The following is a 121,896-nucleotide window of genomic DNA, read 5'->3' as shown; positions in this document are numbered from 1 at the left end:
CTGAGTTTGGTAGGAGGTTCTTTGTCTGGAGAGCCTTGGCAGTAAACAGAGCTGTGATCTCAGAGGCGATGAGACACCGGGAGCGCCAGGGGCTGCGGGCTCCGGCTCCGAGCAGCGGCCCTGGGGCAGTTCCGCGCGTCCCGGCAGGTGCTGCCACGGCAGAGGATGGAACTGGAGTGAAGCTGCTGCTGTGCTGAGCCCCGAGCCCAGGCTCTCCTCCTGCTGAGAGTTTCCTAGAGAGCAGAGGGAGCGGAGGATGCGGACGGGGCGATGAGCGGTCCCAGGGAGGATGGCCGCTGTCGCAGGGCCATCAGCATCCTCACCGAGCTGTGCCAGAAGAAAAGCCTGCCCAGCTTGGACCTGGACACCTGCAGGGAGTTCCTCCTGCTGCCTTCTGACCAGAGCCTGATCATCTCCGAGCCAGGTACGGCCCCTGCTTCTGTCTGCTGGAGGGTGCTCGTGGAAGGCAGGAGGGACATCCATCCCCTACAGGGGAGGAAAATGTTTGGGAGCCCCGTGTTGGACCCAGGGGTTGATCCTGGCACACCTCTGGGAGGGTTCCTTCCCTTTCCACATGTTCCATGGTGAAGTTTTGGGTCAAGTCCTGCCTCACTTGTTGATGTGGAATGGGATGGCTGCACGGGGGGACAGCCGGGATAAAGTTCCTGAGATAAAGTTCCTGTGAAAGTTCCTATTTCAAAAACATAGACTCCTGTCCTGTATGAAACCAAACCAAACCAACAAAAAGCTGTAAAGAGCCTACTGAAGCCACTGGGGTAGCAGGAACTGATTGGTGTTTGAGAAATGGAGGGAATCCCATGGATTGCATGGATTTCTGTTTGTCAGTAAGGAATCTTGGTGTACTTTTATGTGTGTGTTCTACCTTCCCTAAGAACTGCCTGAGTTGTTCCTGGTCAGGTTGTAGAGCCAGGGAGGGTGTGCCAGGGATGAGTCAGGAGCAGGAATTCTGCTCTAGGAGCAAAGGGGCAGCTCTGTGTTGCAAAGTGGGGAATTTTCACTACACCTGCTCTCACAGCTGCTCACCCCAGAGATCTCCTGCTGTCATTTCAGAGGACATTGGCAGGGGCAGCTGGAGCTCAGGCTCATGTGCTGAGGAGCAAAACTCCAAATCTCTGAGCTGTTAGAAGTATTGGTAACCTGCTCAAAGTTTTTTGTTTGTGTAGTTCAACATTTCCATAGAGAGCTTCTTCTGAGGTTCCTGTAGGCAATGATCTGTAAATCCAATGGATTTGACAGCGTTTTTTACACTATGAGTTTTCACAAACTCCCCTCCTCTGCTGAGCACACTGTGCAGCACAGCTGCCCATCAATCCCTGTCCAAGGCTTTCTATGTCACCTTCCCTCCCTTTCTCCTGCCCCTCTCTGCCAGGATCTCGTGCTGGGGTGCAGCTGGCACCCCTAGGGCACAGGGCACCAGGATTCTGCCAGCCCTTGGTTTGGAGTGGTGCTTCCAGCACAGCTTTGCTGATAGCTCCAGGCAAGCACCCTCCTTCCACATCCCACTTTGCCTGTAACTTAATTATGTTAAATGACTTTGTTTTATACCTGCCTGTTCTGGAGGCCTCTTACCATGGCTGGTTGTGTCCTTACACATCACATCCCATGCAGCTATTGCAAACAGAGCAAGCAGCTTGCAAACTTACTGCATCAATTTGGAATTCTTTACCTTGCACTAAAATTAACATTTCCCTGACTCTGCAGCAGAAATACTCCACACTGCTCTTGTTCTGTCCACCCTGATATGACAGATCTGCATTTGTTTATGCAGCCTATCCAGGACCTCGTGTTCATGTCAGGATCACATCATCATCATCTGCCTTTAGCAGGGGGAATGTCTGTGTGCTCTGAGCTGTGCTCAGCCCCAGTGCCCCGGGCGAGCTGTGCCGGACTGGCTGCACGAGCAGCCAGGGCTGTTGTCTCTGCTCTGCACGACTGGGCCCATTTTTATGTCTAGACAGCACAGAGGACACAGTTTGGGCCTGACATGTACCAATATTTCTCAGTTCCTGGCTGTAAAGCTGCTCCAGCAAGGGGGAAAAATCTGTTTGCATCAAGTGTTTACTAACACAGTCACAGCCACCAAGCCTTCCCCATCAGTGTCTGGATGTTTATCTAATTATCTGCATTGATGCTTTGTCCATTTTATCCTGAAGTCTCACGTGGAGCAGATTTGCTCTGGGCTGGCTGCAGTCCTGTGTTCAGACCCAGCAAACCTCTCCTCACCAAGGCAGGCAGGGGAAGGTGGGGCTGTGTGGAGGTGAGCAGATGGCACCAGGCAGGTGCTGTGTCGGGAGCAGGGCAGAGGAGCCCTGGCTCCTGCTGGAGTTTACCCGTGCAGGCAGCACCGCCCCAGCAGCCAAACGCCAAATTTGCTGGAGTCAAACTGGCCTTATTTGTCATCTTCATGTGGAGTCTCCGGCTTCTCAGGCAGTTTGTTGCCTCCCGGATAAATCTATTAACTGCTGGCTGGATCAGCTTGGCTTGTGGAGTGTCCTGCTGGAGTTCAGGTTGAAGGAAGCACTGCCAAAGCTGGAGCCAGGCTGCTCCTGCACAGCTCAGCACAGGGGCACTTTGGTCGTTTCTGCTGTTTCATGCGTGGATGGGGAGCAGCATCCTCAGGGAATGTGTGGAGCCAGGTATCATCAGCCTTCTTGAACTGCATCCAAGAGTGGAAAAAAACCCTGTGAATATAAAAATAATATTACTGTGTAGTTTATGTAAGAGTAAGTTTTTGTGCAGTGGTTTAAGTTTTTTTTTAAACCATTCTGGACTGAGTGGCTGAAAGGGCTGCTGTGGATGGAGTGGATGCACCTCTACTCCCTGGTTATGTAACAGCTGAATCTCCTCCTCACAGCCAACAAGAGCAGTCGAGCTGCAGCATTTCTCTGTGCACACCCAACAGAGGAGGATTGCAGGCTGCTGCCTCGCCCGCAGCCAAACCTGTCAGAAAAATGAGGAGTTTGGCTGGGGAAGGTTTTGGTGCTGCTGTCAGGGGGCTGTGAGGGGGAGCTCTCCCTGCAGTTGGGCCTGTGGCAGTGCCAGGAATAGAGCTGAGCTCCTGGCTGGCCCGAGATGGAGCGAGCTGCAGCTTCCCTTTGTTGTGCCTGTCTCAGTCCTCCCCCGGAGCTGCCTCCATCTGATCGCTCTCTTCCCTGCCAGGCCTCAGCTGCTGGGCAGGGATGCTGGCAGTGTCACCCGGGCTGTGGGGACAGCATTTACCACAGGTGATGGCCCTTAAGAGGATGGGCTCATCCCTTCTGTGCCCTGGAGGGGCAATGAGAGCTCTTGGGTGTAGCTGAGAGGGCTTGTGGTGCAGCTGTGCTTGCCTGTGGAGCAGGGGAGTCAGGACCCCACAGGACTGTGGGGACAGTGATGTGTCCCCTCTTCCTGTCCCCTCTGCCTGTGGGAGTGGAGCTGCAGCAGGCTCTGTGGGACACAGGGTGCTGTACAGGCCCAGGAACTGGGCTTCAGTGGTCCTGCTGAGTCCCTCCCAGCTCAGGAGGTGCTGTGGTTCCCCACAGCCTACTCTGAGCCCCCCTGAGCTGGGTCCTGCTCCCCCTGGTTCACAGAGCCTGGCTGGGACAGAGGCTGCCAGCCCACCCCAGGAGATCCCGTGGGGGAAAGGGGAAGCTTGACTCCTTCTGAAATGATCCTGCAGGGCTGATGAGAGTTACTAAAGAGAGTAGATTTTGGTGGGATATTGGGAAAGAATTCTTCCCTTTGAGGGTGGCAAGGCCCTGGCACTGCCTAGAGAAGCTGTGGCTGCTCTTGGATCCCTGGAAGTGTCCAAGACCAGGCTGGACAGGGCTTGGAATAGTGGAAGGTGTCCCTGCCATGGCAGGAGTGGCACTGGATGATCTTCAAGCTCCTTGCCACCCAAACCTGGGATTTCATGATTCTGTGACTGGAACCAGCATCTGGTGATGTTGATTTAAAGGATGGTGCCTGGGTACAGGAAGGAATTTTTCCTGGGATCAAAGCACATCCAGGAGAAAACCTCTGGGTTTGATTTCTATCTTCAGCCCTAGTGTGCTGAGGCTTTCTTTAAACAACTTAAGTTGTTTTTTTTTTTTTGCCTTAGTCAACCATTTGTACAAAGCTTTGCTGCCCAGTGGAGCCAGGGCAGGAGGCAGAGGCTGATGTGCAGAGAGGCTGCAGGTTGTGCCCAGCAGACCCTGCTCATCTCAGCCTGCTGAGACCCCTCCTCAAACCCTCCCTCCTGCGCTGATCCACCCCAGCAAAATGCTCCTGTTCTTTCCTGCTGCAGGAGGAGAATGCTGGAGTGAGAGGAGGGAACAGGACAGCTGGGGAAGGCACAGTCAGACCTCCTGATAATCCCAGCACACGGTGTCAGCTCGCCTGTGTTCCAGCTCCCAATAATTCAGACCACATTTACTGCTTTGCCCCTTGTGTGAACTGCTCTTTTTGAAGGTCCTGGTGCAGGCAGTACAGCTTGTACAGCGCTGAACACCCTCCTGGCACTTGGCAAAGACCATTAAAATGTTAAACCAAGCACAGAAGTGTTCTTGCTGCAGGCAGCAAAAAGGGGGAAATTTCTGGGCAATAGAGGGTTTTTCATCACAGGAAAAGGATCATTTTTTATTGAGAAATTGGTTCTGGAGTATTTTCTGGGAAAAAAAAAAAACAACCTATCTCCTGATAGATTAGCTTGACTAATGGGAGAACTGATGACACCCTCATTCATGGTTATGGGATGCCTTCAGCCACTACCTGTGAAATATGGGCATGTCTTGAATTTACTCACTAGGCACAATAACACACTTTTCTGAATCGCCTTTCAAGTGTATTTTAAGTCAATATAACAGTAAACATGCTCCAAGCCACCCAGGCAAAGCTAATATTAATCACTGAAGCTTGAGTTTCCAGAGGCCCAGCATGTGAGGAGCAGCTCCTTGGGGCAAATATCTTTTTTATCACAGAGTAATGCACTTGCAAAATGGATCTTGTCTTTCTTCCCAGCAAAGAGCCAGCCAGAGCTACGTGCAGCAGATTTGCTCTTTAGCCCAACTAAACCAGGCTGGGATCCTGGAGGTATCAGATTCAAACCTTGCTGCCAGAGGAAGGTTTGTAAAACTGTGTTGAAATAAGGTTGAAACCGGCCGAGTAAATCGAGGAAAAAACTGATTAAATCGCCTGTCTCCAGACATGTGTCTCTGCTCGTGCATTGTGTGCGGATCCGTGGCTTTCCAGCTGCCTCTGGCTATGCTCTGTGATGGTCCTGGCAAATAAAAAGCCCCTCTGGAGCTGAGTGGAGTGTGCGTGTTCTGCGAGCCCCTCTCTGCATAGGCGCAGCTTTGCAGCCGCCTAATTGCCGCTGCTTGCTTCATTCCCGAGGCAGAGCAGGGAGGCTGCTGGTGTTTGTGGATGCGTGCGGACCCGGAGCCTGCTCCGATGCAGCTGCAGCAGCCTCATGCATAGTCAGGGCTCAGCATCCCCAACTCCATAGAAACAGCAGCGGGATCGCTGCCGCCGCTAATTGATGCTCGAGCAGGGACCGCGCTGAGGAGCTGCCGCCGCTCTGGTGAGTCCACGTTTCTCAAGTTACTTTAATCATTCTTTGCTTTTTCTTTTCCTAATATGAAGCATGTTTTCATCATTTCAATGAAAATAATTTCAGCAAAACGCCTTTGCCGTTGAAACATTTTCCCCCTGCTCTCCGAATTCTCCCGGCGTTGCACTGGGAGGCAGCGTGTGCTTTGAGCTGGTTCAAACCAGGGCACAGCCCGATCTTCCCCGCGGTTTTTTGGGATGACTCCGGGAAGGTGCTTGGTGTTTCTGGGTTTGCTGGTGTTTGTTGCTTGGCATCCTGGCTGTGCCTGGAGTTGCTGCACTCGCCGTGTGCTCCTGGCAGCCGGATCCTCTCCCATGTGTGTGTTCATTGTGCAGGGATAAACCAGACCCAGAATGGGGCTTGTGTCTGATCCAATTGTTTTATTTGACTATAGTCTCAGCTACCCTTGTTTTTCATAACTGTTTCTTCACACTGCTCACATTTCCAGCTACAGTCAAATATTCTTTCTCAGGACCCCAGGTTTCCATCTCATCTTGGTTAGGCAGCTTTTTCTACCTTTCATATTTGCTGTTTCTCTTTCAAAGATGACAATCTATATTTCCCCTTCCCATCTGCGTGTTGGAAAATCAGGGATCTTGTCTGTGAGTGTTTCCATCCAGCGGACTCCTTGACAGAGCAATCGCCCTGGCAGCTGTTGGGGAGAGATGCAATTAAGTCCCTCTGCCATGTATTGTCTTTAATTATATTTGTACCTTGCAAAATGGCATCCTGGAGGGTCAGGGAGGAGTTTTTTGGAGTGATTGGCTATTAAAAGTACATTTTCCCTGCCTGGAGGAAAAAAGAAAGTTCTCCTGCGGGGAGCCCTGTGTGCGGCTGAGCCGCAGCTGCTGACTGAGGGTGTCTCTCTGTTTAGTTCAGTTTGTTGTGCTGTAGCAGGTTCATGTTTGACAACATCACAGCAAACTGTGCAGTGAAGCCTGAAGGCAGCATGCCAGGAGCTGCCTTCACACCAGCCCTTTCCAAACCATCCTTGAGGCACACGGCCCTGGACCATTTGGAATAATGATAGCCCAGGAATTCTAGCCCCTGGTGCTGTAATAATCTGATTTTCTGTGCATTTGTTGCTGCTGCAAAGAAATGAATACAGTTGTGTGGCACAGTGTGAGGTGCCACCTCCTCAGTTTCTCTCTCCAGATGCAGCACTTCATCTCCTGGATGCTGGTGAGTGTTTACTTGGAGTTGTTTGATCCCAGCTCTGAATCTGAGCTCTGGTCAAAATGCTCATGCTGAAAGAATTGTGAGCTGCAGGGGATGGAGTGGTTGGAGCTGTTGGAAAAGGGCATCTCAGAATCCATTTAATCAATGAGTAGGATCAGGCAGCCCAGCCTGCTCACTGCAGCACATTGGAGGGGTTCAAGATCCCTGTCTTTGCTCCAAGCTAATGGAAGCAGCAGCAGCAGCTGCTGATGGCAGGAGCAGAGCCATGGGGAGGAAGTTCCCTCCTCACTTAGGGCAGCTTGAACAAAGAAATGCTCTGTTCCAAACCTCTGCATTTCAGTGCAGGGTCCCTGTGCTCTGTGGGGGCTCCAGGCAGGTGAGTCCTCCCTGGCTGCTCCATCTGAGCCCAGCTCTGGGTGTGCCAGTGCTGCTCTGCCCGTCCTGTGCTGGTCTGGAGGCACACAGCAAGAGGGACTGCTGTGGGTTTGTGGGGCTGTTTTGGGTCTAGGTGGCTCCAGCTGGCAGTTCCAGGGCACCAGACTGAGCATCACCCAGCCTTTGCAGCACCTGGAGCCAGGGCAGTTCTGGAAGAATCCTGCACCTCCAGTTTTGGGTGTCCCATAGGGCAGGTCCAGGCAATAAATGTATCCAGAATGGCTCAGGAGCTCAAGGAGCCCCTGGTGCTGGAGGGGCTCCATGTCCTGGACAGAGGGCACTCAGGAAAGCTCTGGAAAGCTTTTCTGGGAAGACCCCATGCTCAGGGTCTTCCCTGGCCAAGGATTCTGGGGTCCCCAGACTGTGTCCTCTTGTGGAGCCTGGATCTCAGGGTGGGAGACTTCTAACACTGGGATGGGGAGAGACCCCAGTTCTGCTCCCTGCCAAGCTTTACCCTGAGATCTTTTCAAGGCAGCCTGGTTTTAGTGGGGTTTTGAGCCAAAATGGGGTCTGAGAGGGAGACACAGGCAAGCTTTTCCCCAAAATTGGGTCCCACTGCAGGAAGCGAGGGGCAGCGAGGTGGCAGCTCCAGGGTGGAGAGTCTGGGCACAGAGGCACTGCTGAGCCTGGTGTCTCACAGCAGACACAGCTTTGATCAAGTTTTTAAAAGGAAATTTCAATTTCCAGGGTTTTTTGGTTGCTCAAGGGACAGGGAGAGAGAGTGAAAAGCTTTCACTTGTTCCGTTTTGCATCCTGAAACGCAGTTGGATTTCTGCATCCCAGAAGTGTCTGGATTCCCGTGGTTTCCTCTCTGCCTGGCTCTGCTCAGCTCCAGCTCAGGATCAGAGGCTTCCCCTGTGCTGAGCAGCCTCATCCAGGCTCCCCTGGCACACAGGGCTCAGCCTGAGCAGGGTCACAGCCCAGGGGATGAGGATGCTCAGCAGGGATTTAACCCCAGCCCTGGCCACTGTGTGTGTTCAGCACCGCTGGGTTGTTTACAGATGTTGCTACAGCATATTGTGATAAAATGTCATGGGATTAGCACACAGCCTTGTGCCATAATTGCATTCACTGTGGCTTATAATAGTTCATTAGCTTGTCATCAGTTAGGCAGAAAGCAATGACAACTCTTCCTATCACATTTATAATGCTCTAGAGAGCAGCTGATTAAGTCACAAAGTGACATAAATCACCAGGGAATGTTTCCTTCGGCTTGGAAAAGTTTTTTTTTCCTCTTTTTTTGTCACTTTTGATAACAGAAATGCTGTGTTTCTGACAGCAGAAAGTTCCCCTTTGGGTTGCACACGCCAGCAGAAGTTTCAGTGACAAATCTGCAGCCTGGAGGGAAAGCCCAGATCGGTCAATAATGGCTGAAAACCAACATTTTTTGTCTTCAGGAGCCTGTGATGGGTCTCCTCCAGCCCAGCCACTTCACTGGGGGTCAGTTCTTGTCCCTGATGTCTCTCAGCACTGTGTGAAGCCCACAGTCACCAGTGGGGTTTGTGAGTGGTGGTGGGAGAGGGGAGTTTTGTCTCCAGGTCCATCTGGGGAGATGAAGCTGAGGATGGGCTGAGGGCTGTCCATGAGCAGAGCCAGGGTCCAGGAGGAAACCTGGGGTGTTGGATACTCAGGTTTGGAGTTGCAGCCCTGCAGAGATGCAGCTTCTGTGGGGTTTCAAAGCCTCTGCCATGCTGGAGGCTCCTCCTGCCCAGAGAGCCACGCAGTGCTTGTCAGCTATTCAGATTTTTGCCTTCTTTTTGGTCAATTAACTCCTTCTCCTTTCTGTTTCAATGGGAAAAGCACGAACTCCAGGCCACCAGACTCTCATCTTACCTCACATCCCTTTCTTTGGTTCATTCTGCACTTCTGTTTGGTTGGACTCGATGATCTTAGAGGCATTTTCCAAGCTTAGTGATTCTGTGATTTGTAAGTGTTGATTTATCTTTCTTTTTTTTTTTTTGTTACATATTCACATAGGGACATGAAGTGCCTCACAGTTGACTCTGCATGTGAAAATTAGCTTTGATGTGTCCCTCTGAATTATTCTGTTCAGATTTCCCTCTGGTTTTTAAACTCCCCTGGGGTTTGGAGCAGCTCCCACTCCAGCATTTGCTGTCTGTTCCCAAACCATGAACTGAAGAGCACCAGGTGACAAAGGGTGTGGCAGTGTTTTTTCTCTGTTTAATGCCCTCCTTTAATCAGCTCATGAGGTGTGACAGTCCCCACCCAGGCACAGGGTGCAGAGGGGATGGGGACAGCACTGCCATCACCCACATCTCTGTGCTGCCTCCTCCGGGCCAAGACACACATGAAAAACACCTTCACTCTCCTGTGAAAATGTAAAAAGTTTAATAAAGTACAATAGGAGATGAGGAGCATGGAGCAAAGGTTATTAGGGTTGGCACTCAGCCAAGAGCACCCTGTTATTTTTGGGGACACCCCTTAAATACCTTCTCCCTCACATCAGCCTGTTGCATATTCATAGATCTTATGCAGAGTAACTTTTCCCCAAACTGATTTACATGCTCCAAGAATTGTTTAGCATATCTCTTCTTGGGTTCTCCCTTTTCAGAGCATGTGTATTTTTTGGTTGTGGTTTTAGTCCATTCTTATCACCTCCAGTTTTTTTGGGCCTTGGTCTTCAGACAGTGAGTGCTGATAGTTGGTAGATCTGTACAGGTGTCCTCATCCTGTGTTCATTGGATTTATCCCATCCAAGCAGGCATTTTAACACAAGCACACTGATATCAGCTATTTCACTAAGCTTAATTAACAACAGAAATAAAAACTATATCTTTATAACAAAGTTACTTTAACATCACACATATAAAATCCATTTTAATATTTGCAAAAAGCCAATATTATAATATGTATCTATAGCACACAGCAGGAGCTTCAGCTGCAGCCCTGAATATGTAGACAAGGATAAAAACAATTCTCTTTGCTGCTTGCAGGCAGGGCACAGTGCAGGTGACAGCTCAGGGGTGTCCCAGGAGCTCATCCTCTCCCTGCCTGAGGTGCCCCAGGCTCCAGCATGACATGGGAAAGCCTCGAGGCTGTGGCTGAGGATGTTGGAATAGAACTTTATTCCATATGCAGCATTTTTAAGCATTTTCTCCTTCATTATAACTTGGAGTTTATAAAATTGGGGAATTTGCAAGTATTTGCACTAACGAGCTGAGAGCTGCTATCCAGGACAGAAAATTCTCAGAGAAATCTCTGCTCTCTGTGACCACTGACAGCACCCAAGGGAAGGGCTGGAGCTGTGCCAGGGAGTTTAGGCTGGATTTTGGGAAAGATTCTTCCCCCAGAGGGTGCTGGCACTGCCCAGGCTCCCCAGGGAATGGGCACAGCCCCGAGGCTGCCAGAGCTCCAGGAGAGTTTGGGCAGCACTGCCAGGGATGCCCAGGGTGGGATTTTGGGGTGTCCCTGCAGGGCAGGGGTTGGACTGGATGATCCTTGTGGGTCCCTTCCAACTCAGGATATTCTAAATTATGCAGCAGTTAAAGGAAAACACTTTGGATGAAGTTGTCTCCTGTTCCAGCTCATTTCCCAGCTGCAGAACCACATCCCCACAAGAAACACAGCCAGTGGTGAGGAAAGCCCTGGCCTTGCTCAGTGAAGCAGGTTCTGCCTGCCTGGGAGGGATGAGGCTGCTGTTTGCTCCTGGCCATGGATCAGCCACTGGAAACACTGGATCCCTGAGAGGTCTCCATATGAAGGGTTGTCTCCATCCTCAACGTGCAATAATGAGATGGTTTGAGTTTTATAGTCTTATATAATTACTCTCAAAATAGCTTCTGATTCATCCTCCCCTTTGAAGCTTATAGTTTGCATTCTGATAAGCTCTTGCATGGCAGGAACCCTGTGGTAGCAGCAAATTAATTTTTAAGAAGTTTTTTGCTGTCTAACTGAAACTTTGGCACAGCCACTTGGAGCATTCCTGTCCTGACCTTCCCAGGATCCATTTCGTGGCTGAGTGTGTGCAGGAGATGAGGAGGCTCTGTCAGGGTTCCTGGGGAGCCTGTGCTGGCAGGAGGAAGCTGGTGGGAGCTGATAGTGCAGGACTCAGTGTCCAAGGACTGGGGAAGCACAGCAACAGGAAAAATCTCATTTTAGCTTCCAGGGAGACTCTGGCTGGATGGGGCGTGGAGCAACCTGGAAGGTGGAAGGTGTTCCTGCCCACGGCAGGAGGTGGAAGGAGATGAGTTTAAAGTCCCTTCCAACCCAAACCATTCCATGATTCCACAATTCTCTGAATGTCTCCTCTCAGATCATCCCCCTCCTGAGCATTCCCAGCCCTCTGCTTTGAGAGGGGCTTTTGCCACTGAGCTCTGTGTGATGAGCTGAATGTGAAAGTGCTCAGCAAACTGTGAGAACTTGTTTTCAATCCCATTCCCTGTGCTGTCTTCTGTGGAATTACTTGTGGTTGGTATGGAATAACAAAACAAGGCTTGGCCATGTCCAGAGCAGCTGGGACTGGCTGCCTTCACCTGGAGAAACCTGGCCTGTGGTGCTGGGAGTGTGCTGGGAGGGGGGGGTCTGTCAGGGGCTCCCTGGATGCTTCATACCATTGTGCAGCCCTGGCCAAATGAGAGGAACAATCAGTGATTTATTACTTTCACTACCAAGAAAATAAAACAACCTGGTTTGTGAGCAGGGACAGGACCTGAGGGGAGGGCTGGAGCTGTGCCAGGGCAGGTTTAGGTTGGAAATCAGGGAAAGGTTCTTCCCCAGAGGGTGCTGGGCACTGCCCAGGCTCCCCAGGGAATGGGCACAGCTGCAGGGCTGCAGGAGAGTTTGGACAGCGCTGCCAGGGATGCCCAGGGTGGGATTTGGGGCTGTCTGTACAGGCCCAGGATCTGGACTGGATATCCTTGTGTTTCCCTTCCAGCTCAGGATATTCTATAATTCTGTGATTCTGTGCTTTGTTCTGGATGGGTCATGGTGCCAAGCAGTGCTGTGATTTCCCTTCCCTGTCCCCCAGACCCTGGGGTGCAGCGCTGCCCTGGCTGGCCCCGTGCCCGGAGGGAGCCGGGCTCTGCCTGCCCTGGGTGGGCTGCAGCAGCTCTGGCTGCTCTCAGGGCGTCCACAGCTGACACCTGCTCCTGCTGCTGCCATCACTCCTGCACACAAAGCTGTGAGGGCCTAAAAAGCCGTGTTTGTCACCCTGGGGCTGGGGTGTGCTGCTGCAGGGGGGCTCTGCAGCCCTTCCCACCTCTCACAGCATGAGAGAACATCTGAGGGGCAGCAGGAGCTCTGCCCCATGCAGAATTGTGTCCTGACCTGGCCCTTTAACATCTGCTGAGAAGCTGATGGAATATTTCCCCCTCTCCAGGACCCAGCTCTGCTGTTGGAGCAGCAGCTCCTGCTGCCAGGCTGCCTGTGAAGAGCCAATTGACGGCAGCCAGACTTTGAAGTGACAGCTCCTAATGACTCGTCTAGCTCAGGAATATTTCAGGGCATATTCCTGTAGCTCCTGCCTGCCTGCCTGGAGAACACCACCAGCAAATCAAGAACTTGATGAAGTTTCAAATGGCAGCCAAATGGCAGCAAGGGGGCCTGAAATGATGACAACAAAGCCATCAGTAGGGGACAGGCACACTGGACACAACCCCAGCAAAGAGGGACAGTCAGAGAGTGGGCTTGCAGTGCTTCCCTGTCACTGCCCTGCCCTGTGCTGCCCCTGTGAGCTCTGGGGACACAGAGCCTGCTGCTGCAGGAGCTGGGGCTGTGGGGGTGACAGGGACAGTCTGATCTGTGCCATTTGCTCTGCTGCCATTCCCGAGGCCATGGCAGGCTCTGAGGGGGATGAGGAGCTGGCTGAGGACTGCTGCACTGCAGCTCACCTCTCTCCCAGTGCAGCATCCCAGGATTTATCAGCCAGCCAGCTTCCTTTCCAGAATCCCTGTTGCAAAGGGCTCTGCTTGCTGCTGCCCTCCCTGCTGCCCCTCTGTGCTGTGTCCCCAAAGGGGACATTCCCTCTTGTCTCTGTAGTGCTGCTGTGGGGTTCTAATATTTGATTTCTGCTCCATCCAGTCCACGTTCCTTCCTCCAAAGCTGAGCAGCTTTGCTAAATAAACATCTCTGTGCCTGGGGGTTTAATGGAACCCTTCCTCCTCCTCTGCAGCTGCTGCCCTGTGCTCCCCCCTGCCCTCACCTCTGAGACCCTCCACAGCCCCCCATGCCCAATTTCCAGCCCTCAGCTAATCAGGCTTACATTTCTGATGCTCCTCAACCGAGAGAAAATGAGATCAGCAGTTGGTGGGAGCCTCACGTGGTCTGTTGTAGCCCCAGAGCTGCTGCTCTCCTCCAGCAGCACCTCTTGTACCAATCCATCACTTGAGTGCGTGCTCCCTGCAAAGCCCTGCAGAAACAGAACAATATATCCTCACAAACACTCCTGCAAGAGAAAAACCTTGCAGAAAATGGACAGAGAAGCCTGCAAGTATCTGCTGGGCTGGTGTGAGTGATGCTTGCTGTGTGGCACTGGGGAGGCAGTCACCCAGCCAGCCTGAGTGAGGTGATCACCATCACCCTGCTCTGGGCTCTGCCACCTCCTGGAGCTGCCCTTCCAGGGGCATTGGCTGTGGGAGGATGTTCCATGCCCCAGGCTGCAGCTCAGAACTGCCAGGAGCTGCTTTTACAGCTGAAGGGATCCCAAGACCTCCCTGACCCCCAAATTTTCCATGAACCAACAGAGGGTTTAGGAGGAAGAACCTCTGACAAGGAAGATGTCCCTGGGCTCTTGGCAGGGTCAGGCTGGTGGTTGTGTCTGGCAGAAGGTGGCAGAAGGTCAGTCAGTGTCACCATTGCCTTGGCAAGGGGCTCCAGGGCCTGAGGAAATGTCTGTGCCCTCACAGGTGACAAGAGAGGAAGGGGACAGCCAGGTCCTGGGGGCTGGTGGCATCACCCTGCTCCCACACTGACCTCACTGAGAATTTCCAGCCTCTCCAACTTCCACTCGTGCCATTCCAACTTTGTTTAAATGCAACAGGTATCTGGAATGAGTAATGGCTGCTGGAGTGCTCAGAGAGCCATCAAACATGTTGTGTTTTCTCTGTGGGGAGTGGGTGGAAGGAAAGCTAAATTACATCTTGGGATATTAAATATAACTCTGCACATTAAACTCAGAGTTATCCATGAATCTCTTTAATGACAGCACAAGCTACTTCACAGCAGTAAAAGTCAATGTTGCCACAATTAGACCACTATTGTCTTGCAGTTAATAGACTGCTCTAATCATGACTTTGTCATATTATTAATCGCTTTTGGGTTGGACTTTTGCTAATTATCCCCTTTGGTAACTCAGTTTAGGCATTAGGAAGTCAGCAGGGACATCAAGCTGAAAGGCAGTTGGACCATATCTCTTCATTAGCTCCCTTCCAGGATGAAACAAAAAGGGAGTTGTGCTGAGGAGCTGCTCTATGATACCATGGTGGGAAGGGCAGGACTCACCAAGGAGTGTTTGCCCCTTCCTCAGTTTTCTTTTAGCTTCACAGTTTTAAACTATAAACCATTGATTCTTTGTCCTGCCCTGGGCCATTTGTCTCTGATTTAAAGGCAATAGGAAGTAGTGACCTTGGAAATGTTGCAGGTTTGAGCTTTTTGGTGTGGTTCAGTAGCAAGGGGTTTGGGTGTTACAAAACCAGTAAAAACACAAACCAAGAAGCCAAGTCCAAGGAGAAATGGGATCAGTTTTGGGTGACTTTGAGGGAATCCAGTTTTGTTTGTACTCTTGGTGTCCTCATTGCTGTCAGCTTCAGGACTTTTCTATGGTGTTTTGATAACTAGTGGGGGATGAAATAGGTATATAATAAATATACAGGCTCGATGGCTTATCCTGAACATATCAGCTCAAGCAGATAGACCACAGAATCACAGAATCATGGAACATTGAGGGGTTGGAATGAACCTTAAAGATCATCTGGTCCCAAATCCCTGCCACGGGTAGGGACACCTCCCACTAGACCAGCTTTCTCAAAATCTTGGCCTGGCTTTGAGCACTTCCAGGGGTGGATCCTGTCAGTGTCCATGTCCATCCCTTCCCTGCTCCTCGTTGCTCAGGAGGGAGCTCTGTCACTGCTGCCCTGCAGCCAAAAGCATTTTCCAGCCGAAGGTTCCTCGGGGAAGCAGCGCTTGCTCCCAGAGGGAGCCAGGCTGGAAAACAACCATGTCAATTTGTGTTTGCAACCTCCTTCTTTTAAGCTTTATCTTTTCAATTACAAGCTGTAATAAGACCAATTTTCCAGTTTCTCCCATGTCTCCCATGGGAACTGGGTGAGGATGAGGGAGCAGCACTGAGTTCCACAGGACTGGGCTGAGGAACGGCTGGAGCTGCTCTGCACTTGTACCACAGCACTTACCTGATAACAAACTGGCAAATAACTGTGAATTTTTAAGAGGCAAACAGAACAAAACCATATTTCTTGTCATGTTTTTCCCCGGGTGGGACATTGCTCAGAATGATGATGTGAGTCTCCCTTGTGAGCAGTTGGGATCTGAGCTGTTCCTGCATTAGACAGAGCCCTTCCTCCCTGCTGGATGCAGGCACAGCTCTCTTTTCCCTCTTTTCCCTCTTTTCCCTCTTTTCCCTCTTTTCCCTCTTTTCCCTCTTTTCCCTCCTTTCCCTCTTTTCCTCACCCCTTGGATCCAAACCTTGAAAAAGGGGGGATAATATCAACCAAGGAGCTCATTCTTCCCCTGGGCTCAGGTGTCCTTTTGGGGGAACTGGCCTTACCTCCACTCATGCCAGGAAAACCAAAGCAGCCTCTGGCCCCAGGGCATTTTCTGTTAGGTGAGGAATTAACTTGTTTTTACAGTTTCTTGTAAGTTAAAGGACATTTAAAGCGTAGCATTTTCAATACCAGGTATTTTTTAGAAAGTAACAGGTATTTTCAAATTCATAAGAGAAAGCTCATTAAATCAATGAAGGTCAACTCTGTCCAATTGATATTTAAGTTTAATAAGTCACAAAAACGTCTTGAAGAATTCAGTGTCATCTTCAAACAACCCAATATTCTAAGCAGGCAGATGCTTAAAAACTGTCTGTAAAATTCTGATCCCTTCCACTCGTGCTCCGTGTCAGCTGTCAGAGGAAGGAGTAGGAGGTCATGCATAAAAGTATCTGTGAATCCTGTCAGATACATTATGAATGCCAGCCCTGCAAGGAGTGACAGGAACCAGGATCTTTCTCAAGCTGGCAACAGGTTTTCTGAAAGGATAATTGATTATTTCTGATGGTTCCCATTAATGAGCCTGGTGTGCTGGCAGAGACATGCAGCCTATAAAACTCCTTGGAATGGGTGGAAATATCTTTAAAAAATCTTCCCTGTCACGCAGCAATTCCCAGCAGTGAGAGATTCTGCATTGCAATGATTTCCTTTGCACCAACACAGAGGTATTTGCAAAAAGTCCAGGTTCTTGAGTTTTCTTATGAATGTTTGACACTGAGTTTCCTGGGCACAATTCCAAGATTTAACTCAAAGGATAGTGAAGTGGAACCTCTGTGCTCTCAGCTTTGGTGAGAATACATTTAGGTAAATCTCTGAGGAAGCTCTGCTGCTGGTACAACCTTATTTATTATTGACTAAGATGGGACCTGTTTATTCCCCCCAGCAGCGTTCTGTGTTTCCACCTCAGAGCTACAACAGAAAATAAATGACCTGCACAGGAGGCTGGAAAGGGAAAGAGAAGTTGCAAAAACCTCTGGGTGATGTTTATCCTTCCCATCCCATCCCTTCCAGCCCTTCCCTTCCAGTCAAAAACCCACGGGCAGCCAGGGAGTTTTGCCTGGAGCTCCTGCTGGATTTGCCAGGCTCAGTAATTTTGTGGAAAAACAAAATCCTCCAGGATATCAGAAACAACAGATGGCTCCCAGGCACTGTGCAGGGCTGGCTTCTTCGGGTGTGGATGTCACATTTTGTGCCTGGTGCTGCCTGGAGATTTCACTTATCCCAAATTTGCAGTGGCTGCTGCACTCCATGAGACACCTGAGCAAAATTTGATGGTACAAATGTGCTCCTGAGCACTTTGCTGTCATGGTTCACCAGTGGTGGGTGGGGGTTTGTTGTTTTGTTGTGATTGTGGGGTTTTTTTCCCATAATTTTTGCATTCAGCTATTTATTCAAGATTAAAACCTGGTCTTCCCTTATATTTCACAGTTTTTTCTCAGCCTTAACATCAAGGCAAGGTTAATGGGGGTCTGGGCAACCTGGTCTGGTGGAAGGTGTCACTGGCCATGGCAGGGGGTGGAATGAGATGATGCACAAGGTTCCTTCCCAAACCCAAACCATCCTGTGATTCTATGATCAAATGTCTTATTACAGCTTTACAAACCAAACTGCATGATCAAAGGGAACAGGAGGTGTTTTATGGCTCCTGTTTAAGGTAAAGCACATCAGGATTCACACTTAGAGCAGCTGTAATGCAGCCCAGAGAGGAGTTCAGAAATGCTCAGGGCATCCACCCCATTCCTTGGGGCTCAGGTGGGGAATTCAAACTCACACAAAGCATTTATGGTCCAGGAATAGACATAAATAGGATGGGTAAGAGGTACTGCTTGTTCCATATAAACTTTTGCAGGTTTTGGTGATTCTTTTGTCTTTCTGTCCTGACTAGCTCTTGTGTAAGTTAAGGGAATGTGGCTTTACTGGGCACTGCAAATAACACAGCCATCAAGGAATTGTCCATGAGCTCAGAGCAATTCATGATGGAATTCTCCACAGTCCTGATGCTGCAGACTGGCCTCCAGAACAAATCCTGCCTCCACCATCAGGGACTGGTATTCCTTGGAATCCTGAGCTCTCAAAGTTTTGGTCTGGATGAGGAACTGGGAATTAATACACTGTAGGAAAGGAAGCAAAAATAGCCAATGTTTTCTCTTTGTACAGATCTGTGAATCATTTCACAGCCTAGATGATGTGTGTATATATATATATATATATATTTATATACACACACACATATATATATATATATATATATCTTCATTTTCCATTTTTCCTGATTCGTCAGCCACACGTATGGAAGCTCTTTCCAGAAAAAGACTGAAATTCAGCACACATGAGGTAAAAGTGCCTCAGAGCAGCAGAGCACACACAGCTCCTGTGCTGCTCAGAATGAGGGAGGCTGTGTAGCACTTTTTGTACAAACTCCTGCTATGTTTGGTTTCTCTGCATCAGCAGCTTGTGATTATTTTTTCCTCGGCGTTGGTATTTATTTTGTATTCCCTATGGGCACATCTGGACAAGATGTGGGTGCTGATAGTACAATAACAATCCACTTCCAGGATTCTGGTAGATGGATTTTTTCGTTCCTGTGGCTGAGCAGCTGTGACACGAAGCAAAAAGGCACACAGCACCAAGCTTGTTTCTATCATGGAATTGTACAGATCTTGATTTCAGACTCAGCAGTTTGCTGATGCTGCAGAACAAACCAAGGATGGTATTTTATAGCCAGTTTAAACATCAGGGTGTAAAACTTCACAGTTCTGCCCATATGGAGACACCCATTTTCTCCCCAGGTGTGTCCTGAGCCTGTCAGGGGGTACTCACTTGGGCTTGGCTCTGAGCTAAGAGCTCTCCATTAGTTGTGATTTAAGTCAGCTTGGACCATTTCTTCCTTTTACTTACGATCTTCTCACCATCTGTCTCTTCTTCTCTTCTTTCCCATCCCTCCTGTCGCTGTCCTTGTCTCCCTCAGAGCTCTCCGTCAGCCTCCTTGCAGTGATAGTCATTGTGTGTGGCCTGGCCCTGGTGGCAGTGTTTGTGTTTCTCTTTTGGAAGCTGTGCTGGGTTCCCTGGAGGAACAAGGCCCTTTCCTCCCACCTGGCTGTGCTGCGGAGCGAGGCAGGCCACAAGGACAGCATGGCAGACAAGCTCAAGGACACGGGGGCCATCAGCTTCCTGGAGGCAGCTGTGAAGATCAGCCACACCTCTCCAGACATCCCTGCAGAGGTCCAGATGTCCATGAAGGATCACATCATGAGGCGCACGCGGATCCAGAGGCAAACCACAGAGCCAGCCTCTTCCACCAGGTGAGGGGTGGGGTGGGATCCATGGGATGGGGTGGGATCCATGGGATCCATGGGATGGGATGGGATCCATGGGATGGGATGGGATCCATGGGATGGGATGGGATGGGATCGGATCCATGGGATCCATGAGATCCATGGGATGAGATGAGATGAGATGAGATGAGATGAGATGAGATGAGATGAGATGAGATGAGATGAGATGAGATAGGATCCATGGGATCCATGGGATGGGATGGGATCCGTGGGATGGGATGGGATCCATGGGATGGGATGGGATCCGTGGGATGGGACAGGATGGGATCCATGGGATGGGATGGGATGGGATGGGATGGGATGGGATGGGATGGGATCCATGGGATGGGATCCATGGGATGGGATGGGATCCATGGGATGGGATGAGATGGGATGGGATGGGATCTGCAGATGGGCTGGGATGGGATGGGATGGGATGGGATGGGATGGGATGGGATGGGATGGGATGAGATGGGATGGGATCTGTAGATGGGATGGGATCTGTAGATGGGATAGGATGGGATGGGATGGGATAGGATCCATGAGATGGGATCCATGGGATGGGATCCATGTGATGGGATAGGATGGGATCCATGAAATGGGATCCATGAGATGGGACAGGATGGGATCCATGAAATGGGATCCATGAGATGGGACCATGAGATGGGATGGGATCTGCAGATGGGAGCTGCAGCTCCTCCTGAGGGGCAGCTCTGATGTCTGTGACAGTGACAGGATCCAGGGAATGGCTGGAGATGGGTCAGGGGTGTTTAGGGTGGATATCAGGGAAAGGTTTTACCCCCAGAGGGTGCTGGGCACTGCCCAGGCTCTCCAGAGAATGGGCACAGCCCTGAGGCTGCCAGAGCTCCAGGGGTGTTTGGACAGCACTGCCAGGGATGCTCAGGGGGGATTGTTGGGGTGTCTGTGCAGGGATAAGAGCTGGACTGGATGATCCTTGTGGGTCCCCTGCAGCTCAGGATATTCCATGATTCTGCTGGGTGGGGCTCAGCAGGGACACTGCTCTGTGAGCAGCTGGGAGGATTGTTGGATGGAGCCAGAGGTTCAGATACCATCAGGGGGACTAAAGAGAGCACCTACACAGCAGATTACTGTCCAAAGCTTGGCCATTAACCAATGAATGTGTTAAGACTGTGGCTCTTTTAAAAAATCAGGGATTCGAGCCCTGTTACTGCAACTTGACCTCATTGTGTCAAGTCACCCGCATGCTTTGGCCACTTTAATTTTGTTCCAACATGAGAGGCAGGCTGAAGTATCAATGATGTACCCTGTCAGACAGAATTAGACCTTTTGGCTCTCTCTCTCTGTTGTGGCTCCTGGCAGAAACAATTAGATCAGCACAATTGATGGATCGCTCGCTGCACAAGCCCTGAACCAGCTGTGCTCGGTGCTTGTGCTCAGATGGGGACAGAGACATCAACATCATCCTCAGGAAGTCAGGGAAAGGCTGTGTGAACCTCCCTCTCAGCCTGGACACTGAGGAGAGATTGGAATTAGATGTTAGAAAGGGGTTCTTTACTCAGAGTGAGGTGAGGCCCTTCCAGAGAAGCTGCCCCCATCCCTGGAAGTGTCCAGAGCCAAGTTGGGGCAACCTGGGATAGTGGAAGGTGCCCCTGCCCATGGCAGGGGGTGGAATGAGGTGAGCTTTAAGGCTCTTTTCCAATACAAACCATTCTGTGAAATGCAGCATCTCTCCTTGACACAGAAGGAGGTAAAACAGGGACAGGAAAGAGGGATCACAGGGTCCTGGCTGTGCCCCAGCACTTCTGTTTGCCTCGCTGGCCGTGCCTGGGATGTGCACAGGAGTGTGTCAGGGAAATCAGGCACTGCTCAGAAAATTGGCTGCACTTTTGCAGGATTAGTGAGGCACTGATGGCAGCCCCCTGTTTGAAGGAGTTGAGCTAGATCAGCACGGTGCCACCTGCATTTGTGAGCCACACTCTTTTATTTATCCACACTGCTTTTTGGGCAGCTGATTCCCTCTCTGCAGGCACACTCTCCTTCTGCTTTTATTACACCTTTCCAACAGAGGAGGAAAAAACCCTCAGCCAGCCTGAATTAGGACAAACAAAGTGGGACTTAGCTGTACGTGGGCAGGTTTCAAACACACTCTCTCCTTGGCAGGTTCCTCTGATTCACAGCCCAGCCTAACCCTGTCCAAAATACCTCTGAAGAGCCTGCCAAGGTCTCCAAGCACCACGTATCACTGAAGGCTAATGCTCTGGGTGTAGAGTTTTTGGTTTGGTTAAATAACTCTATAAACTGCTCTTGTAAACACCAGATAATCTGAAATAATGCCCTCAGTCCACAGAAAGCTTTTATGCTTTGTTCAGATAAGGCTTTGCTTACATACAGCTTGTGCTGGAGGAGAGCTCAAGGCAAGAGACTCTTCCTGACAAGGCTGTGCCTCCCTCCCTGTCAACAATTATCTATCAGTGTCTGATGAGTCTGTTGGAAAAGTCTGGAAGCAGCAATATCCAGCAAATCCAGGCTGGACAAGGCTTGAAGCAAACTGATAGTTGCATTCCCTGTGGCAGGGGATGCAATGAGATGAGCTTTAAAGCACTCTGAACCCAAATCATTCTGTGGTTCTATGAAGAAAGCCTCACTTTCTGAACTGGTTATGGTTCTCTCACTAAAAGAAAAAAAGCAAAAAAAAGGGGTTTCCTTGTCTGGGAGATCTTAGTGCCTGTATCTTGGAAGTGTAAGGACTGAGGTGGGGAAAGTCTCCACATGGTGCTGGGTAAGAAGTTGTTGGGGCCCATCTGTTCAGCTGTGGGCTGTGACTCGTGCCACAGGTGAGAAAACACAGCTGGTGGCAAATGCTATGGAATTTAGGAAATTTGCTGGATTGGTTCCTTGAAGGTTTTTGGAAACACCCGGTTTCAGTGCAGAGCTCAGGAACACCTATGGAGCTCTTTCTGCGCTGATCTTTGAGTCCAGGGGCGAAAAAGGACATGAAAGCCGCGTCCTTAGAAACCCACAGAGCTGTTGGTGTCTCCCTCCTGCAGGCACATCTCCTTCAAGAGGCACCTGCCCCGGCAGATGCACGTGTCCAGCATGGACTACGGGCTGGAGGCGCCGGCCGTGGCCGAGCAGCCCACCAGCATCGGCCGCATCAAGCCCGAGCTCTACAAACAAAAGACCGTGGACACCGAGGACCCCAAGAAAGAGGCAGAGAAAACCTGTGGGAAAATCAACTTCACTCTCAAGTACGACTACGAGAACGAGACGCTGACTGTCCGAATTCTCAGGGCTTTTGACTTGCCAGCCAAAGACTTCTGCGGCAGCTCGGATCCCTACGTGAAGATCTACCTCCTGCCCGACCGCAAGCGCAAGTTCCAGACGCGCGTGCACAGGAAGACTCTGAACCCCACCTTCGACGAGTCCTTCCATTTCCCCGTGCCCCACGAGGAGCTGGCGAGCAGGAAGCTCCACCTGAGCGTCTTTGACTTTGACAGGTTCTCCAGGCACGACATGATTGGAGAAGTTATCTTGGAGAACCTGTTCGAGGACTCGGACCTCTCGCGGGAGACTTCCATCTGGAGGGACATTCAGTACGCCACGACGGTGAGTATCTGCTGGGCAGGGTGGGGGTCTCCACAGGGATAAATCAATCCTCCATGGCTCCCAGCTGATGGGTTCCTCACCTCCTGTTAGCCCCAGGGACCTGCAGCCGTGGCCCAGCTCTCTGCTGTGTGCACAAGGGATGCCTTGGAGTGGCTTCCTTGGACAGAGGTTAAGCAGAGTTAAGAGGATAAAGTGGGTGTTTATTAAAGGCCTTTAACAGATACACCTGGGGCAGTCAAAAGCCTGGAAGAGACTACACCCAAGATGCACAATAGTCATGAGTTTCTCAGACAGATAAAAGCTTGGTCTGTTTGCACATCAGGGGTTAATTGTCCAGTTATAGCTTCAGGTAATGAAGTAATATTCCCCTGGTTTGCTTCTGCCCCCCATTCACTTTTGTTTATACTTTTTATACTTGGTCACCCACGGCAGAGGGTCACCTTGGTTCTCAGGCCTGGAAGGATTGTTTTGCCTGAAAAAAATGTGAAGAGAGCTGACTAACACTCTATATGGAGTTCAGAGTTCTACACTAGTGTAGTACAGCATCTGAGAATATAAAAGCTAAAAACTTAAGGCACCACGTGATCACAGTCAGGAAGAGCTCTGCAGGGTCAGTACCAGCCCTTTGGTGCTGAGAGGTGCTGGACGTGCTGCTGGCAATTCTTCCAGAGCTGGATTTGGATCTTTTAATAGTTCTGTTGAATTCCCTCTGGAAGAGAAAGCAAGCCTCAGAGAGGAAAAGTCCCAGCCCTTTCCGTGTCACACGGAGCTGGCAGGAGATGCCAAGTGCTCACATTGATCACTGAGTGCAGAGCAGTGACATTAACCTCTCCATAATAGCTGTCTGCTCCTCCACTGCCCTCCCAGGAGGATCTGCCTGGTCCTCAGGGCGAATGAACGATTGAACTGCTCTGCAGCTGGACACTAAATCAGCCATTGTCATTGTCATGTCACATTGTTATTCCTGAGACTGAAAGATGAGACATCCCCACCCCTGTGGCTGGAAGCGTGGGCCCTGTCACATCTTTCCTGGTGACTGGCAGGATGCCACAACTTGCAAAAATCTGTCCTGCAGCTTCCCTCATAGCTCATCTCGTACCTTTTGCTCCCCTGCTTTCTGTGCCGAGGAGGGAAGTGTCAAACACAAATATTTACTGTGGTCAGCAGTACCACAAGACATTTGCTTTGTAACTCCGGTGCTTTTTTCCTCAGCACCGTGATCCCCACCAGCTGAACCTCTTGGTGTCTTCCACCAGTGCTCCTTTTCCTGCTGCAGGGCTTCCAGAACCTTCTGACAGCTCTGTGAAGCCCAGCAGGTGTGCACAGCCCCTTGTCCTGTGCTGCTGTGCCCAACGGGGTCCCAGGGCACTCAGGGGACACACAGCACATCACCCACCCTGGAAGGGGGCTCAGGGGCTGGAGCTGTCCTGGGAGGGCATGGAGAGCTTTGGCCCTGGCAGCCTGAGGACACAGGGGTGGAGGTGGTGCCTGCCAGGCACCCTGGGGCAGTTCTGGGAGCTGCTGCTGTGCTGCCTTTTGAGCATCTTGCCTGGGAGAGCTGCAGGAAGGAGGCACAGGATCAGCCATGAGGAAAGCAACAGTTTGAGTCAGCAGGGTGCTCACAGCTCTTGGCTTCCAACCTGCAAACAGCCACGGCTGTTGTGATTGATGGGTGGTAATGAAAGCAGAAATGCTGGCAGAGAGGCAAGCAGGCACCAGGCACATCCTTCACCCAGAGAGGGGCTGCTGGAAGGGCAGCAGAGTGCACCTGATGTGCCCATGCCTCCTGGAGGAACCTGCCTGTTGGTTCTGCAAGCAATAGTGGATGCTTTCCTGGCTAAATAATCTCATTTAATGGGGGAAAACCCCACAAAAGCAGGTGGAGATACACCAGCAGAAGGGTTGTTGAGGGAAGAGCCTCCAGAGAAGGTGTGAGGGGTGCCCAGCCAGCACCATGCCCAAGGTGTGTTGAGCAGGAGCCCGGCAGAGCTGCCCCAGACACGTCCAGCACCACGTTTGGCGCCATCCCCTCATCCTCTCTGTGCCATTCTTAAGGAATGTGCTGCTCCTGGAACATCTCAGCCAGCTGTAGCACACCCAAGGACATTTCTGTTTAATCAAAATTGAGAAGGGTAAATACAGTTTGCACAAAACCCCAAGAAAGCTCTGGGTGCCTAATAATGCATGAGATCAATGGTGTGGGTAAGAAGGTAGGAACACACTTAAGAACTGATCTGCTCAAGTAGCCAGCACTCAGCTACTTAATTAATGACTGTACAGCTTGTGAATCAGGGAAACATCTTTGGTTTCAAGTCTATTGATTCAGAGCTTCCATTATTTCCTAAAAGGTACTGATATGAATTTTGGAAATGTCCCAGTGTCTAAAATCTGCAAGAAAATAATGTATCCACAGGACATGCTTGGCTCTCTTGTATTTATGGTTGCAAAGAAAAATCTCTTGACCTGATACAATGAGGTCAAAGAATAAATTATGTTCATTTTATACCCTGAATGGGTCCTCTCAGTGCAAGGAGAGGAATAGAAGATGAGATAGTGTCCAGAGGGTGCTCTCACCATCTCACACAGGACTGCTCTCCTCTGACATCTTGTCCAAGGTCTCCTGCCCTCGTCCCTCCCACACCAACTAAGAACAAAGAATGCATGAAAGAACAGACCCAATCAAAATTTTATATAATATTCATTAGTATTCTGCACATCTAAGTGGAATAAAGATTTAATCTTTGCCTTACCTGAGAATGAGCAGGAAATAATTTGGCAAAAACCTCATCCATCAACAAGATCTATTCCCCTAACACTTAGCAAAGCTTTAAGTGCATTTACTTGTCTTTCTAGTTCCATCACTCTACTCCTAACAGCCACAATTTCTCTTCAGCAGATCATTATATCACATTGAAAGGAATCAAACACACTTTCCCAAAATAAACTGGTTGTTTGCTCTACAGATGTGGGATCTGTATGTAGAAAAATAAGATTTTTTTTTTTAAATCCATTTTTAGAAGGTGTTTGGAAATCTTTCTGCTGACTTCAGATGATGATGCTTTCTAGTTTAAATCATACATTTGGTTTGTTTATTTTTCCCTGACTTCCCATGGGCAAGGCAATGATGGAAAGGGCTTTTAGGAGGTGTAGTCGATGAAGCTGCAGGTACAAGAAGTGCTAAGAGCCATGGATAAAAGTTATTTGATGGGGCACTAAAAGAGTAAATTGTGTTGGCTTCTGTGCAATCCTAAAGAACCAGACATTTCTGAGTGCCATCTGCTGGTTAATTCCCCATTTATACTCACAAACACACAGCCCCACGCTGTGCCTGCTCCTCGAGGGCATCTCAAAGGGCTTGGTGGTCCAAATGTGCACATGTCACAAACAAAAAGCTCAACAGACCCTTCTTGGCTGTCTTCTGGCTTAAAGTTTTACCTCCTAGATGGTAACTGCCCAAAAACTCACACTCACCTTCAGAGAAAACCACTGTGTAATGTTAAAGACATTTTCATTTTATGCAGAAATGTTGGGCACTGTCAGTCACAAACCTTCCTTACTGAATTCATCCCCGCCCACGGCAGGGGGTTGAAACTAGAATATATTCAAGGTCTCTTCCCACCCAAACTGGTCTGTGATGTTATGAACTGATGGCAGTGGCTGTCACAGAAAGTTTCTGAGGAGATTTGTGCAGCACACAGCTGGAGAACACGGCACCACTGCATGTCAGGAGCTCAACTTTCTGTCCCCTCACTGCGTTTGTCACATTCCTGGAGGATCCAGGCACCAGGAACATGTACAGTACATTCAAACAAGAAGACTTGATACTAATTTGATTTCCTCACTGCATTGATTTGGTGTGAGATATCCCATCTCCTCTGTGAGAGCAGTGGAGCAGGAGTGCTGTGCATTAGCTGTGCAGAGCTGGGAGGTTGCAACAGGAATCACAGACTCCACTGAGGCAGAGGAAGATTGTCCTTAACTAAGATGTGGAGGTGTAACCTATTTTTCCCATTATCTGTATTCATTTTTAGCCAAGTCGTGTTGGGGTGCACTTGAATCAAGTAAAATACCCTTTGCTACAAATGGCAGAGCAGAGGAAATGCTGGGGTGGAGGAGGAGGAGGCACCTGGCTGGTTCTGCACATTTCCAATAAAATCTGTTCTCTGCTTTATTGAAGGAAAGCGTGGACCTGGGCGAGATCATGTTTTCCCTTTGTTATTTGCCAACTGCAGGTCGCCTCACCTTAACAGTCATTAAATGCAGGAATCTCAAAGCTATGGACATCACTGGTTACTCAGGTGGGTGTTTGGTGGCTGAGGAGGATCCCCCTGCAGCCACATCTCCTCCTCTTCCCTCACTGTACCCTCAGTAGATGGTGGGTGAATACCTGGGAAAGCTTTGTCTGTGTTTCAAATGCAAACAAAATTTTTCAAATAGAAATTTGTCACTTTTTTCCCATCCCACTGGAGGGTTTGTAGGGCCAGAGCTCTGATCCATCTTGTCTTGGACACTTAGATCCCTTGGAACCCTTTATAGCCAGAACCAACTCTTTCACCCCAAGATCAGGAAAGGATCATGGCCCACCTGGATAAATCCCACTGGAACGTGCATTCCCCTGTGCAATGGCCAGTAGTCAAATCTGAGGATCACAGCCACCTAAAGACTGTTTGCACTTGCAGTTTCAAAGAGCTGACTTGCAAATTTAGCATGCACAAATTCTGGTTTTCATCATAAAATCCAATTTCTTTTCCAGACACCAACTTCAGATTACTTGAATTTCATTCTACAAAAAGCAGTAACAAAAGAGACCTTTGCAAAAAATGTTTCTGCTCAGCTGGAGCTTAATGCCATATGAAATGTCTGAGAATTGAGACTTCAGGTGAAGCCAGCTCAGCCTTTCTGCAAAAATAATAATGCAGTGCTGGTTCTCTGGCTCCTGAAGTTCAGGTCAACACCCACACCAGTATGAGAAATGGAGGATTTTACTGGTCTGCAAATAAACTTTTTTTCTAAAAGTCCATTTAAAGAGCACCTCTGGCTCATGGGAACTCACAGCCCGTCCTCTGATAAAGCTGTTTCTATATTGCAAAAGTAACAAAACACATTTTCATCAACAAAAGGTCTTCTATCTCTTCCTTCCTAGATCCATATGTCAAAGTGTCTTTGCTCTGTGACGGGCGAAGACTGAAAAAGAAGAAAACCACCATAAAGAAAAACACACTTAATCCCACCTACAATGAAGCAATAATCTTTGACATTCCCCCCGAGAACATGGATCAAGTCAGCCTCCTTATCTCTGTCATGGATTATGATCGGTAGGTGGGAGGCTCTGGAGAGCTGGAGGGGAGAGCATCCCATTGGGTGCAGATTTTCCAGCTCAAATGCAATTTTCCACAGTGTTTCCACAGTGTTTTCCTCGTGGCAGAGCTCAGTGGTATCCACCTGTCTCTGGTGATATATTGCTACAGCGACATTGATATTTATGGTTATGGAAAAATAACGAGTTTGGCAAGGCTGGTCCTTGCTTTATGGCATTTCCATGAGCAAGTGCCACATTCCCCTTGGTTATTTATTGTCCTGCAACCCATTTTAGAAAGCAAATAATGTCAGCCTGAGCAGCTCTGGGTGTATGAATGATATATTAAGGAAGCTGGGGTTATTCTTGCTGTAGAGCACTGCTCACACCTCTGTGTCTGGACTGACCTGCAGAAATAATTTAAAAGCTGCTGTAATTACCTGTGGGGATGGCAGGGCTGGGGCAGACACCAGAGCCACAGGCTCACCCAACAGCAGGGTGCAGGCTTTGCTTGGCCAGGTGTGGGCAGCCAGAGGGAGGGATGGATGGATGGATGGATGGATGGATGGATGGATGGATGGATGGATGGATGGATGGATAGATGGGGGATGGATGGATGGATGGATGGATGGATGGATGGATGGATGGATGGATGATGGATGGCAGATGGGGGATGGATAATGGATGGATGGATGGATGGATGGATGGATGGATGGATGGATGGATGGATGGATGGATGGATGGATGATGGATGGATGATGGATGGAGGGATGGATGGATGGGGGATGGATGGGGGATGGATGAATGATGGATGGATGGATGGGGGATGGATGGATGATGGATGGATGGATGGATGGATGGATGGATGATGGATGGATGGATGGATGGATGGATGGATGGATGGATGGATGGATGGATGATGGATGGATGGATGGATGGATGGATGGATGGATGGATGGATGGATCCATGGATGGATGGATGGATGGATGGATCCATGGATGGATGGATGGTGATGGTGCTCCTTCTCTGCTGTTCCTCAGGGTGGGCCACAACGAGATCATCGGCGTTTGCCGCGTGGGGGTCAACGCCGAGGGGCTGGGCAGAGACCACTGGAACGAGATGCTGGCTTACCCCCGCAAGCCCATCGCCCACTGGCACCCGCTGGTGGAGGTGAAGAAATCCTTCAAAGAGGTGTGTGGGAGTGTCCTTCCCTTCCAGTGCCTGTGCTGGGCGGGACTGGGCTGGCTCCAGGCTTTCAGAGAGCTCCTGCTCTCGCCTGGGATTTTCTGAGCAGAGCTGAGGGAATTTTCTCACCAGAAATGAACTCTAGAAAACAAGCACTTCTGTATTGCCTCGAAATAGCTCCTTGAGCTTGCAAGCGAGACTGAGAAGAACTGTATTTACAGATGTGACTGTTACATTTTGGGTTTTTCTTTTCTTTTTCTTTTTTTTTAACTTTTCCTTTTTAAATTAGAAATTGAGAGCAGTAAGGAAAGAGAATGCTTCTCTGATTGCAGAACAAATTGTCCAGGGATATTGCCTATTTCAAGTTTCAATTTTTCATCCTAAAAGATTTTTCTGTTGACTCATCTCCGAGCCTTTGAGGGAGAATAAATAGAACAAATGTAATTGCTCTAAGCATCTCCAGAGAAAGAGATTGACTTGATGCAGCCCCAGATGATAAAATAGGGCTGAAATGCCTGGGTACCATTTCGACCGTCTCTGGCATTTTCTTCCCCTTTGCACTCCAATTTCTCACGCTTCTGTGGAGCTCTTTGGCTTTGCCTGATTTAGGTCATAATTTCTGGAGGACAGAGATGTGGAAAAGGGCACACACGCCTTTGACACTTCAAGTATGAGAACAAAGCACCAGCATTTGAGGCCAGTGATACCATAATAAAAGCAATAAAGCCTCCCACTGTATCTGGGGCTGAGGGGGTATTTTCCCTCAAAGCCACAGAATAAGTACTTAACAAAAATCATCTCATTTTCCCTTGAAGTTGAGTGCTGAGCTGTGCTGAAAGACAGACATTGGGCTTGCTGAGACTCCACAGCAGTGAGAATTAGTGTATAAACCCTGTCTTTCTTTGAAATTTGCTCTTTACTCCAACAAGAAGGGGTGGGGAGGCCCTGGCACAAGGTGCCCAGAGCAGCTGTGGCTGCCCCATCCCTGGGAGTGCCCAGGGCCAGGATGGACAGGGCTTGGGGCAAAATGGGACAGTGGAAAATGCCCCTGCCTATGGCAGGGGTTTGGAACTGGATGATCTTTAAGTTCCTTCCCAACCCAAACCATGGCATGATTAAGAAGTCAGTTTGTGCTCAGTGCCCTCTGTCCCAGCCCAGGTTGGTTATGCACAAAGGAAAACCTGGCAGTTGATATTTTAGCTTAAGACACAGTGGAGGTGGATACATCACACAATGGACACCTGAAAATTCACCCTCCCTCGTTTGAGGTGATCTGTGAGCTCACCTTGAATCAGCACAGGGATCAGCTGGGCAGGGCTGGGGTGAGTCAGAGCAGAATTAAACCCTTGTGCACTTTGTGTGCAGTGCCATCTCTGCCTTTGGGCACTGAGCAGCACCAGGATTTCATTCCCCTTCCCCTCTGGGCCTGGCCAGGAGCCACATCTGGGCAGGCTCTGGTGTCACCTCCCACTGCCACGGGGAGCTGGGCACCAGCAGCCACAAGGTTTCAGAAGAAATGGGATTGATCTCTCATTTGATCTCTTGGCATCTGTAGCACCTCACAGTGTGACACCAGCTGCCATGGCTGACCCAGGGGCAGGAGCTCCTTCTCCAGGTTGCAATTTTTATGGCTTTACTGCACGATTTTTCGGATGCAGATGGGGTTTTGAAAGAAAAACTCCTGTAAAGTTTTTGAAAATCAACTAAGAAAAAAGTTTAAAAAGGCATTATTGTTATGATGAAACACAGAGAAACCAAGGAAGACATGGAAGATGACTCACCTTCTAAAATATACTTTGAAAACCATGGCTGAGCCCCCAAGACTCTGGAAAAAAACTGAGTGAATCATTTCACCCCTCAATGCACAGGTCAGGAGCTCTGCTTAAAAGGAAAGAAAAAGCCCTCTGATCATCTGTTCTGGTATTTCTGCCACAAACTGGTGCAGAGAGCCAGCAAGCAAATGGTCCCTGTGTTTATTTGCCCTTTTAGGTTTTAGCACTGCTGTCTGCAAATCCCCAGTGCAGCCTAAAAGAAAAACCAAACAGAAAAAGCACAGGCTCCTGGGGAGAAATTAATGGGAAATGGTATTTGTTGGTTATAAGACATTGTATCACCTTTTCCATGTCGTGTTTGAGTATCTTTGAAAAGGAACTTTGGGGTTTTTGCTCCTGTAATCCCAGCTCTGAGTCTCTGTGCAGCTTCTCCAGGCTCTGTGGGCTGCTGGCTGTCTGTCCATCTGCCCTGAGCATGCTGGGGGAGAACTGCTGGCCCTTCATGCCTTCCTCACCTTTGTGGGGGTGACCTCAGGCTGTGCTGGCATCCTCAGCCATCATTCCCATCTTCCTCTTTGTCTTTTTCATCTTCCTCTTCTTCTTCTTCTTCTTCTCTTTGTCTCTTCCTCTCTGAGCGCGTTTGTACCGGGCAGTAAGTGGAGCATTTGCTTCCCAGTTGATCCTCGTGATGGTCTCTGTGTGCTTTGAACATCAGGAACAGCCTCTGGCTCCATCCAAATCCTCCCTAATTGAGTGCTTGACCTCAAACCAAGGCGAGGGAGCCGGGATTGAATTGTCCCTTTGATGTCTAAATGGAGGGATGGGTGACTGGAGCTGCTCCAGGCACTGCCATCTCCCCTTGTTGTGGCTGGGGTCCCACCCTCCTCCCCACCCCTCAGGGGGTAGAAAAGTGTGGGGATATGAAATTTCTTTGCTAACCAACACCTTGTCTGGTGTGCCTTGGAAAAGCTTTGGCCGGGAGAAGGAGGTCCCGCCATATTTTGATTACAGCTCAGAGTCACGATTTCTGCTGAATTTACCAGGAAAATGTCACCAGAGCTGTGCTGCTTCAAGGGGACAGCCTCTTACCCTACCACAGCAGGGATGGATGGATGGATGGATGGATGGATGGATGGATGGATGGATGGATGGATGGATGGATGGTTGTGCCTGTGGTGTTGGACCAACAGCCTCCTCCTGTGTTGAGCCATGATTCTTTGTCCACCACGAGGACCTGGGCAGCTCCAGCCTGTCCCAGCAGCCCCAGTGCTGGGCTAACATGGCTCAACCCCTCATTTCTGTGCCACTGGGGCCCTTCCTCAGGAGCTGGTGCCACTCCCTCTTTGCTTTCACGGCTGGAAAAGCCTCCAGTGAAAAGGGAAACACTTCGGATGCACATCATGTCTTTGGTTGCTCCATATTTATCAACAGTGAATAACAAACCATAATGACTGCACTTCTCTAATGACCATCATCATTAAAGAGGGAACATGGAGAACATGTGCAAATGAATCATTAATTGCAGGCTTTTAAGCGCTATCCTCCTCACACAGATGTTCAGAAGGCGAGTTTCTGAGCAGAAAGGGAGAATCCCTCTTTGTGGGGTTGTTCTGACAATCCATTCTTCCCCTCAGCACAAGCTGTTCCCAGTGCTCAGCCCCGAGGCCCCGCTGGCAGCTGCTCCCTCCCTGGCTCCTCCAGCCACCTCACCCGTGTTCCTCCCGCATTCCTCCACCCTCCAGCCAGCTCCAGGGGTGTGTGCACAAAGGGAAATCGAAATTACAGCTCATTCTTCCAGGATTTGAAGGGAACTTCTGAAAATGGGGATTTTCCCTGTGATCTGTGAAAGACAAAACCCTGGAATCGCGGGGTCGCGTCATCGGCGCGATGCAAAACGGGTCTTTGATGCTGCCAAGTGCCTCAGACATTCAACATTTATTTGTTTAAAACATTGCTCCAGATAAAAACTGTTAACTCTCCTGAGAGCCAAGTCATGCCCAGAATGAAGAATAATCATTTTTTTAAAAATAAGCCCTTCCAGACTTCTGGGCTTGTTTGATTTTGATTGAACTGGTCCCGGTTTCTGACTGTTGGCTCCACAGTGCATGGCTCACCTTTTCTAATTAAATGAAGAAAAAGTATCTCCAGGTTCCTCTCTGGTTGTTTGGACCTATCCTTGGAAGAGTTTTCATCACATTTTTGGAGTAGCAATGCTGTCATTGTCATGCAGACAGCACGAGGCAGAGAGCATGGGGAAGGCTCTGCCAAAAGCACATTTCTGTTGTAATTTCTGCAATCTGTTCCCTGGCAATTCTCATGGGGAGGTTGTACCCGTATTATCAATTCCTCAGGGATTTCAGACAATTTTTTTGACATGAGAAACATAGAGGAAAGTGTTTCCTTACCTTAAGGCAGCTGTTTGGCAGGACAAGCTTCACATCTTCTTCATTCATTAATTTCTGCTCAGCCCTGATGAAATCGAGGCAGTTCAATGCAAACCTGTGCAGTGAGTTATTTTACACTGGTCTCTTTGGGGAAGGAAATTGGCCAAATTGGCCAAATTTTTGACCACTCCAAACCCCTGGAGCACCTGCAAGGAGCTGCTGGCCCTGCTCAGTCTCCCTGTGAGCACCAGGCTGCTGTTCTCTTGTTTTCATTCAAGATGGTTTTGCCAAGGCAAGGGTGAGGTCTGGTTCCCCAAGTGAGTTTTCACCCAGAGAAATGAAACTCATACATGCTTAAACATTAATATCAGCCAGCAAAGAGTTTCTGCTGATGTGGGAGGGGAGGGAATTGATCCAGGCAGTGGAAATCCTGCCTCCCGTTGTCTCTGGGAGATGTCTATCATTTGTCACTGGAATTTAATATAACAAGATGGTGAGACGGGCAAGTGCTCAAAAGCTTCAGGAATAATGGGTTTGAATTATGATAACAGCCCCCAAGGAAGATAACAAATAATTTATGATCCCCTAAATATGGCAAAAAAAAAAAAAGTTTGCTCCATCCACCGAGTCTCTGATCTGATTTTCCCTTTGAGAAATGTCTCTGGTGCTGTGGACAGAGCTGCTGTGGAGTAAAAATTACCAGACTGGAAAGACTCAAGTACTTCTGAGCTTAGACAGTATTTTTAAACCAAAAAGACAACAGCAATAAAGCAGGGAAAAGCTGAGAGCACTTTGTCTTCACAGCACACACAGACACTGTTTATTTTCCTTTTTGTTTGGTGAGGAATCCTCACAATTGAGAATTGATTTACAAAGCAATAAAGTAAATTGTTCTGCAATTCCTCCTGAGTGGTTAAACACGGGCATTGCATAAATTGGAACTTGTAGAGCAGAAGAGAGCACAGCGGGGATGGGATGGGATGGGATGGGATGGGATGGGATGGGGTGGGATCCATGGGATGGGATGGGATGGGATGGGATGGGGTGGGATGGGATCCATCCATGGGATGGGATCCATGGGATGGGATGGGGTGGGATGGGATCCATCCATGGGATGGGATCCATGGGATGGGATGGGGTGGGATGGGATGGGATAGGATGGGATGGGGTGGGATCCATGGGATGGGATGGGATGGGATGGGATGGGATGGGGTGGGATGGGATGGGATGGGATGGGGTGGGATCCATCCATGGGATGGGATGGGATGGGATGGGATGGGATGGGATGGGATGGGATGGGATGGGATGGGTATACTGAGGAAGAGGAAATGGACAACACAGAATTGGGAATAATCCCAGACCACCTCTCCTGTTTGATTAACTTGATTTCTCCTCTGTCCCCAGTGGCACGGCCGGGCAGCGAGCTTCGACAGCCAGGGCTCCTGTCCCTCCCCCAAACCACCCCCCACACCATGATCTGGAGCAGGGACAGCAAAATGGGACTAAACCAAGTAATTTTTGCACTTGGCCTTCAGTCTCAGTGGTTGCTGAGGGGCGGTGGCAGCAGCGGGACTTTCCGGGCTAGTTGTTCCTGCGTAAGTAAAGGTAGAAACCCGTTTTGTGGTCAAATATGTTTTTGTCTAATATGTCTCCCAAGGTGATGTTATTTTTGTGGCTTTTGCTGTACGGATCTGTTTCCAGAGGGAGAAGTTGGACTGAGATGTGTGCTGGGAGTTTGGTCTGTAAAATAATGTGTAAAATAGTTTTTAGTGTGTGTGAAGGCTGGCAAGGGGCCAGGAGGTGTCTGCAGAGAGCAGAGGTGGCCAGGACAGGGGACAGGGGACAGTGGCCACTGGAAAGCTGTGGCAAAGATGGGAGAGACTCTTCCAAGCCACCAGCAGCTCCATCCTCGTGGTCAGCCCCAGCCCTGCAGAGTGTCCCCAGGTTTCCTGTTCACGTAGAGGTGTCCATGAGCTCTTAGAAGTTTGTGCAGTGTGTACCCCATAATTCCTTTTGTCATATATTTAAAAAATGCTGTTGATTCCTCAGGAGGGGAACCCTGGGTTTTTTTCCCCTGTATCTGAAATCTCCCCAGAGCTATTTGCATGAACAGTTTTTTCAGCCCCCTTTGTAGCTGCTGCTCATCCCCCAGGACATCCCCACGTTATCTGGAGTGGAGAGAATGGCGTGGCCACAGGTGGGATTCAGAAAAAAAAGGGGAAGGTGTTACAGAAATGGGTGACAGCCCTGCATGATCACTGGGTCTCCATTTCTTATCCAAGTAATAAAGGGTGACCCAAGCGGCAAAGGGAAATACAGAAACATGACTGATGTTAAAAAAAGCTTCCAAACTTTTTTCTATAGACTGTCAGCACTTTCTTAAAGAATAAAGTTTCTCAGCCCAAGCCCTGAAGGAAGGTCGAGTTCTGGAAAAAAAAAAACCCGAAGCTTTGCTGGTTCCTTGGCTGCAGAAGCCAAGAATGAATTTAGAAAATCCCAAGCACTGGCTTTACAGCTAAATCAGCTGATCTTTATCAGCCAGCTGTGGATTTTGGACACTTTCTCATCCTGGATTTTTCTCTGAGTTAAGAAGCGTGTTAGTGCTGTTTATTCCACCCTAATTAAATTAGGCAAAAGCAAATGTTTTGGTTTGAAGGTAGAATTTGCGAGCAAGGCAGCCTCAGGTTAGCAGGACTGTGTTCATCAGCCACAATCCTCAGGTCAACTTCAGTTCCCATTTTCCCAAATGTCACCACGTCACCCCTGGCTGCACATCAGGGCTGGCACAGAGGGCTGTTTGCATTGCTCCTGGGTGAGATGAATCCTTTGTTCAGTGAAGGGTAAATGCATCATTCCTCATCACACCTTGTGTCTTAATTCTCTTTATGTGCCACATGCTATAGGAGCAGAAACTCAATAAAATGATTTGATTTGTAAGTGCTGCCCTGTCTGGTGGAATATTTCCTCCTGTGGGAGCAGGAATTGGGGGTTGTGTGGTTTTGGATGGGTGCAGTGATCACAGTGGGTGCCACAAAATGTGGCAGTGGCAGAGCCTGGCACGGTGTGGGGCTGGGCAGGGGCACAGGGTGGCATCTGCAGCTCCTGCCTGGGCTGGGACAGCCACACCATCCCAGGGACAGCCCCTGAGCACCAGCTGCAGCAGCAAAAAGTGCATTCCAAGCACACTGCCACAAAAAAAAGTGGTAAAACTGCATTGGTTTCCCAGCACAGAGTGTTCTGCTGGGGAGCAAGGGGAGGACAACCTTCCTGAGACCATCATCCTGTCTGTGTTTAATTAAGGGGATGAGTTTCTGGCCATTAAAACTGATTGACTGGGTGGGTCAAACACTGGCCACGAGCCCCTGGACCTTTGCCTGAGCTGGAGGAGCCTCGGGGGAGCAGGGCACTGAGCTGGCAGTGCCTCTGGCAGGTTGGCAAACCAAAGGACAAGACGTCCCCAGAAGAAGCCACAGCAGTCCCAGCTGGTGGCACTTGACAATCATTAATTGCAGCAACCCACTCAAATCCTTTTCTTCTCTAATCCAGGCTTTTTGGGTTTTGGCTTTCTCTGTATAATCTCCATCTTTTATCCATTCTCCTTGTTATCGAGGATTTAGTCAAAACATACGTGGGGTTTGACACAAAGCTGCTATTTTTAATCCTTGCTTCACACAGATAATCAATTTCCACTCAATGCTGGCTGTCACTTGCATTGCTGGAAAACTGGATCTCACGTTAGTGAATAACACCCACGCCTGCTTGGCTCAACCCCCCCTTCATTTAGATTTGAAATGCTGAGATTTTGCCACATCCCTCAGCCAGGGGATAATCAGCCCATTGTGTGTGTGTGTCTTGGGAGGGATTGGTCACACTCATGGGGACGAGCTCCACACAGCAGGGCAAACACTTCCCTTCCATGCAGGGGGGAATTAGAGCCCTGGGAAGGAGCTGAGCCCAGCACAAGTGCCATGCCAAAGATTTGTTGAGTTGTTTTCTTGCTCCTCACTTGCTGCTCTTGACCCTGTAATAGCAACTCATGGAGACATTTCAATTATTTCCAAGCAAAATAAGGAGGGTCACCCCAGGGCCACATCCCACAGGAGGCTTGGCCATGCTGGGGCTCCTTTGAAAGTCCCTGCAAAGGGGAGGATGCTGCTGCAAGCAGCCACAAATGAATACTCTGTTTTATTGAGTAGTGCAAGCAAAATAAACACATGGAGCATTCCCAGACCTTCCTTTCATTTTTTTTCCTCCTTTCTCTTCAGTTTTAGTCTCACAGTCTCCATTTTCAGCAAGGATTGGCTGCAGGGAGGGGAGGGGACACTGCAGGGAGGGTGGCCAGGGTTGGTTTCATGTGGGGATCAGGGACAAGGAAAATCCCACGGGTCCAGCGCACTGCAAGGGCTGGGAACTGTCCCAGCCTTGCTCCTTCCCACCAACTGGACAACAAAAGAAGTTGTATCTGAAAAAAAAAAAGGTGGGAAACATCCAGTGGGTCTGAGTTCCAGACATGAAATTCCAGACTGGTTTGTGTTTAAGGGACATTAAAATCCATCTCATTCCATCCCTGCCATGGCAGGGACACCTTCCACTATCCCAGGGTGAGCCAAGCCCTGTCCAGCCTGGCCTTGGACACTTCCAGGGGCAGCCACAGCTGTGCCAGGGCCTCCCCACCCTCCCAGCCAAGAATTCCTTCCCAATATCCAGCCACGGTGATATTCTCCACTGCTGGCTTCCCACTGATCACATCGTTGTGCAATGAGGTTCTTTCATACATCAGCAACACATTTGTTTGGCAAAGTGGAGAATCTTGTCACAACAATTTATATTTAGTCTCCAAATGTGGCCTTTAATTGCTAATTACAGAATGCTACTCACAGGTTGGCAAATCACACACACCAAAAAGAAAAAGCCAGTGAGAAAGAAAACAACTGGAGGTTTAAAAAGGCTTAAGAAATAAACAAACGTGGTCTTTAATTATCTTAGGGGGGAAAAATAGCAGCTGAGAAACAAATGTAACTTCAATATTGATGTTGAAGGTGGGAGTGTCACAGCTGCCACAGCAAGGCAGTCCCCAGGGCTGGGAATCACTAATTCTGCAGGAAGCTTTTGGGAACAAGAGTGGCAAAGCCCACCTGGATGGCAGGAGCTGCAGACAGGGACTGACAGCTGGGGCTTCTGGGGCTCTGGGTCACAAACCCAGCTTTGGGATGCTGGGAGCAGCAGGGAGGGCAGTGCAGGGACACTTGGGACATTCCTGGATCCCAAAGCCAGCTTTGGGATGCTGGGAGCAGCAGGGAGGGCAGTGCAGGGACACCTGGGACATTCCTGGATCCCACCACTCCCAAGGGTGACCCAGGGGGGACAGGCAGGGCTTTGTGGGGACCTCCCTGGGCTCAGCTCTCTGGCAGGAGCAGCTTTGTGTGCTTTGATTTCTATTTTGTTTTATTTTATTTCTTCACAAACCTTTTATTTACACATAATTCTTGATTAGCCTGTGAGGAGCATTCAGTCAATGGGCTCAGTCCCAAACACATCCCAGTCCTCCTTCAGTCTTTAGTTCAAGCAATGTCAGTCCAGATAATTTTATCTTGGCTTGCAAGATAATAAATTAGACAGAAAATTATATATAGCTCATTGGAGAAAATTACAGCCCTGATCCTCGAGATCCTGATCTCAATCCTCTGTTTGTTCTTCACTTTTACTACTTCTGTTATTTGCCCTCCTAATTGTGTCTCTAATTAGGCAACCCCAGACTTCTCAATCTCATTTTGCCAGAGGTTTTCTCCCCCAGGGGCCTCATTGTTCTCCCTGCCATTAAGATTATCCATCAGTACAGTTGTGCACTTATTGAAATGCCAGGTCAGGATCTCATCTCTGCTTCGAGTTCCTCACTCAAGGATGCTCTCCCTGGGCCTGCAAACCCTGGCTGCCATTTCCAGGGAGTCTCAGCTCCTGCCTGAACAAGCCCAGGGGTGCAGGGGGTGGGATGCTGCTCCCTGCACTGGATATCCCAGGAGAGCTGGGCTGTCTCTGCACAGAGCAGGAGATGCCAGCTGGATTAGTACAAGGGGGAATGGTTTGAAACCAAAAGAGGGGGTTTAGTTTAGATATTAGGAAGGAATTCTTGGCTGGGAGGGTGGTGAGGCCCTGGCACAGCTGTGGCTGCCCCTGGATCCCTGGAAGTGTCCAAGGCCAGGCTGGATGGGGCTTGGAGCAGCCTGGGACAGTGGGAGGTGTCAGGGTTGAAACTGGATAATCACCATCCTGTGATTTTGTGATTCGTTTGGCAATGAGAAGTGATGCAGTTTGCTCCTTTGCTGGCCTGAGTATCACTCCAAAATCCACTTTGACAGGAAGCCAGAGCTGCAGGTGAGCCTGGGAGAAGTGGAATTTGTCTCCTCTTTGCAGACGCACAGACTTGGATATTCTGGATTTCTGTTCAACAGCCAGAGGCATCCCAGGAGCCCTGCCTGGCTCTCAGACTTTCATCAGCAGTGCTACTTAAATGTACAAGAAATGTCTTTTTTTTTTTCCTGGACTTTTCCCAAAGATAATTTGTAATTATATTTTACAGCTTTTTAAATATATATATATATATATATACTTAAGACAGTGCGTTAGTCATGCAAATATAATTACATATTTCACGTTCCCATGTCATTTTTAATTAAAAACATGGTATTTAAAGCACGTACATTTAAAAAAATCCAGTATAGGGTTATATTAAAAATGCAGTTGGCTACAGCTAATGAAGTACCTGGATGGGCCAGGACAAACAGAGCCTGCTCCGTTGCCGTGGGAACAGCCGAGAGCACCGCGGCACCCGAAATACCGGGGAAAATGTGACTGGGGACAGAACCAGCCCCAGCCCCAGCCCCAGCAGCCTTTTCCTGGCTGAAAATGGGACTGGGGACAGAACTCTCAGGCTCTGAGTTGTTGAAATGGCTCCCGAGGTATTGAAAAGTCTTTTTTTCCCAGCCCCGCGCTCGAAGAAGTAGTTGGGATTTCTCGGCTCAGGTTCTCAAGGTTGTTCATTTTCTCTTATCTGTCACAATCTTCTCTGACCTGCTGAGATCTGTCCAGCAGGTCAGGTTGAGGCACACTGGCCACCCTCAGGGTGGTGTTGGCTTTTTATACCAAGAACTACCTGTACTTTATTTACAATAATTTCCCAATACCCATCACCTCTGTCAGACAGTCTGTCTCTACTCTAAACCAATCCAGAAGTGTCACCATCCCAGCAGAGGATGGAGGACAAGAAGAAGAAAGACAGAACACACCCAGATTCCCCCATTTTGCCTCTTGAACCCCCATTCTAAAAACCCCAAAATTCAACATTTCACCCTGTGATAAATTCACTCTCATTCTGTTCAAACCCTTGTGGCTTTCACACAAAGTTGGTGATTGTTTCCATGGGTTAAAATCCAAGGCACAGGTGTCTTTGACTCCGTGCCAAGGTCTCTGAGCCCCCTGCCAGGGTCTGGAATCACCCAGGGCAGCCAGAGGAATGTCCTGGGTTCTGACACAGAACCAGCCCCAATCCCAATCCCAGCAACTTTGTTCTGGCTGAAAAAGTGCCAGATGTGCACATCTGTGCCAGATCCCATCTCCCAGGGCTGGAGGAGCTGTTGTGGGTGGTGGAGTGGCCATCCCAGTGCTGGAGCCCCACAGGAATGCAACATCAATATTGGAGTTACATTTAATTCTCAGCTGCTATTTTCCCCCTAAGATAATTAAAGCCCACGTTTGTAGCCGCATTTCTCTTCCCAGAGAAAAGCAAGGCACAACTTCCCAAGAATATTTCTGGCATTCACATTCTCCAAACCTCAGAGAAAGAAAAAACCAGTTCTTATCTCATTTCTTATCTCATTTACTGCTCCTGTGTTTTGGAACAAGTGGAATCCATTGTGGAAGACTGATGACCTGGAGGGAATTGGTGACTGGGTTCTGGTGGGAGTGTTTTGATTCACTGACCAGTGTGTGGGGACTGTTGGCTGACAGCCACAGGATTCTGGGCAGTGGAGGGCAGCTGGGTGCTTGTGCAGACTCAGTTTAGATGTAATGTAACATAGTATAGAATAATAAAGTATTAAAAAGTAATTAATTAGCCTTCTGATATCCATGGAGTCCTCCTCATCATTCCTCCTGGATGTCAGGCAAAAATATCAATGATACATGTTTGTTTATTTATTAAACCCTTTTAAACCTCCAGTTGTTTTCTTCCTCACTGGCTTTTTTTTTTTCTTTTTGGTGTGTGTGATTTGCCAACCTGTGAGTAGCATTCTGTAATTAGCAATTAAAGGCCACATTTGGAGACTAAATATAAATTGTTGTGACAGGATTCTCCTCTTTGCCAAACAAATGTGCTGCTGATGTATGAAAAAAAACTCATTGCACAATGATCAGTGGGAAGCCAGTATTAGGGAATATCACCGTGGCTGGATATTGGGAAGGAATTCCTCCCTGGGAGGGTGGGGAGGCCCTGGCACAGCTGTGCTGCCCCTGGAAGTGCCCAAGGCCAGGCTGGAGGGGTCTTGGCTCACCCTGGGGGAATTTGGGCACCGGGCATCAGCAGGGAACCAGCCCAGAGCAGGGCGGAGGATGGGAGTGCGACCCAGCCATCCAATTCACACATGCAAATACTTTTTCTGGCTCGTTAATTGCTTCCGAAGTGGAAGATTTCTCCTAATCTCCCATTAGCAGCTGCACATCCCTCTCCATTTCAAATTGCCGTGCTTGAGGCTCCGTGGCTGTCGGCAGGGACCGAGTGGAGGAGCGGTAATTTTTTAATTAAGTCGCTTTGCCGGCGCTCCTCTCGGATGGCTGAGAGAAACGAGGGAGGATTTTGCTGCTGATTTCCTGGAGACCCCTCTGGGGATGCCCCACCAAGTGTCCCTGCCCTGGTTCTGCTTGGCACCAGCCCAGGGGGACCCTGGTGCCACAGGATCGGTCCTGGCAGGGTGTGGGAAGCCAGGACATCCCTCTGGCTGCCCTGGAGGGCTCACCCCCTGCCAGGGGGCTCAGAAACCTTGGCACAGAGCCCCAGACCCCTGTGCCTTTGATTTTGACCCATGGAGCAAATTACCACCTTTATACGAAGAGCTACAAGTCAATAGAGTTTAAGTAGAATAATAATTAGCTTGTTATGGGGTGAAAAGTAAAATTTGGGGGTTTTAGAATGGGGCCTTGGGGTCCCAAGATGGAGGAATTTGAGTGTGCCTTGTCCTTCTTCTCTCTTCTTCCCAGCCTCCATCTTCTGGCTGATGTTGGCACTTTTGGATTGGTTTAAGGTAGAAGCTCAGTGTCTGTCATAGGTGATAGGTATTGGGAAGTTATGGTAAATAATGTACACGTAGTTTTTAGTATAAAAGACAACATCACCTCTGAAGGTGGTCAGTGTGCCTCTGTCTGAGCTGCTGAACAGACCTTGGCAGGCCAGAGAAAGAATGTGATAGATGAGAAATAATAAACAACCTTGAGAACGAGAACAGAGGGATCCTGGCTCCTTCTTCGACTGCCGGGCTGGGAAAAGAGCCTTGGGGTCAGTGTGACCAGCAGAAATCCTGATAGGTGAAACCCCCTGAGCACCTCTGCTCCAAAGGCAGCTGCCCTGGGAGCAGCTCCCACCTCCCAGAGGTGATTTAAGGGGGTTTTTCTGGGATGTGATGGTTGCAGGAAGCAGGAGCACCTTCCTGCCTGTTGCATGACCTGGGCTGTGCCTCTTGACCTCCAATTGCTGCTCCCCAGGGATGCTCCACCTGCTCCTGGAGTGCTGAGGGAATTCTCCCCTCCCTCCCCAGGGTCCCACACGGATTTGGGGGATTCTCCTCCCCTGGCTGCTCATTGGGATCACAGATCATTCAGTCTCCAGACTAAAGGGGTGGTGCTGCTGTGGATCAGGACCTTCCCAAGCTCATCCCTCCAGGACAAAGCCACTCGTGAGGGCTGTGCTGCCCTGGGCTTCTCTTGGATACAAACAAAGGTTCCTGGCAGCAGGATGGAGCTGATGATGCAATTAAAATAATCATTTCCTAAACCTGCATGGCCCTGCAAGCCTCTGGAAGGGGCTCCTGCAGCGGAGAGGAGCAGGCTCAGAGCTGCCTGGTTTGCCAGCTCACAGCTGAGCATCCCAGGGGATGATGACACTACACCCCAGCTGTGCAAAATTTCATGCCATTTATTGGTGCTGATGTCTCTTGATTAAATTATCCTTCTTTCTTCATTTATTCTCTAACAAGCTGAACATTTCAATTTCCCAGGCAAGCCCAGGTCAGGAATGGGAGGAGGTGGCAGCTGACACTGATATTGGAGGGGGCTCAGTTGGAGAGGAATACTTCTCATTTAAACCTCTGATTTCCTGAAAACCTGCACTCAGGGGGGAATTGACAATTCAGAGCTGAAGCTGAGAGCTGCAATCTCCTGCAGGAGCTGCTCACAAAGCTCAGGGTGGCTCCATGGCCTGTGTGGTGCCAAGAATCCCCCAGGCTGCAAAGCTTGGAGCAATTTGAGGTTAAAAGGGAATCATAGAATCATGGTTTGGGTTGGAAGGGACTGTAAAGATTATCCAGTTCCAGCCCCCCCCCTGCCATGGGCAGGGAATCAGACCTTTCATTTCTCCTCCCCTGAGCAAATCCATGGAAGTGCTAATCTTTGCACCATTTTCATTTACAAGGGTTAGGAGGTAATTTAGGAGAAATCCGTTTAGCTGAGCAATTAGCGAGTCAATAACACACTTCTGCATTTTATTAGAACGGGAAAAATTGATAATTTCTGTTTGTTTTGACCTTACCTCTGCAGCAATGGCAGCAATTTTCCCAGATAATCCCAGTTACCATGGTTATATCTCCCTGCAGGACCTCGGCCACCTGCAGCAGGAGGGCACAGCAGCATGGGCAGAGCCAGGGCAGCTGAGCTGGGGGGAATCTGCTCCATCCCCCCCAAATTCTGCATCCCTGAGCCACTCCAACCTCCCCTGCCCTGCCTGCACCACTCCCCCTTCCCCAGCCAGCAGAGGGGAAGTCAGGAGGGCTGGGAACCCCAAATTTGCTGCTGCCTCCCAGATGGGGATGAGGGATTGAGGGGCAAAGAGATAAAAAAATCTCTACTGATATTTCTGAGAGCTCACTCACAATCCCTGAGCTGCAGCACTGGGAAAGAGACTCCAACCTTCCTTTCCCAGGGAGAGTCACTTCCCCCCTCAGCACTTTTGCCTCAGGAAGAGGGATTAAAGCAGAAAATTCAGATCCATTCCAAAAAGGCACTGGGGAGCTGATTTTGAGAGGCAAGAAATTAAAGAACTACTTAGCTGAATAGCTGAGCTGGTATTTTTCTGTCCTCAGGAAACAACTTTGATATAACAGCATTAGTAATAATAACACCCCAAAGAAAATCCTGGTGAAATCATGTAGAGCCTGCAGGATGTGTGAAATCCCTGGGATGGGGTGTGGGTCTTCCTCATGTCAGCAAAATCCTTCCTGGAGGGGATGGAGACACATTACCACCAATGGGAGCAGCTCAGGGAAAATAATCCATCTTGATCAAAGAACCAAAATAGCAGAAAAATCTGTTAGTGAATGCAACTGTCCAGAAAATCTTGAAACTTGGTGTGTCACAAGCCAGTGCTCCTCTGACAGGGCTGGGAGCTCCCTGTTGGAAGGCTTTATTTTTATTCCTCCTTTGCAGAGGGAAGGAAGGAGTGGACAACGCTGGGAAGGATGAATGAGAGGAGCCTGGGCATCCCCAGGCTGGCTGGGACAGCAGGGATCCAGATCTGCAAAATTCATATTTTAAAAATATGCCATTCTGCAAAATTCATATTTTAAAAATAAATTTCAGTTGTGTGTCTCCCTTTGGAAAGGTGAAGAACATTTCTGCAAGAGGGGAGTGCAGAGGGTTTGGGGGGCTGGGGAGAGAGGAGGGGAGCTGGTGATGACCCTACACCCCAGCTGTGCAAAATTTCCTGGCATTTTTTGGCACTGCTGTCTCTTGATTAAATTATATTTCTTCATTCATTTATTCTCTAACAAAGTGACCATTTCAGTTTCCCAGGTCAGCAGTGAGAGGAGGGGGCAGCTGACACTGATGTTGATATTGAAGGGGTCAGTCCTGCCCCGGAGGATTTGGCAGGAGCTGGTTTGGGGTCTGAGGAGGAGAAGGGGGGCAGGGGGAGGTGGGGACAGGTTGTGCCCATCCTCAGATCTCAGCAGAGCACCAGGATCTCCACCAGGCTGTGGGTGAGGCTCTGTCCCTGGCCAGGTCAGCTCCAGGTGTGGGGCACACCTGCCCTGGCACCCCACAGTCCTGCCCCTACACCTTCCTGCCCCCAAAGGAGGGACACAAAGTGTCCCACAAAGTGCTCTGCAGGTCCCTGGCCTCACTGACAGTGCCAAAATGAGAAATATCAGCGCTGGGCTGGAGCACACACCCCAAACCCTGTGCCCCACCTCAGCCCCCCCTGCCAGAGGGACGATGCCCATGGCAGGAACTGCTTGGGGTGAATCTGGTTTTGCTTCCTCTGCACTTCCATTGGGAGATGCTGAGGACTGGCAGGGAGCTGCTGCCTCCTGGTGTGTCCCCAAGCCCTGGTGGCCTCCCAGCCCTGCTGGGAACCCCTGGGTGGTGGTGGGGGGATTTGCTGCCTCCCTTTGCTGCTGGTGTGTGATGAGTTACACCTCAGCCAGATGTTCCGTGGGCAGGAGAACATATTTGAAGTTAAAAGCCAGTGATTAGAGTTGCCAACCAGCCATTAAGAAAGTATTAAATGGAGAATTATCCCCCTCTTCCTGTTTCAATACAATGGGAGCTTCATAATGCACTTGTTTAAGTTGCCTGGTTTTAATTTTAGTTCCCCCGTTTCCAGCAGGACACACTGAGCCATTTCCCTCTATCAATAGCTCCTGTGAGCTGGAAAAGAGTCAGGGAGGGGAATAAAGTCAATATCCTTGAGAATGAGACAAAGGAGGAAAAATTAGCCCAAAGATCTGAGTTTCTCTTTCCCACTGATAACACAACTTCTCAATTTACTTGCCCAGATTGCCTTGCAAAGAGGAGCATTTTTCAAGAGGAGCAGAGATGAAAGGGATTATTACTTACAGAGGCTCTTCTCTAAGGAGATAAAGTATTTGGCAATTAAAGCCCAGGGAGCTGCAGACTCGGGGGGAGGCTGGAGCAGCCCCATTAGCATCTTTTCCACTACCCCCTCCTTTGGGAAAGGATGATCCCAGTGCCCCTGCCCGGGCTGGCTGTGGGGTCACCTCCTGCTGCAGCCTGGGAGGGGGGACAGGAGCAATGCTGGCCCCAGAGCTGCCCCCACTGCGGGCTGAGCAGCACCACGGGCAGGGGAATGAAGGAATGAAGGTTTTCCACAGCCTTCTGTGGGGAGGAGGTCGCCCCTGCCAGCCCCAGGTGACCTGCACAGGACCAGGCATCCTCTGGTGACTCTGAGACAAGGCTGCGTTTTCCTGAGAATCTGTCAGTGCAGCAGGAATGGCTGGGAGGGCAGGGGCAGGGCAGGGCAGCTGGGAGCAGCCACAAAAATCCACTTCCACGCAGGACAGAGGGAGCTGAGGCAGCCCTGCCAGGGTCCCTGCATCCCACTTGGATCCCTGAATTCCACCAGGGCTCCTGGCACCCTGCCACGGTCCCTGCATCCCACTGGGATCCTGCTGGAAGTCCCTGCATCCTTCTGGGGTCCCTGGAACCTGCTGCCACGGTCCCTGCATCCTTCTGGGGTCCCTGCATCCCATCAGGGTCTCTGGAACCTGCTGGAAGTCCCTGCATCCTTCTGGGGTCCTGCATCCCACTGGGATCCTGCTGGAAGTCCCTGCATCCTTCTGGGGTCCCTGGAGGTGCTGCTGCTCCCACTGGGGCTCCTGGCTGGGCCTGGGCAGTGCCAGGGTGGCTGCTGGGGACAATCAACACCCCTGAGGGCACCAAGGGCTCTGACAGCCACTCCCCCAGCTGTGGCACAACCTTTGCTTTCTCCTAATGGGGCCAATAAATAGTTAAACAAGCAAAAAAAGGAATTGATGACCCCAGCAGGAGATGAGGAGTTTTGGCAGCTGCAGAGCTCCATGGGGCTGGGGGTGTCCATCCCATGGCAGGCAGGATCCTGCAGCCCTGCTGCTCCTCTGTCCCACCAGTCAGCCCAGCAGAGTCACCCAGACTGGTCTCCCTGAGGTCACTCACACTCCTCTGTGGCACTGGAGGATGGCAGGGACTCGGCTCTGGTGGGATGAGGAGGGTGACCCCATCCTGGAGGCAGCCTGGGGACAATCTCTGCTCTCTGTGACACAGACAGCACCCAAGGAAGGGCTGGAGCTGTGCCAGGGCAGGTTTAGGTTGGATATCAGGGAAAGGTTCTTGTCCCAGAGGGTGCTGGCACTGCCCAGGGAATGGGCACAGCTGTAGGGCTGCAGGAGAGTTTGGATATTGCTGGGTGGGCTGGGATGGAGCATGGTGGATTTGGGGATGTGCACTCGGGGAGGGGGTGCAGAGCTGTGTCAGGGTGGGTATTTCCAAAAGTATTTGGGATATTTCTTCCCTTAAAGGGTTCTGGGCACTGCCCAGGCTCCCCAGGGAATGGGCACAGCCTCAGAGCTCCAGGAGAGTTTGGACAGCGCTGCCAGGGATGCCCAGGGTGGGATTTTGGGGTGTCTGTGCAGGGCAGGGGCTGGCTTTGATCCTCGTGGGTCCCTTCCAGCTCAGGACATTCCTGATTCCAGGAGCTGGGAGCACTCAGAGCTCGGAGGGCGCTGGTCCCCAGCCCGTGTCACAGTGAGCCTCCAGCCCAGAGCTGAGCCACCCCTGCTGATCAGACACGTGGGGTTTGTCTCTTGTTTGCCAGCAGATGGAGATCAGGCTGTTCTGCTTGATGGGAGTTATTCCAAGGATTAATTAGTTGATGTTTCCTGAAGTACTTTGAAGATGTGGAGTGTGAGATAAGTGCTGTGCTCTAGGAGCCCATCGGGTGCTGCAGTTATTTCGTTCCTTTTCCTCCTCATTCCCAAAGAGTTGGTACAAAACAAATCCCACAGGAGCTCGTGGGGCTCTGACTGACCTGGCTGAGTGAGTGGCACCTCTGCCCACGTGCTCAGCACAGGGAGGAGGCTGCAGAGATTCCAGAGGAGCCACGGAGCTGCTCCAGGGCTGGAGCCCCTCTGGAGCCAGGCTGGGAGAGCCAGGGGGGCTCACCTGGAGCAGAGAAGGCTCCAGGTGTCACAGGGAAGTACAAGGCATGTTCCAAGCTACAAGATGTTTCTGGTGCACAATCATTACTGCCCCATCAATTTTAATTCAAGCTGGAGAAATCATGGGTGTAATTATTTACTACTGTGAGATTTCTGAAAATTATATTTCTGTTACTGCCCTTATTGATCTTGAAAAGGGCCATAAATTAACTTGACAGTTCACAGAGTCCTTCACACTTGGATAATTTCTCTGCTTGACTTGCACTGTGTGTTGAACTTTCAGCACCAGCCAATTACAGTCATTCAAAGTGTGTATTTGAGGATTTTTCTTATGCAACAGATTTGATTATAATACCAAAGAACTTGAGGCAAATACCAAGCGCCCTCAATGTGGCAGAACAGTTTGGCTTGAGCTGGGCACAGCTGGATGGCATTTAGGGTGGCAGGGGGGTGGCATGGCCACTCCACAGCCCTGGGAGAGCAGGTGGCCCCCCTCAGGTGCTCCCCACGGGGCTGGCACCTTCCTGGGGTGTTCAAAAAGCACCAGCAGGATGTGACCCTCACCCAGCCAGCCTGGCCCATGGCTTCACTGCTTGTCCCCAGAACTGGGGAAAAAGGGACACTCATGTCACTGAAACGCCTCTTAATCCATCCTCTGTGCTCTCAGGATGTTGTGATGGGAACAAACCGCAGCAATCCTGGGTTTCATGGGACAGAAATGGGGCAAACCCTGCACCCTGCAGGGGTGTGGGGTGAGGGAGAGCACGGGGGACAGTCTCTGCTGGGGCAGGAAGGGCACGGTGTGGGGACAACTGGGGCTGTTCCCAGCCCCTGAGTGGCTCCCAGCACCTGCCCTGCCCTGCCCCATCCCCTGTGGGGCTGCTCTGTGCCAGAGGAAGAGGGAAGGGAAGGGGATGGGGCAATCCAGGGCCTTACACAAGGTGGAGATTCTGTGGCTGCAGGGGGAGGTGGCCTGTGCTTCGTTAGAAACAAACTCAATAAATCAGCAACATCTGGGCCCTGCTGGCTGGAGCACCGCCCCGGCAGGGGAGGGAAATCTCCTGTTGTCCTCCCAGATTAAAGGATTTTGCTGTTTGCTCACAGTTTTGTACATGTAAAACGAGCTGGCCCTGACCAGCAGCCTCGTGTTCCATCTCTGCCCTAAGCCCTTCCAAAACCCTCACCAAACACAAACCCCTGCCCAGGCACCCCCCCAAGGTCTGCCTGCCCTCACTGCTCTGAGCCCTGCAAGGACACCCCACCCTTGGGAAGTGTTTTTTGGGGTGTCTCAGGGGCAAGGTGGAGCTCAGGGCTCTGACAGCCCTGCCCAGCACCCCACGCTCCCCCAGGTAGGCGGCCGCACTTCGCTGCGTACTATTTATTCATTCTATCAGAAAAAAAACCCCTCATTAAATTAGTCCAGGACTCTGCCGGCTGCTCCCAGGCGGGGACACCAAATGCTGGGTGGGGATCCAGCATTTCCTCATTTCACAGTGACGGGAGAAGGCGCAGAGCCGCCGACCCCTCACACCTCCACCTTCTTCTTCATCTCCATGCGGTAAATGATCTGGTAGCCGTCATCCCAGGCGTAGATCTGCCTCTCCCGGGGGCTGTACTTGAGGCTGGCGTGGGAGCCGTAGCGCTTGGGGAAATAGACCAGGGAGGCGTCCTCGGGGGCCAGCGTGCCGCTGACGTCGAAGACGCACTGGACGCGGGCGCGGCTGGGCAGGCGCGTGTTGTACACCACGTGCAGCGCCCCGCACACCACGAAGGCGCCCTCGGCGTTCTCCCGCGGGCACGGCGTGTCCCACATCTGCTCGATGTCCAGCGAGGCGGGGTCCAGCTTGGCCAGGCACATGTTCTTCTCGTCCTCCTTGGTGGCGTAGATGGCCCAGAGCCCTTCCTCGTCCGCCGACACCTCGATGTAGGTGGAGGGGGAGAGGCCGAAGACGGGGATCTGCTCCTCGGCCGGGAACACCGAGCTGTCCACCACCGTCTTGTTGGCCAGGTTGAACTTGATCACCTGGAAGGACAGGCCCTGCTGGCGGATGTAGTAGAGGTGGCCGTCGTAGACGAGGTGCCCGGTGCCCACCCAGGGGTAGGGCAGCTTGATGCGGGCGGCCTTGCGGGTGGCGGAGAAGAGGGTGAACTCCCGCATGCGGGGGAAGACGTAAACCGTGTCGTTGGCGGTGCCGTCGAACACGTAGATCTTCTCCGAGCTCCCCGCCGCGTCCTTGGTCCAGAGCCCCGAGGCGCTGCCGAAACGCTTCAGGATCTTCATGGCCCTGACGCTGGCGATGGTGTCGCTGCAATCTGTGAGAGAGGGGTGGCTGTGAGAGCCTGGGAACAGCCCGGCCCTGCAGTGGGACTGCTGCTGCTCCATGCTGGGTTCTCACCCTGTCCCACCCTGACCCTCAGGCAACTGCCTTGGAAATTCACTGAAGGGGTTTAGGTGCATCCCTGGTGGCATTGAGAAGTCCCCTAGTGCACCCATGCCATGGGCAGGTGAGTCACTCTCACCCCAGCCCTGCCCCAGAAGCTTTGGGGACGCAGAGGGCTCCACCCCGGGGCTTGCATGCAGCTCCCAGGCTGGGGGGATGCAGGAGCTTGTGCCAAAGACATCTGAGATGTCCTGCTGGGACACAACACCCTGGCCTGTGGCCGGGGGACACCTGGACTGGGGTGGGCTGGGAAGGGTCGGGGTAACCCTAAGACAGGACCATCCCCCTGGGGAGCCACAGCAGCCCCTCACCTGTCAGCTTGGTGTACTTCTCGTTCTTCCTCTGCTTGGCTGTGGCCACCTGCTTGTCCATCAGCGTCTCATCCACCTCCACGCAGGGCGGGGCGGGGTTCTGTGTCTCCAGGTAATCCACCTCCCGCTCCAGCCGGTCCACGCGCACGGCCGCGCTCTCGGCCTCCGCCCGCATCGCCTCCCGCTCCTTCTCGGCCGCCTCCAGCATCCCCAGCACCTGGTTCTTGAAATCCCGCAGCTCCGTGGAGTAGCGGCTGCTCTGGTCGTGCCACTGTGAGATCCTCTCCTGGGGTGGCCAAGGGGACACTGAGGTCTCCAAACCTCACAGCCCAGCCTGCCCGGGCTGGGGGAGCCCCTGGAGCCACACGGGGCTCGTGGCTCTGGGTCCCATCCCACCCTGTTCCTTCTCCCATGCTGCTTCTGCAACGTTCCCAGACCCGCCATGCCCATTCCTGCAATGCTCCTGTGATGTTCCCAGACCCACAATGACCCATTCCCGCGCTGCCCCCAGACCCACAAGGCCCTGCTCTCTTGTGACACCCCCAGGATGCCCCCACGATGTTCCTGAACTCACAGTGCTCCCCAGTCTCCCACGCTGCTCCCAGATCCGTGATGCCCTCATTGCTGTCATGACCCTGGCAAGCTCCCAGACCTGCAATGCTCCTGCTTTTCTATGATGTTCCCATTCCTGTAATGTCCCCATGGCTCTCCCAGACCTGCAATGCCCCTTCTCCTGTAATGTTCCCATTCCTGTGATGTCCCCATGGTTCTGACGTTCCCATTCCTGTGATGTCCCCATGGTCCTGATGTTCCCATTCCTGTGATGTCCCCATGGTTCTGACGTTCCCATTCCTGCGATGTCCCCATGTTTCTGATGTTCCCATTCCTGTGATGCCCCCATGGTTCTGACGTTCCCATTCCTGTGATGTCCCCACAGTTCTCCCAGACCCACAATGCCCCCGATCCCCCCGTCCCCCAGTACTCCCATGCCCATCTTGCCCCGCTGTATTTCAGCTGGGCTGTGCAGGACCCCGGCAGGGGCTGCCAGGGCACCCCACCCCCTGCTCCTTCCCCAGCCCCGCCGGCCTCCACGGAGGAGGGTTGGGATCCCCTTCCCGGGCCGATTCGGGCTGCGGGGCCGTACCTCCAGGAGGGTGATGCGGCGCTCCACGTACTCCATGAACTGCTGCTGCTGGGCGCGTAGGGCCGGGGCGAGCAGCGGCAGCAGCAGCAGGCAGCGCCAGGGCCCCATGGCCGGCAGCGCAGCAGCCTCCAGCTCAGTGCTCAGGAATGCTCCGGCCTCCCCAGCCCTTATTGCATCCAGATGTGCACAGGGAGGGAGGGGAGGCTGCTCCTTCCCCGCAGACCAGCCCCGGGCGCTTTAACCCCTTCGTGCCCCAGCCAGCGCGCTGCCCCCGAGCCTCGGGGATGGGGCAGGAGACTGAGGACGGGCTGGTGGCAGGAGCTGCGGTGCGGGGAGAGCCGCAGGAGCCCCCGAGCGAGAGGACACGTCCTCATGAGCCGTACTTTGGGGACAGCGAGGTGAGAGCCCTGGTTCCTCGTCCGCAGAGGTGCCCAAAGCCAGCGGCCAACCTGAGCCTCGGCGATGTACAGCTCTGGGGACAGGGATGTCCCTGGGGACAGGGATGGTGCCAGCCCAGCGGGGTTGTCCCCTGGGACAGGGAAACTGCCACCCCAGCGGGGTTGTCCCCTGGGACAAGGGAAGGTGCCAGCGCAGCAGATTTGTCCCCTGGGACATGGACACTGCCAGCCCAGCGGGGTTGTCCCCTGGAACAGGGACAGTGCCAGCCCAGCGGGGTTGTCCCCTGGGCAGGGACGGTGCCGGCCCAGCGCAGCCAGCAGGAGGGACAGGGATGCTGCCCCGGGGCTGCATTTCAGATACAAAGGAGGGTATTTAGGGTATTTAGGGCTCGGGCAGCCTGCACCAGATGTCGCCGGGCAGGCACTCCGCGGTGTCCCGCAGCCCCGGGATCACCCTGGATCCCACCGGGAAGCTGCTGGAGCTGCTGGAGGGGCTGGAGTGGGCCATGGCAGGAGGGGGCCCGCAGTCACCTGCGGCAGGAGAACCTTCAGAGCCAACTCTGGACACATCTCAGCTTTTCTGGACTTCACTCCCTTTTGCCTCAGCTTACCACAGTTAAGACAGTGATTTTAAAAAGCTAAATTTAATTTCTCTCTATTCTTCCTAATATGAAACATGAAACAACTTATTAGTTAAAGAGCAAACCAAGCTTGTAGGTTAGAGCAAAACCCACTCCCTGCTCTGGCATCCAGCACAGCAAAAGCAGCCTCCCTTGCACTGCTGATTATTTTTCTGGCTCCAGGCATGCAAACATAAACCACAACATCACCCAGAACCTTTTTAGAGATGCTGTGACTGCACAAACTGTGAGTTCACCAAAGGAAAGGTGAGCCTTACAGGAGCCCAGTTTCTTTTTCCTTTTCTAGTTCCCTCTCTAGTTTTTTAATCTCCAGGAACAGTTTCTGTATTTCCAGCAGACTTTTCACTTTTTCTACAGGCACACCGCATTCAAAGGTTGATTCAATGTAATGAACCTCTTGGCACACATCAGCATCATCTTCTTTCATCTGTTAAACAGCAAAACAAACCCCAGAAAAGCCTGTGAGGACAGACTGCAGCAGAGGCAGAGCCACCCACTCCTCAGCTGGAGGCTGCCCTGTCCCAGCAGGGGCTGCATCCTCCTCAGGACCAGAAATGAAAAGCTTTTGAGAAGTTTAAGCAGTTTTCATGTTAGAAATCAGGCAGCACCCACCCAGGGACTCAGCCAGGCTCAGCATCCTGAGACTCTGAGCACCTGGGAAGGTTCAGCCATGGCAGGGTGGAAGTGGATGTTCTATAAGGTTCCCCCCAACCCAACCAGTCTGTAATTTTCTGGTACTCACACACTTGGGCAGTGGTGTCCAGCTGCCATCAGGCAAGCACGTGGCTGTCCAGGCATTTTCCATGATTCCATTGTCTGGAGACTGGTAGCCAGGAAGGCACTCCAAGGTGACAGTCTCGTTGGTCTGGTACCACCTTTGCTCACCCAAAGGGTTTTTCAGCCTTCCAAAGGGCACTCGTGGTTCTGGACACAGGACTGAAAGGAAAACCCAGGGCAGAAGGCAGCTCAGCCAGAGGTCAGAAAGGAGTTTGGGAAGTGCAGAGGAACTTAAAATTGCGGAGCTGTGAAGTCAAAAATACTTCTCTTCAAGAAGAGGGTGAAGGTCAGAGCAGCCCCTGTGAGGGGCTGGGAATTCCTTATGGATTTGCTGTTTGTGGCAGTGTCTCAATCCAGGCATCCCACGGTGGGGGTGGACATTTGGCAATAAGGGCAGGGAAAGTCAGTGAACTCCTGACCTGTCTTAGACCTCCTTTACACACAGCTGTCAATAAAAACTCAACTATTACCTGGAAACACCAGCTTTGGGAGGGTTGTTTCTTCTGCAAAGAGGAGAAGGACTCAGGAAGCCCCAGGGACAGAGAGCCAGGCAATGCTGCTCCCCAAGCCCTCTGCTCTGCCCCAGGGGCCATGGGCTGAGCAGGCAGATTTTGGAAGCACCTTTAAATGCCCATCCCATTTGCAGTAGAAGGGCACAGTTTCATTCACCCATACCACAGTTTGTTAGTGAATCACTACATCCTCCTGCTGCGGGGGTTTGGGACACTGAACTGAAAGGAAAATGCACATTAAAAATCCAGGAACAGGAAGTGGAGGAGAAAATGCTCACTCACCTGGCTGGCAGGTAGAGGAGAAAATGCTCACTCACCTGGACAGCAGGGGGAGGAGGAAAATGCTCACTCACCTGGACAGCAGGTGGAGGAGGAAATGCTCACTCACCTGGCTGGCAGGGGGAGGAGGAAATGCTCACTCACCTGGCTGACAGGTGGGCAGGGGCGGGTCCCAGGTGCCATCAGCCAGGCACTGGCTCTGGGCAGCACCACGCAGCCCGAAGCCTTGCTCGCAGGAGAAGTGCAGGAGCAGCCCGTAGGGAAAGGTGAACATCTGTGGGGTCATCCTTCCCCTCTCCACCACGGGCTTGGGGCACCGAACCGCTGCGGGACAGAGCAGAGCTGGCACTGGGCTCTGGGCACGGCAGAACCCGGGCAGGGCTGCTCCTCCCGAGCCCCTGATGGCCCTGGTGAGGAAAACCAGGGTTTGTCCCTTCCAGAGGGATCATCCCCCCTCCTGTGGAAGAAGCAGCATCTGCAGGCAGCCCTGCTGGCTTTGCTCTGAGCGCTGTCACTGCCCCCAGCGCCTGGCTCGGGCTGATGCCATGCCCCGATCCCACAGCGACCCCAAACCACTCACCCCTGCACTCCGGGGCAGCCCCACTCCAGGTCAGGTTCTCCCCATCCTCGGAGGTGCAGTAGAGGGATTCGTCCCCGATGAGGGACAGCCCCTCTGCACAGCTGTACTTCACTTCAGAGCCGTAGGTGAAGCGTGTAGACGCCGTGCCAGAGTGCTGCCCGTTGGTGATTTGGGGAGGGGGACCACAGACTGTGTGAGGGAAAAGGGTAAAGTCAGGTTTTCCTCATTCCATTAGGGAGGCAGAATGCAGGGAGTAAGAGGAGGGGCTGGTTCTCTGTGTTCATGGCCAGTGTTGCTCTCCTCACAGCCCTCCCTGCCTCTGGCCAGCTTTGGCCATGGCTGTGCCCGTGCTCCCAGGTTGAGCCCACCCTCAGCACAGCCCCAGCACTGCAGCATCTGTCCCCTCCCCTTCAGCCCCTTCCCCTTCCTTATCCTCTCTCTTTTCCATCCTGCTCCTACACAAGGTCAGGGAATGGTAAACATCATAAACCCCTTGAAAAATCCTTTCAGAATTGACTGCAAATCCCATTAACCAACACGTTTCACCCATCACAGTTTTGGTAGAAGATGGAAATGCCAAAGCCCTTCACTGCTGTGGCTTGGGCACCCTCTCCTCACACAGCTTTCTCCCTGATGTATTTGTGGGGTGCCCCATGGCAGGAGGGAATGATGGATCTGACTCTGTGTTCTCAGAAGGCTGATTTATTATTTTATGATGCTATATTATATTAAAGAATTCTAAATTAAACTATACTAAAGAATACAGAAAGCATACAGACAGAAGGTAAAAGATAATAATGAAAACTCCTGACTCTCTCCAGAGCCCTGACACAGCTTGGCCCTGACTGGCCAAAGAGTGAAAACAATTCACATGAAACCAATGGAACAATCACCTGTGGGTGAACAATCTCCAAACACATTCCAAAGCAGCCAAACACAGGAGAAGCAAATCAGATAATTATTGTTTTCCTTTTCTCTGAGGCTTCTCAGCTTCCCAGGAGCAAAATCGTGGGCGAAGGGATTTTCCAGAAAATGTGACAGTGACACCTCCCCGTGGATGGAATCCCAGCCCTGCTGCCGCTGTCCCCACTCACCCCTGTCGCAGTAGGGCACGGGGGGTCTCCATGTCCCATCAGAAGAGCACTGGACCCTGTCACTGCCCCGGAGCACGAAGCCGTGGTGACACTGGAACTCCACCTGCTGCCCAAAGGTGTACTCGGCTCGGCTGGGGCTGGTCTCTGTCCCGTGGGGGATGGCCGGGCGGGGACACTGCACCTCTGGGGGACGGCAGCAGAGAGGAGGGGTTGGCACAGAGCCATTCCCTGCCAAGGTGCCAGGCACCTCTCAGCAGAGCTGGCAGGCTCAGGGATGGCAATGACAGGATAACAAGTGCTTCTCTGGGAAGGCAGAGGGATGTGAGTGTTGTATTCACAGGCAATCCCAATAAGGGGAGAGAATGAGGAGGAGGAGTCTGTTGATATCAGAAGGCTAATTAATTACTTTATTATACTATATTATTCTATATTACATTACATCTAAACGGAATCTGCCAAGCACTCAGCTCTGCTCACACTGCCCTGAATCTCGTGACTGTCCCGACAGTCCTGACACACACACACACACACACACCTGGCCCTGACAGGCCAAGGAAACAAAACACCATCCCTTTGGGTGAACAGCCTCCACATTGCATTCTACTTTTGCACAAACACAGGCACAGCGAATGAGATAAGAATATTCTTGGGAAGAATTGTGCCTTGCATTTCTCTCTGTGAAGAGAAATGTGGGGCTCCATGTGAGAGCCCTGTGGATGGCTCCTCACCGGCTGCATCCCTGAACCCTTGTTGGAGCCTCTAAATAACCAGGGGGAGCTGCAGCTTTTCCTATGCAGGCACGCCACCTTCTGAGCAGCGAAATTCCTGCCAGGGAGAGCCGGGGGTGCTGCGGGAAGCCCGGCGGGGCCGGCACACGGGCGGTGTGACAGCGCTGTCACCCCACGGGTGATGTGCTGGTGATGTGATGTACTCACTCTGGCACAGCCTGGGCACCGCGGACCACGTCAAGTTCTGCAGACAAGTGATGGTTGGGGACACGCCGGGGATCAGGGAGAAGCCGGCTCTGCACGAGTAGGACAGCGTGGTCCCAACAGGGAACGCCAGCCGGGGCTGGAAGGCGGCGAACTCCACAGAGGGAGGGTGGCGACACTGCCCTGGGGACAGCAGGGACAGAACAGAGCCTCAGCAGTGCCCTGGGGACAGCAGGGGACAGAACAGAGCCTCTGCACTGCCTGGGGACAGCACAGAGCCTCAGCACTGCCTGGGGACAGCAGGGACAGCACAGAGCCTCAGCACTGCCCTGGGGACAGACCAGGGGACACAGAGCACGGACAGCACAGAGCCTCAGCACTGCCCTGGGGACAGACCAGGGGACACAGAGCAGGGGACAGCACACAGCATCAGCACTGGGAGCTTTTCTTGGTGGGAAACCCCAACAATAAATGAGGGATGGCAGCGCCCCTAAGCTTGGATCTGGGGTGAAGAGAAAGGGAAAAACTGGGGAAAATTCAGCAGAGAATGTGAACTGAGTGAGAATCTTCCTTCTTGTGTGCTTTGTCACCTCGTGGGTGTCCCCTGCAGGAAGGGACAGCCCTGCCACGCTCCCCAGGGCGATCCCAGAGGGAGTTCACAGAATTCACAGAATGACCGGGTTGGAAGAGACCTTCAAGATCATCGAGTCCAACCCAGCTAAACCCTGGCACCCAGTGCCACATCCAGGCTTTGTTAAACACACCCAGGGATGGGGACTCCACCACCTCCCCATTCCAGAACTTTATCACCCTTTCTGTAAAAAACTTTTTCATTCTATCCAACCCAAATTCCCCTGGGTGCAGCTTGAATCCTGCCAGCCAGCAGCGCTCCTGGTGCTGCCCACCCTCCAACCCCCTCCAGGTGCTTTTGGGGATGCGGGAGCAGCCGATTGCAGCTGGCAGAGGCCGGGGGGGGGGGCTGTGAGCTCACCTGGGACGCAGGAGGGCACCCGTGGGTGTGCAGCGTGCCGTGCTGGCAGTGCCCACGAAGCCCGGCTCACACTGCAGCGTGGCTGTGCTGCCCAGGGTGAAGTTCTGTGCAGAGCTCAGCTGCCCGTGTGCAATGGAGGGGATGGGGCACTGAGACTCTGTGGAGCACCAAAAAAAAAAAAAACAAAATAAAAGGGTTTTTAGGGGTGTTCTTGCATAGTGGCACCACGGTGGCAGCTCTGGCTGGGTTGGGATGGGAGATGTGGCATCGTTGGGTCAGGAACAGAAATGAAGTGAAGTGAAGTGATAACAATAACTCTTCAGCTACTGTGGAAACACCCCCACATCCCTGCACTCATGGAACAGCACCTAGCTGAGCTGTTCATTTGCATACACTATAAATGAACCTATTTGTTATATATACTTTATGTATTATCTCTTTATTAGAAACCCATTCCTTTTACACACTGTTCTGATGCAGGTGGACCTGATTGGTCATTTAATCAACACCCCCTCACCCCTGGCTAATTAAGGAAACACCCTTTGGTAAACACCTTAGGAGAAAACATTTGTTGAAAACACCAGCTGCAAGATGGTTTTAGTTCTTTCTCTCAGCCTTCTCAAAACTCCCCAGAACAACTCCTGGGGAAGTTTATCTGGTTTCTCTCTCTGACCAGGCTGTCAATATCCACAGAGACAAAGCTGTGCACTGACTGCACTGACTGAGGCAGGGGTTTGGGGGTTAATAAACATCCTGAGCAGCCATCAGCAGGACCCCAAACCTGTAGGGTTTCCTTTCCACACAATCAAAACCTTTCCTGCCCTTCCCTTGCTCAGGCAGGGCACAAGTGACTCAGCTCAGGTGCAGCAGCTCCCTCCAGCCTGACAAAAAAAAGAGGCTCTACAACAACTGCATGAGCTCTGTCCCACCTGCACATCACTGAGCTCCCAACAAAAAACTCCTCTTTCCCTGTCTCCCATGAGAAATATTTGGGGGCTTATCACAAATAACAGAGAAAATAAAACTCCAGCAGCTCTAACTGGGGTTTCTTTGTGCCTGGCAGTGCTGATAGGTCACCAAGACAGAGTAAAAAACCTGTCAGAACATCCTGGTCCTCATCCAGGTGCTGCAGCATCCCACACCTGCCCCGTGCCAGGGCAGTGCCAGCCATGCTGCCTTTGGTGCCATCCCCATGGAAAATATCTTGGAAAAGAACTTGTGTCTCCTCCACATTAATTATTGGCACCTCATTAGCAATGGTTGGCTTTGGGAAATGGGCTGAGAAGCATCAGGCAGTAAAAGCAATAAATATTAAGAATAAAAGCAGTGTGCACAGGCAGTGCTGGTGCAGGGCCGTGCCCCCTGAAGAAGTTTCTGGAAAGGTTTGGGTTTAACTGAACCCCCAACTTCCAGACAGAAGCTGCTGTTTATTCCCCTTCCCAGAGACATTCAGCACTCAGCAGATTTGCACTTCTGCAGCTCTGAGGTCAGCCTGGGGGATGCCTGCCCATGGCCCAGCTGCCTTGGGCACCTCTGGGGGCTGCCCCAGGGCTGAGGCATCACAGAATCAGTCAGAGAACCAGGGAAGGGACATTATGGAAGGGACATTAAAGTTGGAATGGAAGGGACATTAAACCCCAACCCGGGCAGGGACACCTCCCACTGTGCTCCAAGCTCTGTCCTTGGGCACTGCCAGGGATCCAGGGGCAGCCCCAGCTGCTCTGGGCACTTGTGCCAGCACCTTCCCACCCTCCCAGGGAATAATTCCTTCCTAACACCCAATCTAACCCTGCCCTTATTCACCCTAAACCCATTCCCCTTTCCCTGCCAGGCCATTCCTGGTGCAAATCCCCTCTCCAGCCCTTCCTGGAGTCCCTTCAGGCACTGCAAAGCCCCTGTGGAAGGAAAGCAGAGCCCCAGGAGCCCAGACCCCAGGGAGGGAGGGAGGGAGGGAGAGGAGGGGAGGGCACTCACCCTGAGTCCCCACGGGCTGCAGCACCAGAACCAGCGCTGCCAGGAGCTGCCCTGGCCCCAGGAGCCCGGGCATGGTGTGGGCTGGGAGCTGCCCTGGCAAGGAGAGATGCTCTGCCCTGAGAGGGGAAGCAGCAGTGGGAAGTTGGGGACAGACACACTGACACCACCCCCAGCTCTGGGATGGGCAAGGCAGGGGAGGCTGCTCTGGGCACAGAGGGAGTGAAGGGGGTCACAAAGTGCTCTGGCCTCGTGTCTGAAGCAGGTTTACACCCAGGGCAGGCTGCTGTGGAAACACCCCCAACATCCCTGCACCCATGGAACAGCCCCTAACTGAGCTCTTTATTTACACACACAATAAATGAACCTATTTGTTATATACACTTTATATATTATCTGTACTTCATGCCTATTACAGAAATACTTCCCTTTACTAGAGATAGGACAGTTACTAAAACCCAGACAGAGCTGTTTGTACAATTTCAGGTTTATTTTAATCTCTGGTCCCATCACAAGACACGTGGCCCACACAGTGGATGGTGCAGGAAAAAAAAAAATCAGAACCATTCATTTCTTTCTGTTATTTGTCCTTGGGGCACACACAGAGATGTGGCACTTCCATCCTGCTTGGGAAGAATACCTGGCATTTTGCTTTGCTAAGACAGAGGCTTTGAGGTTTTCTTGGTGATGAGAAAAGGGATTAGGCAGTGAAGGGGCTGTTCCCACTAATGAGTGCAGTGTGGGTGAACTGGGCAGCACTGGGATGGACTGGAGAGGCGCAGCAGCTGCAGGTGAGTGGCTCTCACCACGTTCATGCCTGTTTCTACCACCAAAATTCACTTTCCACTCAGTTCCTTCCAAATTGTGCACTGCCAGCGTAGCTAAATGTGAAGCTTTGAAAGGCATAAAGTGATCTACAAGCTGAACCTGATGAGCTCTAAAAACTGACTCACAAGTCATTGACTCACAAGTTGTTGGCTCCTCATGTGATCAAATCTGTGGCCAGTTGTTAAATTTTGTTCTGGCTGCTTCAGCATTAGCACAAATTACAAAGTCCTAAAAATCCTCAGTCAGCATCACGATCCAACACTCAGAGGATGGTTCTTACAATCCCAGTGCCACCAGTCAGGTGTAGGTGGTGATTTTTAGCTCCTTTTCAAGTTTCTGGATCTCCAGGAAGAGCTTCTGGATTTCCAGCTGGGTTTTCAGATCTGACAGAGGAATTCCACACCGGAAAGCTGCTTTGTTTTGAAGAACCTTCTCACACACATCACTTTTCCTCTTGAAAAGAACCAAAACAAAGGCAGAGTGAGACTCCAGTGCGGGGTGACAAAGCAACCACCCTCGTGAAGCTGGACCAGAGCTATTCCAGGCTACAAACGGGGCAAGAAACAGGAAAAACGGGGCAGCTGGTGGGACTTACACAGGTGGGTGGTGGTGTCCAGGTGCCATCAGCTGAGCAGGTGGTTTTGGAAAGTGCCCCTAAGCGCCCATCACGTCTGCAGTAGAAGGTCACAGTTTCGTTCACCTCATACCACATCTTGTTGAAGTTGACCACTACATCATCCTGCCTGGGGAGCCTGGAGCACTGAACTGAGGGGGAAACACACAAAAAACAGAATAATGGGAGGAGATGCAGGAGAAAACAAACTGCAAACTCCCCCTGTGAGCCAGCAGGGCAGGGCTGGCACTCACCTGGCTGGCAGGTGGGCACGGGCGGGTCCCAGGTGCCATCAGCCAGGCACTGGCTCTGGGCAGCACCACGCAGCCTGAAGCCTTGCTCGCAGGAGAAGTGCAGGAGCAGCCCATAGGGAAAGGTGAACATCTGTGGGGTCATCCTTCCCCTCTCCACCACGGGCTTGGGGCACCGAACCGCTGCGGGACAGAGCAGAGCTGGCACTGGGCTCTGGGCACGGCAGAACCCGGGCAGGGCTGCTCCTCCCGAGCCCCTGGGGGCCCTGGTGAGGAGAACCAGGGTCTGATGTTGGGAAGGATGAAAGTTTGACAAGAAAGTCTCACAGATATGTATGCTTAGCAGAGAGATTTTTGAATGCAGAATATAAAGAAGGAATAGAGATGGAAGCAAGTTTTGATATAGAAGAAAAGAATTGCTGAGCTGGTTTTACTGGATAACGAAAGAAGCAAAAGGTGTGTTAGTTAGAAGGGGGTTTTATGACTTAGAGCAGAAAATGAATTCACCCCAAACAAGAAGATGATTTTACCAAGCAGAAAGATTGCACAGGCAAAGAAGTCAGCAAATGTGGCAAGTAGAAAAAAGGTCTCAGAATTTTCCACTGGAAGAAAACTGAAAAACAACTTCTGGCTTAAACTGTAATGTACTGACTTTGAGTGACTGGAGAACAATGACATGAATAGGTAATGATAGCAGTTATGATAGGCTAGAGATAATAGTCAAGATATAGATTGGTTCTAGTGCATTAAGATGCTCAGCAAAGAAAAGTCTATAATGCATTGTAACAAACCCAAAGGGTCTCCAGGCCTGCCTGCAGCTGGAGCTGACAGCTGTGGGCACAGCTCTGTCACCCACCACCCTGCACTGCTGTAACCTCTTGGATGGGATAAACTGCATTTTGGAGAGCTGCCTGCAGTCCTGCATCTCTCATTTCAACTCTTTCAGTCTGCCACTTCCAGAGGGATCATCCCCCCTCCTGTGGAGGAAGCAGCATCTGCAGGCAGCCCTGCTTGCTGTAACCCCGTTGTTGTGAGTGCTGGCACTGCCATGCCCTGATCCCACAGTGACCCCAAGCTGTCAGTGCTCAGGAACACAGAATCACAGAATGATTCTGTGCAGGTGCTTTTATTGAAGAGCTCTGGGTGTCAGGGGTGCACAGACCCAAATCTGACCCGACATGGCTTCAAGCTGAACATATTTTATATTTTATATTATATATTTATAATATATATTTATATTTTACATTTCTATTTTATGTTTTATATTATATACATATTCTATATTCTATCATTATATAACTAACATATTAATTATTAAAATTATATTTTTCTATTGTATAAATTGATTTCATCCAAGCATGGATTTCTCGTGATCCCCCTCAAACCCCTAAAATAGCTTCTCATGATTCTTTAAACAATAATTATATCTAATCACACCTAACAATTATATCATTTATCATATACTGACTACACGGGCACAGTTTCACATATTCCAGCAAATACAAGGCCTTGTTTGTGTCTCCTCCACATTAATTATTTCCCAGGGCTTACCTTTAACATTTCCCCAGTGCCTACTAAGCCTAACTTTCTTTCCAACTCCCCGAATTTTCTATGATTTTAAAATCTTTTACAATCAAACCCACTCACCCCTGCACTCCGGGGCAGGTCCACTCCACGTCAGGCTCTTGCCATCATCCGAGGTGCAGTAGAGGGACTCGTCCCCCACCAGGGACAGTCCCTCTGCACAGCTGTAGGTCACCTTGGTGCCATAAGAGAACTCCCTGCCACCTCTGCCAGAGTGCTGCCCAAAGCTGATTTCTGGAGGGGGCCCACAGACTGTGGAAAAAGGGAATTGAGAAAGAAAAGACACAAGCAGTGCAGTTATCACCTTCAGGTGAGAACCAAAAGCATTTCTGTGAAATCAGCACAAAGTTCATTTTGTGGTTGGTGTGAGGCAAAGTCACAAGGGGCTGCTGCCTGGCTTCTGGCCTCTTACAGCACCCCAGAAATATCAGAATATTTCCAGTGTGGCCTCCCCACTGTGTTCGAAGAAACACGTGGATGTGGCCCAGTGGGATTCACTCAAGGTGAATCAAGGCTGGGACCTGATGATGTTGGAGGTATTTTCCAACCTTAATGATTCTAATTCCAGCTCTGGGGAGGGGACACCTGGCTCAGGTGGTGTCCCCAGGAGCAGGTGCAGATCACCCACTGCTGGCAGATCTCTTGTCCCCTGCGTGTCACACGTACCTCTGTCACAGAAGGGCACCTCGGGCTTCCAGCTCAGATCAGCCCCACAGGTGATGGCCTTGGACTTGCCCCTGAGGGCAAAGCCCTCCTCACAGGCCAGTCCCACCTCGGTCCCCACTCTGTAGTCACTGCTGCTTTTATAAACCTCCTTTCCATGAGGGATGTCTGGCTTTGGGCAACGTGGTTCTAGAACTAATGGGAAAGAAAGGATGTTGTGTGTTTCCAAAAAGAACTCCAGTCATGTTTTCTATGGAGAAGAGCTACCAACAAATCTGAAACCTGGACAGAAAAGTGACCATGCCCCAGGTGCAGGTCTCAGGCTGCTTCTGTAACCCTGAAGGGTCAGTACAGGGAATTGTCCACGCTCTAATCTGCCAGCCCTGGGAGGTAGAGCATGTTTTTCCCTCCTGGCAAGGTTTCCCTGAGTTTTTCAAGATATTGCTGTGGTGCTGGGTCAGGAGTTGGAGCTGTGTCAGTTATTTACTCATTTTCTCCTGACAGGGGAACCAAATCCTTGGGAACATCCCCTGCTCCCCAGCCTCATGTCAGCAAAGCAACCCCAAACACAAACCACATCCCCTTCCAGCTGGGCAAATGTCTCCCTGGGTTCCTCAGGAACCCCCCAAGCCTCTAGAAGCTTCCAACACACCACTCTTGCACCCTCCAGACACCAGCTCAGCCCTGCCAAAACCCTGCCCTTTTCCCATGGGGCCCATCTGGACCTTTTGCTGCCTGTATATTCCACACTAACCCAGGAGAAGTGGATCTGGGGCCACCTGGAGTGTGTGGGGGGGAAATTCTCCATGGCTTCTGTCATGCTCATCCCTCCACTCTGTCCCACCTGGAATGCACTCTGGCACTGCTGGATGCCATTCACCATCACTGCCACAGCGGAGGCTGATGCTGCTGTCACGGCCTTCGAAAGCAAATCCTTCACTGCACGCCACCTCCAGCCTGTCCCCGCTCTCATAAACCTCTTTCACTTGCCATGGGTGCAAGGGCATTCCATTTGGGATGTGTGGATCTGGGCAAGGAATTCCTGAGAAATGCCAAACATCAGCGAGGGTGAAACCACGGCAAAGCCAAGTGGGTGACAGGAAATTTGTTGTGAAAACAAGGATGGATGGACAGACACATCATGACATTAAATCTGCCCCAAAAGCATCCCTGGGCTTTCCTGGGGGGGTGGAATGTTGGTGGTGCACCCTCACGAGCACAATGGATGTTTTTCAGAGGTTCAAGGAGCTGGCAAATAAAGCAAAGCCAACTCTGCAGCTGGGGCATAAATCAAAGGAATTCTAGGGTCAGCAAAGCCCAAGCTGGGCCCTGGAGCATCCCCCTGTCCCCCAGGCTATCCCCACCCCACGTGCAGCTCCTTCACACACTCTGGCAGTCACAAAAGCCCCAGGCACTCACTTTCACATGGAGGTGGGGCTTCACTCCACACAAAGTCCTGCAGGCAGCTGATGTTCCAGGTGGTCTTCCCTGCTCTGAACTGGTGGCCCTGCTGGCACTCGTAGGTGACCACGGTGTCCACAGGGAACAGGTTGCCAGCCAGCCTGGTTTTCACAGCATTCCTCACATCTGGGGGGTCATCACAGCTGCCTGGGGGTGAGACAGCAGTTTAGGGACAGTGCTGCATCACAGGGCCTGGCATGCAAAGGATTTGGGTGAAAACCACGGGCTCACATTGTTCATTCTGAGATGCATTGAATCATCCAGGTTCAGGAAGGGGAAAGACGGAATGCAAAGGAGACAAATGAAGATATACAGATGTTTTTTCCACTGGAGAAAGACTTTTCACAAGGGCAAGAGGTGACAGGACAAGGGGGAAGGGCTTTAAGATGAAGGAGGTTTGGTTTAGATCAGGTATTGGGAAGAAATTCTTCCCTATGAGAGTGATGCCCAGAGAAGCTGTGGCTGCCCCAACCCTGGAAGTGCCCAAGGAGAGGCTGGACAGGGCTTGGAGCAACCTGGGCCAGTGAAAGGTGTCCCTGCCTAAGGCAGGAGGTGAGTGGGATGGGCTTTAAGCTCTCTCCCAACCCAAACCATTCCAGAACTATGATTTTGTACCACACGATTTTCACTGTTACAACAAACTGTAATTTCCAATCAAGTCGATACTTCCTGAACAGGGGGGGTCCCAGGGGTGCTGTCCTGTAAGAATCCCCAGCTTGGGTCCCAGGGGTCCTGTAAGAATCCCCAACTTGGGTCCCAGGGGTGCTTGTCCTGTAAGAATCCCCAACCCACATTGGGCGCCAATTTAAGAATCCCTAACCCACATTGGGCGCCAATTTAAGAATCTCCAATCCACGTTGGGCGCCAATTGTAAGAATATGTGTCTGGGTGGGCTGTTCAGGTCCAATCCAGCTAGCTATGGACCCCAGCCCACACAATCTTACATGGACAAAGGTAAGATACCAGAAGCACTCTTCAACGTGGAGACCAACATCCTACATTTATTTCCAAGGTGGGAAAGAGGCCGGGCCAGCTGCCTCTAGGGGGTTTTAAGAGCTTGGAAAGGGGCTGGAGGAGTGGAACTACAGTCAATGGGACACAAGTGAGGAGGGTGAGATGAGGGGCTGACCAGGGGAGAGACCACCTCCAGGGGTACTGGGGAGAGGGGTGTGTGAAGGAAAACCACGTGATGAGAGATGGGTAGAACAAACCATGTGATATAACATAGACTATTCAGCGCAATATAAAGATTAAGTGCAAATCTCCAATCACCCAGTGCAAAACAACAACTAAATAAACCCTTTAGTGCAATACAGCACTGTCCCTGCAGACTCACTGCGTTGGCAGAGGGGCAGGGGGGGCTCCCAGAGGCCGTTGTCCCTGCAGGTGGAGGCCTCGCTGCCGCTCAGGCTGTAGCGCAGGTCACAGTCGAACACCACCGTGTCCCCAAAGCTGTAGTCAGGCTGGTACCCGCTCAGCAGCCTCCCATTCTCCACTCTTGGCTGCTTGCAGGTCACCACTGTGCCAGGGGAAGCACACAGGGAAGCAGCAGTTAGGCTCCAGATAGGAGATATGAGGGTTATGATATTGTCCCAGATTGCAAGGCAAGGTGTATTTTATTTGCCATCTGTTAGAGGTGTGGCAGTTATCCTCTGTTAATTAGGCAGTTTTTTTAATCTCTTCCACAACTACTCCTCCCTCTGGGCAGACCCCTGCTGATAACAGGCTATTGAATGCCACTACAGGGCTGATAAGAGCCACAGCATCCCACTGGGAGATGTGAGCCCAGAGGGAGGAGCCAAGCATTCCTACCCGGATAGAATCTGGAGATTCTGGAACATCAGCACGGCATCTCCACTGCATTCCCAGAGGAGCAGCAGCTGCCTCTGCCCCTGGATCTTCAGAGGCAGACTGCACCTTTCTCCAGGATCCCTGCTCCAACAGAACCACCCCTGGCACTGCAGGAGGGCTGAGCCACAATTCCAATGGCCCTGCTGCAGCACCCTGACCCACAGGGTGTCAGGCTGTGTTCTGGCTCTGGCAGTGTTGGTTTGGTTCACTGCATTGTTTATTTTATCCTTTTATTTCCTTCCCTATTAAAGAACTGTTATTCCTGCTCTCATATTTTTGCCCGAGAGCCCCTTAATTTCAAATTTATAGCAATTCAGAGGGAGGGGATTTACATTTTTCCATTTCAGGGGAGGCTCCTGCCTTCCTCAGCAGACACCTGGCTTTCCAAACCGAGACAGATCTATGGGACATGAGGGTTTTGAAAAAGCCCCCATCACCTTTTTCAGAAGGGCTGAAAAGGGCCAGGACAGCAGCAGGGTGACGTGGTGGTTTTGTACATCTTGCCCCATGTTACATGGGGGGATTTTTAAGGCAAAGCATAAAGAGAACCCAGGGGATCAGGTTCGGGAATTCTTTGCAGCTGTGAGAGGGATCACCTGCCCTGTGAGCACAACAGAATCCCACTCCCACCTCCCTGCTGAGACTGTGAGGGGAGACCCCAATTCCTGTCACAGCTGCCACACTCAGAGGGCCCCATCTGCAAAAGGTGATTCCATTCCAGCAGGATGAAGAGGAGAGGAGGTTCCAAGGGAGGAAACAGCAGAGCAGGAGCAGGCAGCAGTGCAGGGGCTGGTGCTGGGATGAGGGAGCAGCTCACCTTTGCATTCCGGAGCTGGGCTGCTCCACACACCGTTCAGGTTGTCCTTGCTTGTGCAGAAAATGGAGGCCTCTCCCAGCAGGGAGAAAGGTCTCTCTCCCCTCCTGGGCCTGTGGCACTGGTAGGTGACAGAGTCCCCGTACTGAAAATGGTCCTTGTCCATCCCACTGTGCTGCCCATTTGCTATTTCTGGAGGGGGTGCACAGGGAATTGCTGTGGAAGGAGGGGAAGATCATCATGGGAATGAAGAGAAGAGAAAAAAAAAATTAATTAGTTTTAAACCAAAGATCTGGCCAGAAGAAGGTGGAAACAGGAGGTAGCAGAAGGGTCAGAAATCAAAGGCAAGTCTTGAGGAGCTGCACCAGCCCCGAGCTCTGGCTGGGCACTGAGAGGGTTTGTGATATCCCAGGCTCAAATGCAGCTGCGTCACTCCCAGAGAGTGAATGAACATTTCTGCAGGAAGGGAAACACAGATTAATAATGTCTTTCTAGGCTTCACCATGCATTGAAATGCCAAAATCCTCAGCAGAGCTACACAACAGCCCCAGCCACATCCCAGATAATTAAATAATAGATAATTAAGGATCTCTGCTTACCCTGACAGGTGGGAATATCTCTGCTCCATGTAAGAACCTCATTTCTAAGCACACATTCAATCTCAGCGTCTCCAACCAGTCTGTACCTGTGTGAGACCGGGGAGAGGGAATTATTCCCCAGACTCAGTCCTGATGTGTTACCCACATCACCAGGAGGTTTGGGCTCCTTTGTCAGAATTCCAGAGATCAGAAATTGGTCAGAAAGTGTCACTTTCTCAAGGACACACTGGGTTTTGACAAAAAACATTTTTTAAATTTAAAAAGTGACATATTTCTAAGGAAATGCATACACTTTATCAACTACTTACAGCTCTGAGCTCAGTATTCATCTTTCCTTCAAAAGGACACTGAAACATTGGGAATGGTATGAAAAGAGCCAGGAGGGTGAATCTGAGTTTGGGAAGAACTCTCTCAAAGTAGGAGATTAAGACACTCACAGTCAGTTTTAAAGTTCCCAAAGGAAAGCTTAAAAGATATTTCAGTCAGGGTCTTCAATTACCTGCATGGGGGAGGCTCTGACAGCAAAGGGGGGAAAAAGCTTTGGAAAACTGGCTGGAGAGGAAGAAGCCCTGTGGCTCAGGTGCTCCTGGCTTACCCAGTGTTGCAGGTGAAGTTCACTTTGGAACCAAAAGTCAACGCTTCAGGCACGACCAGTCTGCCATTAGCCGGCTCCCCGGGGTAGCTGCACGCCTTGGCTGGGGACAACAGGGCTCCAGTCAGCTCCCAACTCAGTTTCTTGGCAGGAGAACCAAAGAGTTGCTCAGTTCTGAGCCAGGGGATGGAGCAGAGAGCTCCAGATGTCCCCTCCAACCCGAGGTTATTCTGTGATTCCCGGTGCTGGCCAGACCTGCCTCGTGAGCTGTCTCCCATTCTAAAAACCCCAAAAAATCTATTTTTCACCCCATGACAAACTAACTATTATTCTACTTAAACTCTCTTGACTTGTAATTGTTCATATAAAGGTTGGTCATTGTTTTTCCATGGGTCAAGATCAAAGGCACAGGGGTCTTGGGCTCTGTGCCAAGGTCTCTGAGCCCCCCAGGCAGGGGGTCAAACCCTCCAGAGCAGCCAGAGGAATTTCCTGGGTTCTGACACTTTAAGTATAATATTCTTTAATATCATATAATATAAAATAATAAATCAGCCTTCTGAGAACATGAGTCAGGTTCATTCCTTCCTCCTCCGCCCGGGGACCCCAAAACTCCCACACCCAAGGGCAGGGACCCCCCAAACCCACTCACGCGTGCAGATGTCACTGGACCCGCGCCACAACCCGTTCAATCCGCAGGTGAGGACGTTGGGAGCGCGAGCATTTCTCCCATAGCCCGGCCTGCAGACAAACTCGATCCTGTAGCCATGGGGGAAGAGCTCGATGCCCTCCAGGCGCTGCTTGGGCTCTGCCGACGGCGAGCGCGGCGGAGGGGGACAGCGACCTGGGGACACACAGCCTGTCACCGTGACATCTCCTGAAAAACCCCCTTTGCCCAGGGTTTCCTCCCGGGAAGCTGAGAAGCCTCAGAGAGGAATGAAAATAAGGATTATCCGATTGCTGCTCCTGTGTTTTGCTGCTTTGGAATGTGGTTTGGACGTTGGGTATTTTGTGATTGGCTTTTCGCAAATATTAAAATTAATATTATTTGTGTTATGTTAGAGAGTTATGCTGTATTAATTTTTTAAAGTAGCGTGTTAAATATAGTTTAGGTTATAACAATGTTAAAATAGAAACCATGTATGTGAGATATTTTTTTAAGAAAGGAATGAGGTACTCGCACCAGATAGCAGCCACTGGACACCTGAATCTTTCAGAGAAAGAGAATTTATTGCTCCATTATCAGGAGAAACAAACTTCCTCCTGCTTTGTTCAGCCCTGAAGATGCCACCAGGATTCAGAGGAAGAAGCTGACACTGCCCAGACAGAATCCTGTGTGTGAATGGAATTGATGCATCATGGATGAGGTGTAGGAATATGCAACAGGCTGCTGCTTTTAAGGGTTAATCCTCTGTTAAGTGGGTCCTTTTTTGGGCTTGTGCTGCCCAGAAAGAGGTACCCGCACTGTCTGTAACTCTTTCTCATATTGTCCTAATCCAAATTGTCCAAATTTTTATTACTCTAATTATATTGCTGTTTTTATAACCATTTTATTACTCTTAAACTTTTAAAATTTTAAAAACAAGCAATTGGCATTTTTCACAAGGTGAATGTTTGATTGGTTCCATGTGAATTGTTTTTCATTAATGACCAATCACAGCCAGCTGTGTCAGACTCTGAGGAGTCAGTCATGAGCTTTCATTATCATTCTTGGGAAGCCTTCTGATGTATCCTTTCTCTTTCTTTAGTATAGTTTTTGAATAATAATATGATGCAATATGTGATAAGATATGATATATTATATGATATAATATAATAGGATATGGATATACTATGATATAATATAATAGGATATGGATATACTATGATATAATATAATAGGATATGAATATACTATGATAATATAATATAATATAATATAATATAATATAATATAATATAATATAATATAATATAATATAATATAATATAATATAATATAATATAATATAATATAATATAATATAATATAATATAATATAATATAATATAATATAATATAATATAATATAATATAATATAATATAATATAATATAATATCAGCCTTCTGAGAACAAGGAGTCAGATTCTCATCTCTCACCTCGTCCTGGGGACCTCACAAACAACACAAGCCCGTGTCACAGATTGTTCTGGTTTGGTGTTTGAGGACTCCCTCAGTGCCCCAAAGACTCCTCAAAGCAAAGAGAAGAGCAGCCTGTGGCTGGCAGGGATCTGACCCCTCCAGTCCCACTCCTTGCACCTCACCCAGCAGATTTAAAGTCCAGATGAAGCATTTCTTCTTCCCATTTAGTATAAATTATTTCACTTTTTCAGCTAAAATAGTTTTGTACCTGCTTCCCACAGAAAAGGGGATAAAAAGGCAAAGGAAGATCTGATCCCAAAGATTCACAGAGCCCTTGAAGCGCACAGGCAACGAGGGAAAGAGGAGCCAAGCCTTGTAGAACCCAGGAGAAGGTTTTCCTCCAGGGGCTCTCAGTTCCTGCTGGTGGACTCGCTCACTTACTGTGCACAGTCACAAGGAGAGCAGCAGTGAGGAGTGACCCGAGCACAGCTGCACAGCTCCTCTGCCTCCCCAGCTCCAAAGCTGGCATGTCTATTCCTGCCTGGAGGTCCCACAGATGTCACCACGTTCCCCTCCTGGGCCAGAGTCTGTGAAGACAGCAGAGGGGGGTTTGGGGGTGTTTATACTCAGCTTTATGCACAGGGCTGATTTCTCCACCCCTGAGCAGTTCCTACACTCACAGGAGCAGGAGCTGAATTTATTTTCTGGAAACTTAGGAGTAAAGCACTTTATTTGTAGTAATAAATCTCTTGGAAGGAAATTCCTCGTCAGGAGAAATCCTGCTGGGGTCACCAGCAGAGCTCCCTAGCAATGAATCACCCTCAAGGAGAGAGAGAGAAGTATTCAAGCAAAAAGTTCCATCATTCTGTGCAAATATTCTCTGAGTAAAGGGAATATTTCGAGCTGTAAGGCTCACAGGTCAACCAAACCAAACTGCTTTACAAAATGGAATTTAAGTGCGATTTGCACTCACCTGGCACCCCCAGGGAGCTTTAAGATTCCTCTCTGTGTTATCCAGGGTCATTCACGAGCCTGAGCCCTCCCAAAGTTCCAGATTCTCCCAGTACCTGCTTCCCTCCTGGGAATGATGGTCCCCCTCCCTGCTCCCTGCCCTAAACCCCACACCTCCCATGCCTGCTCTGCTCCTCTGCCTTTCTTGCAGCCCTTGTCACCCCTCCTGGATTAATCTGATTGAATTTCCTGACCTGGATCCCTGCTGGAGCTGCTCCCCTTGGAGCTGCCAGGCTGGGATTTGTCTTACCTGGGGCTGTGGAGGCAGGAGATGGAGAGCCCTGGCGTGTTCAGCACTTGCAGGATGGAACAGGGACTGCTCTCCTCCAGCCCCCCAGGCAAAGGAGGAGTTTTATAGTGCCCACACAAAGAGAAACTTCGATTCTGCAGAAACCAGAGCTGGCCCGCTGACCCATAAATCATCAACTCCTTCCGAGCAAGAAGGAAGGAGTTTATTCCAGCCCCAGAGCAAAACAATACAAAACTGAATGCAACCCAAGCAGATGTTGAAATTGTTTGGTTTTTATGCGTGGAGGTGCCAAGTCTTTGAGATAATCCTCGCTGAGCTGCTCCACCGGGAGCTCGGGTGCACTGAGGGTGTCCTCAGGGGAGCTGCTTCACCCTGAGTTCATCCCCTCTGGCCTGGCCATGGCCAAAAGGGGTTTCAAAAAACATCCCCAAAGGGATTTCTTCAGCCATCCCCACTGGATGCCCTGGGAGCAGCTCCAGCTGGAGCTCAGCAGCACGGGAGGGCCCCGGGAGCATCGCCTGGAGCTGAGCACGCAGAGAATTCCAGAAGGATTTGCTTGGAAAGCCAAGCTCAGTTCCACGGAAACCCTGAGAGCCTGACCTCCAGGAAAAACACCCTTAAAACTGAGGAGAGAAGGGGAACAGCAGTGGGGGCTTAAGAGCCCCCATTTTCAACTCAGATTCCCAAACCACAGGACACCTGCCCACCCCTGCAGCCTCTCTTCCTCTAAACACATCCCAGAAACTCCCTGAGCTCCTCAGAAAACCAGCACACACTGGAGAGTTAGAGCAAACAATGGAAAAGAACAGAGGACATTACCTGTGTTTTTTTTAAGTCTCTTTATTGTAAATAAACACTGACAGGTATTTCTGCTCAAGTGCACAGAGCACACAACACACAGCACGAGCTGACAGACACTGCAGCTTTTAAACCTAAAAAAAAAATAAAACCACTTAGAAGGCAGCAGAACAGGGAAGTTCACAAGCAGCTGGGTGAGACCCCTGTCACCAAACACTCCAGGCAGAGCTGCAAACAGAGCAGGGGGACAGCAGGGGTGGCACTGGCACTGCTCACCCAGAGCTGCCTGGCAGGGGGCACCTGGCAGAGGTGACAGCTCTGAGGTCACAGCCAGAGTACACAGACCAGCCAGCCAGGCTGGCTTCAACTCTTTCCCCCCATTTTGCAGTTTTTTCCCAGAGACTGAGCAGGTTTTTAGCCCAAATGCTCCTTTTTTTCTCTGCAGTGACACACAGGGGGCAGGCAGGTCCCACTGAAGGTGACAGCAGCCAGCACCACCTGTGCTGCTTGAAACAGAGGCACAGAAAGTCAGGGGGTCACAAAACCCCCCCAAGTCCTGGGGAAATGCTCAGGAAGGTGCCAGGCTCACATGCACACCTCCAAACCCACCTGCACCTGCCCAGCCCACAGCACTGACCCCACTGGCAGCACGAGCTGCTCCACCAAAAACACCCCAAAACCATCCCAAAACCACCCCAAAACCCTCCCTGTGCAAGCTCTGTTTGTTCTGGGGTGTTTGCACACCCAGTGCCAAGGAAATCAGGTGGTTTCAAGGAAATCCCTGGCACAGGGAGCTGCCAGGAGATGCCCACTGGCATCACCCCAGCCCTGCAGCCCCCCAGGGCAATGATCTGCTCCCAAATCTGCTCCAAACACGTTTGCTTTAAACCTTCTCAAGGCTAAAATGCAGGAGGAAAAAAGCTTTTAATTAAAGCACTGAGGCACAAACACTGCAGAGAAGGATGAAATTCCACCCCACAGCCCCCCAAAAGGACCCAAACTGCAAAACACCAGATTTTCAGCAGTGATTAAAAAAAAAAAAAAAAGTCACGACCACCAACAACACATCAACATTCACAAATCCCAGCAGGTAAAAATATAGATTTTTTTTCTTTTTTTTTGTCTCCTTACAATCATTTACTGCTCAGTGATATGAACATCATGAACTCTTCAGCAAGTTATCCCAGCATTTTTGTGTGCAAACATCCTACAGTACATTTTCCACTCCTTTTTCCAGAGCAGGAGGGGTTTGGTCAGAGCAGGCAGCCTGACAAGGATGGGTTTGTGCGTTCAGAGCACTTTGGAGTGTGGCAGTCAAGACTGCCATGGACAGGCTCTAAATACCTTCCTTCAACATTTCTTTTTCTTTCTGGTTTATTTCTAGGCACAAAAACATTTAAAACCCAAAACCAGACCTGAGGGGGGAAAACCCTGAGGAGAAAAACTAATAAAAACTCAATTTCTCACCAGCAGATTTCACCCCTCTGTGGCACAACTGCTTTAGAGCAACACATTTTTCTGCACCTCAGAAATCCTGAGGGGTCCAGATTTGTGCCTTGGTCCTCTCTATCTCAGTTTTATCAAATTCCAACTTTGGGAGTGTTTAAAACAACCAAGTTTGAGCTCAAAATGCCCAGGTTAAGCCTCAAGCTCTGGGGCTGCTGAGCTCCTCCACAACCAGGGCATATTTTCCCCTGCTGTGGGTAAATCCAACATTTATTTACACATTTAAAAGAAGCAATTTCTGGGGCCCAGAATTGCTCAGAGAAATCCTGGAGTCACCTGAGAACAGCAGGTCCAGAACAGCCTCCTGCCCTGGACCCAAATGTTCCTTTCTTCACCCAACCTGAGGGTCCTGCCCTTATTGCAAGAACAGCTGGAGTGGGCTCAAATGGAGTTTGGCAAAATGCAAGTCAAGACTGGTGGGAGAGAACTGAAAATTTGGGGTTTGGTGGGGATTTAGAAGTTAAGACACAGAGCTGCTGTGCTCCAAACTCTACAACAGCTTAAAACTATGAAAGGCAGCATTGGGAACATTCACAGCTTCTTCATAGGCAAGTTAAAAGCTTGTTGTGGGCCTAAAATTTGGTGTAAAAACAAAGAAAACAGGTAAAAAAACCTTGTGCTTCCTGCAAACCCTGCCCAGGAGCCCTGCTGGTCCCAGCTTTTTGGGGTAAATGGATAAAACAGCCCCAAAATGCAGGAAAAATGAGTGAGAGGGTGGAGTTTAGGTAGGGAGGAGAAGCTAAAATAGGGCTTGAGGTGGGATTTAGAGCAGTGGGAGCTGTGCTGCTCCCAGAGAGGGGCAGGGGGGTTCATTCCCATCTGTCCCTCACAGGAGGCAGCCCCTGGGATGGATGTGCTGACCTGGGTGTCACATCCAAGCAAAAAGGAACCAGCTCAGATTGGGGGATTCACACCAGCACTCAAGGAGGGAAAGTCAAACCCCACCTGGAGCTCCCTGGATGGCTGAAAACCAGAAAAAAAAAATGGAGTTTGAACTTGGAAATAACGTGGAAATGGAGAAATAAAACCTCAGGGCTTTGGCCTGGAAATGCCTTTTCCAAAGAAAAGCTGCCTCAGCGAGTGAAAACATGATTATTTTGTCCTCCCACTGTGGTTAATTTTGGCACCTGGCCAGGAGGAAAGGCGTGGGACACGATTTCAACACCCGGGGGGATGTGCTGGCTTAGGAGCACGAAAAGCAGCTTGGAAAAATCTCCACAGGAAATCTTCTCCAGCCCCATGGACAGAACTTGCAGCATTTGGAAAGAAAAAGACACAGACAGGCTCTAAGATCACAGCTGAAGGCAGGTACTGGCCAGGGTGGCTCGTGGTGCCCCAGGGATGCTCCTCCGGTCCTGGTGCTCCTCCTGGTGCTGGAATTCCCAGCTGGATCCAAGGGGAAAAGCAGGAACTCCTACACTCCTAAAGTGGCCATTTTCTGCAGGGAAAAGAGAAACAGGAGAGGTGACAGCAAGGAAGGCAGGAGGGGGTAAAGCAGGAGACAGCTCAGCTCGTGGAGAGGTGAGTCCAGCTCCATGGAGCTGCTGCTCAAGGCAGGAACCACCTGAGGATCTGCTTCATCCCCTCCATCCAAGGATCTGCTTCATCCCCTCCATCCAAGGATTTCCTTCATCCCCTCCATCCAAGGATTTCCTTCATCCCCTCCATCCAAGGATCTGCTTCATCCCCTCCATCCAAGGATTTGCTTCATCCCCTCCATCCAAGGATTTGCTTCATCCCCTCCATCCAAGGATTTCCTTCATCCCCTCCATCTGAGCACAGAAACGTGGCAAATGTGGGTACTGGGACCCCCCAGGGGGAGTTTTAGATTTTTGGCTTTAAGGCATTCAGAGAATGGTGTGGGAAAAAGCTGAGAGGTCAAGAAATGCTCAGAATGTTTTGTAATTAAGGAAATAATTGGCTTCTGATTGTGATGGTGTGAATTCTTCGAATGAGACTGAAAATGGAATAGAAGTTTTTAAAACACCTCTCAGAAAAGGGCATTTTCTGACACACCAGGACCTGTTTCACTCTTTCCATCACCCTTCAGCCTCCTGCCAAGCCCCCCTGAAGGGTTTTGCCATCTCAGCCTGAGCCCACACAAGCTCTGAGAGGTGGAGGAGCTCAGGAGTGAGGAGGCAGGTTGGTCACTCAGGGTTGCTCACTTTTTTTTACCTTCTCCATGGGGAATCACACTGCCAGAACCACCCAAAACCATCACAGTGCCCATCTTGCAAACACAATAAATACTTAGAGCTCTGATAAAACTCCTTCCTCTGCCTCACTCAAGGCCCAACAGACACCAGGAACACACACAGACAGTGAAAATCAAAGATAAATCCACGATCCAGTGACTCCTACAAAATCCCTGAGAGCAGCAATGTCACCACACCCTGTCCTGGGACACACAGCTGGGACCCTGCCCTGCTCAGCACCACCAGCCAGCCCATGTCCTGCTCCAGGGATGGAGCAAGCTGGGCTAAAACCACAATTTGCAGCAGCCAGCACAAGCCCAAGCCCAGGTGGAGCCCCAAGATCAGCAGGCTCAGCCTCTACTGAGACCCCCCAAAATCTCAGGTTTTATCCAGCACAAAATTCCTTCTGCTCTGTGGGTTTATCCTTGCCCAGAGTGGTTTCCATGCAACAGGAATCAAGAGAAATCCAACTTACTAACCCCAAAGAGAGCACACCCAAGCTGCTTGCAGTGGTACTCAGAGGCAAGCATTTCCCTCTGGAGGCTGCAAAGGAAACAGAGAAGCACAGCAGGGCTCATAGAGCATCTTAAAGGAGACTGAAATAGGAAAAGCAGCAAAGCAAATGAGGGAGGAGTGAAGCAGCCCCAGAATTTGCCCAGGGCAGGTTTGTGTTGCAGCAGGAGGTGAGAGAAGGCAGGGACAGCAGCTGGCTGCAGTAAAAAACTGGGACAAAGAGGGTATTTGTAACTTTTCCAAGCAGGTTTTAGCCCAGAAGCAAAATCCTCTCCAGAATTAAACCCCGTGGCACTGATGGAAACCTGCCTGTGTGGAGCCCCACTCTGATAGCCTGGCACCACAATTCCAGTTGGGTGGGGGAGATTTGGATGGTTTGGGGTTGGTTTTGAAGGGGTTTTTCAATTGTTTTTTTTTTTTCCTTAATCCAATCCAAGCTGGATCATTTCCATGCAGAAACAGAGACCCTGCTCAAGGTCCTGGGCAGGGTCTGGATTTCAGAGAGGAGCCTGGGTGATGGTGGGGAGGGGGAGCACAGGGATGGTACCACCTGGACAGTGACTTCCAGCTGTGGCTGCTCAGCTCCTTTTGAGCTTCCAGGGATGGGAGAGGCCCCCTGGCAAAACCCCGTGGCACTGATGGAAACCTGCCTGTGTGGAGCCTGACTGAAAGACTGGCACCACAATTCCAGTTGGGTGGGGGGATTTGGATGGTTTGGGGTTGGTTTTGAAGGGGTTTTTAAATTTTTTTTTTCCTTAATCCAATCCAGGCTGGATCATTTCCATGCAGAAACAGAGACCCTGCTCAGGGTCCTGGGCAGGGTCTGGATTTCAGAGAGGACTGTCACGGACATATTTTATGAAAAATCTTTTCCTTAGGACCTTCTCTACTGAGAAGCTGAGAGGCCTCAGAAATGAAATGTGAACAATAATTCTCTGCTGCTGTGGAATGTAACAGGTGCATCTTTGATTGGCCTCATGTGGTTGTTTTTAATTCATGGCCAATCACAGTCCAGCTGTCTCGGACTCTGGTCAGTCACAAGATTTTATTATCATTCCATTCCTTTCCTTTCAAGCCTTCTGATGAAATCCTTCCTTCTCTTCTTTTAGTATAGTTTTAATATATCATTTTCTTTGAATATATCACAAAATATTAAACCAGCCTTCTGAAGCATGGAGTCAAGATCCTCATCCCTTCCCTTGCTGGGGTTGCCTACAAATTCAACAGAGGATGGTGGGGAGGGGGAGCAGAGGGATGGTACCACCTGGACAGTGACTTCCAGCTGTGGCTGCTCAGCCCCTTCTCGAGCTTCCAGGGATGGGAGAGGCCCTCGAGCTTCCAGGGATGGGAGAGGCCCCAGCAGATGGAGGGGTTTGCTGCCCAGGCTGTGGTGCCGCGGGCGCCTTACGGTGTCGGCGCTGGCCCGCGGGGTAAAGCTGTTCCTCCTCATCCTCACAGGGCTCTGCCTGCTGGGGAGGTCGAGCTGATCCCACACAGAGGGAATCACCAGGAATGAAAAGGGGGAACCAGAGTTTAAAGCCACGTCACACAACTCCAGCATCCCACCCTGAGTGTCCCAGTGACCCCGCACCGGGCTGTGCCGTCCCCAGCTCTGCACTGGTCACTGACACATTTATGAAAAATCCCTTTGCCAGGATTTTTTCTCCTCAGAAGCTGAGAGGCCTCAGAAACAAAATGTGAACAATAATTCTCTGCTGCTGTGGAATGTGGCAGCTGCATCTTTGGTCTCATGTGAATTGTTTCTACTTCATGACCAATCGCAGTCCAGCTGTGTCGGGACTCTGAGCAGTCACAAGATTTTATTATTATTATTCCTTTCCTTTCTTGTCTAGCCTCCTGATGTCTCTCTTACTTTAGTATATCATGTTCTTTGAATATTATATATATCATAAAATCATAAATCAGTCTGCTGAAACATGGAGTCAAGATTCTCTTCCCTCATCCTGGGGACCCACAAACACCACCACACTGCACCAGCCTGGGAAACAGCTTCATCCACCTTGGAGAAAACTGGAAAGTGATTTTTCAGCAGTTTTACTTCCCTTTGGGACTTTTGTTTTGCTTAGGTGGCTCTGATTGGGGTTTTTTTGGTTTTTTTCCCTCTCTGTGCAATCAATTTAGGTGGAAAAATAAATAAGCAAATAGAAAACTCTCCCTTCTTCCTGTTCCTTCAGCCCCAAAGCAGCTGTGTTACCCAAGCAAAGCAAAGAACAGAAGCAGCCTCCAAGTGGGCAGCAAAGATTTCCATGCAGGGGTCACAGAGAAGTTGGAAAAGTGATAAATCCCAGAGTGGCTGGAGTTGGAAGAACCTTTAACCATCACCTAATCCGAGCCCTTGTGAGCAGGGATGTGCTGGAAACCACGAGGATCCACAGAAATCATGGCCAAGGTGCTCAGTTTGGCATTTGAGAGCTCCACAAAGCCTCCAGGCACAGCTGCAGGTTCCCAGTTTGCCCAGTCCCTCAGCACAAAGGAATAACCAGATCCCAGCCCAGGGGATCTTCAGAAACCACAACAAAAAGCCTAAATGGACAAAACCTAAAATCAGATGCACTCAGAGTTCCTGTGAGCCAGCAGAGCTGGTCTGTGCTCTCTAATTGGGGGAATTAATTAGAGGCAATCACTGAGGCTTTCCTTGCAGTCCCTTTGGAAAACAGGGTTTGCAAAATCAGAGATCAGCAGCTCCCCCAGATTTAGGAGGTGGTGACAAGGTGGATGGTCAACAGTAACTGAAATAATGGCAGAGAGAGGATTTCAGAAAGAGAAAACTCATCAAGACAAGGAGAAAAATCCACTTGAACCCTTTTGCCAAGTCTTTTTGAAATTACCCATCAGCATCAGCAACAAGCACTGCAATGAAAACTGAGAACAAAACCTGGAGTTGAAAATCTCATGCCCTAAATTTGCTCATTCAGCTCTGAAAAAACATCTCCCCTGGCTGGGAAGCACTAATGCAGCTTAAAATGAATTCTGCTTTTGGGGGTTACTTCTGAAGAGAATCCTCCTGCTCACTGCAAGGCACCAGGCAGTTCTTGGAAGTGTTTAAAGAGGGATTGTGAGCAGTTTTGGAAAAGGTGGAGCCAGAGGAGGGCAGCAAAACTTACTGAGTTCAGGGAGGGTTTTTCCCGGTGGGTGTTCACTGCTTCCACATCCGTGGTAATTGTCTCCACTTTGCAGCCTTCACCCAGGAAAAGAGAGGTTGATGTGAGTAATTTATAGCAGGGAAAATGAACAGGAATAAATCTCTTATTTATAAAAACAACCCCAGATCAAAAATCCACAGTTCACCCCACGAACAGATTTTTACACTGGGTGGTTTTTAAGAGTGGGAGCACAGCCCTGAGTTGTTTGGGCTGCACAGAAAAGCCAATTTTAACTGACTGCACCCCAAGTTTGGAGGCACAGCCTTCCTCCCCCACAGGGAAAATCCAATTGTTTAAAAGAGAGGCCAGGGGAGAAGACCCTGCACCCCCACATCTGCTCCCCCAACCCTCCAGAACCCTTTTCTCTGTTAACTTTTTGCACCTTAACCAGGAAATAACCTCTTTATGTATTACCAAACCTCCTAGAGCATGGCCAGCTGCTGGCACACACGGCCCCAAACCTGCCCACAACATCCCCACACACAAACCAGCAGAGGTTTATTAAATTAAAAATGGAAATAAAGCAGTTATTTACCATAGGCAACAGGAGTGAGCTTGAAAATGGTGTGGAGGGGGCAGCGCAGGTAGGGCAGCTCATCTAGGGCACAGAAAGGTGTTCTGGGGTCACCTGGGATGGCACAGCCCCCCTGTCCCCTCCCCAGCCCCACTGGGATGTGCCCACCCAACCCAAAAGGGTTGGACTAAACCCTTTTAGGGGTCTTTTTAACCCAAATCATCCCAGGATTGAATGGGAATTGTCCTGGGAGTGAGAACCTGTGGATGGCACCCAGGCAGTCACTGGTGACAGCAGAAAATCAAAATACAGGAGCTGGAAATGAGAGTGGGGGCCAGGCTGGCTCAAGGTTCTCCAACACTGAGCAGTGTTGGGTTAGGGGCTGGATCCCCCCCTCTAAAAGGGCTTTTCCAACCCAAATAATTCCATAATTCCATTTCCAGCCAGAGGAAACCTCTCCAGTGGCACACAGCTGGGAAAGCACCTCAGCAACAGCTGCCTTGGGCCTACAGGAGATTTATTCAGAGCTGTATTTGAAGTTTTATAAAGTTTTTTACAGGTTTATTAAGGTCATTAAAAGTTTTATGAAGCTCTAGGGCCACTCACTGGAGATTGCAGGAGACTGGAACATTCCAGGTGGGTGTGCTGTGCAAGAAATCAGCATTTTCCCTGGGGTGGAGCACTCCTGCCAACCCTTCCAGGCCACTGAGGCTCTTTAATTCATCAGAAAATAATGAATTTTTATTTTCCTTTACATTAAAAACCAGTCCCAGCTGCTGAAAACAGCTCCAGAAACAACACCTGGGCAGGAAAAACAGCAGCACCATCCCTGGGGAGCTCCTTGCACTGCTGCAGTGCAAGGGTTAAAGCACTGCTGAAACAATTCCCTTCCTCCTTTTGTTAAAAAAAATAAATAGCAAACCACCTTGTTAAAAAATAAAAATAAAAAAATAAAAATAAAAAATAAAAATAAAAAATAAAAAATAAAAAATAAAAATAAAAATTAAAATTAAAATTAAAATTAAAAATAAAAATTAAAAATATAAATATAAATATAAATATAAAAATAAAAATAAAAATAAAATAAAAATAAAAATAAAAATAAAAATAAAAATAAAAATAAAAATTAAAAATAAAAAATAAAAATAAAAAATAAAAATAAAAAATAAAAATAAAAAATCCACCCAGTCATTCCAAACCACCCTCCCAAAAAACCCCACCAGGGGAAGCAGGGAGAGGAGCCATCCCTTTATTTTTGTACCTGCACTCTTGTCAAGAAAATAAGCCAGGAGGCACCTCATAACTGCCTGGTGGGAGATAACCAGGACATTTCCTTGCCTTTCCAGCTCCATAATTACTGGCTCCAGACGCTGCACCAAGTCCTGGTAGGACTGGAAAAGCAAACAGGAATTGGTCAAGGGGTTGTGTAAACACAGGGTTAAACAGAGGTGGCAATTAGCAGAGTCACATTCAGGGAAATATCAGTTAAAGCAGCAGAAAGTTCAAGGAGGTGATGGGTGATGTGGTAAAAATAGTAAAAAAAAGGCAAAAAAAGGCAAGAGCAGAAAGTGAAATTCAGTGTCAGAAGCCTCAGAGCGTGGGAGGGCTCAGATTACTGGAACTCAGTGAGGGCAGTCAGGGAAAAAACCAAATAAAACAGTAAATGATTCATTTGAGCAGGTTGTGAAGGACAGCCAGCCATGACTCCAGGCCACACCCGTGGTAATTTCGTTTCTCAGGGACAATTCTGGGATGCAGAACCCCTTTGATGGTGTCTGAGGGCAGCACCCAGCAAGTGGCCAAATTAATGGATTGAAAAGCATCATCTGCCCACCCCAGTGAGGGAAAAACAGAAACATTTCCCCCAAAACAGAATTGGAGACCTTAATGCTTTCATTAGGATGAAAAATTTGCAATTTTGCATACAAATATTGGCAGAACAACTTCAAGTGGGGTCAGTTTCAAGTCCAACCCCACAGATAAATGTTTGTTTCACTGCTCTGGGTGCTGTTGCTGTTTTTAGGGTGCTCACCTCCCCTCCAGGATAACGATAAAGATATTTCTCCTGATCCCTCATGGCAAACTCCTCTGGATACTTGGCTTCAATTTCTGCGTAGGTCATTTCTTCACAGACCCCCTGAGGGAAGGAAAAACTGCTTACCACAAACCTGATTTCATCAGAGGAGGGAAGGAAAAGCAGAGGCTGAGATCAAGATCCCTTTTTGGCATGGAAATTTTAGGGTTTGCATCTGACCCAGCCCTGCCCCCAGTGTGGGTGCCAGGGTGGTTTGAAGAGGCTGGGCTTTGGTTTTATCTCAAAAGCAGAAAGGCTGACACCCCTGGTGTTTGCCCAGGGATGAAAAATGAGCCCTCACTTCCCCAGCAACCACCCTGCCATTTCCTGAGAGAATCAGAGTGGGAGCAGCAACCTTTGCCCAGCCAGGAGGGTGTGACAGATGTCTGGGATGTTCAGTGTCCCTCTCCTCCTCCACACCACCTGGAATGTCCCCAGCAAGACCTGGCAGCTCTGAACACTCCCAGCCCTCCACCAAACCACCCTGGAAGGCTGAGGTCCATGATACAAAAACATGGCTGGAAATCAACTGAAATTGTGGGGGTTTTGTTTGGTTTTTTTGTTTGGTTTTTTTTCTGCTTTTGTTGGGGCTAAGATTGAATTGGGATGTTTAGACTTGGGTGTTTATTGCTTCTCAGCCTCACAGCCACGAGTTCTGTAGTCTTTTATTAGGAAGTATAAAATGGTAAATTATTTTTTGTCAGAAGGTTTTTTAAGGTTAAACTCTTTAATTAAGAAATGATTCCTAGGTTATTTTCCTTTTTAACACAAGAACTGATCCCTTGAAGCCCACAGTGTGGAGTTTTCTGTTTAGTTATAAAATACCACCAAACCCATGGAGAAGTAGTAAGAAGATGAAGAACAACCTGTCTCTGCCCCCAAACCTCCATCCTGCTTCATATTTGTTACTATATTCTAAAACCCCAAACTTTTAAGTTTTCCACCCTGAGACATTACACACTTCTGACTAACTCCACAGCCACAATCCCAGTGCTATTTATCAATTTTGGAAGCTTTCATACAGACTCAGGTCAAATGCAGCTCTGCACAGAAAGCTGAAAATTCTCAGCATCCAGGGCTCCAACATAAACCAGCTGGGTTTATGGTGATTAATTTGGTTTTAAACATTATTCTCCACCCAAACCCATGAAGAAGAAGGAAGAAAAAGGTAAATAACCTGTCTCTGCCCTCAAACCTCCATCTTGTTTCATATTCATTACTATATTCTAAAACCCCAAACTCTAAGTTTTCCACCCCGAGGCATTACACACTTCTAACCAACTCCACACCCACAATCCCAGTGCTATTTATCAATTTTGGAAACCTTCTCCACAGGTCAAATGCAGTGCTCTGCACAGAAAGCTGAAAATTCTCAGCATCCAGGGTTCCAACATAAACCAGCTGGGTTTATGGTGATTAATTTGGTTTTAAACGTTATTCCCCACCCAAACCCTTGAAGAAGAAGGAAGAAAAAGGTAAATAACAACAACCTGTCTCTGCCCTCAAACCTCCATCTTGTTTCATATTCATTTCTATATTCTAAAAGCCCAAACTCTAAGTTTTCCACCCTGAGACATTACACACTTCTGACCAACTCCATCCCAGGGCTATTTATCAATTTTGGAAACCTTCTCCACAGGTCAAATGCAGTGCTCTGCACAGAAAGCTGAAAACTCTCAGCATCCAAGGTTCCAACATAAACCAACTGGGTTTATGGTGATTAATTTGGTTTTAAACATTATTCCCCAGCTAGAAAAGCTGAGGTTTTTAGGCAGCCTCTCACTCACAGCATCGATCTCATTGAGGATCTTCCACTGCTCATAGAGCACCCCCAGGCACTCTGCTGTCTGGATTGTCCTCTTCAGCTGGCTCGTCCACACCTTCAGGTCCACGATCTCCTGCTCCTCAATGAACTTCTTCAGAGCCTGGGAAAACTGGGGAGAAAAGCTCCAGGCAGGTTAGGAGGAGGGTGATGCCTTTTTGGGCTCCCTAAAAACACAGGTCAGACTAAATTAAGGGAATAAAAAGCAGGTATATATTTATTGAATAAAAATATTCAGGTATATTGAATATAAATATTCAGGTATAAATTCAGGTATGTTTATTGTGGGGCAGAAAAAGCCCCACAAGGGCTACACTCAAAAATGGACCATGGGTCATAGGTTTTCACACTTTTATAAGTTTGGTCCATTTAAGGCTAAACTCTTTAATTAAGAAATGATACCTAAATTATTTTCCTTTTTAACCCAAGAACTGATCCCTTGAAGCCCACAGTGTTAAATATTCAGGTATACTGAATATAAATATTCAGGTATATTGAATATAAATATTCAGGTATAATTTCAGGTATGCTTATTGTGGGGCAGAAAAAGCCCCACAAGGGCTACACTCAAAAATGGACCATGGGTCATAGGTTTTTACACTTTTATAAGTCTGGTCCATTTGCATATTGGGGGTTAATGTTCTAATTACAGCTTCAGGTAAAGGAGTAATTTATCCCCAGTTTGCTCCCCACAACTCACTTTTGTTTCCATCTCTCTGGCCTGGGGCAGTGAGGTGTCCCTGATTCCCAGGCCTGGAGAGGAATTGTTGTGTCTGCCCAAAATGGAAAAGCAGCAGCTCACGCTGGATATGGAATTTAGAGTTACACAGTAAAGAACTGCAGGATTACAAATATATGAAAAAGATAAAAGTTAAAATCCCAAGGCTTTGAGGGGGCAGGGGGAGCTGCAGCTGCTCAGAGCATCACTGGGGGATGTGAAGATCTGATGCCTTCAGATTTTAACCTTTATAATTTTCAGTCCTGTACTGAATTAGTGCCTAACTCCAAACTCCATATAAAGGGTTAACTACTGTCTTCACATTTTGGTCAGGCAAAACAATCCCTCTGGGCTTGGAACTCCAGGAGAAAAGGAACAAAAATGAATTGGGGGCAGTGAACTGGGGGTATCTGACTTCATTACCTGAAGCTGTAATTGCAGGATTAACCCCTGATATGCAAATGGACCAAACTTAAAAACTCATGGCCATCATTTATCTTGGGTGCAGCCTCTGGGAGGCTTCTGACTGCCCAAGGTGTATCTAGTGAGGGCCTTTAATAAATACCCACTCTTATTCTCTTAGTCTTGTCCAACTCCTGTGATGCTCAGAGAGGCTGATCTGGAACAGAGCTAAAAGAATAAATCAGGAATTTATTGAAAAGCCTTTGAAGGAGACACCTTGGGCAGTACAAGAGCCTGGCCAGGGCTACACCCAGGATGGATCCCAGAGTTTTCACACTTTTTTACAAGTTCTGGTCCATTTCCATATTGGGGTTAATTGTCCAATTACAGCTTCAGGGCATCAAGTCCCAACTCCCTGGTCTGCTCCCCTCAATTCACTGTTGTTTATGCTTTTTGGTCCTTGACTCTCCAGCTGGAAAAGGATTCTTCTGTCTAACTACCCTGTTTGAAAACTAGATAGAGTTCAATAAATATTTTTCACAAGTAATATTTTCATATTGCTCATGTTCCAGAGTTATTATTTCCAATGTTTCTGTTTTGCTTTTTCAACTGGACTTTGGAGCATCCATACCAAGTTCAGAGTCCCACACTGAGCCGGCACAGAATCGAAGAAACCCAAAAGCTAAAACTTAAAGGTAACCACTCCAAGGCATCAGCCCTGACTCCCAGAGCACAGGAACAGCCTGGGCACATACCTGCTTGCCCCGGGCTGAGAGCCCAGAGTCCCCACCAATCCTGCCCAGGAGGTTGTGCTCGCTCTCGCCGTGGCGGCACAGGTAGATGGTGCGCGGCTGGACGTGGATGTTCATCAGGTAATAGACAATTTTACTCTGGATGTAGTCCTGCACTCGGTTCACCAGGAACCGTTGGCCCACGTTGATGACTTTAATGAAGGAAAGGTCTCTGGAGTGGATGTAAAATAAGGACAACCACGTGGGTGGTTTGGAAAAGGAGGGAGAAGCAGCTGCGGGTGTCACCCAGCTGCTGCTCCTCTAGGAAAGGCAGGACAGGCTCTGAACTGCTGGGTTTAAAAATCCTTCCCTGGGAGGGTGGGCACAGGGTGGCTGCCCTTGGATCCCTGGAAGTGACCAAGGCCAGGTTTGGAGCAGCCTAGGATAGTGGGAGGTGGCCCAGCCCATGGCTCTTAGGGATGGGCTTTGAGATCCCTTCCAACCCAAACCATCCCATAATTCTGCAGTAAACAAGAGAAAAATCCCTTCAAATCTCACTCAGGACCTGTGATTCACCTGCACACAGTCACACCAGGTGTTGGAGCACCCTGACAGCAAAGCAGCTCACCTGCCCAAGGACAAAGGGATGTGCCAAGGGATTTGCTTACTTGTCATAAGCATCCGGGTCCAGAGGCTGATAAGTGACCTTGTAGCACTCAATCCTCTTCAGGAAATCGTCCATCACATTCTCCCTGTGCCTCTCTGGGTAGTCAGGGCTAGAAACTTTCACCTCCTGCCCAACAGACAGCCTGAGTTAAGCAAACTCAAGGGAGAACAAAAGATGAATAACATTCTCCCCCTTTTGAAACAAATCCACATTGTTTACCACTGCCCCGAGGAAAAACCTGCTCCCGGAGAGGAAACAAAGGGCGACTCTTAAGGCACTGAAGTGGTTGGCCCTGACAGACACCCTGGCTCAGAGCTCTGCCCTCCCTCCCTCGCCAGCACAGCGCTTCAAGGTCACCCATTCCCGGCTCCACTTCATTTCCACATTCTCACATAACGGCATCTCTGGCTTTTAATAAACCTGCAAATCCCAGCTGCTTATTAGGCAGGTGAAAGGCGAGAGGGAGGCGTTTGCAGAGATGCCCAGGAGCTCCCTGAGCCTGTGACCTTGCACTGAGCACCCAAAGCTGCTCCCATGGCAGCCCAGCCTGGGAAAGGCAGCACCCACCAGGATATTGGCAGCGATGACTTCTGGATCATCACAGACAGACTCCACGAAAAACACCTAGGGAAAAAGCAAGGAAGCACATTTCAGAGCCAGAACTCCAGAGCTCCTGTGCCAGGGAGCCACAGTGACTGCACATTAAGCACACAATTAATCACACAGACAATTAAAGCACTACCTTGAAAGCATTTTCCTTAGCAAAGTTTAAGATCAGGTCCCGGCGCTCCCGAGTCGTGTTGGTCGCATCAAACACCTGGCAGAAAAGGAGGAAGGAGCACTGAGCAAGTTTATCTTAAGACTTTCAAACCCCAAATCAGGTGCCTGAACACTCCAGGCAGCTGTCCTGATGTAAAGCTATTTTTAGTGCAGAGGATCTTACAGCTATTTGCCCAGACTCCTCCAAGAGATAAGACTTCACATCTTGCAGAGCCACCAGGGCACAGCGCCTGCAGGGCAGAAACAGGGATGGTCACAGCTTGGAAAGCATTCCCACAGCAAAGCTCCTGAGCCAGCAGGGAGGGATTCAAACACAGCCCTGTGCTGTTCTAAGAGCCCCAAAGATCTTGGGGCACCTCCACTGTGACCTGACCCTGGCAGCCCCTGAGCTTTGTGCCAGCCCCAAACTGCCTCCCACGCCCATCCCTGCGCAGGCTGTGCCGTTCCTTCTCCCTTCCCCAGGGACTCGGGGTTATTTTCTGCTCCTCACACACGCAGCCTGCCAAGACTCCAGCGCTCCCAGCCCTGCAGGGACCCAGCCAGCCCCGACAGGGACTCACTTGCGGATTTCCATGGCCTCTACGTTGTCGTGCCTGAAGAAATCATAGGACTTGTAGGATTTCACTGCTTCCCGCCGATACACCCCTAAATTAAACACTTCACACACAGGAGAGGAGAGGGTGAGTGCATTCCACTGGCAGGTGTCCCAGCACGGGGCAGGGATGTCCCCACACACCTTTGGTGGGCACCCCGATCCAGTTGAGGTAGCGGGTGAGCTTTTTGGACATGTAGGTCTTGCCCCTCGCAGGCAGCCCGATCATCACGATCAGCGTCGGGGAGTTGGTCATGTAGGAAGCCCATGCTGCAAAAAAAAAAACCCCAAAAAAACAACCAAAACCACCCCAAAACAGCATCAGGGGCGCTGGAGAGCACAAAGTGAGACCCAGCAAAGCGTCATCCCATCTCCCGGTGGATAAAGCACCTCCGCGCATCCCAGGACGGGCTCGCCCTGTGTCCTTGTCATTAACGAGCTGCTGCGACCGCTCTGCGCTCTCGCAGGTGTTTGCTAATGAGGCAGCACCGCTGCCTAATGGGGCTTGCAGTGTTAACAGCATTTACCGCCCGGGCAGCGCCGTCAAGGGCGAACGAAAGATGTTTTTAACAAAACGGTCACGTTCTCTCGGGGAACAGCCCGAGCAAGCTCGCAAAACGCGCGCGGAGAGGCGGATTTGGGGCGAAAAGCACGGGATGGGGATGGATGCAGCAGCATCCAGGAGGTTGGGGACAGGGGAAGCGCGGGAGGGGACAGCCAGGGCAGGCAGCAGGACGGGGACCCGCGCGGGAGGGACGCGAGGCTCGGGGCGAACGCGCAGCCCTATCCCCCTCCCGGTACCGGTTCCGTTTCTTTCCGGCCGCGGGGCGCGCCCCCTGCCCCGCACCGCCCCGGCCCGGGGCTACTCACAGCACTGCTTCTCGCCGGCCCTGCCCCGCGGGGCCCCGCCGCAGCCCCGCGGCGCCGCCGACATGGCTCCGCGCCGCCGCTCCGCGCCCCTCCGCACGCAAATCGCATGCAAATGACCGGCGGGGCTCGCGCACGGCGGAGCGGGGAACGGAAACCGGGTCCCGGGGAGCGCACACGCGGGAAAAGGGGCGCGGCGGGGCGGGAAAACCGGCCCGCGTCACGCGCGCGGGGGCGCGCGCTGTATGCAAATGAGACCGGGCAGGGAGGGCCGCGCGCTGTATGCAAACGAGACCGGGAGGGCGGGGCAACCGCTCTCTGTATGCAAATAAGACCGGGAAGGAGGGAGAGCTGCCCGCTGTATGCAAATAGCGGGGAGGGCGGGGCAGCCGCAGAGTGTATGCAAATGAGAGGGGCGGGGAGCCTCGTGCCGTATGCAAATAAACCGAAAGGGCGATGGGCGGGGCGAGAGGGGAACCGGAGCACGCGCTCCATGCAAATGAGATGGTGATGAAAGGGGAGCTGAGCTCGCGCCTCTATGCAAATTCAGGAGGGCTATGCAAATTAAATGGGAGGTAATCAGCGCGGAAGGGAGAGAACGGCAAATCACGGCGACCCCTCGCGTTATGCAAACGAGACGGCAAGGCGGTGCCGTCTGCATGCAAATTAAGTGGGCGGTGTCACCTCCTGTATGCAAATCAGGCGCCCGGCGTGCCGCACCAATGACACGGGCGCGGTGCCCGGCTCTATGCAAATGAGCCGCGCGCAATGCAAATGAACATGCGCCGCGCGCGCTCCGCCCCTCCCGCGCTCTGATTGGCCGTTCTCCGGGGGAGGGGGTGGGGCGGGACGCGGCGTGCTCTCGCGAGAGCGGGGCGGGCACGGGCCGGAAGCGGAAGCGGCGGCGGCCGGTGCGGCGGCGGCCCCGAGGATGCTGCGGCTGCGCTGCAAGGCCCGGAGCGGCTCGCACGCGCTGCCGGGGCTGTCGCCGCACTCCCGCCTCCGCGACATGCAGGCCGCGCTCGCCGCGCTCACCGGAGTGCCCGCGCCCGCACAGCGCCTCCTGCACGGCTTCCCGCCGCGCAGCCTCGACCTCAGCGACGGCGAGCGGCGGCTGGGCGAGCTCGGCATCCACTCGGGTGAGGGCCCCGGGGGGAGGAGGGCGGCGCTCTGAGGGCTCTGCCGCCCCGCCGGCTGCAATTTCGTTAATTAAAGAGGCCGTGGCATACACGCCCCTCATCAACCGGCGGTCGGGCCGGTTCCTGCTCCCGGGGGAGGCGTCAGCGCCCGGCTCGGCAGCGCTTCCTGCTCGCTGCGAGCGCCGCCGGTGCTTTGGCTGCGTCCCGGGGGTCCGGAGGGAGAAGCGCGCGGGGCTGGAGGGGACGGGGTCCGGGCCACGCCAGGTGAGTCCCGCGGGGACCGTTGTGGTGCCAGCGGCTGTTGGCCGAGGCTGTTTCCCGGCGGGATACCGAGCTGGGGGAAACGGGCGGAGGTGTGCGAGGCCGGCTTGGACGGGGCTTGGAGCAGGCTGGGCTGCTGGAAGGTGTCCCTGCCCTTGGCGAGGGTGGGACTGGGTGACGTTTAAGACCCCAAACCATTCCGTGATTGTGTTCTGTGCCCCTCAGCAATGCCAGCACGGCCGTGTTGTTGTGTTGGAGGAGCAGCAGCAGCTTTAAGTCTCCCTTTTATGTCCCTCCTCCTGTGTGGCAGGTGACACTCTGATAGTGGAAGAGGACACATCCAAACCCGAGCCCGGCTCGCCGGTGGTGGCCAAAAAAGCGATGTCCCAGCCCGTCAGGGAAGCCGTGCCCGTGCTGGTCAGGAGGGTGGTGCCAGCAGACAATTCCTGCCTGTTCACCAGCGTGTTCTACGTGGTGGAGGGCGGCGTGTACGACCCCGGCTGCGCCCCGGAGATGCGCAACCTCATCGCCCAGATCGTGGCCAGCGACCCCGAGTCGTACTGCGAGGCAGTGCTGGGCAAAACCAACAGGGAATACTGTGACTGGATCCGCAGGGAGGAGACCTGGGGAGGAGCCATCGAGGTGTCCATCCTGTCCAAGTTCTACCAGTGCGAGATCTGCGTGGTGGACACGCAGACCGTGCGCATCGACCGCTTCGGCGAGGACGCGGGCTACAGCAAGCGCGTGCTGCTGATCTACGACGGCATCCACTACGACCCCCTGGAGCGCCGCCTGCCCGGCTCGGACCTTCCTCCCCAGACCATCTTCCCCAGCAGCGATGACGTGGTGCTGGCGCAGGCTCTGGAGCTGGCGGACGAAGCCCGCAGGAAGAGGCAGTACACGGATGTGAATCGCTTCGCCCTGCGCTGCATGGTGTGCCAGAAGGGACTGACGGGGCAGCTGGAGGCCAGGGAGCACGCCAGGGAGACTGGACACACCAACTTCGGGGAGGTGTGAGCTCAGCAGCACGAGGAGGGTGCCATCGACTACCTCAGCGCTCCGGAATCAGATTCTGGAGTCCCAGATAAGCTGTTTGTAATCATAAAATTCCGTTCACAGAGCTTGAAAAGCTTATTAACTAATTAACTAAATTAACTTCACGGTGGCCAACGCGCAGGTTTGGGAATAGGGGCTTGGGAGTAGGGATGGCACTTGGGCTGGTGGTGGACAGTGGCAGCCACACCTTGATTTCATCACCTTCTGTGTGTGTGTGTGTGTGTGTGAGAGAGATCTGAGCAGACAGACAGACACAGCCAGGCTTGTCCAACACTACTATAAAATCCACCTCTGAGGTGCTGAATGTGAGATCTGAGCAGACATACACAGCCAGGCTTGTCCAACACTACTATAAAATCCACCTCTGAGGTGCTGAATGTGAGATCTGAGCAGACAGACACAGCCAGGCTTGTCCAACACTACTATAAAATCCACCTGTGAGGTGCTGAATGTGTGATCTGAGCAGACAGACAGACACAACCAGGCTTGATTAACACTGCTGTAAAATCCTTCTCTGAGGTGCTGAATGTACATTTTCAGGGGAATTCAATGAATCTGAGGCTTTGGGAAACACAAATATCAGCATCACTTACACTGAGAATTGGGCTCTGCACGTTCGTGCAGCTCTCAGAGGGGAAACTGCTCGTGTGGTGCATGATTTATAATGGAAATACCAAGTACAATATCAAAATACAATTTGTAGTGGAAAGAGGATCTCTGAGCTGCCCTATACCATCAGGAATAGACTGTGTAGTTTGTGTGCAGAGAACTTTAGGGAAAGCAATGGCCTCTAAGCTTTAAGGTAGCCTTTAAATTAATGAGTAGATGGATAAGTGTTGAATAAAACTTATTAATCCTCCGTAGGTAGTTTTTAGTTGCTTGAAAAATAACTCTCAACCCCCTGGTGTTTACACTGCATCAGAGCATAAGCATGTGTCCTGGAATACTTGGGATTCTTCTTCATAATAGCATTGGAAATTCCTGCAAGAGGGAAGTGAGTAGTTAGGGAAGTGACTCAATTTGCATCTGTTAAATACATTGAATATTTTACTTGAGTACAGCCAATTAAGGCCATGGTGTTACTAAGCTGTTCCAGTTTCCAAATACTGTGAATGAGCACTTTAAGGTTGAGTTCTCACTCTTTGCTGGTAAAAAGTTTTGCCCTCTGAAGGCCAGAGCCAGAAGGGAGGCTTGAAATTCCATCTGCTTTCTGCCTTAATGTGTTTGATTTGTCACCATTGACTGTGGAGTAGGAAGACTTTCATTGTGATAATGAGATATCACAGCTGAATGTTCAGATGAAAATAAGCTGGGGAAGTGCCCCACTCCTTGGACTGTTCAGAATCAGGGAAGGTAAAATTGGTTTAATTGGAATTATTTTACCTCACAGTGGGGTTGTGAAGCTTAACAGGAAGTGATTTTGAGGGCTTTTAAAAAAGGTGCTGTAAAGGTGCATATTACTGAAGGGGATTTATGTTGTTTTTTTTTCTTTGAAATGCCTGCAACACATCCTTGTTTCTTGAATTTTAAAATACCCTTTGCCTGCCATTCTTCTGTTACTGTTTTGAGTGACCTTCCTTGTACTTTTAAACTGGGGAACAAGAAGGAGCATCCTCAGACTGAGGCAGAAATAAACCCACTTTGCACGTGGGTTTAACCTAAAACCCAGTTTAAAGGGCTCTGTTCCCTCAGGCACCTGACCAAACTGGTGCAGCCACACCACCTTTTCTGCAAAAATCCTATTTCTGGGATTCTCAGCAGAGGCTCCCAGTTGGATCTTGAAATACAGGAGGGTTGTACTGAAGAAAAAACATAATTACTTAAGTGCTTTGCTGAATTAAGGCATGAATAATTAAAACAGCCTAGGATCACCCAGAGCACTATGGACCTGGGTTTGTTTTTAATTCAGTATTAAAACACACATTAGCACTGTTGGGAGTTCCCTATAGAAAGCCACTTAGCTTCCAGTGTTAAACCCCACTCTGCTTTTAGCCTGTCATTAGGAAAAGAAGATAAAACCCCCCCAAAACCCAACATTAAACCCAGCCCTGTAGAAGCTGATGCTTAAAACCCTCCAGAAATACCTGGCAGTTCAAAGGAACTTGAAGATTACACTGTGTTATAACTACTTGAGCTGAAATACTGGCTAGGAACGAGACCAAGAGACTGGCAAGCCCCAGGTGTGCTCTGAGCTCTCCCAGGGAAGCAGGGCCATGCCTGGGACAAGGAGCTGATCCTCCCCCTTTGCCATCTGTCACATGGACACAATACCTACCTCAGAGAGGTGCACCAGGTGTCTTTGAAACACAAGTGGAAGATCCATATTTATTGTCTGCCTTGACTTTGGGGAGCAACCCTTAGATTTTAGCTTTGTGTCCTGGATGGATTTCTCAAAGTGTGTGAAACTTTTTTTTTTTTCCTTTTTTTCCCCTGGTATTTCTCAGTTGCAGTATTTAAAAATGAGCTTTATTTAATCCAGAGTGTTGAGCTTTGCTAGATCATGTTTGCATTGGGAATCTGCTACCAGAGAATCAGTTCCCTTGGAGGGAGACGTGTCACTATCACTGCTTGGATGTTCTTTTTTTTTGTTGCCTAGAAAAATAAAATCTCTTTGGTTAAAAAAAGATATACCTGTAATTCATGGTTGTAAAAGTTGGTATTTTTACAGGCTGACAAAGAGCAAGTCCTTGACTGCAAGAAAAATTTCTCCTTACTCTCCTAAACTTTCCCAAACAAAAAGTATCTGCATTATTTAACACATAAAGTCTGGATAGATTTAAATACAACTCTTTTTCTTTTTAAAAATTCTTATTAGAGTGTTTTTAGTATGTTTTAACTAACTGCTCTTAATGACACAGTCAGGGAATTATCTCAGAAATGGCATCCTTCTTTTTGGTGGGGGTCTGAACTCTGAATATCAGAATGGGATGAGATGAGCTTCAAGATCCTTTCCAAGCCAAACCACTCTGGGATTCTATGAAATACAGTACCTGAGATATCAGGACTCAGCTGTAAAGAGAGTTTTACATCCCTCCAGAGTCTTTTGTGCATTGAAATATACAAATAATTAAGCCAACTTCACAAATATTTGTGTGCAGTATTACACAGATCTACTCCATGGATGCAATAGACTGAAAGAGCAGTCTGGGGAGAAAATCAGTAATAACTGGAATTTTTGAAGGACAAGCCCAATTGTGAAGTTCTGAGTAAACTCCTATCAAAAGAGCAGTTCCTGGGGAGAGCACTGAGAGAAGGAACACCCTGTTCCAAGGTGCATCTCAAACCAGCACCTCTCCCTGGGCACAGTCACAGGGGTGCCATTGTGACAGTCTGGGGACAGTGCCCTGTGCCCATCCTGCTCTCCTGGAGAATATCCCAGCTCTGGAAGTGGGATCTGTTCTGGGGCAGCCAACCCCCAGTGAGGCTGAAACCTCTCTGACCCCGCAGTGTTGTGTTTGTCCTTCTCCTCTTGGCAGGGGCTGAATGAGGAGAGCAGAAATTCTCTGCTGGGGGAGGTTCTGAGCAATCAGACTGACACAGGAGTGCTGAATCATCTGTGTGTGCCTGATCTCACTGCAGAACCCACCCATGGGCCAGCCCTGGCAACCTCTCCCTGCCAAGGAAACTCTCCAGAAGAGGAAATAAAAGTTGTCAGCTTGCTGTTTGGAAAATTGCAGCTGCCATGCAATTAAATGTCTGCCTGCATTTTCAATCAAACTTTGCATCCAGCTCTAAAACTGCTGTCAGGTTTGTTCCAAATAAAATTCCTTCAGATTGGGTGAAATCACTCCTGCTGTTTCAGCTGTCTGAGCACCAACTCCCCCCTGGAACAGGAATACAACAGAGGAGGTAACAAAATCAGGTTGTCCAGGACCACAGTGCCCTTGTCTATTATTTTTAATTAAATCTGGAGGAAAATGTTGAGGAGCTCTTAAAGCTTGGGAGCTGCCTTCTCACTTCTGGTATTAATGGTAAGCAAGCAATGGGAACACTTCAGCTCCCTTCTCCAGCTCCTTTCTGTGAAACAGAGATAATAAATATTATATAAAAACTATTTATATAATACATAAATAAAACCTTCCTTGGCCATAGAAAGGTTTGATGAGTGCTGTACAACAGGAGGTATTAACTACATTTTCCAGCTCCTTTCTGTGAAACAGAAAATAAATATTATAAAAATAATGTTTATATAATAAATAAATATTTATTTAATGCATAAATAAAATCTTCCTTGGCCACAGGAAGGTTTAATGAGTGCTGTGCAACAGGAGGCATTAACTACATGCTATTTTCCATGACTGATTTGCCAGCACACAGGCTGTGCCTGCAATTTGGGTGAAGGAAAGTGCCCAAGAGTCCCACAGAGTCAAAAAAACCTCCTTACCTTGACAGGAATCTTATCAGTGACGCCTGTGGATGCTTTTCCTTCAGGGCCAGGCCTGAGTCACTTGTGCCCTCGTGTTTAGGAACAGGGTGAGGCTCACTCAGCAGGGCTGTGAAGCTGCCAAAGTCCTTCCAGGGCACTGGGAAGTTTTCTCTGCATCATTTGACTCCTGGCATATCCTTCATGCCATCTATGTGAAATCACACCTTATTTTGGGTTGCAGCTATTTATATTTGTTTGGAGGGAGAGGAATGTGGAAAAAGAACAGGTTCTTTCTGGGCTCCTGATTCAGAGGAGCTGGAGATTTCTCCTAATGGATGCTGACACTTTCCTGACCCACACGGGGCTGCAGGCAGCCAGCTCTGCCTGTTGGACTGCCCAGACTGGAGTCCTGCTGCTGTCAGACACCCCTGCCCCGTGCTGCTGCTCACTCACACCCTGCTGGCACTGCAAGAACAAAATTACCCCAGCTTTGCTTCCCTCCCTCTCTCAGAGCAGCCTCAGCACCGGGCACAACTCGACAAAACCCACACAGCTCTAAAGCTCCCACTTCAAATTAAAATTAATTCATTAAAAGCTGGGGAAGCTTTTGCTTGGGACAGCAAACAGCTCAGGCAGCTGCTGGGGTGCATCAATCACACCCACTTCATTAATTAACACCATGTTTAAACTCTGTTGGTGCTGTGCCATCCAGCACAGCTCCTGAAGCCCTGGCACCAATCCTGCCCTCGATCCCTGGTTGTGACGATGCCCCAGCAGCTCTGGCTGCATCCCCATCCCTCACCAGGCCAGCAGGAAGGGCTGGGGCTGCCTGGGGCTCAGCAGCCTCTGCTTTGTTGATTTGCTCTGCAGCACATGTTCCCTTCTGGAACAGCACTTGGCTGGGCTCAGCACTGCCAGTGGGAGCCTCTGGCTCATCTGCTCTCCCTGCATCTTCCCCTGGCTTTAATTAGCTGATGTTTCCACTTCCCTGTTCTGTGGAGCAGGGAACATGTGTGGTAACAAATCCTTTTGCTAAAAATACCGATTGAAAAAAAAAAAAAATCATTGGAGCGTGGAAATGTGAATGAATCCAGCAGCTGTGTCAGCCCTGGAAATTTCCTGCAGGGTGTTTGTAGATTTGCAGTGAGCAGCACCTTGTCAAGCAGGTACAAGTCCACGTTGAGTGGGGGGAATGGCAGGAAAAGCTCCAATTTTAACAACAGAGCCCAAAGTCAGAGTGAGAAGGAGGCTCTGCTGCTCTCTGTCACCCTGCACAGGGTGGGGACATCTGGGCCCCTCTTTGAGGAGGCAGCAGAGGCAGCACCAGGGGCTCAGGACAGGAGATGCTGCTGGAGGAATGACCCAGCAGAGGTTCTGAGAAGGTGTCACTGTGAGGATGAGCCTGATGGGCATCTTGGGGGGGCTTCAGCTTTCACCAGAGCTCCAGAAACGGGCTGCAGGCTGCCTGGGGAAGGAGTCCCCATCAGGGGAAGGAGCTGGCAGAGGGTTTTGGTGCCCACAGGGAACGGTGCCAAGTGGGGCAGAAGCAGCTGCAGGTCGGGACAGGCAGCAGGAGCCCGGGAGCTGCGCAGACCTGGGCGCCCCTTCCCGCAGCACGCAAACAAACCCGTGCCGAACCTTCCCTCCCCAAAACGCTTTCTGCCTGTCTTTACAACCTCCTTCCTATGCAAGCGGCAAACTTTTGGCCTCTGGGAAGCTGTGGTGAAATGCAAGCAGGGACCTGTCGCAGGCCGGGCTGTTTGCAGGGCTGAGCTCCCAGCCCGAGCTGCGGCATCCCGGACAGAGGAGCCGAGAGCAGAAACCCGCAGCGGGTGACGCTGCCGTAATTAGCGAGTGCAAGGCTGGGCTCAGGGCTCCGCTCTCAGCGAGCAGCTATGCGGCAGAACAGGATGTCGGATTAAGGAGTCTGTGCCCAGGACAGCAGGGGACAGCAGGGAAGTGAAGTGAGGGAGCTGGGTGGCACCGAGCAGCGCTGCCCGCAGCTCACAGCCAGCGCTCCGGGGCACGGCGAGGACGGGCTTGGGGGCTCGATCCCGGCTGAAACAGCAGGAAAGGGACCCGGCAGGGCTGCGGGATGAGTTGCACTCGGTCTGGGTGCAGGTGAGGGGCCAGGGATCGCCTGTCAGGACGTACCTGCCGAGCAGCGCAGCCTTATCTGAGTTAATGTGTAACCCGGCTGTGTTTGGTTAGCCCAGAAAAGCAAAGAAGTCCCGGGATAGGCACGGCCGGGACAAGGAATTGAACAGCACGGAACCACGGACAGCCTGGTAAAACTACAAAACGGATTAATAATCATTTCTGTTCTTGCTTGTCCTTTGCTCTCTGTGCTTTTCCTGTGCTGGGGGGCTCTGGGTACCTGCAGGGCTCTGCTTTGCAAGGGTGAAACGTGGTGGGGGATTCACCAGGGAAGCTGGACCTGGTGGATTGGAGGTGGTGGTGGTGGGAGGAAAGCTGGGGAAAGCTGTGCTCGGGGCAGCAAACAGCTCAGGCAGCTGCTGGGGTGCTTCATTTACCTGTTGAGATAGGAGGAAATTCAGATCTGCCCTTGACCCCTTTGCCCCCGAGCTGGGATCCATCCCCTGGGCTGCTCAGAGCTGGGACGGTGCCCGCAGAGGGGGGTTTGCTTTGGGTTTGGCAGCACAAAGCCTTTCCCAGGAGGGAAAGGCTTCCCCAGGAGGGGTCTGGCTGCTGTGCCCCAGACAGCAAAACCGAGGTGTTCTAAGCCGGGATGAAGAGCTTGGAGTGGTGCTGGCTGAAAGAAAGTAGCCTCTTCTCTAAAGCAATTAGCATTAATTGCTACCCGGCAGCTCTTTGATGGCTCCGTGGGCTTTTAAAGGACAGTTATGGCAACGGCCACAAGAGCTGAGGGACCTGGCTTTTGGATTTGGGTGAAAAATAGCTTCTTCCAAATATGTTTTTAGCTGGGGAAGAGAACAACACCACTGAAACCCGGCTATAAAACAGCTTTTTTGAGTTCTGTGTCTTTTAAATCAAACAGTCACGTTTTTAGTTTGTGGCTGTTACTGTTGTGGCAAAGAAGGAACTAAAATCCTTCTGAATCATTAAAACTGGGGGTTTCAACACGGATTTTTTCCCCTTTCCCGAGCTGGATGAGTGTGCTGGAGCTGTAATCACATCAGAGAACGGATGGGCAGGAAAAGGAACTTCTTGTTTCGGTGCAGATCCTCTGCAGTGCCCGACGGGCTCGGGCTGGACTTTGCCTCCCATGAGCTGGGGCTTGGTGGGTGCCAAAGCCTTGGCAGCTGCTTGAGGTCCCTGCAAAAGCTGGTTTTGAATGAGAGAAAATGATTTATTTAGTGGACTGGTGGTGGGGGGGATCCTCACGGAGAAAATGCCTCCCTGCTGGCCCCAAGCAGCTGCACACTCAAGTTCCAGCAAGGTTTTCACTTCCCCAGGAGGGTTTTGCTGTCTGAAATTTGGGAAGGAGGCAGCCAGGAGCAGCACAACCACCATGGCCAAGCCTCCTGCTTCTGAGGAGTCGATGTAAATCTAGAAATCTGTATCTCTAGTTTTGATATAAATCCAAATTTCACGTTGTGGAGGCTCCAGTGCACAGCAAAGCCCTGCAGAGGCCTGAAGTCCCCCAAGCTCAGCTCTGCTTCCTCACAGCTCAACTCCCTGGCTGTGAAGAGATCTGAATTCAAAGAATCCAGGGAATTGCTGTTCCAAAGCCACCACTTACTTCAACATCACTTAAGCAGTAAATAATGCAAAGCTGAGACTGAAATATTAAACTCCTCCTGCGTGGAAGGATTAGACCTGTCAGGGCGTGGGTGTTGAAATCTGATTTTTGTGGCGTATTCCAATTACAAAGGAATTCTTTCAGGGTCTAACTCTCTGAACAAGCAGCCAGTTCTGCTCACTTATCTCTGGATCTAATTCCCTGATCCTGCTACAAGGGAAAAAAAGCAGCAGTGTGTTCCTGCCTGCAGGTTACAGCACAAAGGGCTCCTCTGTCTCCCGAGGAGCAAATCCTCTCGCGTGGGTCCGTGTGTCTTGCAGGGGGTGTTGGTGTTTGTTTTGCTGCTCCCTCTCGCCCCCACAGCCCAGTTCCCTCCCCAAGAACAGGGTGGAGGAGACTCATTGGTGGTGCCAGGAGTTTTTGGAAGCTCAGTGCTTTGCATCCATCAGCAATGGCACCTTCTGTGGGTGCTGAGCACAGCTCTGGGCAGGGATAACTGTGCCCTCTGCCCCCTGGCACCCTGCCCCAGTGTGGGAAACACAAATCCAGCCTGCTTGTCACCCTGCTGCCACCCTGGGCTCCCCTGGTGATGCATCTGGGCTGCATCAGGGCAGAGGGGATGCTGCTTGAACCCCCCTGGGCACAGCCCCAGCCTGCCCTGCTCCCCACAGGCCGTGCCCAAACACACCCAGGCGTGCCCCAAAGGCCCAGGGACACCTCCCTGGGGACACCTCCCCCCCAAGGAAGGGTGGCAGAGGCAGCTCCTGGCCAGGAGGAAGCTCCTGACAGAGCGAGGATGTGAGTAACCAGCAGCATTTTGAGTTCAAGCTGCAGGGCTGGCACAGGGTGTGGCAGAGGAAAGAGGTCCCATGAGGCGGGGCTGGGGCTGTGCTGGGATTTCTGAGCCAGGCTTTTCTTGTGCCTTATCCACCCCTGTGAGGTGAGCAGAGAGCCACCAGCACAAGCTGGCTGTGCTGAGATTTCCCCATTCTTTTGAGGAAAACTTCAAGGATGATTTTTAAAAGCCCAGCTGTGCCTTCTCCTGGAGACAGCAGCTGGAGCTCAGTTCCTCCATCCAGCAGCTGAAGATGGAGCACAATTCCTCCATCCAGCAGCTGAAGATGGAGCTCAATTCCTCCATCCAGCAGCTGAAGATGGAGCTCAATTCCTCCATCCAGCAGCTGGAGCTCAATTCTTCCATCCAGCAGCTGGAGCTCAATTCCTCCATCCAACTGCTGAAGATGGAGCACAATTCCTGCATCCAGCAGCTGAAGATGGAGCACAATTCCTCCATCCAGCAGCTGAAGATGGAGCTCAATTCCTCCATCCAGCAGCTGAAGATGGAGCTCAATTCCTCCATCCAGCAGCTTCAGAGCCAGCCTGTCTCCCTCCCAGCGTGCTTGAGTCACCCCTGGGGGAACCTCACAACTTAATGTTTCTCCTTTTTCCTGCTCCAGCCAGGACATTCCCGCTGTGCCAGCCTCTGGGGCAGCCCAGGCTATGCCTAGGAAGGAGCTGGGGATGGCTGGCTGCAACTCTGGCAGCTGTGACAGCATGGTCAGCACGGCCTCCAACCACTCCCAGCGGGTGAGTAACCCCAGGGTGCCCAGCCCAGCTCGCCCCTCTGGGCTGGAGAAGGATTCTGGGCAGATCTCAGCCCAAATCTGCTCCCTGTCAGTGCTTTGGAGGCAGCTGGAGGCCCTGAGACAGCAGCAGGACCTGGTGGATTCCTGAATTCCTGCCCCAGAGCAATCCCAGCCTTCCCATCCTGCCACGTGTGTGAGGAGCCCTTGGTGCTGCTCTGAGCCAGGACAGACCCCTGGAGAGGGGATCCTGACCCTGGAGAGGGGATCCTGACCCTGGAGAGGGGATCCTGTGCCTGGAGAGGGGATCCCTGGAGGGGGGATCCTGTCCCTGGAGAGGGGATCCTGCCCCTGGAGGGGGGATCCTTCCTCTGGAGAGGGGATTCCTGGAGAGGGATCCTGTCCTTGGAGAGGGGATCCTGTCCCTGGAGAGGGGATCCTGTCCCTGGAGAGGGGATCCTGTCCCTGGAGGGGGGATCCTTCCTCTGGAGAGGGGATCCTGTCCTTGGAGAGGGGATCCTGTCCTTGGAGAGGGGATCCTGTCCTTGGAGAGGGGATCCCTGGAGAGGGGATCCTGTCCCTGGAGAGGGGATCCCTGGAGAGGGGGATCCTGTCCCTGGAGAGGGGGATCCTGTCCCTGGAGAGGGGATCCCTGGAGAGGAGATCCTGTCCCTGGAGAGGGGATCCTGTCCCTGGAGAGGGGATCCCCGGAGAGGGGACCCCTGGAGGGGGGATCCCCTCCCTGCACAGGCTCCTGTGCTGCCAGGGGTGCAGGGATCAGACCAGTTGGGTAACTGGGTGACGCTGGCTCCAAGCAGTGACAACACCTGCAGGAGACAGCGAGCTGAGCTCCTCCTGCCTGGCACCAGATGAATTCCCCAGTTAAGGCAGGGATGAGTCTGGACCATGGGTGTAGATGTGTAACTTTTCCCTATCAGTCCATTAAAGCTTGTTTGTCTCCCAACACTGATCCCAAGATTGATGGGCTAATTACATCCTGGAGCATAATTGATATGTGTGAGAGCAGCCCAGTCCTGGCAGCTTTTCCATTTGATGCATTGCAAACCAGAACCAAACCCTCTGAGTTTAATGGGGATGGAAGAACTGGTTGTGATACTGCGTGGTGAAAGATTTGGATAAGGTGTCTCTGCAAAACAACTCCACCTGGGATAATTCCTGCCCTGTGCTTGCTGAGCTGATGCACATTCCATCCTGCCCCGCGCCTCATTTTGTTCGTGGCAGATTGCAGGAATCACCTTGATGTCTGATACTGCAATCACATCTCCTGGTGCTCAAAATGCAACAAAAATTAAACAGTTCTGGCTCAGGAAGGAATGGGAGAGCGAGGAGAGGTCATCACCTGCACAGAACCCTTCAGTGCTGGTGGTGTTTTCTAAGATTCAGCATTGCTGAGCACTACAGGTGTCTGCACCTGTGGATCTGTTACCCTCTGCTCACATTTCAGTCTAAAGAACTGAAAGTTAGAGGCCAAGTTCCAAGTTCAGAATAATCCACCTTCTGACCCACACAGGAGGGTAATACAAAAAAGGCTTTAAGTATATATATATGTGTATATATATATATATATATATATATATATATTTATATTTCTTCTTTTTAGAGGAGGTTGTTTAGTTTTCTGGAGCTGTAAATACTCATTATTGAACAGCCACTGGCCAAGCAGCTGTCACAGGCTCTCTAAACTACCTGGACATTAAATATAAATATATAAAATATTAAAATAATATATAATATAATAAAATATATAATATATTTTTATATATTATATTTATATAAATATAAAGTTATATATATGTGTAGTATAACATAAACTTCTTATATATATAGTATAAAGTAAACCTCTCTTATCTATATATTTATATACACATATATATTATAAATATGTGCATATATATTAATATATCTTTTATATACTATATGTATATATATTATATATAAGTAGTATAAACATCTTTCTTATATATTTATATATAATAAATATATACATATATTTAAATACTTATATTTACTATATATACTATATGTATAGATATGTAGTATAAAGTAAACCTCTCATATATTTTTCATATATTTATATACACATATGTATTATAAATATATACATATATATTTATATATTTATATGTATATATAATAAATATATACATGTGTATATAATAAATATATACATATATATCTATATTTCTATATATTTCTATATCCTATTTTATAGGATATAGGATTTTATATTTCTATATCCTATTTTATATATGTATTAAAAATATATATATAAAAAAATAAAAATAAATTTATAAAATAAAGTAAACCTCTCTTTCTTATCTGCTCTGCTCTATCTTCTTTTTCTCCAGAGTGACAACAGCTATGACTATTTATCTGTGGAAGAGAAGGAGTGTTTGATGTTCCTGGAGGAAACCATTGGCTCCCTGGATGCAGAGGGGGACAGTGGGGTGTCCACGGATGACACCGACTACGGGGAGCCCTCCAAGCCCAGGAAAGGCCCTGTGCCCCGGGGTGAGCTGGAAACCCTTCTGCAGATTAGATTTTAGTATAAAATAGAAAAATCTATTTATTTCTTTCCCCAAAGGGTTTCATACAGGCCTTATTCCCAAGCACAGATATGTGCAATACACGTCCTGTCTAGGCATGAATATTTTACAGAATTTTCTGGTAACCACAGCTCAGTGGCTTTGAAATTCTACAATGTATAAATACCCTGCAGGGATTTTGCTTAGTGTCAGTAATCACAGTAATTAATAAGGCTTTGTCAGGCCCAAAGGATCCAATTTCCCCAGCAGTGATGGATCAGAGTGGGGGGGTACCAGTTGTGGGTTTCCATGGGTTGGACTGAAGGCACTTGAGATGATAGTTCATGTTCAGACTCAGTTTATTATTTCTTATCATTTAAACAGCCTCACTACTGTGAGTTCTGCAGCTTTTCATTAGAAGGCACAAAAGGCCAACAATCTCTTGGTGCAAGGGCTTTTAAAACTAAACTATCCAGCTAGGAACTGACACCTGGATTATTTTCCCTTTTAATCCAATAACTGATCCCTCAGAGCCCACAATGGGGACTTTTCCACCCAATTACAAAATGCCACCCAAACCCATGGAGAAGGAAGAAGAAGAAGCCCAGGATAGCACCCTGTGCCCTCCATCTTGCTGCCATCCAAGGCACACTAAAAATCCCAAAACCTCAATTTCTCACCCAGTGATGCACCTGCACTGCTCTCTAGAATCTATTTCACACTTCTGTGGATTCCAGTCTATCTTGAAGTCTGGGAAACTTTCTCCATTAGTGAGGGTCACAGTCAGGGCTCCCCTGGGGTCAGGGCACCCCAGAGCAGACAGAGCAATATTCCCTGTGTGCCCTGGGTTTGCACAACTCCCCTCCTGCCACGGGGAGCCCCAGGCGTCCCCCTGGTGCTCACCTGAGCGATGACCTCGGGGTGAAGAAGGAAGAAGAAGAAACCCAGGACAACACCCTGTGCCCTCCATCTTGCTTCCATCCTCAACACACTAAAAACCCCAAAACCTCAATTTCTCACCCAGTGATGCACCTGCACTGCTCTCTAGAATCTATTTCACACTTTTATGGGTTCTTTCTGCATGGATGAGGGTCAGAGTCAGAGCTGCCCTGGGGTCAGGGCACCCCAGAGCAGACAGAGCAATATTCCCTGTGTGCCCTGGGTTTGCACAGCAGAGGAGCTGGGGGAGCCCTGGGTGCTGTGAAGGGGTGAGGGGTGTTCTGTGCCCAGAGCATAACTCCAGCTCCCTCTCTTCCCAGATTTGGGGAACAGGACTCCCCCTGCAAGCAGAGCTCAGCAGCATGGGGCTGAAGAGCGGAGTGGGAAAAGCATCTCAGCCCCAGCAGCTGCTCCAGGTTATTCCAGCCTCCCCAGGAGCATCCCTGCAGCAAATGGAGCTTCGGGCAGCAGAGGAGCTGTCCCCACGGTGCCAGCAGGCAGACCTGCCCAGGAGGTGCCCAAGGAGGGCAGGCTGGACCTAGGCAGAGCAGGAAGCCACACCAAATCCGTGCTGATCCAACCCCCAGACCCCTTCCAGGAGGACCTGGAGTGGTCACGCAGCCAGCGCTCAGATGCCAAGGGGGAGACGGCCAAGGAGGCCAAAATTTGGACTTCGTGGGGCCACCTGGAGAAACCCAGCCTGGAGGAGACCCCTCAGGACCCCGATGCCAAGCGTGGGCCTCCAACCGCCCCCAAACCGCGGAAACTGCCGCCAAACATCATCCTGAAAACCAGCAGGAACAGCCCCGTGCCCGAGCACGGCCAGAAGGTCAAAGCAGCTCCTCCACCCTCAGCCACCTCCCAGCCCTGCCCTGCCAGCGACAGCACTGCTGAGAAGGGCAGTTCAGGCCACCTGGACCCCAAGGAGAAGGAGAAAGCCCGAAGGGAGGCCCTGCAGAAGCTGGGACTGTCCCAGGACAGGAGGGAGCCCAGCGCCCACCTCCATCCCCACCCCGGTGAGACAGCAGTGCCCATCCCCGGGCAGGCTGGGCAGGGCTCCGTGCCGGGGATCCGGCAGATGCCCTTCAAATCCAACACCCTGGAGCGCTCTGGGGTGGGGCTGGGCAGCTCCATGGGCAGCCCCAAGGAGCAGAACGGCCGCGGCGGCAGCAGCTCCTCCCTGGGCAAGATGTCCTTCATCGAGCGCCTGGCGCCCAGCTTCCTCCGCAGCCGCCCCCGGCCCGCCTCCCTCGGGGCAGGGAAGGACTTTGGGGGCCTGAAGGAGCAGGAGGAGAAGGACAAGAGCAGCAAGAGGAGATCCCACCCTCTGCCCGGCTTCCCCAGGCCGGCGCGCTCCGCCGTCAGCGTGAAGATCTCGCCCAAAGGCGCGGCCGACGAGAACCGGCGCGAGGCGCTCAAGAAGTTGGGGCTGCTGAAGGAGTAATAGCTGGTGAGGCTGGTGGGAAAGGGGATGTTCACCCCAAATCCAGCGGTCTGCACTGCCTGGGGCACCAGCATCCTGCCAGCTCCTGCCCCAGAGCCTCGGGAGAGGTGCTGGGAGCTTCACGCCGAATGAAGGAGCTCGGCGTGCACAGAATGTTTTGTATATTTTGTACATGAGCTATTTATACAGAGCGGCTCTCAGCGTGGATGGGGTGTGTTCTCCTGCAAGGGCTTGACTGCATTTGGGGATCCAGCAAAACAGGGAAGCCGTGGAATTCGGAGTTTGGCTTGTTTTCAAAAGGGTTGCCTGTGGATAAAGCATCTCTGGGAAGAACTGCTAGACTTTGCTGCTCCTTTAGGACTTTTTGGGTTTTTTTTTTTTTTATTAATTTTATCACAGTCTCTGAGACCTGAGCACTCACCTGCCACGTGGAAGTGCCTTGCAAAACCACCACTGCCTGCTGGGTGGGCTGGAGGGCTTCCCAGACATCCCACTGCCTCCCTGCCACGCTCTGCTCTCCCACCCAGCCCTGACCACCTGCACCCAGCACCTGGAAGAGGCTCAAACTGCAGGAAGACACAGCTGAGGAGGCCAGAGGCTGTGCTGGTGTCAGATCCAGGAGTGCTGCCCGAAATGGGGCAGGTGTAAGGCTGGGACAGCTCCAGCTCATCCCTTCTGAGCTGTCCTGGCACCTCTCAGGCTCAGCTGATGCTGCCAACACTTTGCTGCTCACCTTGGGGAACAGAGGTGGCTGATGTCCCTAATAAACCTGTGTGTGATCAGAAAGTGCCACGTGCTACAGATTTATGTCACAGTCAGGTCAATAATAAATGCCCCTAAATGTTTAAAAAACAAAACCAAAAGGGGTTTAAAACAAAGAGTTCTGAGAGAAAGGATGAACCAGGTCAGGTCTGTCCCACCTAGAAAATGGAATTATTTGATCAGCACAGGCAAAGTCTTCCATGGAGCAGGGATGGTGGAAGGTGGCCCTGCCTGTGACAAGGGGAGGAACAAGGAGAGTCCTTTCCAACCCTGAGTGTTCCATGGTTCTGTAATTGCCAGCTCTCCCTGCAGGCACAGAGAGGGAATGTGGAATTCCTGGTGCTCCCGTGTTGAGCCAGCCCCAGAGGTTCCCCCCAGCCCCAGCTGCTCGGGCTGGGTGCTTCCACCTCCAAATGTTTGAATTTAAAGGCAGCAAGAGCACCGTGAGGAGAGGAGGGGGAGATAAAAGGGTGAGCCAAGCTGCTGCCCGGGTTAAAGCTGCGTTTTCATCCCTGTGCTCCTCTCCTCTGAGCACTCTCTCAGATTCCAGCTGTTTACCTCCCTGTCTGACTGCTCAGCACCTGCATGGTGCAAGTCCCAAGGGAAATCTCACCTTGTTCATCTAAGGAGAAGGGAGGAGAGCATTAAGGACTTTCTCAAAGCATTTTTGTCCTGAAACAGAACGTAAACATTTCTTAAAACCAGATTGTTTTGGAAACAAAAGGTTTCTCTTCCAATCCTTGGCTTTAGTCAGAGCCATTGTGTGCTGGTGTCATGAAGGACGAGTTTTGTTCAGATTTCCAAGGAGAAATCTCACTCCCAAAGATCCCTTATCAATCTGTGACGTGGTGATGCTCACAAACAGGAGCTGGCAGGAAGTGGGAACAAAAGAGAACAAATTAAAACAACAGCCAGAGAGCAGCAGGGTCATTCCTCTGGGCATGAACTCCACATTTCTGTGCCTTTCCTGGAGCTGCCAGATGCTCTGGGCTGAGTCACTCACCACAGGCAAGCCCCATTCCACCACCCATTCCTGCCAGGGCAATATGGAATTTTACCTGCTTGGAAGCAGAGTTGTTTGTGCCCCAGGGCTGAGGCCTGATGCAAGAGCAGCTCATGACTGTGCCTGGTGCCAGCCAGAGCCGAGCCCTGCTGCTGGCACAGGGATCCTGATCCTCATCCTGCTCCTGATCCTGCTGCTGGCACAGGGATCCTGCTTCTAAACCAAGACACACAGGGATCCTGATCCTCATCCTGCTGCTGGCACAGGGATCCTGATCCTGTTCCTGCTGCTGGCAGAGGGATTCTGCTCCTGTTCCTGCTCCTGTTCCTGCTGCTGGCACAGGGATCCTGCTCCTCATCCTGCTGCTGGCACAGGGATCCTGCTCCTGTTCTGTTCCTGCTCCTGGCACAGGGATCCTGCTCCTGTTCCTGTTCCTGTTCCTGCTCCTGGCACAGGGATCCTGCTCCTGTTCCTGTTCCTGTTCCTGCTCCTGGCACAGGGATCCTGCTCCTGTTCCTGTTCCTGTTCCTGCTGCTGGCACAGGGATCCTGCTCCTGCTCCTGATCCTGCTCCTGGCACAGGGATCCTGATCCTCATCCTGCTCCTGCTGCTGGCACAGGGATCCTGATCCTGCTCCTGATTCTGCTCCTGGCACAGGGATCCTGATCCTCATCCTGCTCCTGTTCCTGATCCTGTTCCTGCTGCTGGCACAGGGATCCTGCTCCTGATCCTGCTCCTGATCCTGTTCCTGATCCTGCTCCTGGCACAGGGATCCTGATCCTCATCCTGCTCCTGTTCCTGATCCTGTTCCTGCTCCTGGCACAGGGATCCTGCTCCTGATCCTGCTCCTGATCCTGTTCCTGATCCTGCTCCTGATCCTGTTCCTGATCCTGCTGCTGGCAGAGGGATCCTGCTCCTGATCCTAATCCTGGCACAGGCATCCTGCTTCTGATCCTGCTCCTGTTCCTGATGCTGATCCTGCTCCTGTTCCTGGCACAGGCATCCTGCTCCTGATCCTGTTCCTGTTCTGTTCCTGCTCCTGGCACGGGGATCCTGCTCCTGATCCTGCTCCTGTTCTGTTCCTGCTCCTGGCACGGGGATCCTGCTCCTGATCCTGCTCCTGATCCTGTTCCTGTTCCTGCTGCTGGCACAGGGATGCTGCTCCTCATCCTGCTCCTGGCACAGGGATCCTGCTCCTGTTCCTGCTCCTGATCCTGCTCCTCATCCTGCTCCTGGCACAGGGATCCTGATCCTGCTCATACTCCTACTCCTGTTCCTGCTCCTGGCCCTGGGTGTCCTGCTCCTACTGCTGTTCTTGCTGCTGGCAGAGGGATCCTGCTCCTGATCCTACTCCTGCTCCTGGCATAGGGATCCTGCTCCTGCCCCAGCTCCTCCTTCTGATCTTGATCCTGCTCCTGGCAGAGGGATTCTGCTCCTCCTGCCCCTGCTCACGTTCCTACTGCTGGCAGAGGGATCCTGCTCCTGCTCCTGCTCCTACCCCTGTTCCTTCTCCTGCTCCTGGTAGAGGGATCTTGGTCCTGCTTCTGCCCCTGGCAGAGGGATCCTGCTCCTGCTCCTGCTCCTGCTCCTGCTCCTGCTCCTGCTCCTGCTCCTGCTCCTTCTCCTTCTCCTGCTCCTGCTCCTTCTCCTACTCCTGCCCCTGCCCCTGCAGGGATTGAGGCCATCTCAGCTCCACCTGGAGCACCTGCAGGTGCCTTCCTGCTGTTCCCTGTGCCTGCTGCAGCTGTTGCTGGGGAGTTTTCTCCTGCTGCTGCAGGGGTCGGCATCAGGCTGGCCAGCCCCTGAATAATTGCATTCATTGCTCAGCTACAAACCAGCATTTCCCTGCTCCTTCCCCTGCCTCAGTGCCTGACATTCCTTGGATTCTTGCTGGGGGTCAGCACCCTGTGCAGCTCATGAGGAGGATGCCCTGCAGCCCCAGGGATGTTTGCAGAGACACTGAAAGCCTGGGGTGGGCTGTGCCAGCCCCAGAATAACTGAATTAATTGCTCAGCTACAAACCAGCATTTCCCTGCTCCTTTCCCTGCCTCAGTGCCTGACATTCCTTGGATTATTCTTGCTGGGAGTCAGCACCCCATGCACACCTCTGGGGTGGTGCAGCTCTTTAGAGGATGCCCTGCAGCCCCAGGGATGTTTGCAGAGACACTGAAAGCTTGGTGTGGGCTGTGCCAGCCCCAGAATAACTGAATTAATTGCTCAGCTACAAACCAGCATTTCCCTGCCTCAGTGCCCCACATCCCTTGGATAATTCTTGCTGGGGGTCAGCACCCCGTGCACACCTCTGGGGTGGTGCAGCTCTTGAGGAGGATGCCCTGCAACCCCAGGGATGTTTGCAGAGGCACTGAAAGCCTGGGGTGGGCTGTGCCAGCCTGAGCCTGTTTGGTATTCCCAGCCTGTCCTGGGAAGGTGCTGCTGCTGCTGCTGCAAGGTCAGGGATGGCAAGGATTGAGTGCAGCTCAGTGCTGCAAGCAGTTCATTAACATCAGTTAATTGTTCAGTGTAATTGCCTCCATGGGTCAGCCCCTCTCTCTAAAGAAAGCCTGCATTAGTTTGGAAATGAAATTGCCTGTGAGGAACAGAGGCTCTTGGTTTGTCATCATCATAAAATCATGGTGTGGTTTGGGTTGAATGGACCTTAAAGCTCCTCCAGTTTCATCCCCCTTTCACTATCCCAGCTTTCTCCAAGTCTGGGTGGGGGACACAAACAAAATCTACCCCCAGGTTCAGGCAGAGCCCAGCAGAACTCCTGGGGCCTTGTTTGGGAGCCCTGAAATCAAAATCTGGCTTCATACTCTGGCAGGGGGTGGAATGAGATGAGCTTTAATGTCCCTTCCAACCCAAACCATTCTGTGATTCTGGGAATCTAATTCTGGGCATGTTTATCTTGATTTGTGCCTGGAAGGCAAAATCCCAGCAGAGCCCAGACACAAAACAGCCAGGAAGAGAGATCAGAGCCTTGCAGAAACAACAAGTCTCAGAAGGGCTGGTAAATGTAGCCTCAGTGTCTTCAGGCAGATCATCCAGACTGAGTTTATGTGTTAACAATGTTAAAAACAACACAGAAAACACCCAGCTTTGCATTTTGCACAGAATATTCATCTAACTCCAAACCATCAGTCCCACCCTGGCTCAGACCTGTCATTTCCATGTCTACATGAGCCTGTCAAGGCCTCCTGTCCCAGTTAGAAACATCCTGGTGCACATCTTTCATCACACAGATCAAACTCAGGAGCAGTGGCTGGTGGGATTCTGGCAGTGTCAGGGAGCAGCAGCTGCACACAGAAATAATTTGTGTTAATTACAGTTAATTACAGCCCCTCCAGGGCTGCATCAGGGGAGCCTTGGGGCTGAGAGTGGGGTGGAGAGCCTCAGCCTGCCCTGCAGGGTGATCCCAAATCAGCATTTAACAGCAGGAACCCCAGCTCCAGCTCTGGTTTAGGATATTTTCAGGTCAATTTGCATCACTGGCAAACACAGGAAAGCAAAACCCAAGCCAATAAAATCTGGCTGCTCTGACCCAGCACTGAAAGGCTGCAATGCCCCTGGGGGGATGCTCTCTGCAGGCTGTTGGTCCTGTGGGGCCAGGCACAGCCTGGGTGGGAGCTGCAGGGACGAGGCTGGGCCTTTTTCATTTCCAGTTCCATTAGAAACAAAGAACAGGGGCAAAAAGAGAGAAAAATAATAATGGAGAGAAGCGTGGTGGGGTTGGAGAGGGTCCTTGACTCCTTGGGAAAGGGCAGAGCCCCAGCTCCTGGTTATTGCCCAAACTGTGCTGGAGTGGGGTTAAAAAACCTCAGAGACCTCCAGCATCTCCCACGGGGCTGCAGAGAGCCCAGCTGGATCCTGGGGTGGTCCCAGCTGGATCCTGGGGTGATCCCAACTGGATCCTGGAGAGAGCCCAGCTGGACCCTGGAGAGAGCCCAGCTGGATCCTGGAGAGCACAGCTGGATCCTGGGGTGATCCCAGCTGGATCCTGGAGAGCACAGCTGGATCCTGGGGTGATCCCAACTGGATCCTGGAGAGCACAGCTGGATCCTGGAGAGAGCCCAGCTGGATCCTGGAGAGCCCAGCTGGATCCTGGGGTGAGCCCAGTTGGATCCTGGGGTGATCCCAGCTGGATCCTGGAGCCCAGGTTTGGTGTTGCCCAGCTTGGTTCAGGGCAAAAAGAGATAAAAATTATAATGGATTCTGCTGAACCAAGCTGGGCAACACCAAACCTGGGCTCCAGGATCCAGCTGGGATCACCCCAGGATCCAGCTGGGATCACTCCAGGATCCAGTTGGGATCACCCCAGGATCCAGCTGTGCTCTCCAGGATCCAGCTGGGATCACCCCAGGGTCCAGCTGTGCTCTCCAGGATCCAGCTGTGCTCTCCAGGATCCAGCTGGGCTCTCTCCAGCTGGGCTCTCCAGGATCCACCTGGGATCATTCCAGGATCCAGCTGGGCTCTCTCCAGTTGGGATCACCCCAGGATCCAGCTGGGATCACCCCAGGATCCAGCTGGGCTCACCCCAGGATCCAGCTGGGATCACCCCAGGATCCAGCTGTGCTCTCTCCAGGATCCAGCTGTTCTCTCTCCAGGATCCAGCTGGGCTCTCCAGGGTCCAGCTGGGCTCTCCAGGGTCCAGCTGGGCTCTCTCCAGGATCCAGCTGGGACCACCCCAGGATCCAGCTGGGCTCTCCAGGATCCAGTTGGGCTCTCTGCAGCCCCGTGGGAGATGCTGGAGGTCTCTGAGGTTTTTTAACCCCACTCCAGCACAGTTTGGGCAATAACCAGGAGCTGGGGCTCTGCCCTTTCCCAAGGAGTCAAGGACCCTCTCCAACCCCACCACGCTTCTCTCCATTATTATTTTTCTCTCTTTTTGCCCCTGTTCTTTGTCTCTAATGGAACTGGAAATGAAAAAGGCCCAGCCTCGTCCCTGCAGCTCCCACCCAGGCTGTGCCTGGCCCCACAGGACCAACAGAGAGCATCCCCCCAGGGCATTGCAGCCTTTCAGTGCTGGGTCAGAGCAGCCAGATTTCATTGGCCTGGGTTTTGCTTTCCTGTGTTTGCCAGTGATGCAAACTGACCTGAAAATATCCTAAACCAGAGCTGGAGCTGGTGTTCCTGCTGTTAAATGCTGGTTTGGGGTCACCCTGCAGGGCAGGCTGAGGCTCTCCACCTCCCCACGATCTCAGCTCTGTCCTCCCCAGCACTCCTGGGTTTGGAAGTCCAGGAGGAGACAGACAGGGGCAGTGTTGTTCCTTGCAGAGGGGTTTGTGTGCACAAACCCAGCCCTGGCTGGCTCCAGGCAGGAGTTTAATCATTAACTGGGCACTGGGGAGCAGCCAGGGGCTGTCCTCATTAATTAATGACAGCTCTGAGCACAGCCAGGCTGGGCTGAGGTGCTGGCAGTGACCTCCACATCTGCACAGGGCTGGCACTGGTGGGATGGAGCCTCTGCCTGTCCTGCTGCTGCTCCCAGGAGGAGATTCCCCCTCCAGCACCTTTGTCAGAGGAAAGAAGAGGAATTTCCTTTATAAGCACAGCCCAGAAGAATTTAACTCCCCTTTAATTAACTGAATTAATTTAACTTTCAATTTAAACTTCAAATTAAGCTTTTTAAATTAAATATAACTTTTAAACTTTTAAACTAAATTTAATTAAATTTGACTCCCCTGTAGCAGTGGAAGGTGCAAGTGGTACTGCCCCAGGAGGGTCTCCTGGCATTCCATGATTTTGTGATTCTCTGAAATAACACTGATATTGCTCCCACAAAGCCAATCCTGGTGCTTTGCTGCTCCCAGGGTGATAAATGCCCTCAGTCCTGCTGGAGCCCAGCCAAGAGTGGGGAATTTATGGCTCAGGTTTGGTACAAAACACAGCAATTACTGCAATCCAGGATTAATCACATCCCCATCAACAAAACTGCTCCGTGGAAATTTATCCCCAGGCAGGGAGATTCCAAAGGGATTGTGTGACACACAAAACAACCTGGCTCACCCCAGAGGGGAACACCAAAGCCCTGGACCCCACAGGACTGAGAAAATCTCTAAACCTCCCTCTGAGCCCTTCCCAGTCCTCACCCAGATGTGGGAATGTGCTCCCTGTGCATGGAGGGACCAAATTAATTTTTGTCTGCTTAAAAAGGTAAAAAAGCCCAGAAATTTCTCTCCTGAATTTGGTGTAAAGACTCCTCACAGGACCTGGGGGGCTTCACCTCAACCCTGGGGGTGCCCACTGGACAGAGGCCAAGAGGTCCAGCCTAGGTAATTCACTAGAAAAAGGTGAGAATGAAGGAAATAATAATAAAGGAAATAATAATAAAGGAATAATAATAAAGGAAATTATAATAAAGGAATAATGATAAAGGAATAATAATAAAGGAAATTATAATAAAGGAAATTATAATAAAGGAAATAATAATAAAGGAAATAAATAATTTTGTGGGGTGTTTTAGCAGGAGCAAGGACCTCTTACCCCTAGCTCAGTTTTTCTCTACAAGGGCTTTGTTTTTTTGCCTTTTATTAAACTTTTTTATGTTTCCAACACTATTTCAGAAGCCATCCTGCTGCTTTTGTGCCATTTGAGGCAGCAGAGCTGTCTCAGGTGGGATGGGTTCCTCTGGGAGCTCAAGAGCAGCACATCAGCCAGGGAATGCTGTGCTGCACATTCTGGGGACACTCAGGGGCTGGAGCCAGCCCAGGGCCCCTCAGAGGTTCAAATTTTAATTTTTAATTTTTATTTTTTTTTTTAAAATTTTTTTTTTTTATTTTTTTATTTTTTATTTTTAATTTTTCATCCATCATTTTTAATGGAAGGCAAAGCAGCCCCAAGTCCCTGGCAGTGACTGAAATAACTTTGGAGCTTTGGAGCTCTCTCTCAAGAAATAAATAAATAACAAATAAACTCCTCTCAGTCCTTTGGTTGGTGCAAAAGAGGAATTGTGTTTATGGAACAAACTGCCCTGAGTTTGTTCTTCATACCCTGTGGCCTGAACCCACCCTTGGTCACATTTCAGGGACTGGTTTAGGGCAAAAATGGAAGCAAAATCTTCTTTTTGAGCCCAAAACAGGATCAAAAGTCAGACATGAGCTGGGTGAAGGGCCAGCCACCCCACAGGTGTCTGAGGAACCTCTCACAGAGTTCTGGGTGGGAAATTCTGCCTGGAAGTGGCTCACAGCAAGCACCACTTTGTGACATGCTTTCTATTAAAGCATTTTGTCTCTAGAGCAGGGGAATTCCTCTCAAACTGTGCAATTTCTGCTCCTGCCCTCTTCACCCTTTTTTTTTCCCCCTTCCACGGTGTCATCACATCCCTAGACAGCTAAAAAAGCCCATTTTGGGTCATTTTGATGACATCTCTGCCCCTCCTCTGAGCATTTTGACCGTCTCCACTTTGCACACCGAGACCTCAGAAGATTTTTAGTGCACCCATTTTAAAATCTGCACATCAATATTTGAAAAAAAGAACTAGACATCAAGAGAAAAGCAAAGACTAACTGAGCTGCAAGCTGCAAAAAACACTTTATTAAACATAATCTCAGCTGGAGGTGGAGGAGGAGAAAATTTCCAGCAGCAGAAGCATCACAATTTAAGGCAGGTGAGTCTCAATTTGCCCTTAAAATTCTGTTTTTTGGGAGAACAGTGCTATTGTAGAGTGATTATAGGAGAGAGATTTCACCTACAGGAAGTAACAGTTCTGAAATTCAACTGAATTATTTCTATAAACATAAAGGAAGTGACTTATGATGATTTTTCTCCCCACTGTGCCCTTATTTTTTTTTTTTTAAAGCTATAAATTGAATTACTGCCCTTTTTAGCCAAGAAAAAAAAATGATATGGATGGGGTAAAATGCACCCCAGTTCTGGATGGTGCCAAAATGGATCCTAAAAACATTTCCACAAGATAAGACTGAAATAAAGGCAGGAAAAACCCAAGCATGCATGGTTTACTCCTGGGATTTCTCTAGCTCTTTATTGTCTCTTTCTGCTTGGTATTTAAAGCCTGTTTGTGGGTTAGAATTAAAAAACAACTCCTTGCCTAAAAATTAACATTAAATGAGATTAAAATGGAGCTGAGGGTTCTGTCCTGCAGAGCAGAAATAAGGAAAGGAGGGATTGCACTGCTGGACATCAGAAGAAATTAAATAAGCATAGGAACCACATTTTTACTAATTTTTTGATAAAAAATAAAAGCCATTCAGCTCTTTACAGGGCATTTTTGTTAGCTCTCATTGCTCCAAGTCCTCCAGTCTGGTGGGAATTGTGACTTGGAGTGAAAATCCCAATTTTTTTACTTTTTCTGTGTCTGTTGGCTGCAGTGAGGGAACTGCTGGAGCTCTGAAGTGAGCAGAGCTGGGGGGGCTGGAGCTGTGCCCAAACTGGGGGCACTGGAGCTGTGCCCATTGTCCCAAACCAGCACAAACTGGGAGCTGGAGCTGTGTCAGTGACCAAACCAGCACAAACTGGGGGATTGGAGCTGTGTCACTGCCCCAAACCAGCACAAACTGGGAGCACTGGAGCTGTGCCCTCTGCCCCAAACCAGCACAAACTGGGGGGACTGGAGCTGTGTCAGTGCCCCAAACCAGCACAAACTGGGGGATTGGAGCTGTGCCCCAAACCAGCACAAACTGGGGGCACTGGAACTGTGCCCCAAACCAGCACAAACTGGGGGCACTGGAACTGTGCCCCAAACCAGCACAAACTGGGAGCTGGAGCTGTGTCAGTGACCAAACCAGCACAAACTGGGGGATTGGAGCTGTGTCACTGCCCTAAACCAGCACAAACTGGGGGATTGGAGCTGTGCCCCAAACCAGCACAAACTGGGAGCACTGGAGCTGTGTCAGTGCCCCAAACCAGCACAAACTGGGGGCACTGGAGCTGTGTCACTGCCCCAAACCAGCACAAACTGGGGGGGCTGGAGCTGTGCCCAAACTGGGGGCACTGGACCTGTGCCCATTGTCCTAAACCAGCACAAACTGGGGACACTGGACCTGTGCCCATTGTCCCAAACAAGCACAAACTGGGGGCACTGGAGCTGTGTCACTGCCCCAAACCAGCACAAACTGGGGGCACTGGAGCTGTGCCCCAAACCAGCACAAACTGGGGGGACACACGGGGTTCAGAGCAGGAGTGTGAGATCTGCAGAGCGCTTTTAGCACCTTTTTTCCTTTTAAAATTCCCTTATTTTTGGCCCAGGGCAGGTCAGAGCCTGGGGGCCAGCAGGGAGGCAGAGGTTGCCACAATCTCTCTCTTTTCTGCTTGAGAGCCCAGAAATCAGCAAAATCCCCTCCCCACGGTGAGGATTGCCCAGGGAACATCAGGAGGGATGGACATGGTGCTGCTCCTCCTTCTAGCAGCTCTGCTGCCAGGTAAGAATCAGCAAGACACCCCTGACAGGAACAGGTAAAGCTGGACCTGGGGGCCAGGCTGGATCCTCCCCTGGACACCTGGGTTGGAATCCTTGATGCTCAGAAATTTAAATTTAAATTTTAAATTTAAATATTATTATTATTATTATTATTATTATTATTATTATTATTATTATTATTATTATTATTATTATTATTAATCTGATAGGCACAGACTCACCAGAAAACACTACAATAATTGACCTGAGGCTGTAAAGAAAGCTTCCAAAATTGATTTATAGCACTGGGATTGTGGGTGTGGAGTTGGTTAGAAGTGTGTAATGTCACAGAGGAGAAAACTTAGAGTTTGGGGTTTTAGAATATTGTAATAAATATGAAGCAAGATGGAGGTTTTAGGGCAGAAGCAAGTTGTTCTTCTTCATCTTCTTCCTTCTTCTTTACCTTCTTCTTCACCTTCTTCTTCCTTCTTCTTCCTAAGTTTGAGTGATGTTTCGTAATTGGGCAGAAAAGTCTGCATTGAGGCCTTCAAGAGATCAGTTATTGAGTTAAAAGAGAAAATAATCTAAGTGACATTTGTTAATTAGATAGTTTAGGCTTAGAAGACCTTCTAACAGGAGATTGTTGGCCTTTTTGTGCCTTGCTAATGAAATGCTGCAGAACTCACTGCTGTGAGGCTGAGACCAGGGGCACTCAGGGAAACACCAGATCCAGAATGGATTTTCTGTGACACCAGGGGCGCTCAGGTCAGATCTGGAAAAGGGCAATCTGTGCAAAGATAAATGGCAGGCAATAAAAATAAAAAAATAATTTTGAAAATTTGAAAATTAAAAATAGAAAATGGAGATGATGGGGAGGGGCAGGAGATGTTTAAGGGTGGTGGAAACACCACATCCAGAATAGATTTCCTGAGCCCTGTGTGCCCCGGTGCCCCTCAGAACCCCAGCCCTGCCTGGAAGGAGCCGTGCTGGGCTCTGCTGGCTGGCTGGCAGTAACACCACCATTGTCTGTCTGTCTGTCTGTCTGTCTGTCTGTCCCCCAGAGCCTGTGTCCAGCAGCCTGCACAGCCCCAGGTTTTTGGCAGGAGCCCTTGGAGGCTCCATCACCCACCAGTGCTTCTACTCCCCCAGCCCGGCCAACAAACACCAGCGCAAATACTGGTGCAAGGTGGCAGCCGGCGGGCTCTGCCCCACCATCGTCTCCAGCAGCTTCACCTCCAGCCCCTACCAGGGCAGGGTGGCCCTGAGGGACGTCCCCCAGGATGGCACCTTCATGGTGACAATGACAGGGCTGAGGAGCAGCGACTCGGGCACCTACAGGTGCGGCATCGGCAGCGCCAACCGCGGGCTCCACGCCAGCCTCAACCTGACTGTTCTGGCAGGTAGGGTTTGTCTCGGCTCCTGGCGGAGGTTTGGGGTCTCAGCTTTTTGCTGGTAGCCAGTCTTGTGTCTGTGGGGTTCCCAGATGAAGGGAGGGCTGATGAATCTGGCTCCACGTTCCCAGAAGGCTGATTTGTTATTTTAAGGTCTAAATTGTGGTGGTGTTCACAGGGATCCTAGGACGAGGGAAGGGATGAGAATCTTGGCTCCTCTCAGACTCTCTGCTGGTCACAGTGACTCTGAGATACACACAAGCCTCTTTTTCCCAGCCCAGCTGCCAAAAAAGGAGTCAGGATTTTTCTGTTCTTGTTCTCAAGGTTGTTGATTTTTTTCTGATCTATAAAATTCTTTCTCTGACCTGCCGAGGTCTGTCTGGCAGGGTGGGTTGAGGCACACTGCCCACCCTCAGAGGCAGTGCTGTCTTTTTATACTAAAATCTACATGTACATTATTTACCATAACTTCCCAATACCCATCACCTATGTTAGACACTGAGCTTCTACTCTAAACCAACCTAAAAATGCAAATATCACCCAGAAGGTGGAGGCTGGGAAGAAGAAGGAAAAAGGACAAGGCACACCCAAATTCCTCCATCTTGGGAGCCCATTCTATAAACCTCAAAAATCTATTTTTCACCCCATGACAAACTATTACTCTACTTAAACTCTCTTGACTTGTAATTCTTCATATAAAGGTTGGTAATTTTTTCCATGGGTCAGGATCAAAGGCACAGGGGTCTGGGGCTCTGTGCCAAGGTCTCTGAGCCCCCCAGGCAGGGGCTGGAGCCCTCCAGGGCAGCCAGAGGAATTTCCTGGATTCTGACAGACTCCATGTTTCACAAGGCTGATTTATTTTATTATTGATTTATTATTTTATGATATATATATTATATTCAAAGAAAATTATATATTAAAATTACACCAAAGAAAGAAAAGGGATTTCATCAGAAGGCCAGCAAAAGAAAAGAATGGAATGATAATAAAATCTTGTGACTGACCAGAGAGTCTGAGACAGCTGGACTGGGATTGGCCATGAATTAAAAACAACCACATGAGACCAATCAAAAATGCACCTGTTGCATTCCACAGCAGCAGAGAATTATTGTTTGCATTTCTTTTCTGAGGCCTCTCAGCTTCTCAGGATTAAAATCTTAGCAAAAGGATTTTTCAGAAAATATCTCCATGACACTATATTATATTAAATATACTAAACTAAACAATCCTAAAGAAAACAGAAAGGATACAGACAGAAAGCTAAAAAGATACTAATGAAAAACTCTGGACTCTTTCCAGACTCCGACACAGCTTGGCCCTGATTGGCCAATAAGTCAAAATAATTCACAGAAAAAAATAATGAAAAAATCACCTGTGGGTAAACAATCTCCAAACACATTCCAGAGCAGCAAAACACAGGAGAAGCAAATCAGATAATTATTGTTTTCCTTTTCTCAGGAGAGAAATCCTGGTGAAGGGATTTTTCTGGAAAATATGACGGTGACAAGCCAGATAACAGAGTTTTATAATATATTTTTATCTAAGTTATGTAATAACTTTTATCATTTTGGGGGTGTATAAGCACCCAGGTTTGGCCAAATCAGCTGTTCAGAAATGTGAAAGGATT

General features: G+C 50.4%; 7 protein-coding genes across 12 annotated transcripts; 3 read left to right on the top strand and 4 right to left on the bottom strand.

Moving 5' to 3' along the window:
* Nucleotides 1–270: 270 nt before the first annotated feature.
* On the top strand, nt 271–34,958 carry SYT6 (synaptotagmin 6; the record flags this gene model as incomplete). The annotated part of the gene is made up of 7 exons (XM_084220770.1): nt 271–424; nt 18,911–19,244; nt 22,286–22,844; nt 27,022–27,142; nt 27,988–28,159; nt 29,182–29,332; nt 34,887–34,958. The coding sequence occupies 7 exons, from the start codon at nt 271–273 to the stop codon at nt 34,956–34,958; spliced, it is 1,563 nt and encodes a 520-aa protein (XP_084076896.1).
* A 15,126-nt stretch (nt 34,959–50,084) lies between these two features.
* Nucleotides 50,085–52,677, bottom strand: OLFML3 (olfactomedin like 3; the record flags this gene model as incomplete). Its single annotated transcript, XM_084220494.1, has 3 exons — nt 50,085–50,986; nt 51,426–51,711; nt 52,570–52,677. 3 exons carry the CDS (start codon nt 52,675–52,677, stop codon nt 50,199–50,201), a joined length of 1,182 nt encoding a protein of 393 aa, XP_084076620.1. The 3' UTR covers nt 50,085–50,198.
* Nucleotides 52,678–53,861: 1,184 nt separating this feature from the next.
* On the bottom strand, nt 53,862–60,820 carry LOC311162496 (membrane cofactor protein-like; the record flags this gene model as incomplete). Its single annotated transcript, XM_084220866.1, has 8 exons — nt 53,862–54,035; nt 54,351–54,544; nt 55,321–55,500; nt 55,757–55,945; nt 56,851–57,033; nt 57,657–57,965; nt 58,793–58,930; nt 60,748–60,820. 8 exons carry the CDS (start codon nt 60,818–60,820, stop codon nt 53,862–53,864), a joined length of 1,440 nt encoding a protein of 479 aa, XP_084076992.1.
* Nucleotides 60,821–61,764: 944 nt separating this feature from the next.
* LOC311162495 (complement component receptor 1-like protein) lies at nt 61,765–75,376 on the bottom strand (the record flags this gene model as incomplete). The annotated part of the gene is made up of 15 exons (XM_084220865.1): nt 61,765–62,025; nt 62,168–62,337; nt 62,440–62,619; nt 64,084–64,272; nt 64,687–64,878; nt 65,528–65,710; nt 66,103–66,291; nt 67,481–67,663; nt 68,813–69,025; nt 69,409–69,494; nt 70,004–70,103; nt 70,650–70,841; nt 72,641–72,686; nt 74,612–74,664; nt 75,370–75,376. The coding sequence occupies 15 exons, from the start codon at nt 75,374–75,376 to the stop codon at nt 61,870–61,872; spliced, it is 2,139 nt and encodes a 712-aa protein (XP_084076991.1). The 3' UTR covers nt 61,765–61,869.
* On the bottom strand, nt 74,201–90,849 carry PFKFB2 (6-phosphofructo-2-kinase/fructose-2,6-biphosphatase 2). 6 transcript variants are annotated; one of them, XM_084220692.1, is made up of 16 exons: nt 90,707–90,849; nt 89,981–90,106; nt 89,805–89,901; nt 89,408–89,474; nt 89,207–89,281; nt 89,032–89,088; nt 88,466–88,590; nt 87,822–88,029; nt 85,912–86,058; nt 84,083–84,187; nt 83,312–83,441; nt 82,072–82,134; nt 81,498–81,571; nt 79,637–79,855; nt 78,339–78,402; nt 74,201–77,102 (listed from the first exon to the last, which is right to left on the bottom strand). In XM_084220692.1, the coding sequence occupies exons 1-15, from the start codon at nt 90,768–90,770 to the stop codon at nt 78,376–78,378; spliced, it is 1,584 nt and encodes a 527-aa protein (XP_084076818.1). In that variant the 5' UTR covers nt 90,771–90,849; the 3' UTR covers nt 74,201–77,102; nt 78,339–78,375. The 6 variants fall into 6 exon arrangements, with proteins under 6 accessions (XP_084076818.1, XP_084076817.1, XP_084076819.1 ...); XM_084220691.1 differs by lacking the exon at nt 90,707–90,849 and having other exon boundaries at nt 89,981–90,242; XM_084220693.1 differs by lacking the exons at nt 79,637–79,855; nt 90,707–90,849 and having other exon boundaries at nt 89,981–90,242.
* A 767-nt stretch (nt 90,850–91,616) lies between these two features.
* Nucleotides 91,617–95,775, top strand: YOD1 (YOD1 deubiquitinase). The gene is made up of 2 exons (XM_084220599.1): nt 91,617–91,842; nt 92,414–95,775. The coding sequence occupies exons 1-2, from the start codon at nt 91,635–91,637 to the stop codon at nt 93,118–93,120; spliced, it is 915 nt and encodes a 304-aa protein (XP_084076725.1). The 5' UTR covers nt 91,617–91,634; the 3' UTR covers nt 93,121–95,775.
* A 3,889-nt stretch (nt 95,776–99,664) lies between these two features.
* Nucleotides 99,665–108,342, top strand: LOC311162361 (specifically androgen-regulated gene protein). Its single transcript, XM_084220664.1, has 4 exons — nt 99,665–99,813; nt 102,707–102,836; nt 105,202–105,364; nt 106,638–108,342. The coding sequence occupies exons 2-4, from the start codon at nt 102,750–102,752 to the stop codon at nt 107,759–107,761; spliced, it is 1,374 nt and encodes a 457-aa protein (XP_084076790.1). The 5' UTR covers nt 99,665–99,813; nt 102,707–102,749; the 3' UTR covers nt 107,762–108,342.
* The last annotated feature ends 13,554 nt before the right edge of the window (nt 108,343–121,896 follow it).

This window comes from Fringilla coelebs, assembly GCF_963513975.1.
Source record: "Fringilla coelebs genome assembly, chromosome: 23".
NCBI classification, from domain to species: Eukaryota; Metazoa; Chordata; class Aves; order Passeriformes; family Fringillidae; genus Fringilla; species Fringilla coelebs.
The sequence above is the reverse complement of the archived record's forward strand: the minus strand, read 5'-3'. Positions and strand labels throughout refer to the sequence as shown.

Bases quoted from the DNA above. Each gene is read 5' to 3' on its own strand.
- PFKFB2 (XM_084220689.1), bottom strand. From the start codon at position 90,236: ATGCGCGGAGGTGCTTTATCCACCGGGAGATGGGATGACGCTTTGCTG. The intron at 89,282-89,407 runs GTAAGATCCTCT...CTTTTCTGCCAG, and splicing joins AGGAGTCTGGGCAAATAGCT to GTGTTTGATGCGACCAACAC. The intron at 81,572-82,071 runs GTAAATAACTGC...TCCTGGGTGAAG, and splicing joins GCTCACTCCTGTTGCCTATG to GCTGCAAAGTGGAGACAATT.
- YOD1 (XM_084220599.1), top strand. From the start codon at position 91,635: ATGCTGCGGCTGCGCTGCAAGGCCCGGAGCGGCTCGCACGCGCTGCCG. The intron at 91,843-92,413 runs GTGAGGGCCCCG...CCTGTGTGGCAG, and splicing joins CGAGCTCGGCATCCACTCGG to GTGACACTCTGATAGTGGAA.
- LOC311162361 (XM_084220664.1), top strand. From the start codon at position 102,750: ATGCCTAGGAAGGAGCTGGGGATGGCTGGCTGCAACTCTGGCAGCTGT. The intron at 102,837-105,201 runs GTGAGTAACCCC...CTTTTTCTCCAG, and splicing joins CCTCCAACCACTCCCAGCGG to AGTGACAACAGCTATGACTA. The intron at 105,365-106,637 runs GTGAGCTGGAAA...CTCTCTTCCCAG, and splicing joins GAAAGGCCCTGTGCCCCGGG to ATTTGGGGAACAGGACTCCC.